Source organism: Rhinolophus ferrumequinum (genome assembly GCF_004115265.2).
Source record: "Rhinolophus ferrumequinum isolate MPI-CBG mRhiFer1 chromosome 15 unlocalized genomic scaffold, mRhiFer1_v1.p scaffold_54_arrow_ctg1_1, whole genome shotgun sequence".
NCBI lineage: Eukaryota > Metazoa > Chordata > Mammalia > Chiroptera > Rhinolophidae > Rhinolophus > Rhinolophus ferrumequinum.
This window is the reverse complement of record NW_022680357.1, coordinates 2,483,823-2,597,547: the sequence shown is the minus strand read 5'-3', so window position 1 is coordinate 2,597,547 and position 113,725 is coordinate 2,483,823. Positions and strand designations below refer to the sequence as shown.

The following is a 113,725-nucleotide window of genomic DNA, read 5'->3' as shown; positions in this document are numbered from 1 at the left end:
ATTCTACATCAACTGCAGGCGAGGTCACCCACCCACCACACTAAGCAGTGTCCCACAGGCCCCAGGACCTGGCAACCCCACCTCCTACACTCATCCCCCCAGGGCTCTGTCCCACAGCCAGGCCTGGGAGACAGGACCAGGGATCCGGAGACTTGGGAGGCTGGGACCCCATCCAGGGCCAGTTATGAGACATCTTTGGGCTTCCAGGCCGGGCTCAGGCACCTGCCAACTCCAACGGGGAGGAAAGGGGAGTGGGTGTCAAGTGGGGCTGGGTGCAGTTCACAGATTTCCGAGGAAGATGAGCTGGCCCTGGCACCTCTGTCAGGACACAGGAGGGCAGCTGGGCAAGGTGTCCAGGGCCTGAGCTGCAACGTGGAACGTCAGGGCTACAAGGAGGGTTGGGCTGGGCCTGGCACTGGCACGCGAGGACTTACGCATAAAGTAAAGCACACTCCGAAAAGGCAATTTCTCAACTTTATTAGCCTGGAGCTCCGCCCTGTCAGCCCCTGGGGCTGTTCCCTGGGCACAGTGAGCGGGATTGAGGTCAGACAGTTTCAGCCCCTGGCCCCTGGTATCCTGGGACAGCTGAACCAAGGTGTCAGTCAACAGGTGCGAAAGTCCAAATGCTGGCACTTCAGGTGTGGCCGGCGTCCGGCTTGGCCCAGGGTGAAGCACAGCCTGCCGCAGTGGGTGGACAGGGCGCCGTGGTCCTCTCCTAGCAGAGGGTCTGCCATGGGGCGGGGCAGGGCCAGGTCCTGTGCAGGCCGCCTTCCTCCTGCGGCAGCGGCTAGGAGCAATTCGTGATTCTGGCCAGAAACTGCTGTGCCCACCACTCGTCCAGGTCAATGGGCACAAAGTCTGCGGGCAGAGCAGATGGTTAGGCAGTGACGCCACCTCCCAGACCGGTCAGTGTCTCTCCCCTCAAGCTGACCACAAGCCCCTCACCCGGAACCCAAGTGTAACAGGCAACTGGGAGGATGCGGGCCAGGTTGGAGTCCCCTCCCACACCCCCGAGGCCAGAACCGGGTAGGGCCCAGGTCAGGGTGGGAGGGCTCAGAGGGGAGGGCTCACTCTGCAGACGGGGGTTGGGGGTCCTCTCCACATACTGCACAGGCCTCGGGCCGCTCTCACCGGCTGGGCCACCACCCAGTTGCTGCTCCACTTGCTGCCAGGCTGCGGGGAGAGGGAAGTCAGACTGAGCCTGGCACCTGGTCTTCCCCCCAGGGCCTGGCGGTCACTCTGGACCCCAACCCGGAAGTGGGAGCGGGCAGCCTGCTCGATGGCCACGGGACAAACTGGCAGAGAGCCCAGCCCTCTGGCATCTTTGAGTCAGGTCACAGTGGGGAAGACCAGTGGCCCAGGCCACACCCGTGAGCCTCCACACTACCTTCGGACACAAAGCGGACATTCTCCTCGTGGGCCAGTGTATAAGTCTCCTGGGTCCCCTCGATGGATGGGGATGTGGTGGGGGGCCGCCGGCCATTCACCCGGTTGAACACGAGCCTTGGCCCCGGACTGTGGGAAGGGGGAGGAGATGGTTGGTGACCATCCCAAGCCCAAGGGTGGCCTGGCAGAGTTCTAGGAACAGCCCAGGCCACCCCACTCCCCACCAGGCCAGGCCCAGCCTCAGCACTGCCCTGCACCACAGAGCAGCTATGTGCTGGAGCAGGTGGCCGAGGCCTCTCTCCTGCAGGCCTGAGCCCCCCGCAGCTCAGTTCACACCCACAGTCCCCAGCCCTGAGGCACGCCGGTGACTACAGGCCAGGAGGGCCCCCAGCTCTCTGTATCCCAGGTCCCCAGCTGGGTTCCACGCTCAAGGCAAGCAGGATCTCTTGGGCATCCCCCTGCCACCTGCCTCCCCCCTCCCGTAGACTGGCCAGGCCTCCAACAGCCCAGGCTCTGACTGGAGCCATGACCAGTTCACTTTGTCTCAACTCCACCCTCTAGGCACAGTTTTTGGCCATCTTCTCCCCAGAGAAGCTTCTCCATCTCGCTGATGCCCCAGTGCGGGAAGAAGAACCCAAACGAGAGCCTGGTGGCCTCTGCGCCAGGCCTCATGAGGATGAGCCCCAAGGGATAGCGCCAATGTGGGGTGGGCCATCCTGCGTGGGGAGGGAGGGTGTGACTGCTACCCCAGCCCTTCCTGGCAGGCCCCAGACAAGGGCCACGCTCTTGCCCACAGGGGTGAGACTGCTGAGTGCTGGCCCCTGGGTCCTGAAGCTCAGCCTGGTAGGCATGTGGCGTCCAGAGGGCCGCTGGGCCCATCTGGCCAGCTGGGCCTAGGGCAGTGGAGGGAGCAGGGCCGCACCTACAGCAGGAGGTGGGAGCCGGGAGTCCTGGGCTGCACGTGCCACTCCGCCAGGCACTCGCCTGCTCGCAATCCTGGGCTCAGGTGCCCCACCGCTGCTCGGACTTCCTCCTCGGCCAAGAGGGGCACTAAAATAAAGAGGAGCGTCTTGAGGGGCACCAGTCCTGCCAGCTCTGGGCCACAGGAAATCTAGAGGGGCGGGGCTCCTCCCAGTCTGAACTTCACAAACCAGAGGGCGAGACTCACACAGCCCCTCACCTGCCACACTTCGACCCCCAACCCTGTAAGGCTACAAACAAACTCCAGGAAAGTTTGCAGGCTGGACATGGAAGAAGGAAAAACAGAAGGGAATTAAGAGCCCAGGGCTGCGAATCCCAGGGATAACGGTGGTGGCTGGCACCTGCCTGCCCCTCCGGTCTGGCCACTCCCTGGCCCCTGCCAGAAGTTACTGTGGTTACCTAATGAGACCACAGTGGGGGAAAGGGCTCAGGCTCCATTTGCTCGCACTCCTGTGGTCCAAGGCCCCCATGTGCCATCTCCAGGGACACTGCCCACAGACAAGTTCCAGCCTCCAGCACCACAGTCCCTGCTCTGCACCTACAGGAGCATGGTCTCACCTAATCCCCTCCAATTCCCCCAATGTAGACCACAGTTGTCCAGCCCAGGAATCGGGGCTCAAGAGGGAAGTGACCTGTCCAAGGTCACACACCAAGCGGGTAGCGGTGTCAGGACTTAGTTGCACATCTGTCTGACCCTAAATAAAGCCCACAGCTCAGTAGAGCTCCCAAGCACCTGCCCCACCCACATGTGTGTCTTTCTGTTCCTGCGTGTCTGGTGGTCACATGGCCCCCTTTTATCTTTTCCGCAACAGTTGACGTTGCCTACGTCGATCTTATTCTCTCTCCCGTCTGTCTCTGGCTGGGAGGGAGAGCTTGGCAGAGGCACAGACCCATGTGGCCTGCTCAACAGCAAGGGCTGCACCTAGACCCATGCCCGGCCAGAATCACGGTCCGTCTGTCCATTTAGCGGATCAGACATCGAGCACCTGCAGAATGCAGCAGTGGCCCAGACACCCCCTGGGAAAATCGGGTGGGGGCTGCGGGGTGGTGAAAAAGCACTACTACAGAGAAAAAAGCAGGGACGGTGGGCAGGAAGTCGAGGTGGAGCCAGTTTAGAGGGTGGGCCCCGAGAAGGTGCAGGAGCAGGGGTGGGGGCTCCTCCATGTGGAGGACAGCTGGCTGCTCTGGGGGGGGGGGAAGTGACTTTTCAAGGCCACAGAACTGGGAGGGAGCAGCTCAGGGAAGGGGGAGTGACCTAAGAGGGAAGAACAGTCAGCTCAGCTGGCCAGCACATGCTTTGCCTGTTCTCCACTCCTTTGCACCCAGCAGGACACAGTGTCACCTTCTGTGGCCAGCCCATCTCCCTCAGGCCTGGCTTGTCAGCACTCTACTGACCCGGACCTGGCAGGCTACCATGTGCCCCGCTGCCTCAGGGCATGCTGAAGACAGAGGTGAGGCCTCCTGGGGGTTTTCAGGGCTCGGTACTAGCTTTCCCACGCCCTTCCCCGCTCCCCCCAAGCCTGCCACAGGCACACCCTGCCTTCCCCAGCAGGGGGGGCCATGGAGAAGAGGGCAGTGAGGTTCTCCAGGGAAGAGGGTGGGCCGCACCCTGGGCCACTCCAGGCCCAAGCTCCCTGACTGGGTGACCAGTGGCAACTACACACCTATGCCTTGTTTCTGAATTAGGGCAGCTGGGAAGTCCAGGGACCGGGTGACAAAGCAGTGTCACAGCAGAGCCTGGGTCCCAGGAGCACCCCCAAAAACTGGCTCACATCCCTCCTCCAGGGGGCACCTGTGGTTGGTCTAGAACATTTCCCTCCTTAGGATCCAGCCCCAAACTGTCACTACGCCCCCAGCAGGAGGCCGCTGGGAAGGGTCCCGGCCCCACAGGCTGCCCCCAACCGGTGGCATCTCAGGCCTGCAACTGAGGGGGAAAGGCAGTCTGAGCCCTCCCTCTCCCAGCCCCCCACACACCCCTGATCTCCTGGCTGATCTTGGCGGCTGTTTGTCCCCAACTTGGAAGCCCCCTCCCATGCCAGCAGATCTGCTGCCCCAAACCACAACCCTCAGTCCAAAGCCCAGGGCCCAGGAAACGTGTAGACTACCTGAAGCCAAGGCCAGGGCTTAAGCCAAAAAAGGACAAGCTGCAGCCCTGGGGGGGAGGGGGATCTGATCTCTAGGTCACAGTAACACCACTGAGGCCAAAGTGTCCCAAACTGAGCCTCTTCTGGCCTCAGGCTCTTGGCACCAGCAAAACTGCTAATCAGAAAAGACGAAAAAGTGCAGGCTCCAGAGAGCCCTGCGGGGGGCCTCCAGCGCCCAGCCAGGGTGTCTGGAGTGAAGGGCAGAGGAGGGCAGTGGCGTGGCAGGGCCAGAGGGAACCACGTGCACCTCTCCTCTCCCCCAGAAGGCCCTACAAGCACGGTGCCCGCCGCGGCCACAGACAGGAGGCCTTGAAAATTAGCGGCCTCGGCGACCCTCCTCCTGCCTAAAAGGAACGTCCGCAGCAGCTTGCCTCAAACCTTGGCCTCTCAGCCCAAGGTCGCAGGGACAGCTGGCTCAGATGCCTGGAACCCCTTCAACCATGGACCTGGTAGGCTTTCTCTCCACTCCGGGGTCCTACAGGGCCCGGAGTGGAGGTGTCCACGCATATCGGGCCCAGTCCCCTCCGACCCAGTCAGGTGCCAGGTGAGGCGGAAGCGTGGAGGTGCGGAGATTAGAGCTGCCCGCGCGGGCGTGGAGGACGTGGGCGGGGTCGGCATGTCCCGCCCCTCCGCGCCCGCTGCCCGGAGCATGTGGCCCAGTCTCAGCTAACCTTTCCCCAAGGTCACCCTCCCGGCCCAACGGCGGTCGGCGGGGGAGGGGAGGGCCAGGCTCCCGCCGGGGCCGTGCGCGTCTTACCTCGAGAGCGGCCAGGGTCCTGGTGGCTGCGCCCGCGGGGGCGACGGAGTGGGCGGCGCCGGCTGTCGGCATTTCAGGAGCTCTCCGAGCCTGCTGTCTACTTGCTGCTGCGTGGGCCCTGCGGGCACAGGGAAAGCGCGTCAGCAGCTGCTGCGCCTGGACCCGGGGCCGGCCCGGCGCTCAGACCCCATTCCCACCCTCCCCGCTGCCCGCCCCTGCGCACCTGTGCGGCGCTGTGCGACCAGCTTGCTTGGCCCCTTAGTGATGGTGTACATGGTGCGGAGGGGCCGTCCCGCGCGCTGCTCGGACGCACGCCCTCGCCTCCCCGCCCGCCAGCCCGCGGCCAGGTCCGGTACCCTCCGCTTGGGCTCGCGCTAGGCGGGCGCCGAGGGCGCGGCCCCTTTAACGGGCTGCGGGGCGCGGCGGGGAGGGGGCGGGCCCGCTACACGCCCCCGGCCCTTAAAGGGCCCGCGCGGCTCCGGGGGGCACGCGGCGTAGGCGGTGCTGCGGCTCTTTGGGAAACTGACCCCACCCGGAGCAGCGAGGCCGGGGCTGGGCTGGCGGGAACCAGCGCTCCGCCCCACACTGCCCAAGGCCGAGGCAGAGGTAGTGTCCTGGGGCCTAGAACTCCCGTCCGTCGCGCGGCGGGAGGCCAGATGAGATAGGGGGCACCCAGAGCGTGGGCGAGGCTGCGGTCCAAGGCCCCTGCCAGGTCAGCAGTGAAGTCCAAGGAGCCGACGCCGCTGCCACTGACAGGCGCTGGGGTGCTCTGTGTGTACCCTGGAAACGAGGGTGCACCCACTCTTGTCAGTGGTTGCAGGGCCAGTGTGAAGGGTCCCTCTTGGCCTGGGTCTTGGGGCTTAAGGGGTCAGAGATGAGAAAAGGGGGTCTGCCCCCTGGGTTTGGGCAGAGACTTCAGGAGGCCCTAGGAACCTCCTACCCCACAAGACAGGAGCAGTGGGTGCATCCTGCTTCCGGTCTCAGCCTCAGGTGCACCCGCGGCTCCCGGGAGGAGGAGGCCACTTACGGATACCGGAGCAGTGTGGCCGGGTGGGACGTGGGGAGAGAGAAGGTGGGTGGCGCGGCCCAATTTGCTTGCGTCTCCTGCATGGGAGAAGGCGGTGCCGCCTCCCCACCCTCCTCCAGGCAGTGGGGTAGGACGGGACCCACTGCACTGACAGTGCCCCAAGGCCTTTGTCTGTGACCTCCAGGGAGTCTGGAGGCCCCTGAACCAGGCCTGCCCTGAGGGGTAGGATATGCCTGGAGCCCCACCTAGGAGGGCTCTACCCCACAGGGTTCCTTCTGAGAATCAGAGGTGCTCACAGGCTGCTCAGGGCTGTTCCAGGCCATGGATTGGGGGGGCGGGAAACCGCAGCACTGTGGGTTTCTGAGCCTGAGAGCCTTGTGGCACCCTGTTGTCTTCCATTTGGTTGAGTTCAATCCTTAACATCCCCCTACCCAACAAAACAAACTTTGCCCCCAGTTGTCTGGGTTGCCCCCAGGCTTGGCAACCACCCTGGGCCCTCAGGGCTCCTGCACTGCTCCCACAAATATTTGAGGAGGCTCAAGTTGCCTGGCCACAGGGCCTGGGTGTCCACTAGGGCCTTGTCCCAGCTGCTGCCCCAGGGGGCTTGCCCTCAGTACAGTGAACATTGGGTTCCTGCAAACCCAGCCCCCTCACCCCACACCCCCTTCAGAGCAGAGTGGCCTGAAGCCTCCCACACAGGCAAGGCTGAGACGCCTGGGAAGACAACACGCAGAGGTCACAACTGGGCCGAGTGGGGGCAGGGGGGGCGGAATGACGGACCAGCAGAAGGACCCCCACTGCACCTGCTCGGTGCTCTCCCCCAGGTGACGCCTTGGGCTCTGTGACCAGGCCTGCTCAGGGACCCTCAGGGAAGCTTGCGGCCTAGGAATGGCTGGACCATCTTTCTTCTCGTGTCTACCCCCCCCACCATACAGCCCCTTGGCTCTGCACCTGTGCTAAGCGAGGCTGAAGGACAAGTGAGCCCCTCCCAGCTGCCTCCTCTTCAGGGCCGGGCCAGGCTGGGCTAGGCCTCTGCCCCTGAGAAGTGAGAGGGGGTTGGTGAGCCCAGCCCCCCAGACAAGAGCATGGCCGGGGAGGCCAGGCCTCCCCTTCCACCTGTGGGGCCCATACCTCCCCCCAGCAGCATGGAGGCCAGCGTGGCCCTGCGTCATCCGCACTGGCTGTCCTGGGCTTCCTGGTGGCCTTGAGCATGTTGCTGACTCACTCTGGGGAGACACCACAGGGTGAGGGGTCTGAGGGGGGCCTGTGTCCTGAGGACTTGTGTTCCTGGCAGAGGGAGCAAGGCCCTGGAATGGGGGCGCAAGCTGACAGGAGCGCTCTGAGAGCTCCTCCCCACCCCCCAAACCAGGCTGACCTGTTTGAGGGGAGGGACAGGGCCCATTGACAGGCAGACAGGCCTGGTCTTTGCTTAAACCCTCTGGTGTCAAGGCCCCAAGCTCTAATCTCCTGGCCCTGCCCACAGGCCTTTTCTGAGGTCAAAGTTTGGGTCCAGAGCCCTGGGACGGGCCCAGGGGAGACAAGCCCAACTGGGAGTCCTGACAGCAAGGAAGAAAGGGGGTGCAAGACAAGCAGGGGCTGGAGGGGTGGGAGGGTGAGAGCGCAGTGGTCTTTAAGGGACACTGAGCCACGGGAGCAGGGGGAACTGAGACAGGAGGAAGGCCAGGTTGTGGGGGGGGGCATCTGCTGGGGGGGGCCTGGCCTCCCGCAGAGGGGCCTTACCAGCCTCACTGCTCCCAGAACCCAACTATGTATGACTACAAATGACGCCTTGGCATTGGGATGGAGCCTGGCATCCAAGGGGCATGGGATAGGCCCAGCCCGGGCCCCCAAGAGCTCAGCTTGGTTCTCCTGGACAGGCAGGAACCCCAGTCAACACAAGGTTCTGCCCTCCCCTTCCCCCGCCGGCCTCCCTGGCCTTCCCACATGGAGGAGAAACTATTCAATGACATGACTGTGGGACCCTCAAGCTAGATCCAGGACAGAGACTGCTTCCCCGTTAGTCCCCTCTCACTGTCTGATCCACCCCTCGCTGTGCCCCAGGTGTGCTGGTTCCTGGAGGAGACCTTTCCCTTCCCCAGGCAGGCACGTGGTAAAGTGTTCTTGCCCTCATCTGGGCTGGGTCATGCCCTCGTACCCACCCCCATCCTTCTTGCCGGTCCTGTCCTTAGTGCCTGCCATGTCGTCTCGCCACTGCCCAAGAAACACCTGTTATGTAAGGTCCCTTAATAAACTCTTGATATGGTGATAGAGTTGTCAACCTCTTTTGTTAGTCCCTTGGCGTCCTGGGATTTGATGTGACACACTGGATCACTGTGATGGCAGCGAGGCCTGCAGAGGCAGCAATCCGAAGCCCAGCCAGCAGCACTTGCACTGTAAGAAAGGCCAGGAACCCATCCTGGAGTTGGAGCTGGGAACGAAGGGAGGGGACCTCACCCAACATGCGGAAAAAATGGTTGGCTGGGCAAGAGAAGGCCTTTACCTCAGGGACCCCAATCATCGTAATAAAAACCAAGTACTACTTTTCTCTTTAAAAAGGCTCTAGATGCAAAACTAAAATTTTATGTAAAAGAAGAAGCTTATGTTTTCAATCAGCCTCAATTACACTCCATATCTGAAGTCACCAACCCAGACCGGAGGAGGGGCTTCTGCCAGTGGGGGGGTGGCCACAGGAAAAGGCTCTGGCTGGATGCTCCCACACCCACTGCCCAGCTTCTGGGGATTGCCCGGCCCATTGCCAAACCCAAGTGAAGTGGGTTGAATGGTGGTCCCCAAAAGATACGTGCACCCAGAACCTCAGAATGTGACCGTGTTTGGAAAAAGCAAGATGAAGATTTTGAGATAAGGTCATCCTGGATCAGGGCAGGCCTCCAATCCAATGATGAGAGTCCTTGTAAGACAAAGGAGAGGGAGGTGTGGTCACAGAAACACATACAGGAGACGGTGGCCAGGTGAAGATGGAGGCAGAGACGAGTGCTTCTGACTGTCCGGCTATAAATCGGGGTTCCTACGACCGATCCATCCTTGCATTCCATAATTCACTAGAAGGGCTCACAGAACTCAGGGAAACACTTAGGTTTTCTGGTTTGTTGCAAAGAATACAACTCAGGAACTGCTGTGGGGACAGTGTGGGAAGGGCGGAGCTTCCACCACCACCCCCAGCAGTGTGGGTAGAAATTCACGTGTTCACCAACCCAGCAACTCTACAAACCCCTTCATTTAGAGTTTTTATGGAGGTTCCATTACGCAGGCATAACTGATTGTCCCTGTTCATTGGTGATCAGCTCAGTCTCCAGCACGGCCCATCCCAGGAGGTTGGGAGCAGGGCTGAAAGTTCCGACCCTCTAAACACAAGGTGGGTTCCCCTGGCAACCAGCCCTCATCCTCCAAGAGTCACCTTAAGGGTATAAACCCAGGTAAGGCTGGAAGGGGCTCGTTAGTGAACAAAAACATGCTCCTCTCCCCCCATCACTCAGGAAATCCCAGGGTTTTAGGAGCTCTGTACCAGGAACTGGGACAAAGACCAAATATATATTTATTACCTGACCACATCACAGGGTGGCCCATGCCCAGGGAAGCCAGCAGGAAGCCAGTGGCTCTAGGTTGGCGAGGAGTGGTGAGAGGCCTGGGTGGTGAGGGGCGTAGGCAGTGAGACCCCAGGTGACCACTGCTTCACAGGTAGGGGTTAGGGGAAGGGCCGTGCATGGAGAGACACAGCTCTACCACCCAGAGACACGGAAAATACTCAGCCGACCAACCAGAAGAAAGAGAGGCAAAAGGCGAGTCAAGTAAAGAAAGCGCAGCTCTGTGAAGTGGGAAAGACCGCCTGGAGGCGAGGAGGTCGGCCCACTGAGTGGGACTATCCTGCGTGGGATCTACTACTTCCCTCCAGGTCTGACCGGCCCCTGATCCCACTGTGGACGCCCCCTGGCGGGCAATTCCAGGAGAAAGTCCGGGTCAGGGCTATCTGAGCCCTAACCAGAGGGCAGTAGGGTATGGGGGGGTTTCAATCGTGACAAGCTGTCCAGCAAGACAGAAGCTAGTGAAACAGGGCCAACTGGGCGAGCACTCTGGAGCCAACGAATCGGCCTCCGATTGGATTCAGGGGTCACCCACCCCTCGCCACATCCGTAGACCCCGGACCAGTGCTGACCATCTCATTGTCCTAGAGAAGTCCTGAGCATCACAAGGTTCCCCCGTCTCAGGACCGCTTCGCCCACCCGCAGCTCCGCCCCAGTAGAAACGCCACCACGGCCCCGCCCCCATCGGCTCCGGAAGGCCCGTGGTTGCCATGGTTTCCACCGTGCAAGCCTGAATCGAGGCCGTCCTTAAGCCCGCATCCCTCATCCCCGCTCCTTCCCCTCCAATCCTGGGCGCGCAAGCAGCACTGCGAGACTCCCACTGTCACGGACCCCCGGCGCTCCTACCCTAGTCGCTGACTGTGGTACCCTGGGCCTGGCCTCCCGACGACGGCGGCGGCGGCGGTGGCAGCGGCGCGGCGCAGGCGCTGTGGCATTTCTGAGCACGACGCGGTTGCGTCACAATCTCCTAGGTCTCCCCGGCCACCGCGACATCAACAGGCGCCGCTGGTGTAGTGGTATCATGCAAGATTCCCATTCTTGCGACCCGGGTTCGATTCCCGGGCGGCGCAGTTGTCCTTTTAAGTTTTTTTCCCTAATCTCAAAAAAAAAATCATCTCTCGGTCAAAACAGCAATTTCAAAACGAGAGCACACTAGAAAGAAGGGGGAACCATCCATTCCGACACAGCTCGCACGAGACGCACAGTTGCAGAGAGTGACAAACACTATGAAAATGTTAGGACGTCCATGGCGACAGGGCGTTGAGCTGAAGAGCACCTGCAAAGCAGCGACCCCAGCTCGCCGCCCCGTCCACCCGCCGAGGGCTACTGCTTCCTGAGCGCCTCCTGAGGCTGCGGTTCCTTTAACCCTCCGCGCGCGTCCTCCTGGGAATTGAAGTCCTTGAGGGGGCGGGCCTCTAGTGGGCGGGCCTCGCGGAGGCCGGACTACAACTCCCGGCGGGCCTCGCGACGGCTGGACTACGGCTCCTGGTAAACTATCGCTCCTGGTGGACTGTCTGTGCCGTAACGATGCTGGTGGCGGGGGCTGCCGAGCGGAACAAGGAGCCCATCGTGCGTGTGCTGCGGCAGTATGTGGACCCGACCCAGCGCGGCGTCCGCGTGCTTGAGGTGGCCTCGGGTTCCGGCCAGCACACGGCTCACTTCGCGCGGTCGTTCCCCCACGCCGAGTGGCAGCCTTCGGACGTGGACCAGCGCTGCCTGGACAGGTGCGGGGGAAGGCGGGATCCCGGGTGGTGAAAGTGGGCCGTGTCCCGCTGCCCCGCATCCCACGCCTCCGTGACGTCTGTGAGCAGGTTTGCAGGGAGCGTCAGGAACGGGTGCAAAAGTCATACCCACCCACGTGCTGCTTTCCCACAGCATCGCCGCCACTACTCAGGCCCAGGGGCTGCCCAACGTGAAGCCTCCGTTGTACCTGGACGTGAGCTGGGATTGGAAGCAATGGGGCGGGATCCTGCCGCAGTCGCTGGACCTGCTGCTTTGCATCAACATGATCCACATCAGCCCTGTGAAATGCACCGAGGTCTGTGGGAGCCCCTGCGCCATGCTGCACCCCTCTCCCTGCACTGGGAGGGAGCAGGGAGCTGGGTTTGCCCCATGTCATGGGGCACGGAAGCCAGGGGAGATCAGCTTGAGTCTCCAGCCCTCAGCCCAGGGCCCTTTTGGAGGCCTGGGGAGAGTCCCTCACTGCCATCCTGCCTCCGCTGTCCCCAGGGGCTCTTCAAAGCAGCAGGACACCTGGTCAAACCCAAGGCGCTGCTCATCACCTATGGGGTGAGTGCGCCTGCCAGAACTGAGCTTCTGATCCCAGCCAGGCTCAGCTGTCCTCTCCTTTCCGGATGCCCTCCCTCCTGTCTCAGTATTTTCAGTTGCCCTCTCCCCCACTACTGTCACGAGTGAAATCTGCCGAGACCCGCCCCTCCATCTCCCTGCACCCCTTGGCTCACCACCTGGGGTCCTCAGCTGTCCTCTCTTGGGGGCAGGGAACTGTGTGTCTTTTTTATCCTCTGGGCGTCAGCCTGCAAGTCGGCATGGGTCTGACTGGGGAACGGTGACCCTGGGGCTGTGGGCAGAGCCGTCCCCCTGTCTCCACAGCCCTATGCTGTCAATGGGAAGATCTCCCCTCAGAGCAATGTGGACTTTGACCTGGCCCTCAGATGCAGGTTAGAACTGGGTGGGAGGGGGGCCTGGCTGGGAGGGGAGGTGGGCTGGGTGGTCCCCAGGGCGTGACTCCACCTCCTTCCCCCCTGCAGGAACCCTGAGTGGGGACTGCGCGACACAGCCTTCTTGGAAGACCTGGGCAAGGCTAACGGCCTGCTCCTGGAGAAGATGGTAGGTGGCGAGGGCTGGGGACACGGGTGGCCTCCCTGGGCAGCTTCTCCAGCCAAAGCATCTCTCCCAGGTGGACATGCCAGCCAACAACAAGTGCCTGATTTTCCGGAAAGAGTAACCCATCCCCCCTTGGCTCTTTCTGGGACAAACCCTGACAGCCAGCCTCTGCCTCCCTGGGCCAGGCCATGGGGACTGGCCCTGCCCAGTCTGGGGGCTCTTGGCCAGTGGCCACAGGGCTGCTGAGAGTCTGGGAATAAAGTGTTTCCTGTTGTCCTTTTGCTGGTGTCTACTCCTCCGCCTGGGAGCACCCCTCGTGGTGCTGGGTGGGCAGGCTGTCTCTGAGGGCTCCACACTGGGGTCAGGACCTGGGAGACGTCCTGGACCCTACTGCTCTGCTTGGGCAGCAGAGAAAGCAGGAAGAGGACCCAGGGACTGCTGAGGCAGGACTGAGCTGGCTGCATGGCCCTCCACCACGGAAGGTGGCACCCCCCTCTGCGCCTCCTGCAGGGAGACAGGAGGCTCCCCAAGGGGGACGTGGTGCTCTCTGGTGAGCTTGGACTGGAGCCAAAGCCCCAGAGTGGTGGCAGGACCCCAGCTGAATTACAGGCTGGGTGGGGAAAAGGTGGTACCCCGGGAAGGCTCAGCATCAACAGGCCACGAGGTCCCTCCTAGGAAAACCAATTTTATTTGGAGGCAGTGGGGGCTCTGGAGGGCAGGGGCAGGCAGAGCGCGGGGTGGGCAGGGCTAGTCCTGGAAGCGGTTGAGCAGCTCGCAAGCCTTCTTCTCCAGGAGCTCTGAGATCTTCTTGATGCGCTTCTCGCTGGCAGTACGGACGTAGCTTCCAGCGTCCAGGACGGCCACCCCGTCTCGCACCTCACCCATGATGACCAGTGGGCCGTCCCCGGCGGTCACATTGGGGCAGGGGCAGGCCCAGTCCATGCCGCTCAGCGTCACCTCCAGGTACTTGGTGCCCAAGAACCTGAGGCCCATCTTGTCGTCCTTCAGCACGTCGTCTAGGGCCACGCGGGCGATGCTGCTGCCGCCTGCCTCGGGCTCCTCCAGCACCTCGGTGAGCCGCCCTACAATGGCGAAGTCACTGCGGCACAGGCTCAGCGCCAGCTTGCTCCTGAGGCGGCAGGCCCGGCAGGGCGGTGTGCGCGGTACAGGGCAGGCGTCCTCACAGCTCTCTCGGCTCTCGAAGTTGTTGCTGTTGCCTTCACAGCCGCCATACACAAAGGGGTGGCACTGCTGTAGTAGCGGACTGTAGGCCCAGCGTGGCTCCCAGCCTTGGCAGGGGCCCTGCACGGCCGGCAGCACGCAGGTGTCCCCAGGGCCGCGGACACAGGCCTGCTGGCACGCCTCGTAGGTTTCAAAGCCCCAGGTGCTCCCATCACAGCTGCCAACTGGGAAGGTCATGCAACTGCCCCGCTGTGGATCAAAGTACCAGAGCACATGGCTGGAGGCGGGGCTGGCACAGACCTGCGTGTTAGGCAGGCACTCAGCCAGGGCGGAGGCGGTGGGGGCCTTGTCCCTGGCCGGCTCCCGCTGGACCACGGAGAGCGGAAAGTCGGCCCGCAGCAGGCCGGCAGCGTTGCGTGCGGTGCAGGTGTAGAGGCCGGCGTCCTCAGGCCGGGCGTTGTAGAGTACCAGCTGTCCTATGCTGGTGACCACCACATTGCCGTACATCTGGTCTGGCCTCATGATCAGGTTTTCCCGCTGGTCACTCTGCTTCTCCCAGGTCACAGCGGGTGGCGGGCGGCCGCTGACATCGCAGTGGAGGCTGGCAGTGCCCCCCACATAAACCACCTGGGGGGAAGGGCTGCTGTAGAGGGCTGGTGGCACCGGGGTGTCCCCAGGCGTCGGGCGGGCAGTGGTCTCGGGAGGCCCTGGGCTGCTGGGGGGCCAGCTGAGGATATGTTTGCAGGGCACGACGTGCAGGCGGAGGCCACGCAAGCAGGCCTCGGCGTCCATGTAGCAGCGATTGTAGTAGGTGAGGCCGTCTGAGGCGCAGGTGAAGCTGGGCTCCTTCTCACAGCGGTCACGGCAGCGGCACACAGGCTGCCCGTCCCAGATGTCACAGTCAGAACCCTGCTGCGGGCACGTGAAGCCCTCGCACGACGCCACCAGTGTGGGCATAGCCGGGCCACCATCGGGGAAGCGGGCAGCCACGCAGCTCTGCAGCCCACACACATTGGTGCAGCACTTCTCAGCGGCCACGCAGTCCTAGAGGGGTGGGGGACAATTCAGCAGGTGCCCTAACACCCGGCAGCCCTGCCCAGGGCTCTGGTTTGCTGCTTCTCCCTGAGTCTGTTTCCCCTCTGGAAAACAGGCTTGCACAAATTTGCTTTCCATCCAATGCAGTGAGCTACACCTGCCTCCTACACCGGTCCTGTATGTCATCTCACTAAATCCTCGGACCCTGCCCCCCAAAGCAGGGTTTGTTAGTATTCCCATAGTACAGATGAGGAAACTGAGGCCCAGGGAAGACGGGCAGCATGCTCAAGGCCACTTCGGGGGAGGCAGGGCCAGGCTGCAAAGGCAGGATGTCCAAATGTGGCCCCTGCCTTTCTCTACCTGCCTGGTCCTGAGAACAACTGGCCACAGGGTGGGGGTGAGCAGGTTTGGGGAATGAGGGCAAAGGCTGGGGTTGTCCCCTTGGATCCTCATGCAGGGCACGGCCTGAAACCCTGGCAGGAGTGGGAGCCAAGGAGGAAGTAGGCTCCCGGGGCTGGGGTACCCTCTGCAGGCAAGGCCTAGGAACAGGGGTGTGTCTGAGCTTCTTTCAGGCCACCCCAGTTCCCTGGGACCCCCACCGGGGTGGGGAGGGGTGAAGCCCGTGCTCACCTGGTCCCCGACGCACTCACGCTCACAGGTGCTCTGGGCGTCCACCCACAGGTTGGGGCTGAGCTGGTTGGGGCACACCCCCGGGTGGCTCCCAGGCCCCTGCGGCAGGCTGGCCCCCAAGGTCAGCCCAACCAGGAGGAGGAGCGGCAGCAGCAGCCTCTGGGCCGACATGGGGACCACTGGGCCAGGGGGCGGGGGTGTGCGGCCGCCAGCCCCTCAGGCCCCAACGAGCCCCGCTCCCTGCAGGCATCCACCCTTCCAGGCCTGTAGTCAGGGCCCCTGCGAGGGCTGGTCCTCCAGGCTTCCCTTTGGCCCCCAAGGTCTGGACCCAGAGCAGATGCTCGTCTCAACACCCGTGTGCAAAGGGCTGGGTGGGTTCCGGGTCTCTGCGCCCTGGCGCGGCCTCTTCCCAGTCTGGCCCCTCTATGGTCAGCGTAGGGCAGGGGGCAGGGAGAGGGGGTTGGGTTCGGGAGGGGCCGAGGCCCAGGAGCAGGGAGACACTGGCCACGAGGGTTACGGAGGGCGGAGAAGGGCTGGCTCTGGCCGGAGAGGGGAGGGGAGGGGACACTGTAACCGGAGCCCCTCCTCCCTCCGGGCCCTGGGCTGAGGGGATCAAAGCCGCCCCGCAGACCCTCCCAGCCCGGGTTCAGGACCGGGACGGAGGGGGAAGGGAGATGAAACGCAGGGGCTGCCAGGACCCGCCCTTCCAAACCCTTCCTTGGGGCCCGGGAGCATCTGCTGAGGCTGCATGGAAAACATCCCGTGACCCTGTGCCTGACCTTCTGACCCAGGAGGCAGTGTAAGAAGAGCCTGGTCTGGTCAGAATGAGAGCCGAGCAATGTCCCAGATTTGGAGGATGCCACGGTCTGCCCTGCGAGGGGGCCGCGGGGCCAGACCGGATGGGGCTCAAGGCCCAGGACCCTCCTATAACGCGGCAGCCAGAAGCGTGGTCTGAGTGTGGGGGTGGCGTTCAGAGCACTGCCCCTCATCCCTGCTGACCCCCAGCCGTTCATCACACCCGTGGGCCCTGGTCCTCAAGACTGGGGTGAGTCTCAGGGACGGCCCACCCCAGGTCACACGCTGCACCCCTGGCTCCATGCCCACGCCCTCTCAGGCCAAGAAGGAACTTAAGTCCGCAAGGGTTCAGGATCCCGGGTTCCAGCTTTTGGGGGCAGCAGAGAGCACGTGGTCCGCGTGGTCCGCCAGCATCTGCTTCCCTACCCCTCAGGGAGGGAAAGGCTGGGGAGGGCTGCCTGCCAGGCCCCCGGAGAAAAGCAGCTCGCCCTGTGACGGGAGGCTGCTGCAGCCCAGCTCTGGCCCCACGCCAGGACGTGTACCACTGAGCGGGCCAGTCACGGGGACAGAGGGGTCCACAGTGTCAGAGCACGGACCCGCCGCACTGCATCACACCTCCAACCCGACAGCCAGTTACAACCAGAGACTTTAATTCACGTAAAATGCAGCCTGGAGGTCAGAGCTGAATTCCATTTACTGTACAAAGAAACGGTCCGAAACTAAGTCAGGAATGGTGCGAGTGTCAGCAGCGAAGGGTAGTGTGTGTGTGGGGAACGCAGCGCAATCCACGTCCTCAAGAGAAAGTCCCTGTGGTTTGGTTCAAAGTCCAAAGAAAGGGGCGGGGTTGGCAGGACAGGCGGGGCCTCCTCTGCCCAACCCTGCTGGTGGCCAGGCGTGGGCAGGGGCTCCCCGGCACCCTGGCTCCCATGGGCCTCGGCCCCCCCGCAACGAGCCCCCCAGAACAGCGGACACGGGGCTGCCGTGGGGGGAACACCCACCACAGAGGGGTCCCAGAATGGGGGGGGGGTTCAGGCCCAGGGAGGGCCTGGCAGGAGGTAGAGTTAAGCACCAGTGTGACCAGTGGCTATGTCACCAGCCAGGCAGGTGAAAGGAGGCCAGGCTGCCAGCTCAGGGCTGGCCGCCAGGTCCTAGAGAAGGGCTTCACTGCTGTGGCTGCTCCAGGTGGCACCACTAAGAAATGGGTCAGCATGGTCCTGGTGACACATGACCTCGAGGGGTGATGCTGGGCGAGGAGCAGCTATGGGGTGACACCAAGGTCAGGGAACAGAAGCTGGCGAGCGGGGTCCAGACGCCCAGGAGGCGAGTGGGCAGTGACTCTGTACAGACCTGCGAAGCACCTGGCAGTCGCTTGCGGGTTTATCACCCACGGATAGCTCTGCGTCTTCACTTGGAGACAGTGAGCCTGTCTCACGTAGCAACATATGTAAACGTGACCCAAGATGCCCCCACACAGGAAAGGGTGTGGGGCGCACCCCGCTTCTCCTCTTGCAGAAACGCCGGTGCTCCACTTGGGATCCGATGGCTCCATGACATGCTGGGACATCATCCAAGAAGCTGCGGCCCCCCTGTGCCGCCTGCCAGGACCACACAGGCTCCTCTGCCCAGCACTGTGTGGTGGGCTCCCTGGTCACCATGTCAGAAAGGCCGGAATGGGCAGGGGGGGCTGAGACTGCTGCCCAAAGCTCCACGTGTCCCCACGGGCCCGTGCACAGTCCGTACCCCACATGAAGTGTATGTGACAGTGGACTCGTTCCCGTCTTTGCCGCAAATCCCTCCCTCTCCAATGTCCCAAAGTTCGTCCCCACGCATGGACTCAAGTTCACCCTGTGGCTGCATTAAGGCTTCCCTGTCAGCCCTTTAAAAAGGTACAAAAGTGGTGAAATGTCTTCTATATAAATAAAAGAGCGAGCCAGGCTCTGTGGGGACGCAGGCCAGTCCCCGTGAGGCGGGACCAGGCGTGGCACGTGGGGACCGGGGCTTGCTCATCTGGCGGAGACCACCTGCCTGTTAGGCGCACCCATGCTCCCGGGAGGGGCCGTGTGGCCAAAGTCTTCCCTGTACAGGGTGCCGGGAGCCCCCCCAATCCTGAGCCCTCACTCGCCGAGTGCATCTGGGCAGGCGCAGGCGGCACTTGCCTGCCCGGCTAAGAAATTTTGCAGTTGCTCCTGGAGCAGTTCTGGGGCGGGCTCTGTGGGGGGCGGATGGACTTGGACCTCTTGAGGCTGTTGCCCTTGCTCCCGCCGCCCCCGGCCCCACTGGCCAGCGAGTAGGAACGCCCGTGCATCATGACAGCATTCATGCCGTTGGCCATCGAGAAGGACTTGAGGTGGCTTTTGATGGTGACAGGCAGCGGGAGCTTATCGATGAGGTGCACGGGGGTGCAGGAGACGATGGCACGGCAGCAGAGGTCCTGCAGGCTGAACACTGGGGGGAGGAGAAAGGGGCGTCAGAACTCAGGGATCAAACCACGGGGCCAAGGGGGTCAGTAAAGGGCAGTCACATGATGAGGGTCAGCCTACAGTGGGAGGGGTCAGGTGGGGGGAGCCTCAGACCATGGGGAGGGTGGTCAGATTGGGGGTGTTGATGCGGGGGGCGGGGTGCTGCAAGATCTCAGAGCCTCAGGCCTCAAGGCAGGAGGGCGAGCAGTTGTCTGGCCGGATGAGCACAAGTGCCGCTCAGTGGGAGGCAGGTTTCGGGGCCTGGACCCTGGATGCCCAACACGCCACCGGGAGCAGCCACTGGATGGCGCCCTGCTCCGGCTTTCTCCCTAGAGCTGCACACTGAGAAGTGCCCTGGGGAACGCGCTTCTGAGGGCTCGGCCAGCTCTGCCCCCAGCACTTGGCAGCTGTGGGGGGGCAGGGCTCATGCCCGTGAAATAGGGAAGCAGGCAGCCAGGCTCTTTGTGGCTAATCTCTAGGAGGGAGGGGCTGGAAGCCGCTCCCCTGTTTGCTCTGGGACACATCAGGGCACACAGCACCACCCCCAGCACAGGGCACTACTGGAGGATAACACACAGTCCCCTCCCATAACTCTGGGACCCCCCCAAACAAAGGACACACAGGGAGGAAGCTGGTTCAGCCACCGTGCATCGTGGAAGCCCCACAACTAGGGAGCCCGGACTCGAGAGACCACGATCTCTGAAAGGCTGACTGTTCGGTTCTCAGGCCTCGGGGCCCCGCCTCACCTTGGGGGGGGCCGTGCCTCACCTGGGGGCCCAACCTTACCTCGGGGGCCACGCCTCACCTCAGAGGGGGGGGGCCGCGCCTCACCTCGGTTGGGCCTCCAGATCTTCTCCATGCCGTGCCGCATGAGCACGATGCGGGACAGCTCCGTGAAGGACTCGGTGACGTTGAAGTTGCACAGCGGGCTGACCTCAAAGAACGTCATGCAGTTCTTCTCCGCGTAGGCGCGCGCCTGCTCCGTTGGTACTTGCCGCTTGAAGGCCAAGTGCAGCCGGTTCCCAACCAGGATCCGGGGGACCCCAGGCGCATGCTTGGTGGCACAAGATTCAGTAAGGCATAAATGCGGGATGCCCCCCCCAGGCTGTCCTCCCTCCCGATGCTGTGACAAGGTGGGGCTCAGACCCGTGAGGCTGAACCCCTTGGAGCAGGGGCCCCGGTGGTCAGTGCCTGAGGTGAGGAGCTGGGCCCGGGGAGGGGTGACCCTGGACGGAGGTCCGCAGGCAGGCGCACACCTACCTCGTCAATCTCCTTGATCCAGCGGTCGATGCCGTCGAAGGACCAGCGGTTGGTGATGTCATACACCAGGAGAATCCCCTGCAAGGCAGGTGCTGAGGGCTCGGCCCGGGGGGTGCCTGTGCCCACAGGGAGCCCCGAGGGAGCCCCGATGCGCGCCCCCCCTCCCAGCACAGGTGGGACCCTCAGCACGGCCACACAGCTTTTGGGGGATCGGGTGGCTGACTTACTAACAGCTGGCAGTGGGGACAGCACAGTGCGCGGTGCCTGTCACACCTGAGGCCTCTAGCACTGGGCACTGTGTGTCACCATGGCCAGGCCTGGGTGGCCCTGACGCCCGCGTGTGGGCTGGGAGCCACGTCAGACAGGCGGAGATCTCACGGGCTCAGTGCTGCCCTCTCCCTCCCACTGGGGACTCAGCTGAGACAGAACCGGCATTTTCCTCAGCTCTTCCCTCCAAGCACATTGTAAGCACGAGCCTACGACCATTCATTATGAGTCCCAAGAGCTACGACAGGCACACAGGGACCCACGGTGAGGCGCAGGCAGGGTGGGCGGCGCCCCCGACACTGTCCTGGGGCTCAGGGGTGAGCGGAGCTGTTTCTTAGCTTTCTAACCCAAACTTGCAGAGCAGGACAGCAGTCACTCCGGCAAATGCGTCTGCGGCCCCACCGGGCACCAGGGGATCTGCTCCGGGAGTTTCCCGTCACGTCCCTTGGAGACTGACTAGAGCGCAGCTCTGGGCTTTCGCCCTCTGCCCTAAATGTCTCAGCAGTGCCCTGTCACAGGCCTCCGGAAGGCGACTCCAGAGTGCACCCCTACCGCCCCCCGCCTGTCTCGCCCTGCACCCCACTCGGAAGCAGACTCACTCCCTCCCATCCCCCTGAGCCTTCACTTGGCCCACGTCTCCATCACACACGGGCAGGAAAAAAGCACAGCTGAGAAGGAAGGCACACGGTGTTTCCATCTCAAAATGAGAAACGGTAAAAGCCTTTCCCCTTAAAAATGTCCTTCAATGCCGTGGGCCGCTGTGTGCTGCCGTGAGCGGCCGGCGGCCAGCGTGAGTGGCCGTGGGTTGCTGTGAGCTGCCAACCAACGACTGGCAACCGACTGCCTCCGCTGGGGGGAGGGCAAGGCTCATAATACCAGTGTGGGCCTGGGAGCTGTGCCCTACACAACTAGACTGAGAAACTACGGCTGGAACCGGAGTGGGGAGGGAGGCGGAAGAAGGGGGAACAATGTCCTTCAAATTGTGGAAGACTTAAGTGTAGTCCCTAGGTCCTATTAAAACAAACATGAGAATTACTTAACACCCACCTGCTGACTCCTGCTCTCTGCACAAAAGGCTTGCACAGAACACAGCCGCCTGCCACCCCGGGAGGGAAAGGCCCCCTTGAGCCCACTTGAAGGAGCAGAACCCATTTTGGTGGGGACAGAGAGTAAGACTGGAAGGATAGCAGGGGTAGCAGGAGTGAGTCCTGTTGCCTGGGGCACAGGGAACAAAGCCCCCTGGTCCGGGGGCAGGTGGGGACACTGCACGGCCCTCCAAATCCCCTCCTAAGAAATCACTGAGGATGTATGTGCCTGATGGACTAGGCCTCTCGGATGCCATCAGAGCATGAAACACACCGTACATGCGCTCAGGGGGCTGCCGAGGAAGTCGAGGTGCAGACATGCCAAGTAAAAGCCGTGCCCCTCCGAGCACACGTGCCCATCCTGGGCGGGTGCACACCCCACAGAAGCACGTTCCCTAAACGCTACGTGCAGTACAGTGTTTTAAAACAGAAACATACAGCACGCCACACAGAGAAGGTTTCCATGGATATAACCACACATCGAAAGGCTGGATGGGGCCTTCTTGCTTATATTTACCTATGTAATGTCTAAAGGCTCAAACTAGCGAGCGGAAGCCCATCTCTAGGGCGCAGGCTTCCACGGCACCCCAAGGCTATTGGGAATCCCCTAGCTGCCCCTCCAGGCTGGCACCAGCCTCTGGGGCTGCCCAAATCTGACGGTCAGGGTTATGACAGAGGAGACCCACCAACACGCCAGGCACAGGGAGGAAGGATACAGAGCTGGTCACGTTGCAGGCAGCAGAGACCAGTGACCGCGGACTTGGCATGGAAACCAAATTGAGGGTCTTATTTACCAGAACCACCCCCTTCAAGGGGGTTAGCTGTGTGTCTCAAAGAGGCAGAAGGAGGGGCCAACAAGTCTCACTATTCTCTCTCTCTCTCTTTTTTAACAATAAAATATGTGCTCACATTGAGAAGAATGAGTTAGCACGCGGGGGTATAAATAGCAGCTCATCCGCCCCTCCAGCGCCCCCGCCCCCCTCCAGGAATAACCTATTGTTCCTGACGTTTCTGCACAGCGCTGCTCTTCCCAGCACAGACAGGTCACGGTGCAAACCACGCGGTCCCCACCCGAGCCCTCCCCCACAGATGGCACCTCCAGCCCTTCCCACAGTGGCAGCACGTCCGGCCAAGCTCATCAGTCAGTGCTGCCAGCTCTCAGGTAGTTCCACCTTATTTTACGAGACATTTCTGAGCACATACGGCTCGAGCGGAAAGGAGAAGAACTGCTGGGCCCAGGAGTGGGTGCCCTTGTTGCCCGAGTTACTGTTCAAGCCACAGCGTAAGATGCACCGATTTTAAGTGCGAACAGTCTCATGCGTTTGGACAAACACATACTCCTATGCAATCACCACCCCCAAACAAGGCACAGAGGTGCATTTTTAAAAATTAAATTCCATTTTGGCACGTGCAGGGCATGTGTATAGCACAGCTTCCAAGGAACACAGGCCGCGCATGGCAGCATCGGCGCCACAGCCACACGCAGCCCGGCTCTGCCCAGAAGCAAGTGACGCACCGAAAACGGGGAGCAACTGCCCAACAGTCCCTGACACATTTACCTGCCCACCTGGGCGGTACCAAGGGGCACTCACTGGATGGCAAGCGGCACCCCAGGCCATTGCCTATGTGAAACCCCATTGGGGGGAATGAACCAGAAGGAGACCGGCACTGGGTCCTGCTCCCCCTGCTGCTCAGCCAGGTGACTCCAAACCTTCCACGGAACAGGACGTCCCTCTGCCCACAGCTCCCTCGGTACAGCGAGCCCAGGGGACGCTGTGTCTCCAGCAGTAGGAGGCACTGGCATCCCCGGGCCACCTCACCCCTCAGCAACAGACAACTAGGGCCCCGGGTCTAGGAGGTCGCAGACAGAGGTTACTCAGAACCACGAGACAGTCCTGTTGCAGGACAGGTGACAGCAGCCAGGGGCTGGCGGTGGCTTTTGTGACTGGGTCCTAACAGACCCAACCCGGCCTCTCCAGTCTTAACTAATGGTGGGAGAGTGACAGGAAATACAAAACTCGACTGGGAAAGGCAGTCCTGCTACCCTTTGCACCAAACCGGTGGCGCTTACTCTGAATACCGTCTGCACGTCAGCGCTGCCACCACCAGGCACAATGGCAGTGGGACCGGGTGGGGCAGGGCCATTGAGACAAGGGCACTCGGGGGCAGCCTCGATTCCGAGCCCACCCCCCTCCACCCGGGCCCAGATGTGTGACTGGCTCCTCCAGCTCAGAATCGACAAGAAGCTCAGGGAAGAAAGCAAGAGCAACAAGACACACAGAACTGACCGGGAGGGACACTGGAGAGAACGTGGACGTGGGGACCCCGTGTTTGCTTCCTCGGAACCCTGTGCACTCTGGCAAATGCCCCGGTTTGCGGGCTGCCCTCAGTTAGCTGAACGAACTGTCCGCAGGCTGCTGCACGTTTATACCCAGAGCATCTGACCGGCTGAGTCCTCAGGTGCGATCTCAGGGCCTTCTAGATGTTTCCCCCTTCATCACCATAACCCAAGGTAACAACCCCCTTATCTCTTCATTTTACTTTTTTATTACAAAAGTAATATGTGTTTATGATAGAAAAATCAGGAGATATTAACAAGCAAAAGGAAGACAACAGAACTGAGTCACCCCGCTGTCTGAGGCACGAGCACTGCCATTTGGAACAAGCTCTCTCATCTTGCTGTATGTACGTCACCACGCATGTACGTAGTGATTTTAAAGAAAAGGGGGGGCCTGGGGGACCTGCTCATCTGGAGGGCACCAGGTTCTGCAGGCAGTTCTCGCTACTTAAGCCCCCCTCCGGTGCCGATGTGGGGTGCTGACAAACACACCCAAGCTGCAATCCACACCCTGATCATTTAGCATCAGTTGCTCCAGGTGGAACTGCTGGGGGAAGCACCCCGTCTGCGGGCCCCCAACACTGGCACACGGGGGGACCGTCAAGCCAGGTCTCCAGGTGCCGGCACCCACGCCTCTGCAGTAGCTCCCAGGACAGCGCCCCCAAGCCCAGCCAGGGGCCCTCGGCTGCCCCTCAGCAGAGCGGAAGGCCACATTCAACGTCTCCCCACCTCCTACCATGGCTGAGAGGCCCCCACTGCGGAAGGCCCTGCAGGAAGGCGTGGGTCAGGGGTCCCCAACAACATCTAAGCGGATTCAGCCAAAGCCCGGGTGGACGTCTCCCCCGCTCAGCCTCCCCTCGTCCCATGGAGCAGAAAGATCAGCAGGAACACAGGATGTCCGAGCAGCTGCAGATTTCATCAATCCTGACTCACAAAGCCAAAAAAGGATACCACGTAGGGTTCCCCACGAGTCCAAGTCAGACTGAGAGCGACAGGAAGCCCCCGATCCTGCTGAGTGCAGACCCACCTGGAGCCTGCACCCCACACAGTCAGAGGCCCCCAAACACGCCCAAGAGCCGCCTCTCATACGAATGTGTGCTGTTCCTGGCGGGGGGTCCTGCCTAGGGCGCAGGGCAGGGCTGAGCAGGTCTGAACGTGGGGGTCCCCTTGCCAATTCCAGAAGTCTGGGGTGGGAGTCACGGCCTGCTCTGCGTGATAGACAGGCCTGGTCTTGCGTCCAGACCCTTCCTGATGACCCAGCTGCGAGAGCCTGGTCTGTTCATGCACGTACTGCGTCTCCCCTCTCCTTCCAGCCTCACCATACAAGCAAGTTGGGGGAGCCCAGAGGACAGAGGAAGGGGCGAGCAAACCCCTGCCTGCTACCCTAAGGTGTCCCTGCACCCATGCATGCTTTCCCAGGGTGCCCCCGCGCCCCTATACACCCACCCAACATGGGTGCACTTCCATGGCAGCCCTTGGGACAGGCCCCATCTCCTGCTGACCCGTCTCTCTGAGGTCCTGGCTGCCCCTCCCACGGCCCCTCCAACGCTCATTCTGCCCAGTCCTGATTAGGAATCCAGCCCAGCCCATCCTGGGAGCCTCGAGCCTCCTCGCTCCATGCGTGGAGGTCCTGGGTGTCGGGGAAGTCCCTTTGGGTTCCTAGTGAAGCAGGTGAGCAAGCGGAGACTCCCTGGTACAGGGTCCCAGCCGACCTCCCACAGCGTCAGCGACAGGACCCAGCGGGGACAGAGTGGGGACAGAGAGTAAGGATGTGGGGACCTGGTGCCCTCTGATGCTGAGGTCCCTTGCTCAGAGGACAGCCTAGTGGAAGCCCGAGGTGCAAACATCAAACTTCCCCAGAAGGAGCCACGCACATGGGGTGTGACAGCACGGAAGTACAGCTGTCCCTCTGGAGCGCAGCACCGGCGGCGTCATTGGTCTTACCTGGGCGCCTCGGGAGTAGGACCTGAAGATGGTGCAGAACCGGCCCTGGCCCGACGTGTCCCTGAAACACAAAGGGGGTCAGTGGGACACAGCTGTGGGACCCCGGCGCGCACAGTGTGATCCCTGCAGGGTACTCACGCCCACCCTCTTGCCCTCCACAGCTCACACTGGCCGACCTCTGTGGGCCCAGGTGCCACGGGAGCCCGCCCTGCCAGGCTGGAGAACCCAAACCCGTGGGCATTCACTCTCAACGTCAAGGTTCTGGGAAATGCTCCTTGACGTGTGGCCCACTAACGAGAAGGACGCGGGGCCGTGACCTCTGTGGCACTGCGTCTTTACGGGCAAAGGAAGCTGGGCTCCATCAGAACAAACAGCCTCGGACCTTTCGGTGTCTGCCTAATGGAGCAGAATCCATTCCATTTTCACACAGCATCTCTTTCAACGGCCATTCCATGTGAAACGTAAACAGGACTCCTTCCTGTTTCTTCAAGGATGCTTGACTTAAGTCACTTAGCTTCCGAGGCCCCGGAAATACCTCTGAGGTGCTGGAGCCCCACCCCCGGCCCCGGCCCCGCAGCCCCCACTCACCAGAGCTCCAGCTTGACCCGCCGGCCGTCCAGCAGGATGGTCGTTGTCTTGTAGTCGATGCCTGCGAGGAAGCAGAGGGCGGCTGAAGGCGACTCCTGGGGACAAGCCCGCCAGGACCCGCCTCCGCAGGGCTCAGTCTACAGCCCAGTGGAGGGGCAGGGGAGGGGCACGCTGCCCACAGCTGAAGCCCTTGTGTGGCTCCAGCCCAGGGACCTGCGGTGCTGGCCACCACAGCACCGGCCAAAGGGAAGGCGGCCCAGGAGCGGAGCCCAGCACGCCCGCAGGACTGACTTCGTGTGGATCTCGGGGGGAACTCAGAAAAGCTCATCGTATTTCCGAGTTCTTGGGTTCACTGCAGCCCCCAGGTACTGACCACTGGAGCGTGCATGGAACATTATTAAGGATAAAGTAATTGCTAAAATGCCGTTTCTCCGGAGAGCTCTCTGCACGACCTATACACGGCCTACCTTTTCTTTTTGTTTTTGTTTTATACTTTCATGGAAACAAGTCCAAGAGAAGTTGGTAGGAGCAGGGACAGATCTTACATGTAAGATCTTCAACTGGTTTATGGCCCATCTGGAAACTTCCTGAGAGCTCAATGTTTCCTCTTCCTCTCGTAAGCCTGAAAAATGTCACCAGTTTCATGACTGTATATGTCACTTGCTCCAAGACGGCTTGGGAATGGGCAGTGTCACACAGGTGTTGCTCACGTGTGTGTGCGTGTGCAAGCCGGCCTCAGAGCGTCTGCAGACGGCACGCTCCCTCGGGCCCCGGTGCCTCTACCCCTGCTGGGCTTCTGCCTGGCCAACTCCTAACCACACGTCAAAACCCGGCTTCCACGCATCACAGGACACTCCACAGAATGCAAATGCAACCCACGGAACAGGAGAAAATATTTGGAAGTCACATAGCTGACAAGGGACTGATATCCAGAATACACTAAACATCGGAGAAATGCAAATCAAACCACAAGGAGAGGTCACCTCACCCCCATCACATGGTTATTACCAAGAACAGCAGAAAAGGACCAAGGTTGGTGAGGATGTGGAGAAATCAGAGCCCTGGTGGGGATGGAGATGCTCACTGTGGAAAACAGTCTGGCAGTTCATCGAAGAATTCAATGCAGAATTACCAGATGACCCAGGAATCCCACGTCCAGGTTTAGGCCCCAAAGAAGTCAAGGCAGGGAACTGAACATGTACGTATTTATACGCCCGTGTTCATAGCGGCGTTATTCTCAATAGTCAAAGGTGGAAACAACTCCCGTGTCCATCAAGGGAGGAATAGATTAACAGATTACATACAATGAACTACATACAACAGATTACATACAATAGATTACATACAATGGACCATTACTCAGCCGTAAAAAGGAATGACATGCTGACACCTGCTCCAACACGGGTGACCCCTGAGGACATTATGCTCAGGGAAACAAGCCAGATACAGAAGGACAAACACTGTGTGATTCCACTTCTGTGAGGTCCCCAAGAGCAGTCAGCCATAGAGACAGGAAGTAGGTTAGAGGTTCCCAGGGGCTGGGGGCGGGGGGGGGGGGGGGGGAGTGCGGAGTCAGTGTTCAGTGAAGACAGAGCTTCAATTTGGGAAGATGGAAGAGTTCTAGAGATGGACAGCTGGGATTATCACACAACAGGGTAAATAAATATACTTAGTGCCTCTGATCTGCACACCTAAAAATAATTAAAGTAGTAAATTTCATATTATGTGCATTTTACCACATCTTTTTTCTTTTAAAGGGAGAGAAGATTCTCTTGCACATATTCTCAAGTGAAAGAACTGTCGTTCTGAAAGCAGCAGAACTCAGGCCTGTCTCCACTGTCCCTGCTCTGACTCTGCCCTTCCCCCAGCTCTCCTCTGCTGATAACCAGCTTCTTTGGGTGGAAGCTCCTGGAATCCTCTGTGAAACAGGAAGCACAGATTTGGCCCAGGAATCGCCTCCTCTCCGTCCTGGCTCCACAGCTTCTGTGAGACTGACACTGGAGGGCGATTTCTAGCCAGGCTGTAGAGGCAATGCCCACCCTCTAGGCGGCAACCCCTCCATGTGGCAGGTGGGCCCAGCAGGCCTGGGCTGAGGGGACTGGACGCTGACTGCCCCCCACGAAGGGACTGGCCCTGCAGCCAGGCCACCCGGAGGTTGTGCTGTGCTGCAAGGGTCTGGCAGGCAGCTGCCACAGGAAAGCGCACCCAGGAAAGGCTCAGGAGAGACAGGGTGCAGAGGACTGGCACCTCCGCTGTCCTTGTTGGGCCTCTTCTCCCAACTGGCATCGTGAGCGCTGTGTGCCCGGGGCACCCTGCTGACCATCTGCCCACATTCCACCCAGGACAACAGGACGTTAGCTTCGGTCTGCGTCAGAAAGGATGCCCTGTCCCCACTCTCTGTACGCAGATAGGCACTCCGCGGGGGAACTGGTATCGAGGGGCCCCTCTCCCTACCCTCCTCCTGCCGCACGGCGCCCCTCGCATCAGAGAACAGGGTTCTCAGGGTCACTGCAGAGAGGAAGCTGAAGTTCCATGGCTGAGCCCTGTCACTGCCGAGGGGATTTAGACTCAGACAGTGGCCATGCTCTCGGGAGCCCTCTGGGCCCGGCCCTGCCTGACGGGCAACAACCCACCTCACGGTGAATCAGCTCTGACGAGTCTCAGGTCTGAAGACTTGTTGCTGGAGAATTTCAATCAGTCCCTACCTCACATCACCTCGTCAGTCCTTAAATATCGAGCAGCTCTTTGAAAAACATGATGCCCAGAGGTTTCATTCAGAACATCTAACGCCTCGTACAGCACAGGAATCAGGTATCGGGAGCCGGAACCGCAGCTGGGACACGGGGGTAAACCAGGCCTCTGGGGACTGGAGCAGCTCACACATGGGGAGGGTCACACGAGATGACCCGGTCTCAGCTCCTAGGACTGAGGACACACCCTGACGGACACAGAGCTCGGGGACGCCATCAGGGGCCAGCGGCAGGGACCAGAGGCTCCCAGGGGACATGCGTGCTATTCTGATCCCCAGTTCTCATGTCTGACTCTGAAAGCTTTCACCGTATTTATTTAGCTGCCCAGTGTCCTGGGGGTATTTTTCACTCTCGGTGCTTGGAGCCCGGGAGCCCTTAGCTCCCCAGTTCCCCCCTCTATCCACACGCTCCCCTGCTCCACATTCTGGCTTTCCATTAGCCAGGCAGTGACCTCTGGGCGAACAGCCAGTTTTCTCACCTTTTCCCCCATCTCTGTCTTCTTGTTTCACTTTCTAGAAGATGCTCTCAACTTTATCTTCCAGCCCTTCCAGAATCTTTGAAAAAATTCTATTTTTAATTTAATTTCTAAAAGCTCTTTCAGGTCCTCTGGAATATTCCTTTCTAACAGCATCCTGTTCTTAGTTCTTGGATTCAATACCTCTGTATCTCAGAAAACATTAATTACCGTATTTTGCTGTGTACGGTGTACTTTTTTTGCCCAAATTTGTGAGGGAAAAATAAGGATGTGCATTATACATGGGCAGTACTAATTCCGTGTCTATATAAACGTTGTTGACTCTTTTATTTATGCTTATGAGTTAAAAGTGTAACTCTAGAAATCAATAACGATATCTGTATACAAAATAATGCCCTGGAATATATGATAATCGGTTTTGTTGAATTTACGACAAACTTGCAACAACAAAGAGTTCTTGGCCTTCTATGATACATAAATATTAAATATCGTAAATTTGTTACTGGTACATAAAATTTCTTGTACCTTGTATCTGTTCTTGTGTTTTGTAATCATTTGTTCCATAGAATTTCTTGTACAATAATATGTTAAAAAATAAATGCTAAAATTCCATTATAATACAAAAAACAAGTACCTAAATGTAAACAAATAAAAACTTGAATTAAAAAATTAAAACGAGGGGGCCGGCCTCGGTGGCTCCGGTGGTTGGAGCGCCGCGCTCCTAACGCCGAGGTTGCTGGTTCAATTCCCACAGGGGCCAGTGAGCTGCGCCCTCTAGCTGGGCTGCAGTGGGCAGCCAGAGGTCGGCGTAAGTGGCCGGCAACCAGCATGAGTGGCTGGCAGCCAGTGTGAGCGGCCGTGGGCTGCTATGGGCTATTGTGTGCTGCCAGGACTGGCTGGTGGCCAGCGTGAGTGGTCGGCAACCAGCATGAGTGGCCGGAAGCCGGCGAGAGCTGCCGTGAGCTGCTGTGAGCTGCTGACCGACGACCAGCGACCAGCGCAAGGCTCATAATACCAGCATGGGCCAGGGAGCCGTGTCCTACACAACTAGACTGAGAAACAACGGCTTGAACCGGAGTGGGGGCGTGTGGAAGGAAAGGTGGGGGAATTAAAACTAAAGTTGTTTTCCTTGGAAGTTTGGGCCAAAAACATGGGTGTGGATTATACACAGGAGCACATTATACACAGCAAAATACGGTATAAGGGTGTTAAGGTTCTCAGATGTCTTTCCTCACCTTGTGACAGCCCTTGCTGTCCATTTACCCTTCAGAGATCCTAAAAAGCCACAGGAAGATCTGGGTGAGCCCAGCTTGTGAACTGGGCTCACGGTGAAGCTGCCAAGTGCCTCGGGGTGACTGCTCTAAGAAAGACTGCTTGCTGCCACATGGGTCCCACCTGAGCACTAGGGGCGGGAGGCAGCCAGGTCTCCCCCTTTGGAATGGACGTGCACTCGGCCCTCCACCACACCTGATGGTCCCCCAGGATAGGCCTCCTGTGTCCCTGCTGGGGGCCACCCGGCCATTCAGTTCACACCCTGATTTCAGCCTATCGTCCTCAGGCTGCGTTTAGAGGGGCCTGGGAACACGTAGGGTCCCCGTCAGCCCCCTACAGCCCAGGCTTCAGGTCTCTGGACTTAGTAGTCAGAGACAGCGGCATCGACGTCCCAAGTTGTCAACCTCTCATCTGATGGACTCACAAGTTTTTAAGAATGTCTTTTCTATTGTTGTCATGGGGTTTCTGAAGGGAGTGGCAATTCACTTGACACAAATTACTTTCCAAATTTCTATTACACACCAGGCATGGTTCCAGGAGCTAATGGATTCTCGTCGCCGCGGCCCCATTCCACGTTCTGCAGGGCTGCCACCACCTTGCAAATCACAGGGTACTACTGACTGGGTTGTATTTGTTCAGAATTTTGCCAAGAACTGTTCACCAGGTTAGAAGGGAAATCACATCACACACAGTGACACACCTACACCAGGCACCTTTTCACTGTCACCTTCTCAGCACCTAGTACAGCTGTCCCCAGGCTTTGACCTGCTGAAACACAAATGATCTAATGACCCTTGCCCCCCTTTCTTTTTCCTTTATATTAGATACGTGTGTAGGTGCACACATCTGTTCTCGTTCTGAGCGTAAACAGAACACATGATCTATGAATTTCCTTCCTTTTCAGGACAGTAAAAGGGACGCTGCAGAGCAACGGTCCCAGGGGACCTGCCCGGGCTCCACAACACACGCGGGCAGCCTCCACGTCCCACTGCACATCCCGCATTGCTGGCCTCGTGTCCCAGCCAAGGCAGGCGGAGCACAGAGCAGCTCACCGGCTGCAGAAAAACACTGACAGACGCCGGGGTTGCAGGAACATTATAATTACCTGGTTGCTGACTGTGCCACCCTTCGAGGAGCTATTTCACAGCACGGATTCAGAGAAAGGAGGTGGAGGAGGAAGGAGGAATGATACAAAAAAGGTCATTAGAGTTTCAACTTTCTGGAATGTCACTTTGTTTTCCACCGTCGCCCACATCCCTCTGGTTTGGGGAGCTCACCGGGCACCCCCTCCTGCCCATGAAGACCCACGTAAGCACAGGAGGAAGGCTGGGGGCTGGGTGGCACTGACCAGCAGGACACCAGCTCTGTCTTCACCTGGCCTGCCATGCTCAGGACACCTGCCACCTGAATGGGGCGTCCGTGGCCATGGGGCCAGACTGTCACAATCTGGTGCACGCACCACTCTCCTCGGGCCGGCTATTCTCCTACACAGCACAGCGGCCACTCGGCTGGCGGTGTCTGTTCCATCAGGAGTCACCAGACAGCAGGCTGAAGTCACACTTTCCTCCTCCACGTCCCCTCCTCCCTTAAAGCTTCACAGACTCGCATGTCTGTTAGCCCTGGTGCAGGACAACAGACTCCTAAGAAAAACCAGCCTCACTGGGGGGAACAAACACATATGAAGAACCCAAAATTCTCAGCTGTTTACATCTGCCCACTCAGGTCTGTCTTGCGTGTACACATCAAGATGGTTGGGTGTTTTCAAGTTCCGTTTTCCACTCTTCGGAAGGAGTGGGGACCGGCCAGAATGAACCACCGTGCACAAGCCGCTGGCCCCCGGTGGGGGCACTTCCCACATACCTTCGCAAACTCCACTCGGACCAGCTGGAGAAAGCGGGTGAAGAGGGACGTCAGCTGCCCAGAGAACACATTCGCCACCACCTCCTTTCCATCTGAGGTTCGTCTTTTATGGAAGACATGGTGACACTGAGTGTGTAAGCATCCCGCTACTTTCCAACATAATTAAAAGCCACAGGAGGACTTTTTAAAAATTCATAACAATGAACAACAACAACAACGAAAGGGTACTACAAGAGTGGATTAAGAATGAGAACAGAAAATGCTAACTGGTGTCTTCCTCTGCGGTGTTTAAATTGAGCACCAGAAACCAGAACGCTGGCTCGCGTCCGAGGGAAAGGAGCCCTTCCCAGTAGGCTCTCCCCGTTGTGCGGCGCCCCGATGGGGCTGCAAGCACCCCAGGACATGTGGGTCATGAACACTGCTCCCTTACAGCGAGGCAGGGGACCCCGCTGACCCCAGGTCACCCAGCGACTTCACAGAAGGTTCCAGAGGAGCACGGCCCCCCCACACTGGCAGGAGATGTGGCTGTGTCCAAAGCCCTGGTTGTTGGTTTCCTACATAGTTCCCAGGCTCACCTCCGAAGCACCTCCGTGGCCCAGCCAGGCTGCCTGAATGAAGCGCAGCGTGACATCTACTCCGATTTGCAGCATGAGGGTGCCACCCCCAAACCCAAGACGGGCAGGGGCTGCTTCCAGTGTCACGCCTTCGTGAGGGAAGCAAGCTCCCAAAGGCAGACGAAAGGCCAGACAGGAAGGCCAGGTCTTCTGGGAGCCAGAACCGCTTTCCGTGACCCAGGCAGACATGTGGAGGTGCCCCGGGACCCACACCCCCGCCGTGCAGGCAGCCCGGGACACCTAACCAGCCTGCCCACTTCCTCTCCCAAGGGTAAGGCCACAGAACGTGCCTACGCCGAGGAAACGCTCCTCGTCCCACAGAACGTGCTGGGACAGCCAAGGAGAGCCCCACGTCCCTGGGTCCACCCAGGTGGGTGCCCACGACCACGGAGGTAATACTGAGGGGCGTGGCAGGCACGCTCTGCTGGGCCCAGGAGGCCGCCTCCTGGCATCGCGTCCCTGGGCACACCCACCCCTTGAGGGAAGTGGGAGCTAACACTTGCTCCCACAGGAGCAGGTCCAAGACGACGAACGTCCGCTCCACGATCACGTTCCCCGAGACTCCTGCAGGCAGATTCTCTCCCTGGCTGGCTCTAGGAACAAGCCACCCGATGGAGGGCCCCCGTCGTCAGGAACGCCGGGTGCTGTGAGCTTAGGGGGGGGTTCTGCCCCAGCCCACACCTGGCTACAGCCTGCGAGAAACCCTGAGGCCCTGTGAGGGCCCGGCGAAGCTGTGCCCAGATTCCAGACCCACAGAAACTACATGCTAATAAGTGGGTGCTGTTTTAAGACGTTAAGTTTGTGGAAATTTCTTAGTTGGCTCAGGCTACTGCAACAGAAAATTACAGACTGGGGGACTTATAAACAACAGAAATGCATTTCTCCCAGTTCTGGAGGCTGGAAGTCCAAGAGCCAGGTGCCAGCCACGTCGGTGCCTGGCGAGGGCCCGCTTCCTGGTCAGATGGCCGACCCCGCTGCGTCCTCACATGGCGGGAGGGGTCAGGGAGCTCTGCGGGCTCCGTCCGAAGGCACTGACCCCTTTCATGAGGCCCTACCGTCAAGACCTAATCACCTCCCAAAGGCCGCACCTCCTCATACCACCACCTTGGGGGGTTCGGGATCTACATATGAATTTTGGGGGGATGCAAATATTCAGTCCATAGCGGTGACTAACACCAGGGGTGTCTAACAGAAATGCAAACATACACTCCTCCAACCAGCCACTGTCCCTACAAAAATCTATCAGAAGAACTTTCCAGAAGCGTGTGGTGGACAGAGTAACGGCCCCAGAGATGTCCACATCCTAATCCCTGGAACCCGGAAACATGCTTCTGACAGGGCAAAGGGACTCTTGAGAAGGGAAAGGATCCTGGGTTACCTGGGGGGGCCCAGTGTCACCACATGAGTCCTTAAAGGTGGGGACCGTTTCCCGGCTGAGTCAGAGAGAGAAGATGAAAGGAGAAACTCAAAGCCTGGGAGGGACCTGAGCCGACAGGACGACGGAGGAAAGGGAACACAAGTGAAGAGTGTGGCTGATCTCTAGAAGCTGGGATAACCTTCTTTCCAGCCAGCAAAGAATAGGGACCTCAGTCCTACAACCGCAAAGAACTCAATTCTGTCAACAGCTCAATGAGCAAGGAAACGGACGTCCCCCTAGAGCCTGCAGAAAGGAACACAGCCCACGGACACCTTGACTATTCACTTACGACCTACGGAACTGTAAGAATGCTACAGCAGGAACAGAAAAGGAATATCCAGGTATAAAAGTACCTAAAGGCTACCGATTATATCCTCCTGATGGGACAGAAATTGTGCAACTGCTTTGGAAAACTGGTGATATCTACTGAGGCCGAACATGGCACACCCCACACCTAGCAATCCCACTCCTCAGAGCACCACCAACAGAAATGCGTGCATATATGCACCACAAACACGTACAGGCACGCCTTGTTTCATTGCGCTTCGCCAGCATTGCGTTTTTTACAAACTGAAGGCAAGCCCCTGCACCAGCAAAAAGCTTACGACTCGCTTTATTGAGGTGATCGGGAAAGGAACCCACAGTACCTCTAGGTACGCCTATGAGCATTTTCATCGGAGCACTACTGAGAATCACCCCAACATGGAAACCATCCAAAAGCCCACCTACAGAACATAACACACACACACACACATACACACACACACACACACACACACACAGAAGGGTAAACACATGGCCGTACTCACACTGAAATCTACATCACTACCACAGAGGAGAGAACGACAACTACACACGGCGACGTGGCTGACTCTCCCAGAGAAGCCACCGGGTGCGACTCCACTGACAGAAACACGCTGGAAACGCAAACTACTCTCTAACATAAAGGTCAGTGGCTGCCAGGTCTGGGGGCAGAGCGGGGAGTCTGCTAAGAGCAGAGTCTGGCAATGGTTTCTCAGGGGTGCTTACCTGTCACCACTCATGAAACTGCCAACTTGACATGGACACAGGTTTTAAGGTTGTACCTCAATCAAGTTGATTCAAAGGACAAAAACAGCCGACAACATCAAATGTTGGCCAAGCGTGGAACTCGCACACATTGCTGCTGGGAACTCAAGATGGTAGCGTGACTTCAGGACACAGTTTGGTTAATTGTGAGCTCAGCACATTTACACAGGACTGGTGTGTTTCATGCCACTGAATCATCCACTTACAAATGGCCAACACGATCGATATGTGTATTTTACCACAAAAATAAACTTTTAAAAATGTTTCAAGGATTTGTACAAGAATGTGCCTAGCAGCAATATTCAGAATAGGCCATATCAGTAAATAACCCAAACTGCATTGGTAGGTAAATAGGTACACTGGGATATATATTCGTGCCAAGGAACGCTGCTCAGGAAAAAGAGGAATGAACAGGAACGAACTTCACCTACGTTATGGTGACGGAAACAAACCAAAGACAAGGAAGGACCATATTGTATGATTCAATTTACAGGACGTTTTGGAGAGGCAGAAGTCCCCTCGAAGGACAGGAAGCAGACCAGCGGGGGCTGGGGCCAGAGGACCGACTTCCCAGGGGCAGGAGAGAACTTTGTGGGGAGGTGGAAACGTTCAGGTCTCAGTTAGGGCCGTGGTTATACAGGTATATACACCTGTCAAACCTTACCCAACTGTACACGTAAAATGGGTACATTTTATTGTATGTAAATTATATCTCAATGAAATTTATTTTAAAAAAGTCGAGCCACAGGGTATTGACCTGCTCAGAGTTTATGTGCCGACCATGAGAGTCTGGATTGCCCTACAAGAAGGGTCTGAATACAGATCAGAGCCAGATGTGACACCTGTCCCCAATGTGCACAGACGTCACACAGACATCCAGGGAACAAGGACAATCCGCGGGTAGCCCACGCCGGCCCTTCTACTGGCTGGGGTCTGACACCCCACGTACAAGCCTGGCGCTGGGGAGAGAAGGAAGAGGGCTGCCTGGTGAAGGACGGAAAAGGAAGCAGAAGTTACCTAATGCATTTCAAAACGCCTTTGTGTCTACACTGGCATGCCAGGTTTCGGGAGAAACTCGAGGGCAGTGGTGGACGGGTTTCCTGCGAAGGAAGAGCTTTTCCTTAAAAATCACACCAGATCAAAGCAAAGCAAAGCTTGCTGCTGCCCTTAAAGAACACGTACAACCACACACAACACTTAGCAAAACACAGGACGTTTAAAAAACATTAATCATAACCCCCAAAACAGAGGGAGAACCACCATTCATGTTTTCACGTGTTCCACTGCACAATTCTCTTTCATGTGACACCCACTGAGACACTATGTCACTGAGGCATACTTTTTCCCCTCTTAACAAGATATCAGAGATTTCCCCTATATCATTGAATATTCATTTACTATCCCTCCAAACCACCCTTTTTAAAGGCTGTGCAATTATCTCACCCTATGAATATATTACTGCATTTCCACTGCTAGACCTTTAGGATATTTCAGGTTTTGCCTTTTTGTTAAAAAAAAAAAAAACAAATACAAAGCCCGATTTTCTCTAGTCGTGTCCCCTATTGTTCCCCAGAAGAGATTTCTAATTCCTTGGTCAAAGGGAAGACTTCCTGAGGCTCCGACACCCCGTTGCTGAGTGTTACCGGACTTCCTCTGCGATGGATGACAGGTGAGTGTTCTATCCTATTGGATTTTAAGGTTAAACATCTTTCCACGATTTTTCCTTAGAATCTTCTCTCTGCAACTCTTTGTGTGGCCCTCGTCAAAGGGACTTAAAATGACGGAAATACTCCCATTAATGACACCACCAGCAGGATGTCCCCAGCCATCGAGGGGCCCAGTGACTGCTGATCTGGACCCAATCAAGTCACTGCCAGCCCCAGGGACCGAGAGAGTCATGGGCACACACACACGTGAGCGCGCACCCAGGACTGCCGGCTCCCATGGGAGACGCGTGTCACAGGCCAGCTCGGCGGCTTCTGCAGGCTGACGAGGGCTCCATCTGCCACTCGGCTCCTGAGACCTGTGCCCAGGGACAGGCCTCCCCCCTGCTCAAACCGTGTGTCTCAGAAAACCGGACTCAGCTCCCGGCAGTTTGCGGACCGCCAGCACCGGATCTGGGAAGAGAGAGGCCCGAACAACAGGAAACAGAAATCAATACCAAACGATTAGGTGGAAACAGGAGCCTCGCTGCGCGAGCGCTGAGTGGGGCATCCGTAACAGCGGCACCGGCCCGGACGCTTCGGGGGCGGAAGCCAAAGACGGTGCGTGGGCAGGGTGGCCAGTCACCCGGCCACCGGGTCAGAGCTCCCAATGTCTCAGCAGCGACTCGGAACTGAACCACGAACCCTGGCACCTGGGAGCTGTTACTGGGCTCCTCAATCCCTCCAGGCGGCACAAAGCCTCAGTCCCGATAATATCATTTCACCTGTCACCCATCGCTCCCAGCAGGGACCTGAGCAGCAGGTACTCACCCCACCTTGGCCCCGGTGACGGGAAATGGCTGCCCAGGAAGGTCCAGGCTGGCGTGGACCCAGCTGACCACCCCGGGAACCAGGGGACAGAATGCAGGCCCACCTCGGCCACAGGGCTGCCACCCAAGCTGGGAACTACCTGGTGGCTTCCTGGGCTCCCAAACACGTGCTTATCGCGCAGCCGCGATCTCTGTGCAAGGTTGGCATTAACTCACTTGCCCAGAGATCTGGCAATGGGCTGTCTGCATGTTGACACTTCTCAAAATCTGTGAAGTGCCTGCCTGTCTAGCACTTGGGCCTTCTTCCATTCTCTGCTCGTCCTCAAAGGTGCTGGGACGCCCTCTCTGGGGGTGGGGGATGGTCTCTCTTTCCCGACACCAAGCCCTCTGCACTCCTTCTGGGTTAGACCACTCCTCCCTTCTGTCCCTCCTCACAATCCTCCAGCACCCCACAATCCTGCATGACCCGCTGCCCTCCTGTGTCTAGCCAAGGCGCCATACCCCTCTGAGACGTCACTGCCCCTCGCCTGGAGGGGCCGACACTCATCTGGCCGTGCCCGCCGTCCTGCTCATGTCCTTGGGTCCCCACAGCCTCCACCAGTGCCGGGTTTACCTGTCCCCTAACCCTCCTCTACCTTCTGAGGGACACATGTCCACAGTCACGTGTCCCGTCTTGGCAGAAGCCACTCACTCACTGTGGACATCAGAGTTTGCCCGTCACTAGCGGCCAGAACCAGGAAACCTCAGTTCCCATCTTAAAGTTCAAGTTCACTTTACTCACTCGTATTTACCCGAAGGATGCCCCCACACGTGGGATTGGCTCAGCCCCTCCTGGTCCCCGACGCCTGGCTCAGTGCCAACACCCTGAGGGCTCAGGGTGCTAAATCCTGCCGCACAGCCATCTCCCGTCCCTTCTCCCGTTCTTTCTGCAGCTTGCTCCAAGCCAGGATGCTGGACTCTCAGGCCTTCCCCCACCTTCTCCAAATGCCCAACGGGCAACGCCCTGACCAATGTGCCCCGGGCCCTACAAAGACACCCCATCGACAGGTGTGCCACCCACATGAGGTGGTGCCCACCTCCCAGACCCGGTTACAACTCCACCCCCTTTGCCTCCTCGTCACCCAGGCCCAGACCAGGTAAGGGGTCAGCTTCTCGGGGGACCAGCAATTTCACACCTTGTCAATTACAATTCAAAGGTAACGGGAGATCAAAGCGCGGCCTACTTCTCCGCTCTGTTAGGCTTTCCTTCCCGTAACACGTTTCTGTCTAGCTCACCATTCAAGCTCATCATCAAATATTCTTGATGATGAGAATGACGACACTACGTGCACCCAACACGACACAGCCGTCACTGCAATCACACAACCCTGAAAGAGGGACCCAGCTCTGCCCAGTGCGCCTGCGGTGGAAGCATCTGTCTGTTCTCTGCGTGAGCGTACAGCAAATGCTGAAGATTGAGGCAACACTTAACATTTTGAAAATGTTCCACTTACTCACTTGTTTTCTGAAAATTTAGGAAAGGGCACACCCGTCCACATTACAAATCTGCCCCGCCAGCATCATCTGAAGCGGGTAAGGAAACCTGTCCCCGCCAGCCTGCCACCTTCTCAGGTAGGGGCATGGTGGTCTTTACACCACACACAGCAGGTGAGTGTCTCTGGCTCAGGGGTAGACAGACACGGATGGGTCTCCCATTGCCCTCTGTGGCCTTCGAGAAACCCCTGGTTTGTGCCCTGGGAGCTCTTGGGGCTCTGCTGCTTGGCTGGGCGCAGGGCAGGAGCAGGGCCGTGAAGGGAGAACAAATGGGCCTCGGTGACTGGCCCCAGACCCCAGAGCAGAAGGGGGGAGGCAGCCCCCTGACCAGGGACAGAGGAGCTGGGAGGAAGGAAAGAAGATTTCAGTGTGGGATGTACTGAGAGCATGTGAGCAAAACAAACAGGAAGCACTGGATCGCAGGGCTGTGGTCACCGGAGAGCAGCCAGGCCCAGGCCCAGGCCCAGGGTGGAGGTGAGGGCGTGAGGGCGCCTCGTGAGGAAAGGGGCACCCCCACCCATCACAGCGCCAGGCTCCCGAGACGGGGATCAGCCAGCCAGCCCCTGGGAGGGCAGAAGGTACCAGGCCCCACTGCCCGCGGCGGGGCTCTCAGCCACCTGAGCCTTGTTCCTCATCTGGAAAACGGGACGACGATGGGCCCCCCGTCACAGGGTGGCCTTGAGGACCAGCTGAGGGACAGCGCCGAGGAGCTCGGTCCTGGGCCCCGCACATGTCACACGCAGGCCAACACCCACCTGCAAACCTGTCGTCTGACAGAGGAAAGGCGGACCCCAACAAATGGCCCAGAAAATAGGTGAAACCCAGATACGCGCGTCCAGCCAAGCAGAGAGGGAAAGAAGGATGGGAGGAGCCAGCTTTGTGGTGACTTCAGAGCACACACCTAGTTAGCGCCTCCTGTGTGCAGGTCTCACGTTGGTGTTGAGGACAAAGCGGTGCCCCAGCCGCCGGGGATGTAGAGGCCAGAGGCACGTGCTGACCCGGGAAAACAGCGTGGAGGCGCATCGGAAGACGCTGTGTGCCCTGAGGTTTGAACTGAGGACAGACACCCACTTCCAGCCAGGCGAGAAGAGACGTTTGGAACTGTCCAATGAAAAGCCATGGAGCTGGGGGAAGTGGCAAGCTCTGGCCTGGCTGCCAGGTCGCTCACGTGGGCTGCAGCCCAGTCTGGCACACTGCGGGTGCAGGCACTGTCCCCCACCCCTCCACAGGCACAGGACTAACACGGAGAAAACCAGCAGGCCTGACCTTCGTGGCTGACCTCGATGCCTTGCCCGGCGTTGTCCTCTCCGGTCACAACTGCCTCGCTCCTCCTGCCCACTGACCCTCCCCGCCGAATGTCCTGTGCTCCAAGGACACGAGCAAGCGTCCTGTACACTCAGCAGCTCCCACCAACACGGACCCCCAGTGGAGCAGACAGGGAGAGATGGGGTTATGCCCACTCTCGAATCTTCCAAGACACGGGGCATATCAACTATGACACATTTTCCTGTTGACTCTCAACCCTCAACGAGAAGATATGCGAGAGCCAAGAAGAGGACACACTGTTAATGGAGACCTTTATCACCCTCAGGGAAACAGGACAGGCTGTGCACTGGGGTGCACCCAGCGTGCCGCCTCAGGGACCCACCGCCCCGGAGCAGTCAGGTCTGGTGGTCGCTAGGGAGTAGAAGCTGCTCACAGAACGTTCTACCGCCTTCCTTGCCACTTTCGCTCTGGAGCACATTTCCCCAGCAGATGGCTCAGGAGAACCTCTATGCAAAGTGTTCTGTTCTGTCCAAGGAGAGCACAGACCCTCCCCTAAAACCACGGCTGTCTGTGTATTAAGAAGGGATAGCAAACCTCCTGAGAGGAAGACCTCTGGGTCTATGGAAACCTACCCTGTTTCCCCGAAAATAAGACCTAGCCAGACAATCAGCTCTAATGTGCCTTTTAGAGCAAAAATTAATATAAGCAAAAATATAAAAAATTAATTTTATAAATTAATATAAAAAATATTAATAAAAATTAATATATAATATATATTATATAAGACCGGGTCTCATATTATAGTAAAATAAGACTGGATCTTACGTTAATTTTTGCTCCAAAAGACGCCTTAGAGCTGACTGTCCAGCTAGGTCTTATTTTCTGGAAAACACGGTATAAGCATGGCACATGTCAGCACCACCAGACGCCAAGAGCCACTGTGGGCTCCCGCGGGAGTCGGCACATTGTCACATATGGCTCATCGCTGCTCCAGGTGCCAGCGCTAGAAAAGGCTGTTTGGATGACTCACATGTTTGTGAAGCTGGGGAAAGCAATACGCACTCACGTACCTGTCTGAGGAACAAGCTAGACGAGACTTCAATGTGGGCAAGTCGTCCGGGTGCCCAAGGATGGGGTTTTGGTTACACGCCCATCACGGGGTGGGGACCTCCCTGCCATGGGTCATCTGCTCCTAGTCAGAACCACGCGCGTTTAGGATGAAAACAAGAAGCCTGGAAACACGCTGCGGGCTTTGAACAATGAAGGGGGAAGGGGGAAAGATATACACGTATATCCTTTGTAAGATGATCAGAAATAAAAAAATTCCTGAATCTTACAACTCTTTCAAAGGACAAACTCCCACGATGCTGAATCCTGAGAACCAGTTCCTCCAGCGCTTCCAAAACCCCCAACAACTCTCCTTTGGGAAGTCTTCAGAAAAGCAAAAAGACAAACCACGCTCAGGTCCACCGACTGGACCGATAAAGAACAGTGAGCGGGCCTTGGGGTCACGAGCCTGGCCACAAAGTCCCGCTCCTCATGCTGTGCACAGGGGCGCTCTGTCTTCTGTGTTGATGCCGTGGGGGACCCGCAGGGACCCGTGGGCGTGCCCTGGCCCTACGGGCACAGGGAACCTTTCTAAGGCTGGGCTTTCTTCATCATTTCTGGCAGATGGCCCTCCACTGGACTCAACATCGCCCCCATCTCAGGCCATCTCCACATTTTACTCAATACTAGCCCGCTTCAGTCAGAGTGGCATAGGAAGTGTGGCAATGCCTTGCTATTTGACAGAGGGGACAGGGGGCGGCGGGTCCTATCGCTCCAGCTAGTGGCTCTGTATTCCCCGAACGCTCACTGCACCCGGATGGAGTGCGTGATGGCGAGGCTGACCCTGAGAAGCCCAAATCTATGTCCCAGGAGAACAGTGCTGCCCCTGGTGAAGCTGTACCCCTCGCACACTCTTCTCGCGCTCTTCCGAACACACACCACCAGCCGCCCAGGAGCGGGGCTCCAGGAAGCGACGCTACCACTGGTAAAGCAACTCAGCCGCCACTGTCTGAGTCCGGAAAGACACCTCTGATGGTTGCTGCCAAGCGCCCACTGAGGTGGCAATGGCTGGTGAAGGGGCCTGCTAAAACCCCAACAGAGGCCCTTACCCGCACCCCCCTGGGGGGGCCTCCCTCTTTTCCTCCCTCACCTAAAAACCAACCCAGGGCTCCTCCTTTCTGGCCCTTCCAGACGTCTCCTCTAAGCGAGGGCTGAGAACGTGTGCTTCCGGAAGTGGCACAGCATGAATCTGGCACAGCTGCCCAATGCTGAAGCTGTTACAGCAGGAAGGGCATTCAGCCAGTCCAGGTAATCCAACAACCTTGACAAATCCTAAAACAAAAGGGTTGGAAAAAAGCAGCGTCCACATTCTCAGCTGCCCACAGGCAAGTAATTTAGCAAACAGCAAATGCTCAGAGCAGTCAGACAGGACTGACAAGAGCCCGAGAAACAAAGCACCAATGGATGCGGAGAGCAAAGACTTGAAGTCAAATTAGACAAGACAGAACTTCCAGAAGCACAAAAGGCCCTTGGCGAGACTAGACGCTGCCATAGTACAGAGTCCCTGGTTGTCCTAAGGAAACACCCTGTGTGGCCTGGGACAAAGTCCCCATTGCAGAAGGGGATTGGCTACGCTGCTTCACTGGCCCAGATCACTATGTTCTTTACGTTAAATGTGTCCATTACAAGTGCTGGTGAGGTGTGTTGGCTGTGTATTTTCGCCATGCAACCAGAAATTTCCAAAGAACGTTTAATAACGTCGTGACTGGGGCATTTTCTGCCAGCACCTGGTGTCGAATCCCTGCGGCCGGAGTCAACACCCGAGAGGAACGGCCTGACTTTGGGGACCCCCTCATCTGTGCACACACTCCACGCGGTTGTGAGAAAACCCTGGCCACATCTTGTCACAGGTTCTCCACCTGGCCGGTCCAGAACTCCGGCCACCCTGAGACCCTCACTGGTGGACGGAGGCCCCCCGCCCCAGGTAACTCCTTCCTCCAGCTCCTGAACAACCCTTTCTTGACGCACCGACTCGCTCAATTGTCACCCCGCAGCCACCGAGCTGCTCTGACGGACCCTGCGATGGAAGCTCTTCTCCAGAAGGCTCCTAGCAAAATCTCAGCCTCTCCTTAAGCGGCCAGCCTCTAAAAATGGCCTCACACAGATACTTCCAGTGCCAAGCGGCTTCTCCGCTCCGGATCCAGCTGCTTTCTCCCAGCCTCAGGCCTCCAGGAGAGTTGAAATGGTGGGAAAGAAACCAGATTGCAAAGCGCCACAGGCTTGCTCCCTGCCAGGCAGGGTGAGGCTGTAGCTACAGGGACGAGATGAAAAGAGCCAAGGCGCCGATCCCTGGCTCCTAAGCGCGGTGTCCCCGGCGAGGGCCCACGCTCGGCAGGCGCAGTTCTCATTCCAGACCCGACGTGACAGGCGGTGGCGGATCCGGCCCCCCGGGGAGGCGCCTCCCAGGCCAGCGAACTGGGGGAGCTGCGTGGTGCTCCCGCCGCCTGCGAGCGGCCCCGGGCCCGGCAGGGCGAGCTCTGCCGCCGCGCGCGCCGAGCCCTTCCCGGGAGGGGACGGGAGGCGGCACCCCGCGGGCGGGCCGGCGACGGGGCGTCCTTACCGTTGCTGTAGGCGTACGGAGACTCGGCCGCCCCGTCCTGGAGGCTCTCCAGGATCTCGCCCTTGCCCACGTCGCTGTCGCCCACCAACAGGAACTTGAGCAGATAGTCGTAGCTCTTGACCGGGCTGCCCTGCGTCCCCATCCTCGCTCACGCGCGCACAGGCCGCGCCCGCATGCCCACGGCGCCGGCCGCGGGAGCACGGCGGGGAGGAGGCCTCCGACCGACCTGCGGGGACGGAGCTTGGGTGAGGGGGGGCCGCCGAGGCCCGGTCGGCGAGGGCCCGACTGCCCCCGACCGCCGCCACGACCGCTCGGGACACAGCGCCCAAGCTCGCCCGCCGCCCGCACCTGTTCCGCCGCCTGCCTCACCTCAGCGCTGCCGCCTCTCCGCTGCTTCCCGCACGGCGCCGCGCAGCCCCGCTGCCACGCCCCGCCCCGCCCCCAGTCCGCGCGCCGCCATTGGCTGCCTGCCGCCTGCCTGCCCAGGCCCATTGGCCCGCGCACACGTCCTTCACGACAGCCTGCCCCCACCGTTTCCCACACAGCGCAGCTAGGCCTCCGGTCGCCCCGCCCTATCCCCGCCCCATCCCGCCTCCTCCCGGTCACCATTGGGCATCCGTCGTCCCTTTCCTGAGATCATTGGTTCGTGTGCACGTCCATCATGACTGCCCGCCCTCTCTACCGTTCCCCACCCCACAGAGTTGCGGAGATTCCGACCGCCTCGTTTCGTCGACGTCGGCATTGGGCGCTCGCCTCCCGCTTTCACGGAACCACTGGTCCGTCTGCACGTCAGTCAGCACTACTACCTCCCTACCCCTTTCCGCAGAGCATCCCGGAGTCACCCGCAACCCCGCCCACTGCCCCCAACCTTGCCCGCCCCCTCCCCGTCGCCATTGGCCACCGCCACCGATTCTTCCGAGCCACTGGACCACTAGCACGTCGATCACAACCTCTAAACCCGCATTGTATTTCCCGCCCCTTTTCCTACACGCTCACCAATAGGGAGCTTGGGACTCCAGGTTGTTTGCATACGCCCCCTTCCTTCCCGCGGACGGGAGCAGAATGGTGGCGGTACCCGGGGTAAGATGACGCGTCTGGGTCCAGGAGGACTAACCCCACCCGTAGTAAGCTGCGGACGTTGCTTCCGCAGAGACCCCAGAGAGCACGGTGTGTCCCCCAAGAGTTAAGCTCTCGGAAGTCGCCCTCCCCTTGGCGGGGGCGTGGCCCGGGCGTGGCGGGGCGAAGGTGGCCAATCGGCGCGGGGGAGCCCGAGGAGGCGGGACTTCCGCTGCTAGCTGGGGGCCGACCGAGGGGCAGTGGCTGGGCTGGGGGCGTGGGCGCGACAGCTCAGATAGTGTTCCGGGAGATGGCTGGGGGTGTGGGCCCCGGCGTCTGCCCTTCGCCCTGGGCAAGCCCGTATGTTACAGCGCGTGGCTGTGAAGGCCTAAAGTTCTAGAACCACAGCGACTCCGTGGGCGGGTGACTAACTCTTCATCTGTCAGAGGTGATGGTAGCACAGCCTCCTCGAGCCACGGAGTGACAGGACCCTGCCCCCAGGTGTTCGTGGCTGAGCCCAGATGCCCAGCAGAGTCCGGTCGGGCCAGGGGGAGACTCAGGAGGGCCAGGGCGTGGGGCTCTGAGGCTTGACCAGGAGGCCTCCTGGAGGAAGTGACCTTGGGGTCGTTTACAGGGTAGATGGGTTATTTTTCTTAAAGGGCAAAGAAGTATGAAAACCCTCTGAATACTTGTGAAGATGTGAAGTTTCACTCTGCGAAATGGAAATTAAAGCAAAATAATACACCTTTCACCCATCAGATTGGCAGCATCGCTTGCAGGCCAGGATGTGGGGAACAGCCCTCAGGGAGGGAGGTTGGACAGGCTAATGATGCTGCTGGTGATTTAACATAGAGAAGTCCTTGGAAAGGAACTCAAAGAATTTCGCAGCAGCCGTTGCAATGATGATGAAAGTCAGGAAACCATCCAGAGTCCCCAGACAGGGAGCTGTTAAATCAACCAGGTGACCAACATCAGGTGCAGACAGCACTAATGTGAAAAGAGAAGAAATCAAATGACAGTACGGTATGTCCAGTGTCACTTCAACATTTATGCTTCAAACTAACAAATCATTTCATTCTGGATTTACATAGAGAAACAGAATGCTTGTGTAGAATCAGGTCTGGAAGGCTGCTCTCCAAAGGGACAGCACTGTTGTCTTCTGGGGTTGGGGATCAAGAGTGACTTTCTCTTCCTTGATGACATTTGTTATGAGAACATAGTCACATAGGACATGTGACTTATAAGTAACTCAAAAAGTTAAGCACACAAGTACCATACAACGCGGCAGTTCCACTGCCAGAGAAATGAAAACATAACGTCCGCAGAAAAAACTTATGCATCAATGTTCACAGCAGCATTATTCACAATCACCAAAAGGTGGCAACAACCCAAACAGCCATCAATAGGTCAACGGATAAACAAAATGTGGTACATCCGCGTAGTCTAGATTCATCCATAAAAAGGAATAAAGTGGGTGGGGGGTGGGAGATGAGGGTAAAGGGGATCAAATATCTGGTGATGGAAGGAGAACTGACTCTGGGTGGTGAACATACCATGGGATTTATAGATGATGTAATACAGAATTGTACACCTGAAATCTATGTAATTTCACTAACAATTGTCACCCCAATAAATTTAAAAATAAAAAAAGGAATAAAGTACTGATAAGTGCTACATTCGCTTTATGACAAATGTCCAGAATAGGCAAATCCAGACAGTAGATTAGTGGTTGCCAGGGCCTGGGGTAGGGGAAAATGGTAATGACTAAAGGGGTACAGATTTCTTTCTGGGGTGATAAAAATGTTCTAAAACTGGTGATGGTCATTCTACTTGGTAAAGTTACTACAAATCAGCTGTGCACTCAAAATGGGTGAACTTTATGATATGTAAGATATGCCTCAATAAAGCTGTTAAAAAAATAACACATCAGAAAAATAAGTTGTCAGAATGGAGCCAAGCGCAGCCCTCGCGTGACCAGGCGCAGAGCGGTCCGTGCGAGGGAGAAGCCACACGAGAGTCAGGGCTTCCTGAAGAGCAGATCTGTGCCGAGGGAACACGCATGTCATCACAGCAACCACACCCGTGTGTCACTCCGAGGACGGCCTGGTGGGCCCATATGTCCAGCGAGCGAGGAATGGGTGGCAAGGACTTTCCTTCCAAGGGGTCACTGCGTGTGCACCATGCCTTGAGCAACAGGTGGTCTTCACAGAGAGCAGACCCCGGGATGGGCAACACACCCAGTGACCCCCACCCCAAAGCTGCAGACAGCTTTTACAGGGGTGGCAGCGAGCCCCACACACACAGTCTTTGCACAGTGTGGCTCCAGGGGCGGCTGGTGCAGGGGAGGTGCCCTAAGGAGCAGGTCCCTCTGCTGGTGAGCAGCAGCTGGTGAGCGCCTGGGCCTTCCTCACCAGCCGATTCAGTGCGAGGCTCTCCTGGTGTCCTCCCGGCCCTCTGGAGAAGCAGAAGGCTGGGACCGTCGAGGGCAGAGGCTAGCCAGGTATGGGCAGGGCCACTGGGAACCCTGCAGTTCCTGCCTGTGCGTTTCCTCGGGGCACGTTCTCCCCAGGGGCGTGGCCGTTCCCTGGACTCCGGGTTACAGCAGACATGGCCTCCGACGTTTACGGAAAGGGTACGTCCACCCACAACACAAGGAAGGGTGCTTGGGAGTCAAGGACTGCGGAGAGCATTCTGGGAGGGGTCCCCCCACCTACCGCATGGCCGGGTGACCCGCCAGCTCACCCCACTGGGAAAGGGCATGGTGAGCAGAGGTTAAGCTCTGAAAACCCTCCCCGGGCAGGTCGGGGCCTGAGTGGGGGCCAGAGGGACCCTTGGCAGGCCTGTGGGGCTGGTGGGCATCAGGCAACAGATCGGAGGTGGGTCCTGAGGCAAACGGTGCGAGATGGAGCACAGGCAGGCTGACCTGCCGGCCACCACCCCCAGCCTCCTGCTCACCACCCCTATGACCTTGACTTCAACCTCGGAGTCCGGAGGAGATGCAACAGGGAGGGCCCTGCAGGACCTATGGAGGCCCCAGATGCCGGGGCAAGGAGGGCAGAGAGCAGGGCCACGTACTGCCCGACAGTCAACGCCAGAGGACTTGGCGTGGTGGAGGGCAGACCATGGCCGAGCGGTGACGATGGGCGGGCTGGTGGCCGTGGTCCCTCAGTCTTGCTTGTCCTCTCTCTGCCTCCAGGGGTAGATGAGCTCCCCGAAGAACAGCTTGCGACACAGGGAGCCCCAGGAGTGCGTGGGGTGGCAGCCATAGCGGGGGAGGCGGTAAGTGTGCACCACGCGGCCATAGGACAGGGGGTTTATCTGGAAGCACAAGGGCAGTGCTCAGCCTGGGCACAGCCCCACCTCCCTGGGGCTCACGCTCTCGGGGCCGCTCTCGGGGCCTGGCAAGCCTTCGTGGGGGGGGGGGGGCCTGGGCTTGACAGTTGTGGGGTGGGGCCAGCTCCGTGCCAGACGGGCTCTGGCCTGTGGGCCACAGGGCAGGGTGAGCAGCTCTGGAGGGAATGCTCTGCTCTGGGCAGGCTGCAGGGAGGAGGCGGCTGGGTTGGCAGGTGCTGCCCCCTCCACTCCAGGACTCAGTAGCTCCCAGGGGCCCCCTCAGGTGGGACTCAGAACACACTGAACATCAGGAAAACCACACAGGGCCCCTGTGTGACCCTGTGACCCTCAGGCCAACCCTGCCTGCCTGGACCCAACACTGGCACCCAGGGAGACACCCAGTGGGTCACATGGCTAGTAACCTGTTCCCTCCTGCAGGTCGGGGGCCTCCAGACTGTTTCAGATAAAGGAGCCCAACAGAGAACCATGTGTCCTGAGGCCTTTGCCAAATCTGTGCCGTTCTTCCTGGACCAAGAGCTCGTGGGGCCCAGGGCAGGAGACAGAAATGCAGGGCCAAGCAGGCAGGAGCCCTAGGTGGCCAAAGGCGTCTGACCCAGTGCAGGGGAGCCTGTCCACAGCCCTGCTGGGGAAGGCTCCAGGCAGAGACCGTCATGGTGCCCAGAGGCTTTGGGGGGAGTCTACCCCTGGGCCCCATCCCTCAGCCATGCTGGGCTCTCCTACCTGACCCTGGGCCTGTGATGCCCCACCCAGGACAGCGCACAGGGGCCTGATCCCAGCTGCCCTGGGACATGGCGAGCAGGGGGTCTGTCCACCAGCAGCAGCGTGAAGTCCACAGCGGCCTTACCTGCATCAGGAGGCGGAGGGGCCTGCCAGCCTCTTGCTCCAGGACTCGGAACTTCACGCCAGCTGCAAGGACAGCAAAGTGTCCAGGAGGGAGGCCAGTGGCCCTCCAGGGCTCCCCAGCCCACCAGCCAGCCCCATCAGTCCTCCTGCTGTGTGTCAGCAAGGACAGGCATGGGCAGCGGCGCTCTGGGAGTGAAGGCCCGTGCGTCTCTGGGCAGCACGCAGAGCACTGGCTGCCTGGGCTCTTCCGCCCCTCCCGTCCTTCCCATCTGCCTCTGAGCGCGCTGCTGGGCCACTATCAAAGCCTCCTGCAACTCCACAGAACGGAAAAAGCCGAGTGTCTGGCTAGCAGGGAAGAGGACTGGGCCGCAGGGGTGCAGCCTCTGCTGCTTTCCAAGTGGGACGTGGGTTTTCCCACAGAACCAACGGGCATTGGATGGGTGGCAGCTGTCCTGCTGGCATCCACAAGTCTCCTAACTTTCGTGTACGTGGCCGCCTGGGACCCACCATGCCCCAGCCTGCAGTTTGGATCCCCAAGCCTGGGGATTCCCAGGCGGAAGATTTTTTTTGAAGAGAAACAGGAGCTAACTATCATTAGATGAAGAGGCCCCAAGGCAAACTCGGGTAGGAGAGGAGGCGGCTGCATCTGTGGCCTTTCATGTGAAGTTAAAACAGCCCTGCTCTGGCCGTGAGCCAGGGTCTGGGGGAGGAGCGTGCTGTGTCTCAGGTTCTCCACCTGGCATTCTGAGGTGGGCATGGAGGCTCGGGGCTGAGCGCACGTGGGCAGCACAGGAGGTGGGGCCCTGGCCTGGCCATCTGTGGTCACAGTGCCTTGGAAAGAGGCTCTCAGGGCATCCAGCAGGCGGGTCTTTCGTCCAAAGCCCACGGAGCACCTGTGTTTACGTCCTCTAGCTTGGAGCTGGCTGGGAACAGCCACCATGTGCTTAGGGGTGTGCCCCAAGCTACCCAGCTGTAAACTGGATGCAGGGCCTCCTGGGCATTGTGGTCACCTCGTGGGCCATCTGAACAGCTGCTGGACGGGGGCTGTGCTGAAACTCCCCAAGTTCCCTGACATGTTCAAAGCCCCTGCACCGACCCACAGCCCTGTGACCAGGGCCGCGGCCTCCCGAGGTCTGCAGTGGGCTTCTCAGGAGCATGTGGCCAAACGAGTGGTTGGCGTCAGCATGCAAATGGGCAGCCACCTACAGAGGGGATGGCGGTGTGGTCCCAACAGGTAGTGGTCTGGAAGGACACTCTTGTCACACAGATCTGGCCAGCCCAGCACGCCCCATCCTGGCCTGTTCCCTCCAAGGTTGATGGGGCGCCAGCAGGCACGCGCAGTCCCACACACCCACCACCACACGGGGACACGTCTTCTCTGAGCCACGTGCAGGTACCACCTACACCACGGTGGACAGACCTCAGGGCAGATGTTCACGCTTGTCACAGAAAAGGGTGATAAAAAGGAAGAACCACCGTCTCTGTGGCCTCTGAACCTAAGCGCCAGCGGGGCCCTCTCCCCCCGCTCACTGCAGGCAGCTGGTCCAGCGGATGCCCGAGGACCACCCGCCCCCCACACCACCGCATTCAGGCAGGAGGAGGCACGCAGTCGGTGCCTCCGCAGGGCCCGCCCCGCAGCACACAGCCCTACCTGCGAGCCGGTAGGGCCGGCAGAGCCGGAGGCCGAGTGCGTACAGCGGCAGGGAGTTGATGAGGTCCACCAGCAGATGGATCAGGCCTTGCACGGTGATCACCAGGAGCCGGAGCTGCGGCCCAGACGGTGCTCAGGGCCTCTGTGCCGGGGCCAGAGCCACGCCCATGCGCAGAGCAGCCCCGTGGGTCCGGGGCCACAATGAAGGGTGACCAAGGGACTCAAGAGCCTTGCGAGAGCATGGATCCCACTCTGAGGAGGGCACGGATCCCCCCCCATCCTGACCCCGAGGCCCAAGCACAAGGACCCAGGGAAGCAGCAGGTAGGAGTGGTCGGCCCTCCCGCCAGGCCAGAGGAGATGCTGTTCCACCCCCGGGGAATGAGTCCCTGGCCCCCCAGCCCAGGCTACCTACGGACTGCTCCCCTCCTGCTGTGCGAGTCCCCCCACCCCATGAGCTGCCCACCAGGGATCCTGCCCTCCCTGCTCCCTGACTGCCCCCCAGGGTGGACCCCTACCCACTCCGGGACCCAGCACACACTGCCCAGGGTCCGGAAAAGCCATCCCCTCCATGGCCTGCAGCCAGGGGGTGGCCAGCCCATGACTGGCTGGCTGGCAGGCGGAGCTGGCAGTCAGCACTCTAAGCCCCGCAGGCAAAGCCCCTTGGCCGGTGCCACCCAGAGCCCCCCATGGCTCACCAGGGTGAAGACCAGGTAGTACAGGGCCGTGGTCGGCAGCAGGAAGACCAGGATGGTAAAGAGAAGAGTCCCGATGAACAGCTGCCGGGCAAGGGGGCACGGGCATCAGCATGAGCTTGCAGCCACGCAGGTCAGCCCCTGCCGTCCGTGCCCAGCAAGCCCAGCCTGTAACTGAGGAGAAATGGGACACCCGCTGGTGGGACACCCGCTGGTGGGACACCTGTTTCCTGAGGCAACTCGGGAAAGCCAGCTCTTGACAGCTCTCTCCAGTACTGGGGGGTTATGACTCTGTGCCCTCCAGGCTCAGTGACCCACGGGAGACAGGACCAGCCAGTAGGGTGGGCAGCCACGCACACGGAAGACGAGGGGGTTGTGAAAATTAGAGGACAGCATACCCGGGAGAGCAGGGCTCAGGGTCTGGGTGTCAGGCGTGAGCAAGCTAGCGGGTGAGTCAGAGCCAGGCCCTGTGCCCAGGGCACCTCTCGTGTCGCCGTCCAGTGGCGCCCAGGGCCTCTTGAAGGCAGGGTCTGTCTCCCATATGCAAGGTTCTGCAGTGTCTGAGGACCCCACATGCACCCTGCCCCTTGCAGGCTCCCCACGCCCCCCCATGTCTCCCGTCGACCCTGCAGGTGAGCTGCAGGACAGGAGCTGCCCCCTCGTGGTGCCCAATCAGCTACATGGCCAGGCGCATTCAGAGGGGCCGGTTGGACCGGAGCTGGGAGGTAGTCACCTGTAGGTCACGCTGGCCAGGTGGGGCCAGGTGCCCCCTGCCCTGCAGTCCTGCCCAGTACCTGGTCCAGGTCGTAGGAGCAAGAGTCCACCCGCTGGCGGAGAACATTCCACTTCTTCCCCCGGAACAGGCGCCAGAGCGAGGACAGGCCACAGATCTTCAGGCAGTACAGCCTGGAGGACACGGTGCCGTGAGGGCCAGGCCGGGGCAGCAAGCCACCCCCGGGCCTTCCCAGCCCCAGGAGCCAGGGCTGCAGCAGGACGCCTGTGGGGGCAAGGAGCACACCCCCACCTGGCGCCGTAGACGTAGAAGCAGTAGATGTGGAAGGTGAGGAGGGCGATGATATCCGACAGGATGGACAGGGAGACCGTCAGGCCCAGACAGGCGGACAGGCCCACGTGCCACACGATTCGCTCGATGAAGGGGGACATGAGGTGGATATAGCCTGGTGGTATGGGGGTGGCCATGAGGGGGTGCGCAGGGAGGTCCTGGCCCCCCCACGGCCTCACTGAGGACGGCACCTGACACTCCTGGTAACTATGATGACAGACTGCGCCACTGGCCATCCCTCAGCAGAGCAGCCAGCCCAACACAGCAGGACTCCGCACACACAGGATGCGGGAAGGGCAGGAAGCAGGGACCCAGGGGACAGTGCCAGGCCTGGAGCCCACCGCCCTCCTCAGCCAGGGCTTGTGTCCCTGGGGGTACAGGCTTTGGGAGCCAAGTCAGGGGTCACTGGGGCCGGGGGAGCCCTGAGGCCCGCCCACCCACCCGCCTGCCCGCCAGCACTCACTGATCCACAGGTGGATGTGATACAGGAAGAAGCGGCCCAGCACCTGGTCCAGCGCCCGGTTCATCTTGAGCCCGGCGGGCGCGCCCATCAGCCACTGCAGGAGGTGCTGCAGCTCCTCGGCCACGCGCTGCAAGGACACAGAGGGGCGTGCTGTCCATAGCTGGCTCCACCCGGCCAGCCCACCTGTGCAGGGCAAAGCTAGACCGGGCTCCCTCCCCAGGGGTCCGGACGCTGTCTCCTGTTACGATGGGCACACGGGGTGTCCTACACTGTCTGGCCGTGGAACACCTCTTCAAAGGTTCTTGGGCCGAGAAGCATGACCTGTGAGGCCAAGTCTGCCCCCAGCCCCTGGACACGTGGCCCCTCCTGGGCATCGACCTCCAAACGAGTCGTCCTTTCCCCCGTCGCACCACTCTGGACCCATGGGAGCCCCTGGCCCAGGTGACAGGATGTGGGACAGACGCAGGTTCACTGGGAACCTTGCAGGGGAAGCCCGTGGGCCTAGCCAGTCTTCCTCTGCCGAGGACCCAGCCCACCACCTGCCCTGGGTGGGTGAACTCAGGTGCATGTGAGGGTGTGAAGCCCAACGGGGCCCAGACAGCAGGGAGGAGGGCTGGAGGGTCCTCTAGAGGGAAGGACAGATGGGGGCTCAGAGTCAAGACCAATGTCAGTGAGGGCCAGAGACAGCACAGAGAGCCTCACGAGCAAGCAGAGAAGCTGACCAGCATCCCGGCTGCCCCGGGAGGAGAGCCAAGGTCCGGGGGCCGTGTCGGCCCCAGTGGGCAGGCCCTCAGCCCGTCAGCCTCGTCACCGATGCTAGACCCAGGTGTGACCTCCCTGCCCCAGTCAGACGTCTGCCACGACCCCCTCCTCCTGCCCGCCTGGCAGGCCTCTCCCAACACTGCGTGAAGGCTTCAGCCACGTCAGGAGCAGGGAGAAGAGGAACAGAACGTTCTTTATAAATAGAGCTCATTTAATATTTAAAGGATAAGAGCTTGGCGGCAGGAAGAGGCTTTCATTTTTAAATTAAATATTTATGTTTCGGAGCAGTTTTGCAGAAGGGAGGTCTGGGTGAAGCTGGTCAACAGGCAGAGTATAGACGAGCAGGTGTGGCAGCCAAGCCCCCCCCTCCACCCCCACCTCCTCCTTTCTCCTTCCTCCTTCCTCCTTCCTCTCGGCCAGGCCACCCCGAGATGCTGTGAGGACCCTCAGCCTGGGAGGACTCCTGCCCTCAGGGTCGGGCCCAGTAAACACCCATGGCTGGACGCTGGGACGGCTGGCAGAGGCTGGGTCCACATGGGCCCCCAGTCAGGCCTCAGCCCTGGACCACAGAGACCCCCGCAGAGGCCGGGGGGTAGCCCCAGGGGCCAGAGGGCCTGCCCTACGCAGGAGCAGGAGACGAGCTCCCAACAGAAGCGACAGGGCCCTAGGCGCTGAGGCCAGGGGCGGAGCAGCTGAAGGCCCGGAGCCGGCGCGGAAATGCAGGTGGGCCCTAGGATGGCCATGGTGGGGACGAGCGCGCAGGCCCTGGAAACGCTGCCCAGCATGGCGGGGCAAGTCCCGGGGTGCGGCAGATGAGCGGGTGCCTCTGGCTCTTAGCACGAGAACGATGGAGCCAATGCTGGGGCGACGGGACCCCCTCGGTGGGAGGCCAGAACCCCACCACACACACAGCCCTGGACACACAGGTTTCCATGACGCCAACCGCGCAGAGGACCCAAGTCAACAGCCAGCCGCCCCGAAGAGCCAGGAGAGCAGAAACAGTCACGCAGGGGGAGGCAACAGGAACACTGTGACACTGGGCCTGGCAGGGGGAGGTGGGTTCCCCCTAAAAGCCTCAACCACAAGGTGGCCCCCAGACATGGCCACCTTTAGGAGGGAAGGTGGAGGCCAGGAGCCGCGATGTAAGCCACCAAAGGAGGGTGGGCACCTGGCAGGCCCAAGTCTCCACACAGCAGCTCCCAGGGGACTGAGGGGCCTCTGCTGCCCCAGGAAGGGCCCCACCCCCACCCCAGGAAACGGGTGCTCAAGTCCATACCCGGCTGCACCCCGACCAACTCACGTCAGCCACTGGGACGAGGGCATCGGCCAGCTGCTCAATGCGACCTTTCCCGTGGAGCCAGGACAAGAGCGTGAGGCCGAGGGCCACGTCGAGCAGCACGGAAACACACATGTTGGCCTTCCTGGAAGGAGGGTTCCCACGGGGGTGGGCGGTCAGAGGGGCAGCACGGACGGGCTGGGGGCAGAGAAGCGGGTGGGGAAGGGAGAGGAGACAGACCCAGGGCAGGCCCCGCACCTCATCCGCTGGGAGGGGTTCTCGGCCTTCTGGGGGCTGAAGATGAGCGTGAGCTGTTCCAGCCGGTACCGAAGCTGCTCGCACGTGGAGAGCTTGCTCCAGATGAAGGGCAGTGGCCACAGCTTGAAGAGCCTGTGAAAGGGCAGAAGGATAGGCCTTCAGCTCCCCCTGGGGCCTCTCCTGCCTGCCAGGGAGCGAGGGCCCCTCAGCGTAGGCAACACCTCTCACTGTACAGATATGAAGCCTCAGGCCAGGCTCAGCACAGGTCCTCCCTGGGGGCCCCAAACACCGAGGGCCACACTCCTGACCTCAGCAGGGCAGGGACACAGATGAGGGCCCAGGTGGGCAGCCCAGCGAGGTTCACGGTGCACTCATGACCAGTAACGGGGACGCTGATCACCTCACGGAGCTCTGACCAGGTCACGACTGTGCCCCACGAGAGGAGAGAACGCACTGCCCTGCTTGGATGCGTGACCCTCGTCAAGGGTCTCCGGGTGACCTGGCCCCCCGAGGCTGCTCTCTCACCAGGCAAAGGAAGCAGCAAGACACTTCCACAGACCTTCAAACGTTGAGGAAAGATGCTCGCAAGCCAAGATGAAGAACGTGCTGGGTCACAGCTCAGCCGTGCCCAGGGCCCCTTTCTACTCACAGCCTTGCTGCTGGCAGGGGATGGAGGGGCTGGGGGAAAATGCAGAGCCACCAACCAATGTGCACTTGGTCTTTCAGGACAGGGTCTCAACTTTGAAAGGTTTAAAGGCTTCGTCTCCAACCAAGGGGCTTTAAACCAGTTCCAAGAAGGAACGCATCAGCATACGCCCTCCCCCAACTCCCATCAAGAGGAGGGTGGCCTGGTCCTGTCTGTACAGAGACCCCGTCCAAACGGCAGTCTCCCCGGGCTCAGAGCAGCCCTGGGCGGCCGGGGCCTGCCCTGAGGCGGGCAGGGGGCTTTGTTTCTGCACAGTGACAGCCATGCCTCGTGTGAACAAATGTCCCCGTGCTCGTAACCACCACCAGTCAACGACCAACACCTGACCGGTGGGCAGGTGAGCAGTTCTTAACTTTTCTTGGGTCCTTTGAAAGCCGATAAAAGCTAAGAACCTTCTGTCATGCAGGGTGTCATGCGGGGTCTCAGCTCCCACTCCCCGCATAAGGACATAGGACATGGTGAGACTAAAAATGAATATCCACGGAGCCACAGGTAGGGGAGTCACACCACTATATTCTCGCTGGCGGCCGGGTTGGAGACACAGGAAGCAGGAGCCACACGATCCGCAACCTGCCATCTGCTTCTCTGCCTGCCAACCAACCTCACTTGCCAACTGCAATCCGCGCTTGCTAGCTCAGCCACGGCAGTTATATCAGTGGCCAATGGCTAACTGGTTACAGCTGACGGCCAACTAGTCACAGCTGATGGCCATCTACTACCCGAGCCAGCACCTTTCCCCGTGAGGCCGAGAGCCTGGAAACTGCTCTCTGGGGCTCTGTCCCCACACTTTCTCTCCCCCAAATTGCACCAGGCCCATACACACTTGCACGTACTCCTTTAGTTGTGAAGCTCTGAAACCCCTCATCCCCGACAGCCCCCATAACCCAAGGCATTGTCCACACACGACTGCCAAGGGCTCTCAGGACAGGCCTGAGTGCTCCCAGAGCCCCTAGTGAGCAGGCAAGACCAGTCTCCAAACCAGATGACCTGAACCCCTGGATCTAAGAGGAAGGGGTGCCTGAGAGTGGAGCCCAGCTGCTCCCCACCAGGGAGACGGCTTCTCACAGAGAGAGGGGCCCCTGCAGCCCAGCCCCAGGCCCCCTGGTTAAGCAGCCAGAACACTCTGGTGCTGCCTCAGCACTCCCCATGGCCCCCGGGACTTTTGCCAATCCCTTGGCCAGGCCCGGAGCCAGGAGTGTTCCAGGTGATTCTAGAGAATGGCTGTGGCTGGGGACTACCACCCCACACCCATGGCTGTCAGACAGTGGACGCACCCCACGGCTTCCGCGGCTGCCTCTCCTGTGGTGTGGGGGCCAGGCAAGCAGGCAGGCCTGCGTATATTCAGAACGAACAACTCCCAGGCAGGGTGAACAATGGTCCTCGGGTGACAGCCCGATCTGTCCATCGACTCGTCTCCCCCTCGGGGGCTGGAGCCATCTGAGGTTCACCCAGCACCTCTACCTGGTGGGTCCCATGCAACCGCTGAGGCTGCCAGAAAGCCTGGCTCTTCCCCAGGAGCGAGTGGCACAAGAACAGCCACCATCAGGATGTCCTCTGAGATCCAGGGGAGGGAGCACGGGAGAACTGGGGTACAGGGGCGGCCATGAGCCTTGGAAGGCCTGCCTGGGCCCCCTGCACACTGAGGGGTGGGCCTTAGACTCAGAAGCCTGACTTCGTCCCATCCCGGCCCTAGGGGCACCTACCAGCAGGCACTGACAGCTGAGACAAGGGACAGCAGGCTGGCCAGCAGCAGGCAGATGGGCCCTGAGGCCCACTTGGCCAGCTCCACAAGGATGCTGGCCTCCACACCATCCGATTGCCAGTGACTCAGCCGCACGGGGCCCTCATCGAACCGGTCACTTCGGAAGAGCACCTCGCTGCGAGCCACCGTGTGGAAAACAGCAGCCAGGCCCACAGCGCCGGCTGCAGCATCGCCAGTCTCCTGGTCAGGCAGGATCGCGGGCGGGTGCAGCTGGGACAGCAGCACCTTGCGCTGGTCGTAGAAGACAATCATGACCTGGTCCTCGCTGGGGGCCCCGGGGGAGGTGGACCCCTGCCAGCGCGTGGCCTTGCAGCTCCAGAACGTGCTGCCCTTTTCCCGGCACAGCTGGAGCCAGGGCTCATGGGAGAAGATGGCACTCAGGCCCTCCAGGAAATGGCCCAGGTTGTCCTCGGGCTCCTGCCGACGGTGGCACCAGGTCCCCAGCACGGCCACGCCCACCTGGCTGGTCTGCTGCACTTGCGCCAGGAACTCCTTGACCTGGCTGGGGATAAAGGGAAAATGCACCACAGCCAGGACCACAGCGCTGCTTTGCTCCGGGACCCACCGTCCGACCAGGAGGCCGCTGTCCGCCGCTGCACAGCACGTGGGGAAGAAGGCCTTGAGCACCATGCCGGGGTCACTGCAAGAGACGAGGGAGACTCAGCTCAGACATGCTGCGCCGCCACTGCTCTCCATGGCCCAGGGGGGCTGGCAGGGCTGTGGCCGCAGGCCTTGGCCAGTGTGTAGCGCAGATACCCCGCCGGACATGTCCACGTGGCTAGAGGGCCCACAGGTTGGGGTGACCCTGCTGTGGGTTTGATCCTGGAGGCCAGTGGGGGGTCCCAGCTGCCCATCTCCCATGGGCGCTTCCCTCACCTTTGCCCTGGGCAGCTGCGAGCACAGGCCCCAAATCACCCCTCACCCCGACCCGAGGCAGGTCAACGCTTTCCCCCAATTCAGTGAGAAGCAGGCTGACCCAGGGCAAGATTATGTGACCTGCTCAGTACCACCCACAGGGTGTGTGGAACTGAGCAAGAGGTTCAACTTTTGTTTTACACATAAAAAGAAACTGATTTGCTTTTTTATGTGTAGCACGGGGATAAATGTACAGTCTCATTAACAAAGTAACGCAAATTAAAATTCTATCGAACCTTGACTTACTTACGAAGCCAGCAAGAATAAAGATGAAATTTAAACAAATTGCCGCGGGACTAAGGGAGACCAGACATGTGGACACTGTTGGCGGCTGTGGGCACCGACTGGTGCAGGCGCCTCAGAAGATGCCTGGGACGTGCCCCTGGGGGAGCCTCAGTGCTCAGGGAAAAGGCTCAGCTCTCACGGGGCTTCTGCCTCCATCTGACCCCCCAGCCTATGGCCGCGCCCATCCTGCCCTGAGAGCCCATCCATCTGCCACTTCAGCGCAGGCCTCCAGATAGGGCCGAGCGCCTCCTTGGGGCACTATTCTTCCAACCAGGTGGCTATCTAGAAATCGGGGTGGGAGAAGTTGGTCGCCCTGGGGAATGGAGAGAGCCTGTCGTCTTGTCTCAGGATGAGAGATGCAAGCTTTCCAGGCCCCTCACTACCTTCACACGGCCTCTGAGCAGCAACAGCAATTCAGTTGCAAGTGGCTGCAGCCCAAGCGGCTGCAATTCCTAAACGCGGTGGGACCCTGTGCCTAAACTTGCCCAGAAGGAAGCTCCCTGGGATGAGGCTTTCTTAACAAGTACCTCATGCTCCCACCTGAGCCCCTCCCAGATGGCAGCAGGACCTCAACCGCATGGTGCTGAGGGCATTCACCTTCGAGCATGCCCTTTCTGACACCAACTGCAGCTACTCGGCACAAAGGACAGAACAGCCGCGCTGAGCTGAGACCCCCCCCCCCACGTTGGAGGCCACACCTGAGGGACAGACACAGGCCTTGGACTGAACCTGGGCCTCCGAGCTCTAGTGCTCACCAGGCCCATGGGGCAAGGTACAGAGAGGGACACACAACGTGGGGGCAGTGTGACATTGTAGGAGGCACAGGGAGCCTTTGCCTGAGGGCCAGGGGGCTTTAAGAGGAGCCTCACAGACATAAACACCGGGGTTAAGAGGCACTGGTGCAGCTGCTTTCCCCCCTCGCAGGAGCCCAGCATGGGGCTGGAGGGTCAAGGCCTCCTCCAGGCAGCTAGGAAAAGGGGCCTCTCCCAGCTGTGGGTTCCAGCTGAAAAGGACCCCTCTGAGTCTAGCAGCAGCAGGATTCCCAAATGCCCCTCCTCCAGTGACCAGGGAGGGCAGGCAACAGTGGGTGCTGGCCGGGGAAAGGCTGGAGCCTGACAAGAGCCCCAGGCCAAATCCCTGCAACCCTCAACAAGGGCATGCAGTGCCAACTCGTCTTCCTGACCCTTCTGCAGGGGCTGCCCTCCTGATGGCATCGTGGGAGGGAAAGGCACCTACCAACTCACCCAAATGACACCATCACACCCGGCTTGGGGACGCCTTTCCCAGGAGCTAAGGAAAACCGCTCATGGCTACCGTCGGAAAAGAAGTACAACTGCTCTAACGGCTGACAGCTTCTCTGGGGGAAGCTGGTTCTACGGTGCGTTCCCTTTGGGAAAAACCGAGTTGTACACGTACAACTTGTGCACTTCCTTTGTGTGTGTTACGCTTCATCCACAAAGTTTACCTAAAAAAGGAAAAGAAAAAAAGCAGCAGCGCCTCATGTCTAAGGAAGAGCAGAGGGCAAGAAGGGGGTGTTCTTATCCGTGGGGTAGCGAGCGAGAACTCTTTAACAGATTATGGTGCAAATTCCCACCCCAGCTTCCACCTCAGCCTCTGGGAGTGAGGAACACAAAGAAGTCTGCTCAGATCAGTCGGCCAGAAAGAGATGAAAGAGCAGGCAATCAATAGCAGAGGTGCAGATGGGGGAAAGCAGGGCAGTAACTGGGCAACGTGCACGTCTTTCAAGACTGTGATAAAGGGGGGTTGGGGGGTCCAGGCCTGGAAAAGCCTCCCATGTTAAGAACGACACCCGAGCTCCCTTATGAAACAGTCCGATCTCTGGGACACCCCTCGCCACAGAACTGAAGGTCAACAGTCTGCCTTACGAAGCAGAAGCTGCACTTCCCTTTCACCCTCTGCGTGAACTTATTTCAGGGAACAGCCCAGGTAGGACCAGCCGGGGACATCTCACTGGCCGGAACCCCCCTCTGCGAAGCCTCCCCACCACTGCTCCCTCCTCAATAGCTCAAAAGAATTCGTTTTTTTTCACTCCAGGTCGTTTGTGTTAAAAAAAAAAAAAAAAAAAATTTCTCACGTTGTGTGAACAGTGCTTTTTCTCTCTCCTTTCCGAAGAAGGGACCTGAATCTAGGATTCTGGTTGTTTGCCCTTTGCTGTAGTCAAGGACAAGGACAAAGTGCTGACAACCAGTTCCACTGCCCCTGAATCCCCTTCCAAAGGGTCCGCAGCAGGCCCCAAGTTGGGGGGGGGGGTCAAAGGGAATCATTCCGAGGCCCTTCACCGCACACGGCACTGGGACCAGCCTCCCCGCTAAGAGCACCCACGCACCCGGCCACGAATCCTCCCTGATCGGAGCGAACCCGGCTCCGCGGGCCGCTCACTGCTCTCCTAAGTCGCAGGCCCCCTCGAGGCGGCAAACGGTGACGTCCCTATTTTACCGACGATGAAACAGAGGCTCCTAGCGGCGGGAGGCCTGGGCCGGACCCGGGAGGAGCCTCGGAGAGATCTTCCCGCTCGCCCGCCTGTGTCGGGGCCCGCAGCCCAGGCCAGGGGGGGCAGCTCCCCAAGGTCACGCCGCACGGACGCCGGCCCTCCCCGCCCACGCTCACCGGCTGCTCCCCGGGGCCGCGCCCTCGGGCGGCGGGGTCAGGATGGAATTGGGGACCACGTCGCGGGGGCCCGGGCGGACAAGCGCGCTCACGGCCCCCAGCCCCACAGCGGCCGCGCCGCGGGACACGAGTCCCTTTTCCGCGGGTTCCCGACGTTGCCGCGCGACGGTCCGGCCCCCAAAGGCGCCCGTGCTGCCCGCTGGCCTCGCCCAAGCGTTCCGTGCACGCAACGTTCCCGACTCCAGAGCCAGTGATGCGCGCTCAGCGCCCTTGTGACCCCCACTGCGCAGCGTCCCTGTCCTCGCGCCCCCGCAGCGTCCCTGTTCCCCCCCAGTGACCTTGTGCCCCCCCCCCGCTTAGCGTCCTTGATCCCCCTCCAGTCCACCCGCAGAGTCCGTAACACCCCTGCCTTCCAGCCCCTCACCTTCCCCCAGCCGCCAAACCTCCCTGGGTTTCCTCATCTGAGGGACCCAGTGGACCTGGCTTTTGAGGGTTCTGTACTTCGCCTTGCCCCCACCCTCCCAGGGTGAAATGACCTCCAGACCCTAGTGGGATCCCATAAAAGAGCTCCCTCCCCAGCCCTAGCCTGGCCCCCTCACACACTGGTCTCTGCAGAGGGGCACCCCCCCCCCCAGGTTCCCCTAGGGACAGGCTGACCAGGAAGTTGTTGGGCCCTGGAGGACCAGCTCAGAGGCAGCAGCCAACTGATCTGATCGTCAAGGGGTGTCCCTGGTCCCTCCTGCTCCAGGAAACAATACCCCTAACACCAGCAACAACTAATGTTTATTGAGCATCTACTACACACGGTTCCTTACATTGATTGATCCATTTAATCCCCCTACCCACAGAGGCTTGGGACTTATGGAGGGAATCTTGTCAGAGGTGATGGCCTGAACCACAGACCCTGAAAGTCCTGGTCACAGACAGGAGCACCCCCTCACCAGCTCTCAGGGCCCGGACCAGCCACTGTCCCCTCCCCCTGGAGACCCCTAGCTGGAACCAGGAGCCTCACTGGGCTCTAGACTCAGAGTAACCCGCCCTTCCCCACCCTCTTGGGGCCTCACTTTCCTGCTGTATTTAAGCAGCAGGCACATGTCCCCGTAGGAAGCCTCTCCTAGATGGGACCACTGCCCATAACCCTCCCAGCACCCCCGCCCATGAACTTGGGCTGTGTGGTCCTGGTTTACAGGGGAGAAAATGAATGGTCAGACAGCCTGTGAGACGGTTTCACGTGGGAGAAGTGGCCAAGGGCATGAAGGCTCCCAATGGAGCCATGTGCCACCCCAGGGCGCTTCCAGGGCAGCCCCCATCTGCTTCCTCCTTACCTCAGCTGGGCCCAGAGAAGCTGCAGAAGGTGCTCGGAACCTCGGGCACCTCTGAGAATGGGGGACAGTGAGGGGCCGCACCCTTTCCCAGGCCGCCCAGCTTAGTGCAGCTCAGCCCAGCCACACCTACCCTGCCTGCCCGTGTCTGATTAGGAGACTGGGGCTGGGGCACTTGGCGGGAAATCCTGCTTGGGTAAGAGCTGGCAGCTGGCCCAGCACGCCAAATATCTCCAGGCTTCAGCTGCTGGCTCCAAAGCTCAGGCCCCCTGGGCCCTCCGCCAGCAGGGCCACGGCCTGGGTGTACATGGGGGCAAACGGCGCTGGGGCACCCTGAGCTGGGGCATGGCGAGAACCAGCTTTGGAGGCTGTGAACCTTGCAGGGGGTGCTGACAGGCAGCTGATTCATGCCTGCTGACCAAGTCTGAATCCTTTCCAAGAGGAAGCCAGGAAGCCAGACCAGGTGCTCAGAAAATGTGCAGGGTCAGGAGGGCATGGCCGGCAGCCCTCCGATGCCCTGAACATGCCTCTCTCACGGTGGTTCGGTGACCTGAGGGCTGAATCCAGGCTGCCATCCAAGCCCACTGGGTCAGGTCAGCTCTGAGTACTGGTACACCTTGATATAGCTGTCCCCTGCATCGGCCACTACCAGCCGACTCTGGGGCACACAGGCCACACCCAAGGGCCGCCCCAGCCCCTTGGACACCAAGCAGACGGGTGCCCCAGTCCTGGGGAACAGGGTCACCTCCCGACGCTGCTCATCTGCCACAATAAGACTACCTTCCGCATCGGTGCACACACCAGTTGGGCTGCCGAAGGTGTGCCCCGTCAGGCGCCCCAGGGAGCCCAGGGGCTGGTAGGCATTGCCAAACAGCTGCACGTCCCCAAACTCCTCGCTTACGGCAAACCCCCCATTGGGTCCCAGGCCCACCCAGCGGGGGCCGTCTAGACCCAGCACAGAGGCTGGGGCCAGTGCTTCCAAGTTGGGGCCCAATGTAAAGCTGTGTACAGCCCCCGGCACATAGTTCGTCACCAGGAAGCGGCCAAGGGCGTCCACAGCCAGCCCCTGGGGGGCCAGGAAGGTACCCACTGTCACCCAGCGGCCTTGGGGGTCCCGGGCAGTATGCTGGAGTGTGTGGACGGCCCCATGGACAAGGTCGCTGACCACCACGAGCCCAGCAGCGGTCACAGCGACGTCCTCTGGCACAAAGTCCCCGATCCCAGGCACGCGGCAGGGCAGGTGGCAGACAGAGCGTCCCTCGAGGTCCAGCACATGGAGGCAGGGAGCAGCCCCAGCAGTCAGGAAGAGCAGGCCGTCCGGGGAACAGTGTAGGCCCCGGGGCCTCCCTCCAGCCCCTGCAGGCACCGGGACCTGCCTGAGCAGCCGGGGCTGCCAGGAGGGAGCGGGGTCTCCAGGCGGGTCCAGCGTGAGGTGCAGGCCCTCAACTGGCCAGCTGGTGGGAAAGGCCAGGAGGTCAGAGTTTGGGACTGCAAGAGAAAGAAGGCCCCACTGTGTGCCAAGTAGCAGCTCTCTCTGTTCCCCTGTGCCCTTCCACGCAATGTTGATGTCCTGTTTTACAGATGAGGAAACTGAGGCATGTGGGGCGTTTGGGGGATCTGCATTCGAACTCAGTTCCACCAGGTCCCGAGTCTGGCCCAACCTGCGAGCCTGGTAGCAAGCTGTGTCTCTAGGTCCCATTTTCCCCGATGTAGTCCCTGGGACACAATTCGGGGAGACACAGACCCATGAAGGTCACCATAGATTTTCCTCTGAGGCCTGAATAAGCTCACGGGTATTGAGATGTGCCAAGGCAGGGGTGGGGGGTGACAGATAAAAAGTGTTTCTCAAACTCATCTGCCCACAGAACCCTTGCTGCCTTCCTTTACTTACACAGGGAAAGTGACCCTTCTTTCCTTTGCCCCCACACCAATCCTGGGGACTTCCAACCCTTTAGGGTTGAGGCAGGGGTCCAGGCCTCTCTACCTGCCCTTACTCAGGGAGGCCAGCTGGGAGGGTCTCCTACCTGGGGCCAGGCCCTGGGCCCTGTTCCCTGCTCGGCTGCAGTCTCTGTTGTTGGAAACTAGAGCCTGAAGGAGTGGGAGGGGCCACCCTGATGTGGGCGAGAGGGGAGGAGGCAGGTGAAGCCTCTGGGCTCTGTGGAATCCTGTCACTCAACTGCTAAACTCCCCCCCCCTCCGCCCCTCCCCACCCCCGGGACTTCCAAGTGCTGCTACATTTCTGCCTTGGGGCCTTTGCACTGGCCTCTGAGACATTCTTTGCTGCCCCTGCTTGGCTGGATGTGGTCAGCTCAGTCTGCTCCTCCCCAGGGGGGCCCCCTCAGCTGTCCACACCCCCTACCCCTCTGAAAGGTCAGTCGTGGGCTCCCTCCTCAGGAGGCTCTGAGGAAATGTCTGTGTGTGAAGCGGCCCCACCCACCATCCCTCAGCCAGACCAGAGTCCAGGGTGAAGGACCTCCAGGGGTCCCCCTAGACTGTACAGGCTGGATCCTGTCGCTCTGATCCCATTTGTGCACTTGTAAAGCTGGGGTGACACCACCGAGCAGGGCCAGGCTTGCATCTGCCCAGTGGGTGATGAGAAATCGGGGAGCAGTAGACACATGTGGGTGCCAGCTGATGGGAGTCCAAGGACTCAGGACCTGAGGGTTCTCCGGACAGCTCCCAACTCAGCCCACAGCCCCCTGGAGACCCTCCAGGAAGCCCCTGGAAGGTGGGGGGTGGGTCAGCCTCTGTCTGCAACCCACGGCACTACTCCACCTGGCCAGCCTGTACCCCTGCTCTGGATACTGCCTCTTAACGCCCCGAGGTGGGGTGGGTGGCCGATGCTATCTGCTGCCTGGTGCGGTTAATGGAGCAGCCACAGGTCCTGCTCCGACTGGCCCCAGCCCGGCTGGCCCAGCTTGGGGAGCCAGGCTCAGGCAGGAACTGCCTTCCCAGGGGCCATTCCTGAGTGGGCCTGGAGGTGTGGCCAGCTCCGGGGGAAAGAAGTGATTAGCTGGGTCCAAGGGTCCCCTGAGCACCCCTCCCTACCTGTCCCCCACCCCCACCTGTAGAAAAGGCCAAATCAGGCCGAGGTGGGAGGGAGGCAGCGAGCTGTGAAGGCCATCAGATGCCTATCGTGCCTGCAGGGGCTGGCGGGGGCCCAGGGGAGGCCACGCTGGGTGAGCAGCCCTGGGCCACAGAATATGGGGACACCATATCACCACAGTGGGAGCGGCCTCCAGCATGAATCTGACATTCGGGCAGCCCTGCCAGACACAGGGGCTAGAGGCATGTCCAGAAGGGCCGTTGAAATACAGGCATGAGCAACCCCCAGATCACAAGTACCTGCCTCCCCACTTCTCCTTGCTCTGGCCCCTCCGAGGGAAAGCCCCCCACGCTATCCCCAGACTCTGTACCCCACCCCCAGAGACGGCCAGTCTGTGAGAGGAAGATCAGGGTCTGAAGGTGGACAGCTGGCAGGGAGACCTCAGATGCCCAGGGGGAAGGGGTTCCAGTGATGACGCTGGAGCAGCAACGGAAGGAGGAGACCCAGACAGGGTGTGGGAAGGTGGTTTCTATTTTAATGTTCACACCTGTGATCAATAAGAAGCTGTGACCCTCTGCTGTCCCTTTGTGGCCCCAGAGACAGGCCACGGCCATGGCAGGTGGGGTCCATCCACGGGCATGCTGGGTAGGCTCCAGGCCTCACCCCCGAGGCCAAGGCAGGTGGGGGGCCAGGCGGTGGGCGTGGGATTGGGGACGGGCCCCTGTCTTTTAAGGACAGAGGCGACAGCAGGAGCTGCGGTCAGACCTCAGCACCTGAGGGGCTCTGCAGGCCAGAGGCAGCCTCAGCGGGCCAGGAGCCCCCAGCCCTGCTCCGGGGGCCCCAGCTACTACCAGGAATGACAGGGTCATCTGGGGCTGGGAGGGGGAGAACTGGGGGTGGGACACTGGAGTCAGCCTCACACTTGGTGGTATGGCCAGAGAAGGGTTCAGCCAGTGTGGGGCCCAACATTCTGGGTGGCTCGGGGGTCCCCTGGACCAGTGTGGGGCTGAGCTCTGGCTGTCCCCAGACCCCCAAGGGCACCGAGGGCACCTTGGAGGGTGCCCGTTTCACAGAGAGATCAAGGGGTACGTCCGGGGGCCGCACAGCCCGCTCCAGCGCCTGATGGATGGTGAGTAGCTCCCGGCGAATCTTGCCCAGCTGCTCCCGCAGAGGCCGTGGAGCCAGGCCCCTGGCAGGTGCCAGCTGCCCCAGGCGCTGCTCCACCCTAGCATAGTCGCCGAGGGCACGCGTCAGATCCTCACCCACATGCCCAGGGCCCCCCAGCACCAGGCCCGGTGGCTGCTGGGGCAGGGGGGACACAGGGCCCAAGGTCTCGGGGTCACCTGGCTCCTTGTCCTCAGGCCAGAGCATCATGGAGGGGCCAGTCCGCAGGCTGGGGGGTAGGAGCCGGTCGGTCAGGAGGCTTTGCCGCCCCCCACAGTGCCCCCAGCCCCTCCCCCACTCCCCATCATGCCCCCTGTCCAGTCTGTCACTCCCGCTTAGGGCTTCAGGACCCCAGAAGGACAGACAGGCTAGCTCTCTGGTCTCAGTGTCCTGTGTCCTGAAGCCCAAATCCCCAGCCACTGAGCTCAGGACAGGAGTCCAGCCACCCCGCCCAACCCTCCTTCCCCTGCCTCACGCCCATGACTAGGGGCCCCTGACACCTACCTGCTCTGGGAACCAAGCTTAGCCATGCTGGAGGGGGCCTTCGGGGGCTCCAGCCTGCTTGCCAGGGGCAGCTTCCTCTTGGGGTCACTCTGGGCAGCCAGCTCCAGCCCCGCCTCTTGCCCTGGGTCCCTGGGGGCGCCACAGGACCAGGGCCCACCCAGCCCGGGTACTGGCATCTTTAGTAGCCCGGGGGCAAGAGTCCCGGGGGGGCCCTTGGGAGGGGCGGGGGGCTTGGCAGGGGCAGCCTTGTCTGCCGGCAGCCCCAGGCTATGTTCCAGGAGCAGAGGGTAGTACAGGCGGGGGCCAGGGGCAGGGCGCTCAGGGGTCTGTGGGGCAGGGAAAGCAGCGGCCGGGGGCAGCAAGGGGCTGGCCGAGGCCAGGAAGGGCAGGTGGGCTGCAGCGGCCAGAGAGGGCCCCAGGTAGGAAAAGAGGCTGGGGCCCAGAGGGTAGTTGACACCCAGCAGAGACAGCTGGAGGCTCTGGGCCTCGGGGAACTCGCTGGAGGTGGGCGGAGGGTAGCAGGGGACGCCGCTCTCAGGGCCTGCAGTAGCCGAGTCCACCACAACCACGCTCCTGGAGCCCCTGCCCAGCCCGGGCTTCCACGACTCTGCCAGGAGCCCACCGAGGCCCGCACCCTTCTGGGCATCCCTGGCCGCAGGGGGTGGTGTCCCTGGGGACCCCTCAGCCCCTGGCTTGGAGCCCCTGACACTGCGGTGCAGGGAGAGGACGTCAGTGACAAGAAGGTCAGGTGTGGCCGAAGCAGCCAGAGCTCTTTGGGGAAGGCTGCCTGGGTCGGCAGAGTCAGGGGGGCCGTCCGCGGAGAGCTCCCGGGGCCGGGGTGCAGCGGGGGTGCGGCGGCATGCCCACTCCGGGGAGTCGAGCAGCAGGGAGAGGGAGTCCTTGCAGAGGCTGTACTTCATGTGGTTGTAGAGGTGTGACTTCTCCAGGCAGGTGAACGGGCACTGGAAGCACTTATAGTTGTAGGGCTTGCCCCAAGGCCGTGGGATGTAATGCGGCTTCTTGGGCTTCCGGGCCCGTGCCCGCACCCCGGGGCCCAGGCGGCATGAGCCTGCCTCTCGGGACATGGCGGCCTGCTAGAGGACAGGCCCTGGTACCATGGCCACCTGCAGACAAGGGGGGCTCAGTCAGAGCCTCTGTCAGTTCCCAGAGCTCCAGGGGTAAGAGCCGGCCATGGCACTACCTCCCCCCCACAGCCCCGGCAAGCTGGGTGTCCCTGGCCTTTGCACGTGCCGCCCCCTGGCTGGAACGCCCTCCCTGCCTCTCCACCTATACTTCTAGGGTCCCCAAACAGAGCTGATGATAGTGCAGGACGCCGTTACATCTGACTCGGGTAAATGGCAAATACTTTTTTATATGGGTATGATCTAACCAATATTTGGAACGTACGCTAAAAAAGTATTGGTTGTTTATCAAAATTTAAGTTTAACGAGGCCTCCTGTAATTTATCTCCCAGGCCCAGCCAGCCCCCAGCAGGCCCAGTTCTGGGGTGATTCCACCCAGGCCCATCTCTCACACTGACAGAGCCAGAGTTTCTGTCTACCCAACGGGCATTTGGTGAGTGACCGGAAGAAGCCAAGTGTGACCAGGCCCGTTCCTGGGGGACATCAGCCTTTCCTTGTCTTACACCCCTCCAGAGACCTCTGCCTGTGCCAGGAAGTCGAGATAAAAGCTGCTGAGATAAGAAACCAGACAAAAGGCTCTGAGAGTCTGGGTAACACTGTGTGTGTGTGTGTGTGTGTGTGTTTTCCTGCTCCAGCAGGGTGTGGGCTGGGTACTGGAGGTCTCAGGGGGCAGCCTCACAGGGGGCCAGGCCAGGCTGGGGGGTGTGGACGTCATAGCATGACTCCACGTGACTGCACGGCCCAGCCACCTGCTCAGCCTGGCTCCATCTGGGTGGCTTCAGGCAGGTCAACAGCTGAGCCTGCAGTGGCCAAGCTCGGCCAAGACCCTCCTCTCCCCATGCCCCGCACGTTCACTCAGGAACCGCTCTGCACTCCATCTGGGCCACCACCTGGCTGTCCACCACCCCGGTGCGTGCCTGCGTGGGCCACAAGGAGAGTGTGTGCACACAGGCGTGTGAGGCTCACACGAGCCTTCCCTCAGGGCTGGGGGGACAACCTCTGCATCGCTGGGCCAACTCGGAACAGAGTGGACCAGAAAAATACCTGGCGCCCCGGGCACACGTGCACGTGAGGCTCATACCACACTCAGAGTGGACAGCACAGACAGGGTGTGCGCAGACACTCAGACCCATCCGGGCACAGCACGCACACACACACACACACACACACGCACACGCACACAACCCCCCCCCCCCCCGAGGACTCACATGGTCACGGACACTCTCATGGATGTGGACGGACGCACTCACCCTGCTCCCCAGGGCTCAGGGGTGGCCAGTGAGTTAAGCAGGAGGATTGGGGCCGCTGAACAGCCACCAAGAGCAAGTTGTTCTCCCTGCTGGCCTTCGGGCTCTGCACATGGCAGGCAGGCACGTCCGCTGCCCCCAAACACTGGGTGGGCACTGTTATTAGGGGGACAAGCAGAGGAGTAGAGAGTGCTGCCCTTCCGAAGAGGCCCTTGAGAGGGGGGTCAGCATGGTTGAAGCCAGAGCATGGAAGTGGGGGCAAGCCGACTAGTTGACTGGTTTGTGGAGGTCCATATCTGGGAGGGGATGGGGCTCTCAGAGGGGAGCAGGGGTTGGGAAGAGGGGGCTGGGCCCAAGAAAGGGCGGGGGCTCCCTGAGGGGCTGCAGACCCCCTTGAACTTGGTGGTGGGTGCAGAGGCAGGCCCCATTCCTGCCCACCCCCCCACAACCCAAGATATAGATGACAAATGGGCATGTGTTCAGGAGACAGAGGCGGCTGTGCTCGGGCCATCGATCACCCAGCCCTGGGAGCCACACAGCTGTGCCGCCTGGTGCCACCGCCCAGCCCACCTCCCAGCCTGGCCCCTGGACTGGGGGTGTCTCCTCCTAGGCTCCAGGACTCAGGAGGAAGGAGGGGGTGTCCTCCTGTGCTCCCTCTTCAGATCAGTCACCTGGGTGGGGGAGCTTGTTCAGGAGCCATCTCAGCAGCTGCTGACCCCACAGGGGTCCAGAGGACACCTGGCACCCACCCAGTAAGCTTGTGCACAAGCAGAAGTCACCCCCAGACACCAGCACGCACCCACATACACCCAAAGGCACATTCATTCGCACACGTGTCCCAACCCGTGACTGGGTACATGCTTCCAGAGCGGCCTGCACCCCCACTGTGCCAGCTCAGACACCTCAGCCCCACTAACCTTTCCCTGTCTAGGGGAGAATATGTGGCAGGTCAGGAGCAGGAGGCCCCACCCCAGGGTTGGAGAGGGGACAGCCAGCTCCTGGAGTCACCGCAGCTCACCCATCCCACTGGCCCCCTTGGGACTTAGGGAGCACCCCACAGGGCGTGGTGCAGAGGGGTGACCAGGCTCCTCTTTGGCTGAGGACGTGTCCCCAACTCCCTCCCCCTTGCCCTCAACAGCCGCGCCCTAGCAGGCGCCCTCCTACCCAAACAGGGCTGCTGCGCCCAGATGGTCGGGTACGCGGAGCCTGGACGCTGGGACGTGGCGGGAGTAGGGGCTGGGGCTGCCGGGAACGCACCCGACACTCCCGGCGTCCCGCCGTCCCCTCACCCCTCGCGCCGATCCCGGTCCTGCGCGGCCCCGAACTTCGCCGAACGCGCGGACACCTTCGTCCGCCCTACCTGCGCCCCGGCCGGAACAGAGCCTGCGGCGTCCCGCGAAGTCTGCGCCTCGCCTGGAGGACCAGGCAGAAAGTTCCCTCCCCCGTTTCACCCGGTGCCCTTCCCGCCCGGCGCCGGCAGGGACCCCGGACCATGCGAAACGGACTCAGGCTCTCGGGGCAGCGACACGAACTCCCTCAAGGGAAACTGAGGCCCGGTGCTGGGAGCCAACTACCTTGCGGTCTGCAGTCACTCACTTGGCAGCGAGTACCCGAAGCCTCTGCCACCGACCGCGTCCCCCCGACGCCGACTCTCACCCACCGAAGTTGGCAGCAGGAGCGGCCGCGCGTGCGCTACGGCGCTGGGCTCCGGGAGGCGCTGCGACCTCCGACCCGGGCTAGCGGGGGGAGGGGGCCAGCGAGCGCCGGTTTGCAGTCTCCCTTTGGCCACCCCAGGTGACAATCCCCCCACCCCCCGCCCCGTCTCACCCCCTCTTCCTGCCCACAGTCGCCCCCTTGCGCGCAGCTCACCAGCCTCGCGCGCCCAGGACCCGCTCAGCTCTCTCTGCTGCGCCGGCAACTCCTGGATGGAACGGTGGCCGGTGACACCAGTGGCACCACCAGAGCCGGGCAGGGACGGACAGCGTCGCGAAGGAGCCAGGAGTGGAGGCGCAGGTGTGCGGACGAATGCGGGGCGCCTGGCACCATCCCCGCCCCTGTCGCCTGCAGGCTGCCGCGAGGGTGCGCAGAGGCGGCGAGGTCTCCCGGGGTCCCTGCAGCGGTGTGATGGGGGTGTCAGCGGCCCAGGGCGCATGGAGAGGGGCCGTCAGCACTCATCCGTCAGGGCAGGGCTCTGGCCCCTGACAGCCGCCCGCCTGAGCCAGGGCCTAGGGGCTGAGCCCCGGGACAGGGGGCGCTGTGGGGAACAGAGCCAGCCTGGGGAGGGCTGCAACCCAGCCCAGGAGCAGAGAGCCTCGTCCTGGGAGGGCTGGAGCCGCGAGCTGAGGAGCACAGCCCAGTGCATGTGAACGGTAGAGCGAGAATCCTTTCCTGGCTAGCTCTGCCTGGCCAAGCTGTGCCTCCAAACAGGAGGCTGAATGGACCGGCACCCCCAAACCCTTGCCCTGCCCACTGATGGCCACCAGCTCAGGAAACGATGGTCACCATGCACTCACTCCCCTCTCTCTGGAAGCATTACCACCCCACCACCAGCCCAGACTTCTAACTCCCCAGGCAGGTGCCCCAGGAAGGCTGCATGGCCAGGCCCTCCATCTTCCTGCTGTTTTCAGAACTCCCCTCCACTGTTGTTCCCCCTGGATGACCTGGGGTGGATGAGAGGTGGGGCCGGTGAAAGGCTTGGATGTCTCAGACTCACCATGACACCCCCACCCCCTAATGCGCTCATGGCCAGAGCTGCTCCCAACCCCAGCTGGGGCACACCAGATTCCACATCGCTCCCCGAGCTGTCAAATCTTCACAGTCTGGGGCCCCACTGCTTCTCAGCTGGTCCTCCTGGAAATCCACCTGGCCAGCCAGTTATATTCTGAACACGGATACAGACGTGCCAGGACAGGGCCAGACCATGTCTCGCCTTGTGAGTCTGTCTTCTTCGGGGGAAGGTACCTTAACCCAGAGATGTGTGGTGGTACAATTTCAGGCGGGGTAGGGGTCTGCAGCCGGAGGGGTGAGTGAAGCTCCAGGCTGGTTCTGTGGAGGCACAGAGGGCTGGCTCCATGAAGGTCCACTTGGCCCTTCCTTGGGGCTTAGCTACAAGCTTGCTGGGGAGTCCCCAGTTCAGTTGGGGATGCAGGAGAGATGGGGGAGGAAGGCATACCCACGAGGGGTCTCTGGGTGTCACACTGTGAAGGGGGCAGCCAGAGTCTAGCACGTCCTGGGGCCTATGAGCCAGGCCTCAGTTTCCCCATCTGTGCAAGGTGACAGGCCATGGCCCAGGTCTCCCTGTTCAACCACAACAGGCATCTGTAAGGACCAGGGCACCCAGTTCAAGGACACTGATGTAAGGGTGAGTGCCCAGTTTGGTCTCCCTCCTGCTCCAGTGCCACCTACCCTGATGCAACTTGGGGGGGCCCCACTTCTCCCTAACAAGTCCACGGGGCAGGGAGGGCTGCTGTGGGTGGCACAGCGTGCCAGCTTTCTCCTCTCTGCCCGCCTGGGATGGCCTGGCTGACCAGCTGACCGTGTAGGCAGCCCCGAGCCGAGAGACAGCTTGAGCAGCCGTCACGCCAGCAGCCCCGTGGAGAGTGGGGCCAGGAGGCCTGCTCCTTCTGCACACAAACCCAACTCGACGTGCTCAGCTAGGCCCAGGCCCCTCATCACGGGCACTGCGCAGAGGGCAGGGGACACAGGTCACCTTGAGACAGTGGGAATGGCGATCTCAGGCCTCAGCCACTTGGTCCCAGGGACGATTCTGTGCTTCCCTGGCCCTCACTGGCTGACCCCTCTGAGGACAGGCCACAGCTGCCAGTGCAGGGGATAAGCTGTTTGTCCTGTTGCCATCCTCCAGGGGATGAAATGTGATGGATCAGGAAGCCCGGTCCTGAGGAGCCCTGCCTCGCAGAGCAAACAGCCCAATGAAGCCCAGGTGACCCAGGAGCCCCTGAGAGGAGGGAGGAGAGCAGGATTCTGGGTTCTGGAGGAGAGGAAGCCAGAAAGCCGTGCTCAGCACCAACTGTAGAGGCTGCCCCTGTAGCCGGGATTTTTTTCCCCAGAAATTTAGGTGAGAGGAGAGGTGGTGGCACCTCTAGAGGAATTCAGCACCCAAGGGGCACGACCTGGGTGCGTGTCTGGGCTTCTAGGAGGGGTCTGTGCAGGTGGGACGGGTAGACACTGAGCTTGCTGCAGGGGAGGGTCCTGAGAGCCCAGAGGCAGCTGTAGCCCAGTGGCCTGTGCATGAGGGTGCGAGTCTGGCCAGCTCGTCAGGTACACAGATGACCGTGCCCTCCACCGGCGGCCAGGCAAAGCCAGCATATTGATGCCAGCCTCCTGCGTCCCTGTACTCTCTGCCCGAGGCTCTCCACGCACATCTGCTCCCTCATAGCTGGCACACATTGTGCCCGGGGCCTGTCCCACTTTCCAACCAAGAGTGGGGCGTGGGGGTGGGACCCACCCTGGGACTGACCCACTGGGACCCACCCCACACGGTGGGGTGAGCTTGGGCCTAGGGAAGTGGCACCTGCCCCCTGTGAAGTAGTGACAGAGACCCCATTGGCTTTGGGGCTTGGTGCCCAATGTTGCACTGTGTCCGGAGACCCTTGCCTGAGTCCACTCACCTGCAGAATGGTTGGTGGAGACGTGGTCTGTGGATGCTTCTGGCACCGGGGGGCTCCTGGGGAGCTGCCTTCTCTCCTCAGCTGCTCCTGGTGCAGGGTGGGGTGGGGAATCACGGCCCCTCCCTCTGCTTCCACTCAGCTTGTCCACACCCACCCTGCCACGTCACCTCCAATAATGCTGGTACGTGTGTGCCAGGGGGTGTAGGGGCAGGGTGGACAGTGGGCCCAGGGCAGGTAGGAGGCAGTGGCACAGTGCCCAAGGCAGGCCTGTCACCCCCCAGTGTACACACAAAGCCCTCGCCAGGACAGGTGTAGGGGCCGGGCCAGTGTTCGCCTGCCCAACGGGCAGAGGGATGGGAGGCTGGAGCCCCAAAGCAGGACCTGGGAGCCCCTAGGAAGGCCAGCACCATACGGCATGACGGCCACGACTCACTGACCAGCCCTGGGACACATGGCAGCGCCAGTGTCTGCAATGCCCCTGGGCCCAGCGCATGGGTCGCCCTTGGCACTTCCTCTACCTTGGCTCTTGCAGGTGGCCTCAGGGAGCCCTGGCTGAGGGGTGGGCCCAGGGCTTGGCTGAAAGGGGTCACTGCCCCCAAGAGCACTGGGCAGCCACAGCAGGGTTGTGAGAGGAGCAGAGCTAGTGTTGGGACTGGGTGATTGTGGACAGAGCTGCAAGCAGGTTTGGGGGACCCCACTGCAGACCCACAGGGAGCACATGGAGGGCTGGAGGTTCCCCAGGGAGCCTGAGGGGGGCTGCCCGACCTGGCCCACCCTGAAGGAGGGGGCCCAGTTGGGAGGCTTCTGGTACCGGGGTCCCCCGAAGGCCTCTGGCATCTGCTCTCCTGGGCCTACAGACTTGCGGGTGGCTGACCCCTTCCCCATGACTGCTTTGCTGGGCCTCGTGCTCCCAACTCGCTGCGGGGCTGTCTCCTCTGGAAGCCCCGCCGGCCCTCCCCATGTGCTCCACCCCGAGACCCATAGGTCATCAGGCACAATGGGGAAAGGTGTGGGGACCCTCGCTGTGCTTCAGGCTGCCACGATGGAGAGGGACTGCCATTGGAGTGAGCTCCCCGTTGTGGGAGGCATGCGAGCGGGTGCAGAAACCTGCGGATCACGGAGGGCGCAGCCTGGCCAGGAGGTGGGATGACAGGTTTGGGCCGCTGGAGCCCCCACCCAGCTTGGGAGCCGGCACTGGCCGAGCAGCGCCCCGGGCCGACAGCAACCATATGTTGGAAAGGAGCCGTGTGCGTTGCTCTGTGGCCCGGGGGGCCTGGCCTTCCTGGGCCTGTCATAGCCGATTTTCCCTGCCTGAGTGGCAGCTGGCCAGCAGGCGGGGTGGGTGGGGGCTGCAGGGGCTCTGCTCAGCTCCGGTCCCTCCCCCACAGCTCTCAACACTGGACCTGCCACTGAGGGTAGACCCAGGTGCTGGCCCCCAATCCATCCCTGCCTGTGGTGGTCCCGTCCAGGTCAGGTCTGGGCCCTGAGAGGAGCCCTGGCGGCTGGGGGCCGGCCCTCCTGCTTGGTTGTGGGCGGGTGGCCAGGGGTGCACACGGGCTGTGCGGCCCCAGGGCAGGCGGGAGAGGGCCGGGAGCCGCTGCCCTGTCAGCCCAGCGCCCAGAGCTCTGCAGAGGGAGGCGGGAGGCCACGGCTAATTTGTACACTAAGTGCTTCTGACAGGGACGCCTCACAAGTGAGAACACACCACCACCCGCCCTGGGAAGGCTGCCATGGCCAATGGGTGGGCAGAGGCAGCCTGGGTGAGGGGCCAGGGGGGCACACGGGGCCAACTCAGCAGGCACACAGGGAGGGGGCCAGGGAAGTAGGGAAGAGGGAGGGGGAGGGTTTGGGACCAGGAGCCTCAGTGGCCAGAGGGCGACACTTGGGGAGGTGAGCAGAGGTGGGGAGCAGGGTCCAACAGTGAGGAAGGGGACAGTCCCCAGGGTTCCTGCCTGCTCCCACTGTGGCTGCTGGCCCACTCTACTCCTCACACCTGGCCTGGGGTCCAGGTGCCACCATGTGATGATGGCTGAGGGCATGGCTGGTGCAGTCCACCCCTCAGGCTGGCCGGGCTGCCTCCCCCAGGAGTGCCCCGATCCTGGCCAAGCCCCCACCTGGGCGCCTCCATGTCTACGCCTGCCAGCACCTCCCTTAAGCTCCTGTGTCATGACCAAGGGTCTCACCTGTGGGGTCCCCCAACTCCTCGGACATGGTGTACTCTGGGGCTGGGGGCACCTGGTCCCCCTTTCCCTTACGCCCTCCTTGTTGGAGCCTCCCCCTGCCGGCTGAGGTACAAGGGGAGGGGGTGCTGGCTGGGGTGAGCCAGGGTCCCCAGGCTGGCCTAGGAGGTGGAGCCCCTGCTGCACTGTGGAGACCCCTGCCTGGCCGGACACGAGCAGGTTATTGGGCCCTCCCTGGAACACAAGTGCAGGCTGCCTGGGACGCCCCAGGGGTGACAGAGCTAGCTCTGTGAGGACTCCAGGATGGACGCAGCCTGGCCCCCGCCCCACGGGACAGGGTCCGGTGTGGCCAGCGCAGCCGCGATGCAGCAGGGAGGGCGTCTTCGGGCGCAGAGGTGAGATGTGTTGTGGCAGCTCCCCCGCTGCCCGAGGCCCGCCTGGAGCGAACACTGCTGGTGGCTTTAATTGCTTTCACATTCGATAGGCTGGCCTATGACAGGCCTCTTACACCTGCTGAGTGCCAGCCTCTGCACCCCAGCCCCCGATTTGTTCAGGGAGGGTGGCCCCGGAGCCTAGACAGACTGCAAACCGCAGAGCAGACGGGTGAGCTGCTCAGCAGGCTCCGCCTCGGCCACCACGGAGACAGCACCTCCCAGAAGAAACTGGAGGGGCTGCGGGGCCGCCAGGGCCGAGCGGGAGCAGGCCGCCACCCGCAGAACAGGATTCAGAAACTTTTCTCTCTGTGCAACCCTCTCGCTCCATCTGCTCCTGCCTGATGACTGATAAATTCAGACAGACACCCCCAGACGCAAACGTCTCACCAGGAAAAGGCTTGAATACGTACTGTCTGCCTGGGGCTGAGGCTGTGCGGGGACCAGCCTGCCGACCACTGCAGGGTCTGGCCCGAGCCTCTGCCCTGCCTGGACACCTGGTCCTTCCTGGGGCACAGGCAGCCAGTGCGCATGGCGCCCCTAAAAGCTCCTGTAAGGCTGTGTGTACCAGCGAGCCATCCCCACTGAGGTGCTGTCACCAGGCGGGCCTGGGTGCCCCTCATGGCTCTGCACCTGGAGGGGAGGCGAGGGGCCAGCACCCCGGGAGAAGTGACAGACAGACAAGGAGGCGTCATTACAAAACAAAACATTTCATTTGGTCCATCGGAGCCTGAGTCTGGAAACACCCATGGAGAATCATCCTACAGGGCTGGGGACCGACTGATAAAATAGTCTCTGCATCAGAAGAGCTGGCCATATGTACAGGGTTAAAAATATTCACAGCTCAGAGTAAAAGGAGGAAATATAAAGGAGGCCCAAAGGGGAGTGCAGTGCTTCCTGGGGTTTCTCCAGGTATAAAAACCCTGCAAGCCCCATGGGAAGTGCGGGGCGGTGAGCAGGGCCGCTTGCTGCCTGGGGGCTACAGGGCAGCGAGGCCAGGCAGGCGGCTGGAAGCCGGCCTCGGACGTCCACAGGCAGATGCAGGACTTTGAGCAGCCATGGGGCAGGAGGGCCAGGAGGCAGCCCAGCTCCCTGGGCTTGAGGCAGGGGAGGAGCTGGAAGGGGTACCCTGCGTGTGCCTGGACAAGACTGGCCAAGGATTTCTGCTGGACCCTGGTCCTCCTGGCAGAGGTCAGGTGGTACTGAGGACAAACCACCTCACCCAGTGGCAGCTCGTGCCCGGCAGCCCCAGGGCATGGCTTCGATCCTGGAGGGGGCTCCAGGAATTGCATAGTGTTGCCGGAGGGGCAGCTGGGACCCTCCTCGTCCCTGGTCCTGAGCCCATGGTCACCAAGCACCTGCCTCCTGGGACACACTGCTGGGACTCCAGGGACCCCTGCTTGCCTCATGGGGGTGGGGGAGTGAGAAGATGGGCTCTGGGGGCAAGCTGGGGAGTGAAGGCTCCTGACCTCGTGTCCCACAGAGGGTATGGTCCCTGCTCACCCTGGGGTCCCAGCCTTGGACCCCCACAAGGGATTGGTCCCTGCTTACCCTGGGGTCCCAGCCTCTGACCTGCCCAGATTTGGCTTTGTGAATGGAGCTCTTAGCTGCTTCCCACAGGCAGAAGGCCCCAGGCCCACAGTCAAGGGGCAGCCTCGCTCAGTCCTGGCGGTCTGAACCCGACCTCGAGGCACAGCCCTCTCACATTAGAAGCGGGTTCGAGGTATTCTGCTTGGCGGGTGGGAGGCCCTGGGCAGGAGGGAGGGCGGGGGGAAGGCCCAGGGGAGGCTGCGCCCCCTGCCTGGTGGCTCCCTGGGTAGGGTCCTGAGATTCTGGTTCAAGCATCCTCTGTTGGGGTCTCCCTCCTAAAGTGCATGTGGGGGGGACAGGCGGGCGAGGGCAGGGTGGTCACAACGGCCGGGGCCCGTGCAGGCCAGCGACCTCAGGAGTGAGTGGGGGGCTGTGGGTGCCCCTGGAGGCCGTCCAGTCGCTGAGGAAGGCCTGGGCCGCTTTGCGGTGTGCCAGGCGGTGGGTGATGGAGAAGCCCGCGTTGCCCTCCAGCTGGGACAGGATCACCAGGACCTGCCTGGGGGAGGGGGCCGGTGAGGGCCGGTGGAGGCCAGGGGGGCAGGGGGACGGGGTCAGTGCCCACCTGTGCAAGGGCGGCACACTGTCCTGGGTGCGCAGGCTGCCCCGGGTGGACACCACGTTGAAGCTGTCAGAGCAGTCACACTGCACGTGCAGGTAGGACTTGGGGTGCCGGTTCTCCACCACCACGATGAGCCCTGCCCAGCCGTGAGTCAGGTAGTAGCAGGTCATGCCCTCGCGACCCTGGCCACAGACAGCACAGGTGTGGGTGGGGCGGGGCCTCCTCCCCGCCCCGCCCCCACCCCTCCCCGCCCGCCCGCCCCCCTCACCTCGTGCCGCTCGCCCCGGCTCTCGGTGAGGAGGATGATGGCGTCGGCAAGCGTGGTGGGCTGGGCCTCCACGGGCTCTACCATGACCAGCCTCGAGCTGTACACAGCCAGCACGTGGCCTGGCAGCTCTGCAGAGCAACGCAGGTCCCCAGATGAGGGGCTGGAGGCTGGGAGGACTGGGTGAGGGAGCCGGGGGGGCCGCGGTGGGGAGGGTCTGGAAGCGGGGTGGCTGGGGGCGCGTTACCCTGAGCAGCGGCTGGGGGGCCCGGCGCGGCGGGGCTCCAGTGGTTGAAGGCACAGCACACCACAGCGTACTCGCCGGGCTCCAGCATCACGTCACAGTTGACAAACTTCTTGACGGCGCGCTTGCTGTGGGCCAGCAGGCGGCCCAGGCTCAGGCGGCCGCCGCTGCCAAAGGAGGCCCGGAACACCAGGACGCACAGATCCAGGAGGTGGCTGTCCGCAGAGTCCGCGCGCCTGCGGCCACACGCATGGAGAGCTCACCAGCAACACCTAGGACCCGGGGGCCCTGCCCTACCCACCAGCGTCAGGTTCCGGCACCCCCCCCTCCCCCCGCGGGCCACAGCCCCACCCACCTGCTGCCCTCTTGAAAGAGGGCGAACTCCAGGGACGCTCGCTCCAGCACGGTGAGCGCTGTCACTCCCACTGGCCCACTGGCTGAGCTGGGGAAGCAGCCCTGCACCCGCACCTCCTGCCAGTCGGAATGCACCTTGCAGATATCCACGGAGTCAAAGTACCTGGGTGGCCAGAGGACAACCCCACTGAGCGGCCCCCAGCAGGAATCTGGGCACCTCCCACAGAACACACGCCCCCCCCCCCCCCAGGGGGCCTGGGGCATCTTAGGGCCAGTATCCCAGAAGCCCTGGTCCTGGTTGCTGCCCATGGACGCCACCAGGGGGCTCCAGGGCCCAAGGAGGACCCAGAAAGGGCAGAGCCCTGGAGGCAGAACCCAACCACCCTCTTCCACCCCCACCTCCGCCCAGGCCCCAGGTCTGCAGGTGGACAGGCCCCACTCCCCAGGGAGGGGAGCCACTGTGGGCCTGGGCATGGCGGTGGCAGAGACAGGTCAGGCAGACAAAGGTAAGGGTGGCTGGAGCACAGGGTGTCCGTGCGGCAGACACAGGACTGCCGCTGCCTGAAAAGCCCCAGGTACCTGATGAAGTCGCTGTACTCCATCCAGAAGACGCCCTCACTGCTGCCATGTGGCATGAGCTCACCACGCAGGTGCCCTGGCCAGAGCGGCCACTCATCCGACCAGCTGCCATTCCAGGAGAAGCGGCCCCAAGGGTTCCGGAGACGCAGGAGCCTGCCGAGGACAGGGCTTAGGGCGACGGCTCCCACGGCAGGACCTCCACGCGCGCTGGCTGCCCGTGGCTGGCCCGGCCCCTACCTGAAGCCCTGGACATCGCGGACATCCAGGACGGAGTAGGCGTGGCGGGGGCGCAGGCCCAGGCTCTCGTAGGCAGCGTCATCCACCTTCATGTTGCCGCCCCCACAAGAGGCGCCCATGAGGAACCTGTGCAGGCGGAGCGGCCTTGCTGACTGGGGCCCCTTACTAACCAGAGGCCTCACTCACTCGGGAGGGCTCAGTCACCAGGGGACCCCTGGTGGCCCTGGGGGTAGGGAGTGCTCATCCTGGGGACCCAGAAGAGACAGGGGACTCAGGAAGGGCTGGCCCGCCTCCTCCACCGCGGCCCAAGAGCTCCGAGGGCTTGGGCTGGGGTCGGGCAGGCCTGTGTCCTGCCAGCTCAGGGCCTCAGCTCCCCAAGGGGATGGCGCAGCAGTACCGCTCAGCTGAGAATAGGGGGTCTTGGCACCAACGAGCCATGTCTCCCAGGCCTGGGGTTCTGAACCCTTGTAGACCCGCTGGCTGGCGTGTGTTGTGTATCAGAAAGCAGCCCACTCCCACCAGGGACTCCATGGGGCTGGTTCCCCGGGGCTCCAGGCAGGTGCTGCGGGTCGTCGTGGGCCCAGGTCAGGTGTGGGCTGCTGGGAAGCATCCTGCCTATTCCCCCAGCCTGAGCAGGCGGCCCCGCCAGCTGGCCGGGGGAGCGGAGCAGGCCGCCTAACTGTGCTCAGCCCATCTCGTGACCCTCAGGGCATGGGTCAGAGGGCACTTGCTTCTCCCACCACGGCAGGCCCCAGCCTGGCCGACCCCTCGCCTCGCCTCTCCTCCCAAACCGCTGACCGCCGCAGCACCCGCCCCGCTTACCCAGCCTCCTTAGAACTCAGCATTTTGGCCCAGATGAGGTCAGTGTCAACGGGCTCCTCGCGGGGGTTAGTGGAGCTGACCTGCAGCGCCAGGCTCTCACAGGGGGCGCCGGTGAGCGTGGCCAGGCCTTCGATGGCACGCCCCGCCTGGAGGGCAAAGTAGGAGCCGTGCAACTTGGCCAGCGCCTTCTCGATGAGGGCCACCCACAGCTGCTTCCGCTGGGCCTGCGGGAAGGGGCTGGCATGAAGAGGCCCTCCGAGGCCCAGCCCCCCTTCCTTGCCGGCCCCCCACCTGCCAGCCCCCACCCCCGGCCACCTGCGAGAAGAGGAGGAAGCCGGCCTCGTCACAGGGCAGCATGTCGTCCACCAGCACTGTCGTCCACGTGCCGTCCTTGCAGAGCCGCACCTGGTAGGCGCCCTCCTGGCACAGGCTGCGAGTGACCATCACCCGCTCGACCAGGTCGGGCCGCTCGGCCAGCACTGCCAGGGCACTCAGGAACCTGCGCGGGGCCGGGGCCCTGAGCGCTGAGCGCGACCAGACCATCCCAGCAGCACCACCCAGCCCCGGGGGTGGGGGGCCGAACTCACCAGCAGTTTCCCAGCAGCCCCTGCAGGATGTCTGAGGGCCGGAGGGTGTGGAACACGGACCAGGAAGGGCTGTGGTCCCTGAAGACGGAGCAGTTGATCTCGTGAGGCCGCAGCCACTGCCGCACGCGCTGCTGGACACTGTCGCCCGCCGGGAAGCCCACAGACTCGGGCCCAGGGGGGAAGCTGTCATCCACGAAGTTCACCTTGTTCTGCAGAGACCATAGCCACACGGACTCAGGCTGAGCCGGCAGCCCCGGGGCCCAGGAGGCACCTCGCTCTGCCTGGCAGCCCAGCACAGCACCCTGAAAGTGCCGCCTGAGCCCCAGAAGAGAGGGGATGGGCACGTGTAGAGCCGCCCTGACCCAAGTGGAGGACGGCTGCACCTCGTGTGACCCACACTACTCTGTGCGGGTGTGGAGGCCGCAGCCAACCAGGGCACGGCAGGCCGGCGACGGCTCAGTGGGAGGTGTGTGTGCCCCAGGGGGATGGCACAACCCCTAACCGGAGGCTCTAGATGTGGTGGGCATGGGCTGCAGGGAACCCGGGCGGCTTCCCTGTCCAAATCAGACCCACCCACCAATCAGAGGCCCCAGGAAGAGAGGTGAGGGCACCTGGCTGGAGCGGGAAAGCCAGGACACAAGACTCCGGACGGGTATCAGGGAGGGCTGCTGGCAGTGAGGGGACAGCATGAGGGGGTGCCCCTACCCCGGGTTTCGGCAGATCCTCCACAGCTGCAGGAAGCCCCAGGCCTGCCTGTTGGCATGAAGCCCCACCTGGGTGCCCAGCTCCCTGTGGCTGTACATCTGTGGGAAACCACACCTGAGAGGGGTCAGGACCAGACTATGGGTTCTCAGAGAACAAAGGCAAGACCCAGCCGTGGGGACCAGTCACACTTGGGGATGGGGGCTGATCAGTGACCCAACCCCAGCTCGGGGCCAGGCCAGTGCTCATAGCTCAGGGCACATAGCTCAGGGCCCCACCCGCTGCAGGCTCCTCCCTCCCCGACTAGTGAAGGGACAGCAAGGAAGGACAAAAGATGCAGAGGCCAGGGGCCAGAAAAAGCGCAAGGAGAGGCCCTTGGGGAGAGGAGCGCCAGGCCCACGGTCCCCGGGGACTCACCTCCCGGCAGAAGGCCACGATGTTCTCCCAGAGGGCTTTGGCCTCCCCCTCGTCCGTCTGCCGCCGCTTCTCCACGTGCATGCTCTCCCTGCGCCTCAGGGGTGCAGCGCCCCTGCGCTGGGCCACCAGGACCTGGGGCGTGTGGCAGGCGGCGCAGTGCTTGGCCCGGGGCGCGTTGAGCAGAGTGCAGGCGGGGCAGGCCCACTGGCCCGGCCGCTCAGGCGCTGCCTCCGGAAAGAGGCGGCAGGCCTTGTGGGCCGCACAGGAGCCGGGCTTGTCGGCGCTGCAGTCGGGGCAGCGGGCGAGGGCCTCGCCGTGCTCCTGGAAGCCGTGCAGCTTGGAGCAGCCGCACACGGTGCACCTGGGGGCCGCGGTGGGGTTCTTGAGCGTGCACTTGGCACACGACCAGGTAGTGAAGTCGGGGCTGGAAGGGCTGGCGGGCGTGTAGCGCACGGTGTCCCCGGTCAGGTCAATGACATCGGAGCCTGGCGCCGTGCCACAGGCTTCGCACAGGCTCGTGGGGCCGGCTGCGGAGCAGGAGCTGCAGGGGCGCAGCCCAGGGCCACCCTCGGTCACCTCCTCCTCCAGAGCACTCAGCCGCTTGCCTGACAGCAGCTCCGCCAAGCGGGAGGCCCCAGCTGCAGTCCGCCCAGAGCCCTGGGCAGCCCCCTTGGAGCCAGCGGGGGGCGAGGGCTGGGTGGCCTCAGGCACCGGTGGCTGCAGCTGGGGGGGAACCTCCCGGCGGCTGCGGGGCACGGGATTGTTCTGCAGGGTGGGCGAGAAGGGGCTGAAGGGCAGCAGCCGTGGTGGCTCCTGGTCGGCGGCACAGGGAGGGTCGGCCTCGGCGCCTTCCCCGGGCTGGGGTGGGGCAGGTGTGATGTGGAAGCCGGCAGGGGTCACCACTTCAGGGACCACCAGAGCCTCAGGAGGGATCCTGGGCAGTGAGAGTTTTCGGGGGCCCCCGCAGGCAGAGCAGGAACTGGCCACGGGCGTGTTGTGCAGCGTGCAGCGGGGGCAGGCCCAGCCACTCCCGGACTCGGCCACCCCGTCCTGCTTCTCCTCTGGCCGACCCCCAGCCGGCTCCGCGGCCACGAGTCCCTCCATCTGCACTGGACCCGCCTCCTCCTGGCAGCTGCCCTTGGGCTCCACCAGGACGGCGGGCGGCTTGGGGAGGACCCCGTTGATGGCGGGCAGCAGGGAGGTGCCAGGCGCGGGCTCCGGGGCAAAGCCACACACCTCGCAGGCCTCCTTGCCCAGGAAGTTCCGGAATGTGCAGCGGGCGCAGGGCCATTTCTGCTCCTCGACGCTGAGCCGCAGGATCTGGTCGAGGTCAGGTTTATGCCGGGGGGCCTCGCAGATGGAGCACTGGCGCTGGCCGGCCGGGTTCAGGAAGGTGCAGCGCGTGCAGGACCACTCCCCAACCGTGGCCATGGACCCGGGCGTGTGTGTGTGGCTGCAAGGGAAGGCCAGTCAGTGTGCGCCTGCCAGACGGGCTCACGTCTCCACCTGTGCCCTTTGGGCTGGGACAGCCATCAGGCTCCCGAGGGCAGCCTGTACGGGGATCGAGGACTCTGAGGAGAGGCTCCCCCAAAGCCTCGGGGGACCCCCCAGCTCTGTCCTCAGACCCTTCCTAGAAGGGTGGATCTGTGGGGGCAGAAGGAGGGGGTGGAACCACACTTTCGTAGCAGCCACGGGGCCCTGGCGTGGAGGCCTTGTTTGGTTAACCCCAGGAAAGAGTGTGAGTGGACTTCTTTGGCAGGGCCACGGGCGTCTACAAAATACTCACGGTGGACATCGTGCTCAGTGGTAAGAGACTGAATGCTTCCCTCCCAGAGCAGGGACTTAGCACTGCTAGTCAACACCGTGTTGGAGTGTTAGCCAGAGTAATTAGGCAGGGAGAAGAGAGAAAAGGCAGCCGATTGGAAAAGAAGAAGTAAAACTAGCTCCATTTGCAGATGACATAATCCTAGACATACAAAATCCCAGGAATCGACAGAAAACTCTACTAGAGCTAATGAATGAGTTCAGCAAAGTTATAGGGCACAAGATCAACACACACAAATCAGTTGTGTTTCTGTGCTAGCAATGGACGATCTGGAAAGGAAGAAAACAGTACCACTTTCAATAGCATTCAAAATAACACAATACCTAGGAATACATTTAACTGGGGTGGTTAAAAGACTTGTATTCTGGAAAACTACAAAAATTGCTGAAAGAAATGAAAGATGACCTACGTAAATGGAAAAAACATCACGTGTTCCTTGATCAGAAGACTTACCATAGTTATGACGACAGTACCCAAACCACCCTAAGTGAGCTAAAGATTCAATGAAATCCCTACCAAAATCCCCATGGCCTTTTTTTTTTTTTTTGAGGAATGCAAAAAGCTGATTCTAAAATTCACACCAAATTGCAAGGGCCCCCCCAAGTAGCCAAAACAATCTTGGAAAAGAGTCAGAAAGTCAAGACCGTGTGGTACTGGCATAAAGACAGACTACATATGTCTATATGTGGTTCATATAACCAATGAAAAGAATGGAGAGTCCAGAAATAAACCCTCACCCATATGGTCAGATGACTTTTGACACGGGTGCCAGGACCATTCAATGGGGAATGGACAGTCTTTTTAACAAACGGCGCTGAGACAACTGAATATAAACACTAGAGAATGAAGTTGGGCCCTTACCTCACCTTAATTTGTCATATTAACAAATTAACTGAAAATGGATCAATGTCCTAAATGTAGAAACAAAAGCCACAGAACTCTTAGAAGAAAAAAGCAGGTAAATTTTCATGACCTTGGATTTGGCAATGGATTGTTTGATATGAAACCAAAAGCACAGGCAAATGAAACAAATTGGACTTCATCAAACTGAGTAACTTCTGTGCTTCAAAGGACATTATCAAAAAAGTGAAAAGAAAACCTGCATGATGGGAGAAAATATATGCCAACTGCGTATCTGGTTAAGTGTCTTGTATCCAGAATATATAAAGCACCCTTACAACTACACAACAAAAGAAAGACAACCTGTCTTAAAAACGGGCAAAGGAGTTCAAGAAACATTTCTCCAAAGATACACAAGTAGCCGTGAAAAGATACCGGGCAAATGCAAATTAAAATCACCATGAGATGCCACTTCAAACCCACGGGGATGGTCAGAATCAAACCCATAGCCAATAACAAGCAGTGGTGAAATTGGGGAGAAACTAGAGCCCTCCCCTACATTGCTGGGGGGAATGCGACATAGTACAGCTGCTTTGGAAAATAGCCCGGCAGTTCCTCAGAAGGTAAACAGTCCTACCACGTCACCCAACAATTCCCCCCAGGCGTCTACCCCAAAGAACTGGAAACCGGGCTCTAACAAATACACACCCGGACGTGTTCACAGCGGATCTATTCACAATAGTCAAAGGGGCAAACAACCCAAACGTCCATGGCGGCATACATGAGCACGCCACAAAAAGAGAACAATAAAAGTCTGACACATGCTACCACACGGATGAACCCTGAAAACATGCAAAGTGAAAGAAGGCAGGCACGAAAGACCACAAGTTCTATGATTCCATTTCTATGAAACGCCCAGGCCAGGCAAATCCAGAGGCAGAAATAAGACGGGTGAGTCCGGGAGCTGGGAGCAACTGTATATGGGCAGGGGGTTTCCTTCTGGGGTGATGCCAACGTTTTGGAACTAGACAGAGGTGACAGATGCACACGGTGAAATGTACTAAATACCACTGAACTGTTCACTTTGAAATGGTTAGTTTTATGTTATGTGAATTTCATCGCAAAAGAAAAGTTTGAGTACATGAAGGGAGGGCCACCAGCGGAGTCCCCCAGCCCAGCTGGCTCTCTGCTTCTGGAGTCTCCAGGGACCCGCTGAGCAGGGGTCAAACTTGACATGTGCTGAGAGCTCCAGGTATCTGACCATGAAAAGCAACCCAGCAGTGCTCGGGGCCACCCACCGGGACATTTCTGCTTAGCCAAAGACACAGGCGCACCCAGAGGCCCTTGTGACCTGAGCCCAGGCCCGCGGCCTGATCAACTCCAGGCATCACGGGCCTCTCAGGTGGGGCCGTGGGTGGCGAGCTGCCTGCCCCTCAGCGGCCCCTACTGACTGCCCCGCCCCTGGGCACGGCCTGAACTCTGGGGGCTGAGCACTGCCCACCGCCCACCCAGACCCCCGCAGGCAGGCCCAGTGCTGCTTGGCAGAGGCTCACAATGGTAGTTCCACGTCCTGAAGCAACAAACCCTCCTCCTCTCATAGCGCACGTTACGAGATGGTGGGGGCCACGGGCTGCCCAGCCAGGGGACAGCAGGGCGGAGGTGGTGGTGGTGGGTGATGTCAGGAAAGGGGGCAGGGCCCCCACTACACCAGCCTGTCCCAAACTGCAAGCCACATGCAGACCTGGGAGACCCTGTGTGTAGCAGGACACTGCCCCCCAGCGATGGACGGGAGCTGGCAACACTCAGGGTGGGCTCCCCGCCTGCGCTCCTAGCTCAGGCAGCCTCTGGCTGTGCACTGGGGGACGGGTGGGCTGCTGCCAGACACACCCAGGATGGGTTCCTACTCAGGGGCATGGCAGACCCTCAGGTCATGGCCCTGGGGGAGGGGCCGCACCAGGGGCCCGTCCCTGGAGTGGGGCCCGCAGGGAGAGCCACACACCGCATGTCCGGTGTGGCCAGAAGACGTGGTACTCGGAAAGTCGCCAGGTCCGAGGCATGGCAGTGGGGTGGGTACGTGGAGGGCAGCGCAGGACGGGCTGAAGGACTGGCCAGCGAGGTGGGAGCCAAGAAACCTACACTTGGCTCCCAGGACCCTGCTGGTTGTGCAGAGCGGGACAGGGCACCCACTGCAAAGCCTGCCCTGCAGACTGCCCGGAGCCCTGGAATGCAGCCCCCTTTGCTGGGTGGGTTCTTGGGTGCCTGGCCTGCCCACACCCTTCAAGGCTGGGCCTCTGCTCCTCGCAGGAGCGCAAAAAAGGCACTCAGGCCCACAGCAGAGCAAGTGGAATGCTCCCGGACGGCTCCTCACAGCCAAGATGGGTCAGGGGTCTGGGGGAGGCTGGCCCCTCTACCTGCCTCTCAAGAGCTAACCTGGGCACAAGGAGTGTCCACACACCACAACACACAATCTCCTACACTGCTGCTTTGCTGGCAGAAAAATCAATTGTTCTTTACAAGGCACAAAGCTTGTGCTTCTAATGCTATGTTCACGCCAAACCCTTTTAGTTCAGGAAGAAAGAAAACCTGCCTCTTCAAAAAAAAAAAACACAACAAACACAAAACCTCCCCTGGGCAACGCAACTGATTCCCGGGGCCCAGAGCAAATCTGTGAAGCCGCCTCCCTGGCCCACCCGTGTGGACTGGCCCGGGGGTGAACGGGTGGGCGCCCAGCACCCACCAGGGCCAGGTCAGCTTTATTCAGCCTTGGCTTCTGTACCATGTAAAGCCTAAGGAATCCACCTGAACACCACCGGAAACCCTCGCCCCACCATTCCCCATTAGAGGAGAAGGGCCCACGGTCAGTCACAGGGTGTGGGGGGCACACATGTGCCCCCACCCCCTCACATGTACAGGTCAGGTCCTGGGCAGACTCAGGGGACGGTCCCTGCCCTGTGTACCTCACCTGGCTTGGTGTGACCCTTCACAGACCACACGCTCCTGGGAGACCTCAGGGAGAAGACTCAGGCCCCTCACTAGGAGACAAGGTGGGCCCAGGGCCCGCCTAGGACACCCCCGCCCTGGGCTCCAGGGCCCAGATGGTCCCAGGTGCACTGAACAAGGAGAGTCTTGCAAACGCTGGGGATGGCGTGTGTGTATATGTGTGTGAGGGGGGAGCCCAGGTCCTGTTCACCTGAGTAACCCGCCAGCTGGCCAGTCCCCGGCCTGGGCCGGCTGCATACAAGGCATGGTTTCCGCTGGTGCTGGCCATCCTGGTGGATGAGGAAAATCAGGAAGCTTCTGTCTGGAGTTCACAAAGGCTTACATGGAAACAGTGCCGAAAATTCCCATTTAGCCCTGGCGAAGCAGAGGTAGAGCCTGGTGGACACAGCAGCCCCTCTAACGAAGGATGGTGGCGGGGGCAGGCGCCGCTGGCATGGCACTTCCTCACCACCTCCAACGCCTGCACCTGACAGCCCACAGCTCGGAATTATTGGGTGACGAGGGGAAACGGCTCAGAGGTGAGTGACGGGTGAGCTGGTCTGGTCTCTGAAACCCCAGGGCCACCGTAAATAGCCCCCGACAGGCCTAGGGCTGGGAAGGCAGAGGGCGCAGGACACACTCAGCGAGGCCCAGGGACCTGAAATCCCTGGGGCGTCCGGAGGTGCGGCCAGACCACCAAGCAAAGCCTGGGCGTAGGACAATCGGAAACCCAGTCAAACCAGACCGTCAATACAACAGGCTCCCAAGTGCCACGACAGCCGCTTGGCCGAATCACGCACGCTCCAGGACAGAGCGATCCCATCTGGGAGCAAACTGGCTGCTCAGCATGGAAAACGACCTGAGTCACTCCGTACACCAAAAGGCCACGTCACGGGGAAGGGAGACGACGGCCCAGAAAAACCTCTGCTCGACCCTCATTATCTGGGAGTCGCCAAGACTCAGTTCTAACTCAAAAAGGGGGTTACGGAGTTGCTCTTGGGGCTCACGGTGAAGACCCACGTGTCTGCGGGGACAAGGAGGCTCCGCCCCATCCTGGGAGACGGCCTTTGTCCCCCAATGAAAGCTGAGAGGCCACACGCAGGGCCTTGGCCCCGCGGCAGGTGTCCCCGAGGTCCGCGGACCTGCCCGGCTGTGGCCGCCCGACCCCGCCGTTCTGAAGCACACCGGGCGCCTCCCTTGGCGTCACCCTCAGCCAGCCTTGGTCGTCCTCCCTGGCTGTCCCCAGGGTAGGCCCAGATCTTGTAGGTGGCCAATGCCCACATCCACTGCTTACTGATGACGGTGAATAGCTCCTGGGCATGCAGTTCCTGCCCCCAGCCTGGCAGTGGGTTTCAGGAAACAGCCACGCCTGGCTCTCGGCTTCATCGCTGCAAGGGGCGCTCCCAGCTGAGAAGGCAGCATGCCGACATACAGGCAGAGGCTGCCATGCTGCTGGCTTCTGTGCGTGCCTGTCCTGTCCCCGATGCCCCATTAGAGCTGGGGGGAATCTCCCATGCACGCGCCTGGCTGACCCCCGACTGTGGTGGCGTGCCCACGTTTCCAGGTGTGCGTGTGGGGAGGGGGTCCTGTCGGGGTCGGTGAGCAGGGCGGCTACAGCACAGTGGGCACCTGTCTTCCCACCCCCCGCCTTCCCGCCATGGGTCGCGCCCAGCTCGCCGACCCCCGCCGTTCTTTCTCATCTCCGGTCTGGGTGCCTGTGAGTTCCTCAAGGTCATAGCACCATTTCTTCCTGATCTGACTTTGCCCGCTGCTCCCAGTGGCAGACTAACCTCCTTGAGGTCTGGGCCCGACTCCAGTGGCCGTGGAAGGAGCTGGCTGGATGCACCAGCCCAGGGGAGGGCCTGGCAGGAGCCAGGAGAATGGGAAAGAGCGCGCGGGGTCACCAGGCATTTGGCTTGCGGGTGTGAGTGAAGATCCAAAGTTTAACACACGCACAGACCCCTCAGCACGTTCGCAAGACCTCAGAGGGAGCTGCCTGGCAAACCCCACAGGTCACCTGGGGGGGTCCAGCCTCCCTCCCCAGGACTCAGTAATTCTAGCAGTTTGTCCTACGGAAATAAATAAATGGAAATAAAAAGACGCGTGGAGAGATGGAAACATGAATAGATATTCAACATCACCAACCATCAGGGAAATGCAAATCAAACCACCACCAGAGATACCACCGCACGCCCACCAGGTGGGCCAGAATCAAAACGCAGATGATAAGTGTTAGACAGGATGTGCAGAAACTAGAGCCCTCCCCCTGCACTGCTGGTGGGAATGCAAAATGGTACAGCTGCTGTGGAAAACAGTCTGGCAGTTTCTTCGAAAGTTAAACACAAACTTGCAGTAAACTTCAGAAATTTCATTCTAGGTATCTACCCGAGAGAAATGAAAACATACCCCCAAACTGTACACAAATATCCACAGCAGCACGATTCATAAAAACCAAGTGGAAACAACCCAAAACGTCCATCAACGGAGGAATGGATACACAAATGTGGTCCATCCGGACAACGGAATATTGTGCAGCCATGAAAAGAATGAAGCACTGACATGCGTTGTACATGGATGGGCCTTGAAAACACGCTGTGAAAGACCCTGAGAAACACGTCATGTGATTGCGCGTATGTGAAATTTCTAGAAAAGGCCAATCTATGGACAGGAAGCAGGGTGGTTGTCTGGAGATCGGGAGGGAATGCAAACAAGAAGGATGTTTTGGGGGCATGCAGATGCTGGAAAGCTGAATGGTGGTGATGGCTGCCGGACTCTATAATGGATTAAAACCAGTGAACTGTACACGTGTGAGGGGTGAATTTGACAGCAGGTTGTGTCGCCATAAAGCTGGGACACAGGGAAGCTCACAAACATCACTGATACAAGGGGAACTGAGGAAATGCTAGCAATTCACTGTAGCTCACTTCTGCCTCTTGCGGGTCCCTGCCACCATCCTGCCTCCTAGCACGGCCCCCTGGACCTCAAGGCCCCAACTCCTGGCTGCTAGGATAACCCCTAAGACCTCTGCGAATCTCCACCTGGCAGTGCTGACCCCTCCAGAACCCTCCTGGGTTCATCCTCTGCCAGGGGCTCAGGCCTAGCTCCGACACCATCCCCGGAGGCTGGCCCCACACTCCCGCATGCCCAGGGAGGGGCATGGCGGGAGCCAGGAGAATGAGAGGGCGAGAGAGTCACCAGGCACTTGGCTTGAGTCAAGATCCCACGCCTACCACATGCACACGCCCCTCGGCACGTCGCCCACCTGGCAGGGGAGTCCAGGACACGCCACTGAACCCCGGCCTGGGCACCCTGGGCGAGCGGGGCTACCGCTGCCCCTGCTCCACGGTCTGAGGAACCCTGAGTGGCTGCTGAGCACCGGGCACTTCCAGCAAGGCCATGGGACAGGGGGAAGGTGGGGGCATCAGTGCCGGGTGCGATGTTGAAGCCCCCCCCGCCCTCACACCAGCCATCCCAGCACCCGGGGGGAGGCTCTCCAAGTGACCCAGCAGGCAGCCTGCGGGACCTGGCACGTGCGGGTGTGCCCCTGCAGCCCCCTGCCCCTCCTGCCCCCCTGCAGGCAGCCATGTCAGAGGAGGGGTGCCACACACAGAAGGGAGGCCCCAGCGGTGTCCCGGGAATCCGGTAGGAAGCCAGCCAGCATTCTCAGCGCATGCCAATACCAGCTGGGCCTGGGGCTGGCAGGCTCCCCCCCGCCTGGCACAAAGCTCCGGAAGCAGCTTCACCACGAGCCCCAGACTGAACGCTCTAGGCCCGGAGGCAGGCCCCCACCGCACCCCAACTGCCTCAGACCAGCAGGCCGGGTCACAGTGCAGCTGGGGGCGGAAGGCCAGCCTTCGGGACCTTCTCTGCCAAGCAAGGAACCTCTCAGGTCGTGTGCCACTGGGGGAAAGCGGTGCCTACAGGACCCTAAGAAGTAGGGACCCACTTTTCTGCAAGCCCCTGTGCCCTGACAGCAGCACTCCCACCCAGAGGGGCCCCCGTCTTCCTTACCTTCGGGCCCGGGGGCGTAGGGGCTGGTGCTGCCGGGTGACCAGGGCACCGCCCCAGACAGACCCCCCGGGGCCACTCCTACACCAGCCGGCAGCTGCCGGGGGGCCCGGGTAGGGTGGCCCCCCGGGGAAGCCGTGGTCCGACTCGGTCTCGGCGGCCAGCGAGGAGGCGGAGCTCCCCATGGCCCCCTTGACGGCGGCCGCGCTGAGAGCCGGGCCTGGTCACACGCGGCCGGAGCATGGAGGGAGGTGGGTACCCAACAGGACGCAGGGCGGCCGGGCTGGTCAAAGTCACACAACAAAAATAAACACAGAGAGAATAGAGAGAAAGAGAAGAAACAGCATGATTCACAGGAACAAAGCCCCGGGAGCGCTGGGAGGGCTTCCCAGCACGAGTGGCCTTGAGGCAGGAAGGGGACAGCCAGTAGCGAGGACTGGGGGCCTGCGCCTGACCCCCAGCAGGCACCCTGCAGCGCCCACCTCACGGACCTGTGCAGCAGAGGTCCCCACACGGCCACAGGCCAGGTGTCGACAGAGTGGCACCCCGAGCACAAGGCACCCCCTACCCCTCCTGCCCCACAATCAGGGCCCTCTTCTCTGCTCCTGAAACCCATCAGCTGCCCAGAGGGGACAGATGGTGATGTCACCAGCTGCTGGTCTTCAAAAGAGGGTTTAACCCTCAGTGAGAAGAGAAATGACATGATTTTGCTTTACTGTAGAAGGAAGGATGAGAGGCTACTTAACCAAAGGAAAAGGGGAAACAAAGGCAGTGAGCAGTGGAGCTGGGGCGGCCCTGCAGGACAGCCTCCGGAAGGGCACTGGGTGCGAGCACGCAGCCAGGACTCACCCAGCGCCACGTCACCCACATGCCCTCCTGCAGCCTTCACGAGGAAGAACCCCCATCCCCCACCCCGACCCAGAGAAACTTCAGGGGCCAAGGGAGAGATTGGTGACCCGGGACAGACCTGGGTGGCTGGCCAGGCCTCAGAGGGGGACCTTCTGCACTCCAGGGGAGGCCTGTGACCCCCACTGGCCGAGGGGAGGAACGAAACAGCCCAAGAACCACCACCCAGAGATGGAGGCGGCGAGTCTCGTTTCGAATGAGTCTAGTCCCAATCAGATTAGGGGAGAGGTCCGCACGTCCTCTCCTCATCCGCCTGGCCAGGCTCTGGGCCACGGTGGGCATTTGCTTGGCTTTCTGGCTTGGGCAAGTGACCAGCATCATGGCCCCCACTCCCGGGTCCACCGTCACCACTGACACCCTTCTCCCAAGGAAGTCCCTGGGTAACGGGCCAGGGGCTTGAGCAGAACTGGGGAAGCGTCCTTGCCAGGCAGGCGGCCGGTGGGGCTGTGCAGGGCTCCTCACATCTGAGACCAGCAGCATACACAGCGCTGGGGGCTGGCCCAGGGCAAGCACCATGGGACACAGGACGGGAGATGGTGGTGAACCCTGTCCCCCGAGAGCTTTGCTTAGATGGCTGAATCCGCCTGCAGCATTGACATGCTCTGGGACGCCTTTTGTCCGGGGGACGGGCCGTGGGGGGGACAGCACAGTACCAGCCCTGACTGGTCTGCTGGCCCCAAGTCACTTGCTGCTCAGACTTCTGCCACAAAGCATGACCAGAGCTGAGCCATGGGGTAGAGACGCCGTGGCCTGCAAAGCTGACACTGTCCCCACCTGGCCCTTGACGGAATGCCTGCTGGCTCTGGCTCCCAGGAACACTGTCCAGCAGGAGCCTCACGCGGGCCCCAGGGGCCATTTCCAAACCTCTACCAGCCACAGAAGAGACGTACGACAGACAGCTTACGGGAATCTCAATCATGTACCTCCCATCACCTCCACACGCCCAAAACGCCACCGTGTCATTACGAGACCCGGCAAAACCCGTGGGAGCTGCGTGACACCATCCTGGGTCAAGGTCTTGGACTTGAATGTGGTTCACGCTCAGCTCCGCTGGCTGCGCTACGCTCGGGGGCCAGCAGCCACACGGCCGGTGACTGCGGTTCTCCAGGAGGGCCTAAGCGCAGGCAGCTGCGGGCGCAGAGCACAGAGCACAGAGCACGCCCACCAGCGGTCAGTGCCAAGCAACGTGGGGCACTCAGACATCTGCCTCTGCCATGAGTACGAATCAGATGCCAGAACAAGCAGAACGGCCCCCAAACTCCTGAACCCCACTCTATACAGGGGCCCTTCCTGGGAAAAGGGCTCAGGTGTTTCACAATCAAATCCTGGAACAGGTAAAAGGCAGGGAGGAGAGGAGTGGGTGAGGACAGGTGAGGGCTTGGGTTGGAGCCATGCCCAGCGGAGACACCCACGGGGCAGAACTGCCCACGACTGGGTCCAGGGCTGGTCTGTCCCTGGTGAAAAGCTTTGCCTGTATCCACTGGGAGAGCTGAGGACAGGGCAGCGAGGGGAAGCCTGGCCTGAGAACCCCAAACCAGGGGTGGGCGTCGGGTAGACAGTGCCGTCTGCAGCCAGGTCAGGGCGGCACCTGGCCCAGGCCCCAGGTGACGCCACCATGTTCATCTGATAAAGGCAGAGGCAGAGAAAGGCAGCCCCACGCAGTGAGGACACAGCCCCGGGTGGGCTGATGTGCTGCCCGAAGAACAAGCTCCCACGAGGACCCACCTGCTCTTCACCGATGCCCTTGACAGGCCCTCGGCCACAGGGCAGTGAGGGCTCAGGTCTGTCACAAACACCGTGAGGTGCGTGTGGGCCCCCCCCACCCTGCACGCTGGCAGTGCTTGGGGCACCTGAGTGGGGCCAGCCCGCAACACGCCTTCAGGAAACTCTGACCCTCAGACCCCATCTGGGGAGGGTGGGAGGCCCATCGAGGCGGGGGGCTACACAGTAGTGGCCAGGTCTTTCCTGGGGGCTCAAAGGGCAGGGACAGAGACGAGAGGTGGCCTGGGAGGGTGGAAGGTCCTCCGAGAGCAGCCGGCTCCAGAAGGGCCTCTCTGGAGATTTCCGAGGCTGACAACACCCCAACACCCGCACGCTGTACCTCGGTCCACTAGGGTGGGCATGACGCCCTAGGAGTGAGACCCCATGAAAGAACACCCGGGTTGGGTAAGGTACGCGGCCACCAAGCAAAGCGTGGACTGCTGCCGTGAGCTAACCTGCGTGTGGGGACCTGTGGGAACCTCTGCCGGGGAAGGGCGGGTCAATCCATGGCTCCCGTCCTGGCTCCACACCAGAATAACCGGGAACGGGAGCTTTTACAAACACACGCCCTGTCCTCTGAGAGAGAACCCCAGGGGAGGGCCTCCTGCCAGGCAGAGCGGACTCTGCTCCCAGGTGACAAGCCTTGTGCAGCCCTCGTCTCCTACAGGGCCTGCTCCCCTTCTCAGCTCAGGTGAAGAGCGTGGAGAGACCCTCTGCCGCCCCTAGATCCGTTCATTCATTCCTTCGTGCATCGTTTATTCATTCAGCAAAGGCCCGTCAGGGCCCTGCTGTGTCCCCGGCCCTGTATTAGGCACTGGCTATGGCAACGTGCAGCGAGCCTGCCTGCAGGGGGCTCCCTTTCTGGCTGCGGTGTCTTAAGAAGGGCCTGGCGTACAGAATGCGTCTCCAGGCAGAAGGCAGAGCGCAGACGAGGGCAGAACCGGCCCCGGCCCCCTGGACTGTGCGAAGGGGCAGGCACCACAGGACGAGCGGCTGCCCCACAGCCCCCGCTGGCTCCTCTGCCCTCACCGGGAAGCGCTGCCCTAGATTTAAATGGGGCAGTGGCCTAGATCTGCCCTCAGAAGCACACAGGTGGCGCTGCTGCCGCCCCCAGAAGACAAGGTACTAATCCACAGGGCTACCCACCAGCCCCGGCAGGAGGCGTGTGCCCAGCATGGCCCTGAGAGGACAGCAGGGGACCAGCCTGCTTGAAGGGCCAGATGAGGAAGAGCCTCTCCACAAGACCCCCACGGTGACACCCACCAGCTCTCACCGCGGCTCACCTGCTCTCCCACTGCCCGCGGGCGCTGAGGGTGGGCGCAGAGACCTCAGCATGTGTGAGGCAGGAAGGGGCGCTCCCACCAGGTGAGTTTACCTGGCGCAGGCCTGGGGGTGAGCAGATCCTCCAGGAGCCAGAAGCCTGCAGCCATGGAGGCCGCACCCAAGTCCCAGTGGGGAGGAAGCAGGTGCTTATGTTCTGGAGACCCGGCTTCAACTCCCGGGGCTCCTGAGTCCGTGCCCCCCACGTTAGCCATTAGGGCACAAGTCCCATTAAAGGTAATCAAGATCCAGCACCCCATCCTGTAAAAATGGTCCTTCACCACCTGCAGCTACTACCCTGACAGGTCACCTGAAATCAGCCCAGGACCGGGACTCAAGAGAGGGACAGAGGGTGGGTGCCCCGCCGAGGGGACATCAAGCTTTTCTGGAGCACTGATCCCTGTGCCCGGGACACCCACAGCCGCCCACCGTACCCCAGAATTACACCCACCAGATGGGAAGCCAAGAGCCTGTTGGTTGGTCCCCCGTGGCCTGAGAAGGGCTGCCAACTGGGTGGAAATGCGAGGACGTGAAGCTCCTGCCTGAGCGAGGGAGGCCCCTCCACCAGAAACAAGAACCAGGCTGGGACCCCGCCCCGGGAAAGACCCCGCCCCGGGAAAAGCCCAGGGAGGGCTGGGCTTTGACCTCCCCGCCCCAGGACCGGTGCGGCAACCTTCTCCTGCAGCCACCCCTCCCTCGAGGGGTCAGCTGCTCACCCACACCAGCAGCTCACTGGGTGCCCCTTGATGTGGGAGGACAGCAGGGCACAGAGTTATGGGTTATAGGGAACACAGGGGTCCCATCTGGGGGGAACACCCAAGGGACAATGGGCAGGGCCTAATGCTTCCCAGAATGACAGGGTCCCAGCCCCAAGCCTCAGATGCACAGGCCATGGGAACCAGACTTTGTCAGGGAAGGGGGCCGGGCAGCGGGTCTCAGGGGGGTTCTGTGAATCAAGGGTTCTAAGGAGAGGCCCAGGAACCCCTGCAGAGAGAGGGTATCCACGTCACACTCCAGCCCCACTGCTCCCCAACAAACCCACAGCGCTTGGGTAGGGACTTGCCCCCACCGTGGAGAAGCTTAGCGCCCACCGTCATCACAACTGGGTCAGCGACAAAGTGGCTTTGCCAACAGCACATCCACCCAGAGGACACGCCCCCCTCTCCTGGAAGGTTCTGGACTCTGGCCCTGGAATAGCAGATCCAGCTTACTACCTTGGGCCAGAGTCCATTGGGGAGCGGTGGCAACCAGCCACGTGGTCCAGGCTCGGTGGCCATCTCTGGCTCTTGTGCTGGGCTCTGCCCCACCCCCAGGCCAGGGCCACACGCAAGGCCATCCCCCCCCTGCAGGTGCGGGCTTGGACAAGGAAAGGCCCTTGGCTTCCCGAGAACACGCCCATGGGAGGTGGCCTGGGGACTACATCCCTTTAGAACCTGCACCTGTCCGTCACCCAGGAGGCTGGAGGCCCCAGGGGAGCATGGCTCAGCGGGCTCCTCCCTGCCTGGTCCACGCCCGTGACTATCCCTGGGCCAGCCAGGGGGCAAGTGGGGCTGTTCAAGATCTGGGGTCCAGTGGGCAGGGCCTCCCTTAGCCTGGCTCTGCCCACCACAGGGAATTCCAGGAAAAGGTGTCTAGGTAGGACAGGGCTCTGGGCAACCCGCCATCAAGATTCACGGAGACCCAGGCAGGTCCTGGCACACCCGGCCCGGCCAACCTCCAACCACTGCTGCAGGCTGGGTGACTCTGCATACACATCCCCCTCCTGCCTGTCCTCGGTGCGGGGCAAGGGTCCACCGGAGGTGGTGCACGGCTCCGAAGACATAAGAGGACACACGGTGACCCCACTCCCCACTGCGGCCTCCCCCACTCGCTCACCATTGCCCCAGCCCGTCCACAGGGCCCGCACCCGCAAGACTTGTGACAAGGTTGGGCCGAAAATCATTATATATAAATGGCACCGTAAGTGCCAGGTCCAGGAATAAAAGTGGTGGTCCCCAGTTGTGTAACACCCACATGCTGTCAGCAAACTTGGGAAGAAATACACGTGTCCCAAACCCCTGCCCGTCTGACTAGGAGCTGCTCCCCGAACACACTACAAGGGGGTGGCTGTTCCTGGCGGTTCTGGACTTCTCTGTACGCCACGGGCTCCGGCCCCGGACGGTGCTCGCCGCCGGCTCTAGGGCAGAAGGCAGGGCTCCTCACTGCAGATCCCCAGCTGTGTTTCCTGAGCCCACACAGGGCACCTCTGAGACACCTGCTGACCCGGGGCTCGGGGAATAACCGGCAGCTGCTGGCTGGATTCCCTCTAATGTCTGAGGCACCCGCTTTCTGGGGTGGGAGGAGGGGAAACGGGCATGGAGACTGGGGGCCGAGCACACAGGTTCCTGGGGCTGCTTCCAAGGAGGGGCACGGGGTCACTGTCCTTTTGTGTCCCTCGAGCTGAACACCACCTCGGCTGTACATCGCGAAAAAGGCAACTGTTTCCCACACGTACTGTCAGGGAAACAGGGACACTCGGATTTTCGGTTTCTAGTTCACAAGTTCAATACTGGCTAATGCCGAACACTATTTTTGACAGGAAGAGAGAAGGTACGATACAAGCACTCTCGGTTTTTGGCACTTACACGTTTCTGTTTGCCAAGTGGAGGCAGCAGCGGCCCTGGCCCGGGCAGCTCTGTTGGCAGCAGGGCAGGCTTCACGGGACATGGGGCACTCGAGCCTTCAGCTCACCCCACAGGGAGGCAGATGGGAGCCGGGTGGGGGGAGGGAAGGGTCTGCAGCTACCACCTCTGGAATGGCAGGGGCTCCAGGACATGCTGTCTTTCTTGTGACACGGCAGGAGGGTGGCACCAGGCAGGCGCAGAAGGTCCTGGAGACTCAGTCTGCCTGCATGAGTTTAATTCCAAAGGGCAACTTTTCTGAGAAGGCTGTGGGGGGAGGGGCTGGCTCAAGGAGGCATTCCCTCTGCTTCAGGTTTGGGCTGTGACAAAGCAGGAGCAGCACCAAGTCACAATGACGACCTTCCTCGGGGCGCAGACTCACATGACACTTCCAGACAGCAGCTATCGACCTGCTTCCCTCCAGATATCTTATAGCACCGTCCAGGCACATCCCCTCGCCCAGCCACTGGAAGGTCCCCCGGACCTCAGAAAAGCCCGAGAGCAGGGTACAGAGCAGCCGCTGGAGTGTGATGGCGTCTGCAGGACAGGAGGGCTGAGGTCGACACACGTGTGTGCTCTACTCTGTCTCCTGCAAACCCAACCAGCTGCCCCGGGACCAGTCCTTGCAGAGGGACGGCATGTCACTCACTTCCTGGGTGGCTCCACATAGCTCCTCCTGGGGCCCCTGTGCTGGACTAGGCCACCTCTGACCTCCCACAGTCCCCAGCGCCCCGCACCCGTGCAGCAGGCCCTGTCCTGGTGGCACCAACGCAGCGCTGTGCAGAAGCTCTGCTCAGACATGTCCCTGGGCCTCTGCCATGACCTGCAGAGTAACAGGGTGTGGCTAGCAGGTCCCCAAGCCCGAGAAATCCACGGCTTCCTTCCAGCTCATTCAAAGAGTGTGGAGGCCAGCAAGTCTACTCCTCATCCCCAAAGAGGCGTTGGGGTGCCATTCGGACTTCAGAGCCGGGTGACCGGAGCTGCCTGCCAGCAAGCTGCTAACAAAGAATACTCACTGACCACCTACTGTGTGTGGAAGGGTGGTCCTGGGCACCGAGGGTCAGCGTGTGCACGGGGAGCCAGGGATGTCAGAGCTCAGCAAGACTTCCCCGGCGTTCTTGCCAGAGCGGGAAAAGGGGAGAGGGGAGAAGCTGTGTCCACGCCGCGGGGTTTAGCGTAAGAGATTTGGCGAGAGGCAAGACGATCTAAGACATTCCCACGGTGCCGGGCGCCAAGGAGGTGCCAGGCAATCCAGGTATCAGAGGGAAGCAGAGGAGAAACTGGTGAGCCCAGAGCCCCCTTGGCACCCTGGGGGCAGGGGGCATCCTTGCTCAGGGTCTGGACCCAGACTTTTAATGTCAGATGAAGAACCCACCAAACCCGCCCCACTGGCCCATTTAATTATGCCATTTGCCTTTCCAGGAGCCCTCCACGCCTGGGGTGGCGAGTGGCACACTTAGGACGAGACGAGAGACTACTCTGCCCCAAAGGCCATGACTGTGGGTAGTGGCCCCTCAGGCTCTTCACTGACCAGCTCGGGTCCATGAATGTTACTGGGTTTGGGGGCAGGTTCAGGACTGCTCCTCAGTAAGATGGAACTTACTAGAGTGGTGCCTGGGAGACAGGGGCCGGCAGAGCTTGGTGCAGGGCCTGAGCACCAAGGAGCTTCAGCAAACGTTACCGCTGTCAAGCCGGCCAAGCCTGGCCTCCCCAATGAAGGGCAGAGGGACTCGGAGTTGCCCACAAGGTGGGGCAGAGGCTCCCGTGCAGACAGACGCAGGATTTAGAGGGTTCGCCCACTTCCTGTTCTCAGAGCCCAGGTCTGGGGGGCTCAGAGCAGACACAAGGTCCGAAACCGTAAGTCCCCGCCTAAAGCCAGAAGCCTTGGGCCCAGCAGGGCTTAAACCTGACCCTCAGCCATGGGCCTAAGTGCTCAAGACGAGCAGCTCCAGAGATTTTCAGGTGCAGAAGGGAAGGGGGAGAACAGGGGTGCTCCTCCTGGAAGCACAACAACTTGACCGGAAGTCAAGATGCGCCCACCCCCAAGGCAGGCTGCGCTGACTTCCTGCAAGACCCTGATTTCCTGCGAGACCCACTTCCTACAAGTCTACCAGCCACCGGAGCTATCAGAGCAGCGCTCCAGGCTCTTCAGGCCCCCCCGTCTGTCTGGGGCTCTTTCTACAACTCGGGCCAGGAAACACTCTCTCTCTCTATCTTCCCATTTGAAAAAAAAAATCACCCAGAAGTGGAAGGATGGAATTACACCACCACCTCCCCCAGCCCAGCCTCTGGAAGCTGAAGATAATCACTCCCCACACCTAACTCTGACTCACCTGGGCAGAGGGACCAGCCCAGGGATCCCCAAAGGAGGGGCTCTGGAGAGGAGCACAGACCGGTCCCAGCACCATGCTGAGCCCCCATTTTCCCCACAGGATGACACTGCTCGGAATTGCAGCCCCTACACTCCCAGGCCTGGTCTCCCAGGGATCCTGTTGCTTGCAGTCTGGTCACACACTCCTGTGCATCCAGGAGTCCCTGAGAGCCACCCAACCATGGCGACTTGATGACACAGGAAAGGTGGGCGCACTGGTCAGGGCCAAAAGGGCCCCTTTTGTGGCCCAACAGGAAGAGCCAGGCCGCCCAGCAGCCTGGCAAACATTCTCGGGGCCACCCTCGGTAACTTCCCTGTGTCGCTCCAGCCCCAGCCAGAGAGGAACAGAGAAGAGGAAGTGCAGGGTAGCCAGGGGGCACACAGGGTACGCCTTGTGCGCCCCCCATTCCATGGGGCCGCCCCCAGGCAGGGCCCAGCGTCCTTCGGCGGGGAGGGCTGCGGGCACCACCGTGCACATCCCCAAACGCAGCCAGAACCAGGACGCTGCCTGCAAGATAAGGGCACTCAAGGGCAGGCAGGGGCCGAGGCCGTGTCCTGGGTTCGCAGCACCCTCGGGTCGGTCTCCTGGGGACCCAGACGACCCACGTCCCCGCCGGCTCTCCGCTCCGAGCAGCGCCCCCAGCGCAGCCCCGGCTCTGGGCAATGCCCAGGCGGCGCCGGGGGAGCAGCAGGCTGACCCTGGCGAAGAGGCCGGCAGCCCTGGCGCTGAGAGGAGCTGCCCACCAGGCCCGGTCTCTGGTGAGGGTCCAGGCCGCGCCCCCGGCCCCGGCCCGCCTGGCGGGACTCACCTCGCAACCCGGCGGTGCCTCCTCCGTCCCTGCGGCCTGGGTGGCGCGGCCCCCGGCCCTCTCGCCCCTGCCGGCCGGCCCACAACTTCTGCCGACCACCACGCTGCCCCGTGGGCCTTCGGCGCCGAGTGGCGAAGCCGCCGAACGCCCAGACCCGGCTGGACCCGGTCCGCGTCCGGCGCCCGCCCTACGCCGCCTCCGTAGCGTAGCGCCCGGCGGGGGCCCCGCGGCTACGGCGCGCCCGGGGCGCACGCGGCGCTGTGAATCGCGCGCCCGGACTACCGCTCCCACAGAGCCGCGCGGCGCCGCCAGGCCGGAAGCTTCGGGCAGTGCCCGGCGCGTGAGGCAATCCGGGAGTTGTAGTTCTCGGGATGTCGCCAACAACAGCCCCGACTGGAGCCTTCCAGGGGCCCGCCGACTTCCGGGGTAGTCCCACCCGCCAGTGCCACGAGGGCCTGCCGAACCCCGGGCCCCGGGCGGCACTGCGTGCTGGGTTTGGCGCGGAGTGGCGAGGGGAGGAACCGAGGACAGGATTGGGACTACGACTCCCAGGATGCCCTGCGCTGGAGGAAAAGGCGGGGCCTCCGTGTACGCCCCAGTCTAGGTGTTTCCGGCTGCGCCTGCGGGCAGCGGTGCGGGTTTTCTGGCGGTGGAGCGGCTGCCTGTACGACCCCTCGGCTCTGCCTTGGCGCCTATGTGTCCACGGGGCTCGCAGAACTCCTGAGCTTCCCCCAGGGCCTCCTCACTCCCTACCCCACCCTTCTTAGCTGCCTCAACCGTCTCTGCAATGTGTCCGCATCCTCGGTTTCCCTCAAGGGCTTCACGGTCAAAAAGCTCCAGTTTTGGTGGCATCGACCTGGGTCTGAGACACGGCCTTGGCACTTAACGTGCGACCAGGGCACATTATTTCTCCGAGCTTCAGTTGCTTCCTCGGTAAAAGAGGGAAACTGGTATCTAATTGGGCCCATTGGGAGGACGGAATGAGAGACCGCCACAAAAAAACGCCCAGCCCCGTGCCTTGCAAGAAGGAAACCTGGGAACGTGGGCAGCCGGTGTTTCTCCGCAGGGACCTCTGAACAGAACCCGGCCCACTGCACAAAAGAGCCTCCGCAGGCACAGTCTCTCCCGTTAAGTTTCCTTCCTGCAGCCGTGAGGCCCCTCTGCCTTCTGTTACCTACATGCCCTGGAGCCAGCAGGACATGCAAGATAACGTGGCGACAGTTTATCAGACGCCACCGACAGTTTATCAGACGCCACCGAAGCCCAGAGAGGCTGCAGTGGGAAATGGAGATGTGGAGGGCAGAGCCCCAAGGACTCTGGTACTTAGGGACACGTAAGGCTCCTGAGAAGGCACTGGCCATGCAGAAGGAGACAGAAAAAAGCAAAGCACATCAGTTAAGACAGGGAGGTTGTTGGTTGTCCAATTCTGCCTCGAGATCAAGTGGAGTTTGACAAAATGGCAGGCTGGGTGATGTTTGCTCCAGTGCCCAGAAAGTCACAGGCAAGGCTTCATGCTCCTGGGAGGACATTGAAGCCCCACGACAACCTGTCTTATTCTCCAGATGCTGGAGCAGGGACACCCGTGTCTCAGTGTAGGGGCTTGGGCTTCAGCCACAGCCAAGATACAGCCGCTTCCCGACTGCTCAGAAGTGACAAGCTGTCTGCGGGGTACAGGGCTGTAGAGTGAGCCCACCCCCAGCTTCCTCTCCTGCGTGAAGGTGACAAGGAAACTTCTGACCCTGTGTGGCTGTGGAATCCCAAGAGAGGCCTCAGTCAAGGGTTGACTCCCAGCCGGGACTCGTGACCACATGTCCTCTTCCCTCCCCAGTCCCTTTCCCTGGGCGCTGCCTGCGGTGGTTGTGTAGGGATTGGTTGTCCACAGCCCTGTAATCTCCCAACAAGAGAAACAATTGAAGTTGAGCCTGGTGACCTGATGGCCCAGCTCACCGCAGAGGTTCTGAGGAGCCAGGCCCTACATGTGGGTGAGGAGAGGGCAGGAGCATCGCAGCCCGCCCCAGTGAGGGACCAAAGCCTGCTGCACTGGGCAGGAAATCCCGTCACCAGAAGAGGGTCTCGGGAGCGGTCTTCAGGACAGTGAATATGCACTGTCCCAGGAGGGAGCTGAAAAAATGGGTTCCACGCGCACAGGTCGGCAGGACCAGAGCAGCAGGACGAGGGACACAACTGTGACCAACCTAAATATTCGGAGGCACACGGGTGTAAGGTTTAAATAACTATAAAGCAGAAGATAAGTGACTTTCAACCTTGGCCAGTGCCATCCTAGCGGGAGGACATCACCCTCCGAACTGTAAAAACATAGAAGATAGCTGCCCTGAGGGGTGAGGGAGGGGGGAGGTGTGGACCCACCTGGAGAAGGAATGGGGGGGCGGGGCAGAAAGTGCCCCAGCTCTGGAATGGGCAACATTCATTTCAGCGTCTCTGTGCAGCTTTCCTGTGTGCCCACACTGTCCTTGGCTTTGAGACAGCAGTTAACAAGACGTGCCCAGACGCCCTGTGGAGCAGAGATTCTAGTGGGAGGGGGGCACAGGGACCCTCTCTGGTGTGACAGGCCTGTGGGCCCTGAGGCCAGCACCCACCTGTGCCGGGAGAGGTGCAACACATGCATTGGCTGCTTTTATGAAATGGTCGTAATTGCTTGCTTTGTGAGATGCCCTCACAGGTGCAAAGGGCCCTTCTCTGGGTCTCCATCTCCTGGTCTCTGAAATGCCAGGAGATAGAGGGGACAGGTGCTGGGGCACCCGTCCTTTAGAGTGGACAGGCTGGAACAGGCCTGAGCCCAGGGCCCCGGCAGTGCACATGGGACAGTTGGGGGAAGCAGGGCCTGCTGTGCACATACCTGCCTGCAGTCTTCTTCCGGGGGAGGGGCAGAGCCTTGTCTGCGCTTTGATGAAGCAGAATTGACCACTGGGGGGCTGTGGCCAGTCTTTGGGGTTGGGGGTGAAGGGACCCCACACGTGAGGGACCCTCAGGCTTGAGGGGTGCAGGCCTTGACACTGGCTTCACATGTCCCACTGGGGTCCCCTCTTCAGGCAGCTCTGCCTGGGCCCCCCTCCTAACCCTGCCTCCAGCCGCCTTCTGGAAGACTCTCCAGGCAGCCCTTCCTGGCTGCGGCCAGGCGCTGCCCCGTTTCCACTTACAATGGATTTTCATCCTGTGTTCTCTACCCCACCACCCCCCGCCAACAGCCCAAGTGTCTCCCGTGGGGCTGGAGACCCCTGGAGGGCCAGGGCAGGGATTTCAGCATCGGCTGTGAGGGGGGACCCCCATGTGTTTAGGAGCTGGCAGGACTCAGTGGGGGTACAGGGAGAGGAAGCCACTCCTCTCCTCCCCTTCCCGGTTCTGGACCCCTCCCCACTTCTAGCTCCTACCCCTAAGCAGCTATGGGCCCAGAGGCGCTAGACACACACAGGGTAGGTGGGAGGGCAGGTGTCAGCCGCTGTCAAAGCACAGGCACTGGCCTCTTTGTGGCCCAGCAGAGACCCCCCAGTGCAGCTGGGCTGGAGACAAGGCTCTTCCGACACCCACTGACATTCTGAACCTGCTGCGGCGGCGCTTTGGCGCCCCCCAGTGCTGAGCAGGCCTTCCACTCCGCTTCACTAGGACCCTGGGATTGAGCCCACCCCCCAGGCCAGGACTGGGCCACGTGGTGACCGGGGGCAATACAGTGAATGGACTCGATAACAGAGGGTGTTGGACCGCCTGACAGCGGCTTGGGGAGCTACACCCCGGAGGCTAGGAGCACAGGTGACGGCCTAGGGGGCTAGCTGTGCAGGGCCCTCCCGGGCCTCATACGGGGCACCCTTGGAGTCCTGCTGCTGCACCCCCGGCTGAGGATGAAGTCTGGGGGCTGAGGCCAGGCTGTGCATCCATCACCGCCCTCAGGTCATCCGCCCCACGGGCAGCCTTTGGGACCAGCAGACCCGGGTTCAATCCCCTTCTCTGCCCAGCTGGGTGGTTGGGGGCAGGGTCCTTGGTTTTTCCCTCTATGTCTGGCATGCAGGTAGCTCTGTGTGTGTCGGGGGGAGGGAAGGTGCGTCCACTCCTGTGGCCTTGTGGGCTGGGGAGTCATTTGGGGGACTTGCAGCTGACAACCACCCCTCAAGTCAGATTTGGGCACAGCCTTAGTAACCTTCTTGGTGGTGCCCCTCTGACTACGGTGGCAGCTGAGCTCTCCTCTGGACCTGGCCCCCCACCCTTTGGCCCCTCTTTGAGCCCAATCTGTGCCTTGGATTTGGGGACCCCGGGCATGGCCTCTTCCACGTCCCACAGGGACATCCTGTTCACAAACCCCAGAGACTCGTGATGCTGACCCCTCAGCCTGGCTGGCCCTCGGTGCCATGTTGGCAACTAGGCTGCACTCTGGGGATGGGTGCGACCATGAACTCATGGCCCAGGAGCCCATCACCTGGTCCCGCCCAGGACTGCCCTTGGCCGAGCCCTGCTGGGGGCCCTGCCTGCAGGTGCCATCCCGGGGCCTCCAGGTTCACAGCGAGGCCAGGAGGGACGGGCTTCACCAGGGGGTCTCCTGCTGTCTGAGCTCAGATGACACATGCCCCCCCCACCCCTCAGACACCTTGGGGGTGCTGGAACAGGCCCACGGCACCCCCACCCACCGCACCCCTTGGCCCCCACAGAGGAAGGAGCCAGCCTGTGTGTGCAGCAACAGCTTTAATCTGTGGTGACATCGTCCCGGCCTCGCCTGTCCGCATCCAGGCCACGGCCACTGTGCCTGGAAGAGTCTTGAGGAGGAAAGCGGGGTGAATGTACAAGTCAGTCGGTGCCTGAGTGTTTGAGTGGGGCGTCTTCCGGCAGCTTGTATTTACAGTCCAGGACTGTCGGGGACAGACAGACAGACCCGCGGGCGAGTAGGCGGGCGGGCTGGGCGTGGAAAGCAGACTTCAGTATTTATTATCATACATATATATATATATATATATATTTCATGTGTATACACAGATAGTTTTCTCTCTTGGAAGTATTAAAAAATTGATCAACCTTCAATCTATAAAAAATACCTACTCTACATGATAGAAAAATCTCTCCTCCAAGTTTACACTGATTTACAGCAAGGCTTTCCCCAAAATGTACAATACGAAGCAAGTCTTAACTCTTAGTGTAGGAGGTGGGCCACGTGGAGGATGGAGGAGCAGGGCAACACCCACCCTCACACGCACACACGCGCACGCCTCACACGCACATTCATACAGCAGTGGCCAGTCTGTGTGGGACCCCCCTGGGCACTCCTGGCCAGTGCTCGGGCTCAGGGGGGGCAGGCCCAGCCTCCCGGGGGGGCTGACATGGCTGCTCCTGCTAGCACAGGCGCCGGGTGGCTGCAGCGCAAAGCCGGGCAAGGGCCTCCTGCAAGGAACTCCCAAGCCGCTGGGAAGGCCTGTTCTCTGCTCCTGACCTGTGTCCTTGGAGCCCGCCCTGCCCCGCCTCCTGCAGACTGCACCTGGGGAAGAAGGACAACTTCTAATGACTTCAGACTCCCAGAGGACTCTGGGACACTTGGACTCTGACCTGGGAAGCTGGGACTTCACTGGGGGCAGCCAAGATCCGCACAGGAGGGGGGACTCCAGCAGGCCAGGAAGGCCCCACCCACGGGGAAGCAGCACCTCGCCACGGCCCTGCCTGCACCCCAGCCGTCAGAGGGAGCTGGCAATGTCCAGCCCGTCCAGACAGCACGTTCCACACGGCTCGACTCTCACGTCCTGACGTCCTGCCCCAGCCCCCACAGGAGGGTCAGAGCCCTCGAGGGTTACTGCAGCGAGGGTCCGACTGTGGGACGGGCTGCATGGCCAGGGCCCCCGGGCCTGGAGCAGGACCGAGCTGCCCCTCCTGGCTGGGAGACCGCCCCAGGAAAGACGCAGGGAGGCCCTTTGGCTCCTGGTCAGACCCCACACACCAGCCAGCCCGCCCGCCTGTCCTTCCCACACCACAGGGAGTCCCGGGGCCTCTCTGCTGTCCAGGAGCGGCTGAAGCTTGGCTGGCACCAGGTCAGCGAGCCTGTGCAGGCATGGGTGGCAGCACCCCAGGCAGGGACCTGTTTCCTTCTTTTCTTCCCTGATAAGGCAGGACAGCAGGTGGTCTGCCACTCGGGAGGGAGCTCATGGAGGCGCCCACCCCAGCCTGAGACACTGTCCCCACATCTCTGCAGAGAGGAGGGGGCGGGGGAGGCCAGAGCTGAGCGCAGGCCCTACCCTGCTGGGGGCTCCAGTCCTGGGGCTTCCCTTTCCTTCTCCCTCCTCCACGGCGCCAGCCCAGCCCAGCCCAGCATGGGCTCCAGGCTCTGGGCACGGGACCTGCTGGTCTCGGCCTGGATGTGCCTCTCTGGATGTGGGTGGGTCCGGAAACAGCCCGGGCTGGGCCGTCGCCTCTACTTGACCTCCAGGATGGACGGGTTGGTCTCCATGATGGCCACGACGATCCTGTCGATGTAGTCCTGCAGACGCAAGTTGATCTCTTCCTGCTTCTGGATTGCTTCCATGAGCTGTGGGAGGGGCACGGGTGGGCATGGGGCACAGACTGGGGGCCTGCGAGGCGGGGGGCCGGGGCGGGGGCGTTACCTCATCACGCGAGACGGAGCTGATCTCGGCGGCCAGGGACTCGGAGAAGGACGTGGAGAAGAGGTTCTTGGCGCCCTGGATGCTCAGGTTTATGATCTGCCCGTTGAGCTCGTCGTTCTGCTCCTTCAGGCTGCGGTTATCCTGAGGAGGGTGACACGCCCGTCACTCCCGGGCTGCGGCCCCATGCGCCAGTGCCCCGCGCCGGCCGCGCCGGCCGCGCCGGCCGCCCCGGCCGCCCCGGCGTGTGCGAGCCGCACCTGCTTCAGCCTGCGGACCTCCTGCTCCAGCTCGCTCTCCCGGGTGCGGCTGTGATACTCCTGCAGACCCACGCTGCTGCTGCGGCCCCGCCTCTGCTCGGCCTCCAGCTTGAAGAGCTGCAGGTGTTCCAGCTGCTTGCGCAGGTCCTCGATGAGCTGTGGGAGCCCCGGGCCAGCAGTCAGCCAGCCCCTGGCTTCCGAGCCTCTGCATCGGGCTGAAGGCCATGTCTGGGGACGAGGACGACCCACGCGTCCCAAACATTACCACGCACCCAGCACCTCTGCCCAGCACGCCGCTGAAAAGCCGCAGCTCACTCCAGATGGGCCCTGGGGGGGCTGGGAGCCGGTGCCCCTGGGCCTGTGCTCACCTCCTGGGTCGCCTCCTTGTCCCTCTGGAACTGGTGCCTCTCGTGACTCAGCCTGTCCCCCAGCTTCCTCCTGTTTTCCTGCTCGTCACTGAGCCGCAGCGACAACTCTTCAATCTCGTCGAGCAGCTTCTGCTTCTCCTGCACAAGTGAGACACTTGCCGTGAACGCGCCTCGCCCGCCACCATTCCCTCGGCGTTCCCAGCTGCACGTACCCCTCCAGTCTCAGTCCAGTGACCCCCATGCAGCTGCCGCTGAGCCTCCCCTCAGGGCCGAGGCACACACACAGGCGTGGGCCTTGGGACTCTTGGTGCGGGTGTCCCCACCCCCTGCCCACAGGGACTATTTCTAGGGGGAGGCTAGAGCAGGACCTGACCCAAGGCCACTCAGTGGGAGTTGCTCATGGCAGCCAGGACGGGCCAGAGCTCAGAGCTTCCCAGGGGACACGTGGCGGCAAGGGGTAGGGGGGGTGCCTCTCAGTGAACATCTGCAGTGTGGAGCACAAGGGGTCCCGCTGAAGGCGGCCCCTCACGGACACCATCCCTGGACTCAGACCATGGGTCAATCTAAGCGTGAACCTTTGGGCCCAAGGCTCCCACGACTGTGGGAAGGCTGGCCACCCAGGCAGGGTCCAGTATCTTCCAGCAAAGGGAGGGCAGCCCGAGCTGAGCTTGTTCCCTCACACCCAGGCCCCGAAGGGCCCGGCATCACCAGCCTGCTCTGTTCCCCCGCCTGCGTTGCAGCCATTGGCTGGCTGCCCCGCTGTAAAGAACCTGTCCCCGGCCATCCCGGTCCCCAGCAGGTGGCAGGCGCAGAGGGTGCAGGAAAGCCGTCGGCTGGCCCAGCTGACCTCGGGGCCCACAGTGCCCAGCCCGGCCCTGCCCGCTCCACCCGGCAGCGTACCTCCTCCAGGCGTTCGATGTTGGCTTTCAGACAGGGCGTGCAGGACCTCAGCTCACCGTTTTCCTCATCCAGCTGCTGCAGCCTGGGACGAAGCATGAGGCTGGGACCCCCTCCCTAGGAAGCCGCCCCTTGGGCCGCGGAGGCCAAGCATCTCAGAAACCTTGCTAAGAGCTGCTCCCGGGTCACAGAGGAGACCCCCAACACGAGGGCGCAGCTCTTCCGCACCCACACAAGCGCTCTAAGCCAAAGCTCCCCACAGGCCAGGACGGGTCAACGGCGCTGTGCGTTGGAGATCATTTCAGATCGACAGCAGCTGCCTCGGGGCGGAGCCCCTTTGGGGGGCCCCTCGTGGCCTCTGTTCATCACCCAGCTCGCTCCTGATGGCCACACGCCCACACTGGGACACTCCGGTCGCCAAAGCCTGGGCGCGAGTCAGCTTTGCCCCCAGTGCCCCCCTCTATCCAGGGGCCCTCCCAGGCCACGGCACTAAGGGGTCTCCTTGGCCCGTGGTCTGGGGCCGTCTCCAGACTCTCCTGGGTTTTCGTGCCCTCGACAGCTTTGAGCAGTTCTGGTTAAGTACTGGGTAGAGCGTGCCTGCCTCGGGTTGGGTCTGTCTGCTGTTTCCTGGTGATTGGAGGGGATATGAGTTTGGGAAGAACCCACATTGGTCACTTCGGATCAGGGGTCCCCTCCTGTCGCTCATCACGGGTCAGGCTGACCTGATCACCTGGTCAAGGTGTGTGCGCCAGGTGTTTCCTCTGCCAAGTTCTGCTCCTCCCATCCATTCTGTCCTCTGGAAGCTGGTCACCGAGTCCGGCCCACGCTCCAGGGGCGGGGAGGACTCAGTGCCACCTCCCCAGAGAGGACATCTCCATGTATTATTTGGAATTCCTCTGCGAGGAAGAGTCATGTCTTCTCCCCACTTATTTGTCATCACATTCAGTTACCCTTTGGGTCATGGGCCAATAGTAACGTGATTAGTGTCTTGCTCCAATTGTTCCAGCTTTGACCTTCAGCTGGCCCGCGTCCCTGGGACCTGCCCCATCACTGTGCATGTGCTTTTGTCCGAGTGCGTCCCTGCTGTCTGGTGCTACACGATGCTCCTGGCTCCCCTGTGCTGGCTACAGACTCGGCCCCGTTCTCCAGGGAACCCTGGTTCTTTTCCATAAGCCAGCTGTCCTACCATCCTGTCACTCTGCAGTCCCTTACTGAGGAGGGTCTCCCTGTACACCACAATGGGCTGCCCTCAGGGTGCCCCCCAGGAACCACAGGCGGCTTCTGCCCCTGACACTCCCAGGGAGCTGCAGGGTCCGAGCGCACAGAGCCACTGACCGTAGGTGCACAGAGCAGGCAGCAGGCTTACTCGGATGAAGCAAGGACACCGAGTGCTGCCTCGGTCCCTGAGGGCCTCAGGAGACCCCAGCCAGTCTGGTGTCCTGCCTGGGCAGCAGGACACGCCCACTGTGCAGGCTCTGGTATGGGCAGACGTGGGAGGCAGGACGGCCCTGCCTCTCAGCACCCACAGCCCCAGGGGAGGGGGCCCGAAGGAGAAGCCACTGGCACGCACAAACGAGAGACGTCACATCCTCTGAGTCCACCAGACTGTGCTGTCCTGCTGCCTGGGCCTGCTGGCCCGGGGGGTGGCACCCTACTGTGTTTGTCTTGAGGGGGCCTCCCTGTCCA

At 61.2% G+C, this 113,725-nt stretch overlaps 9 protein-coding genes and 1 non-coding gene across 25 annotated transcripts in view; 2 read left to right on the top strand and 8 right to left on the bottom strand.

Moving 5' to 3' along the window:
* Positions 1-456: 456 nt before the first annotated feature.
* Positions 457-5,695, bottom strand: MCRIP2 (MAPK regulated corepressor interacting protein 2). The gene is made up of 5 exons (XM_033101555.1): positions 5,492-5,695; positions 5,269-5,386; positions 1,388-1,515; positions 1,072-1,173; positions 457-858 (listed from the first exon to the last, which is right to left on the bottom strand). The coding sequence occupies exons 1-5, from the start codon at positions 5,541-5,543 to the stop codon at positions 788-790; spliced, it is 471 nt and encodes a 156-aa protein (XP_032957446.1). The 5' UTR covers positions 5,544-5,695; the 3' UTR covers positions 457-787.
* Positions 5,696-10,893: 5,198 nt separating this feature from the next.
* On the top strand, positions 10,894-10,964 carry TRNAG-CCC (transfer RNA glycine (anticodon CCC)). Its single transcript has one exon. It is a non-coding gene; the product is annotated as a tRNA-Gly (tRNA).
* Positions 10,965-11,334: 370 nt separating this feature from the next.
* METTL26 (methyltransferase like 26) lies at positions 11,335-13,018 on the top strand. 2 transcript variants are annotated; one of them, XM_033101553.1, is made up of 6 exons: positions 11,335-11,618; positions 11,770-11,932; positions 12,124-12,183; positions 12,505-12,572; positions 12,663-12,741; positions 12,812-13,018. In XM_033101553.1, the coding sequence occupies exons 1-6, from the start codon at positions 11,422-11,424 to the stop codon at positions 12,857-12,859; spliced, it is 615 nt and encodes a 204-aa protein (XP_032957444.1). In that variant the 5' UTR covers positions 11,335-11,421; the 3' UTR covers positions 12,860-13,018. The 2 variants fall into 2 exon arrangements, with proteins under 2 accessions (XP_032957444.1, XP_032957445.1); XM_033101554.1 differs by lacking the exon at positions 12,124-12,183.
* A 421-nt stretch (positions 13,019-13,439) lies between these two features.
* On the bottom strand, positions 13,440-16,918 carry WFIKKN1 (WAP, follistatin/kazal, immunoglobulin, kunitz and netrin domain containing 1). Its single transcript, XM_033101591.1, has 2 exons — positions 15,586-16,918; positions 13,440-14,964 (listed from the first exon to the last, which is right to left on the bottom strand). The coding sequence occupies exons 1-2, from the start codon at positions 15,754-15,756 to the stop codon at positions 13,486-13,488; spliced, it is 1,650 nt and encodes a 549-aa protein (XP_032957482.1). The 5' UTR covers positions 15,757-16,918; the 3' UTR covers positions 13,440-13,485.
* A 105-nt stretch (positions 16,919-17,023) lies between these two features.
* Positions 17,024-45,143, bottom strand: RAB40C (RAB40C, member RAS oncogene family). 2 transcript variants are annotated; one of them, XM_033101592.1, is made up of 7 exons: positions 45,086-45,143; positions 44,717-44,942; positions 26,322-26,382; positions 25,734-25,794; positions 20,100-20,177; positions 19,671-19,893; positions 17,024-18,825 (listed from the first exon to the last, which is right to left on the bottom strand). In XM_033101592.1, the coding sequence occupies exons 2-7, from the start codon at positions 44,856-44,858 to the stop codon at positions 18,545-18,547; spliced, it is 846 nt and encodes a 281-aa protein (XP_032957483.1). In that variant the 5' UTR covers positions 44,859-44,942; positions 45,086-45,143; the 3' UTR covers positions 17,024-18,544. The 2 variants fall into 2 exon arrangements, with proteins under 2 accessions (XP_032957483.1, XP_032957484.1); XM_033101593.1 differs by having other exon boundaries at positions 45,065-45,116.
* A 2,170-nt stretch (positions 45,144-47,313) lies between these two features.
* On the bottom strand, positions 47,314-63,890 carry PIGQ (phosphatidylinositol glycan anchor biosynthesis class Q). Of its 5 annotated transcripts, none has more exons than XM_033101643.1 (11): positions 63,757-63,890; positions 58,545-59,243; positions 56,136-56,267; positions 55,902-56,022; positions 53,840-53,966; positions 53,338-53,491; positions 53,108-53,219; positions 52,317-52,397; positions 51,621-51,735; positions 49,971-50,032; positions 47,314-49,090 (listed from the first exon to the last, which is right to left on the bottom strand). In XM_033101643.1, the coding sequence occupies exons 2-11, from the start codon at positions 59,231-59,233 to the stop codon at positions 48,938-48,940; spliced, it is 1,746 nt and encodes a 581-aa protein (XP_032957534.1). In that variant the 5' UTR covers positions 59,234-59,243; positions 63,757-63,890; the 3' UTR covers positions 47,314-48,937. The 5 variants fall into 5 exon arrangements, with proteins under 5 accessions (XP_032957534.1, XP_032957533.1, XP_032957535.1 ...); XM_033101642.1 differs by lacking the exon at positions 63,757-63,890 and adding an exon at positions 62,432-62,613; XM_033101644.1 differs by lacking the exon at positions 63,757-63,890 and adding an exon at positions 62,151-62,367.
* A 423-nt stretch (positions 63,891-64,313) lies between these two features.
* On the bottom strand, positions 64,314-67,413 carry NHLRC4 (NHL repeat containing 4). Its single transcript, XM_033102111.1, has 4 exons — positions 67,347-67,413; positions 66,894-67,019; positions 65,778-65,834; positions 64,314-65,241 (listed from the first exon to the last, which is right to left on the bottom strand). The coding sequence occupies exons 1-4, from the start codon at positions 67,411-67,413 to the stop codon at positions 64,343-64,345; spliced, it is 1,149 nt and encodes a 382-aa protein (XP_032958002.1). The 3' UTR covers positions 64,314-64,342.
* Positions 67,333-73,310, bottom strand: PRR35 (proline rich 35). Of its 5 annotated transcripts, XM_033101746.1 has the most exons (4): positions 72,726-73,310; positions 72,453-72,592; positions 68,468-69,591; positions 67,333-68,192 (listed from the first exon to the last, which is right to left on the bottom strand). In XM_033101746.1, the coding sequence occupies exons 3-4, from the start codon at positions 69,550-69,552 to the stop codon at positions 67,559-67,561; spliced, it is 1,719 nt and encodes a 572-aa protein (XP_032957637.1). In that variant the 5' UTR covers positions 69,553-69,591; positions 72,453-72,592; positions 72,726-73,310; the 3' UTR covers positions 67,333-67,558. The 5 variants fall into 5 exon arrangements, with proteins under 5 accessions (XP_032957637.1, XP_032957636.1, XP_032957638.1 ...); XM_033101745.1 differs by lacking the exon at positions 72,453-72,592; XM_033101747.1 differs by lacking the exon at positions 72,726-73,310 and having other exon boundaries at positions 72,431-72,458.
* A 5,479-nt stretch (positions 73,311-78,789) lies between these two features.
* On the bottom strand, positions 78,790-104,191 carry CAPN15 (calpain 15). 6 transcript variants are annotated; one of them, XM_033101276.1, is made up of 14 exons: positions 103,931-104,191; positions 101,400-101,573; positions 100,715-101,287; positions 84,452-85,904; positions 83,333-83,541; positions 83,061-83,244; positions 82,746-82,969; positions 81,924-82,049; positions 81,687-81,839; positions 81,109-81,270; positions 80,757-80,989; positions 80,513-80,640; positions 80,248-80,426; positions 78,790-80,181 (listed from the first exon to the last, which is right to left on the bottom strand). In XM_033101276.1, exons 4-14 carry the CDS (start codon positions 85,880-85,882, stop codon positions 80,004-80,006), a joined length of 3,207 nt encoding a protein of 1,068 aa, XP_032957167.1. In that variant the 5' UTR covers positions 85,883-85,904; positions 100,715-101,287; positions 101,400-101,573; positions 103,931-104,191; the 3' UTR covers positions 78,790-80,003. The 6 variants fall into 6 exon arrangements, with proteins under 6 accessions (XP_032957167.1, XP_032957168.1, XP_032957166.1 ...); XM_033101277.1 differs by lacking the exons at positions 100,715-101,287; positions 101,400-101,573; XM_033101275.1 differs by lacking the exons at positions 100,715-101,287; positions 101,400-101,573; positions 103,931-104,191 and adding an exon at positions 98,542-98,649.
* Positions 104,192-108,604: 4,413 nt separating this feature from the next.
* Positions 108,605-113,725, bottom strand: part of RAB11FIP3 (RAB11 family interacting protein 3) — a 77,619-nt gene continuing 72,498 nt past the window's right edge. The window contains exons 14-18 of the mRNA XM_033102110.1: positions 112,043-112,124; positions 111,143-111,280; positions 110,775-110,930; positions 110,518-110,658; positions 108,605-110,441 (exon numbers count right to left, since the gene is read on the bottom strand). Of these exons, the coding sequence (XP_032958001.1) occupies positions 110,328-110,441; positions 110,518-110,658; positions 110,775-110,930; positions 111,143-111,280; positions 112,043-112,124 (631 nt within the window). The 3' untranslated portion in view covers positions 108,605-110,327. The remainder of the gene's footprint in view (positions 110,442-110,517; positions 110,659-110,774; positions 110,931-111,142; positions 111,281-112,042; positions 112,125-113,725) is intronic.

Coding starts and splice junctions, on each gene's coding strand:
- MCRIP2 (XM_033101555.1), bottom strand. CDS start 5,543: ATGTACACCATCACTAAGGGGCCAAGCAAGCTGGTCGCACAGCGCCGC. Junction 1,174..1,387: donor TGTCCGCTTTGTGTCCGAAG/GTAGTGTGGAGG, acceptor CTCTCCCCGCAG/CCTGGCAGCAAGTGGAGCAG. Junction 859..1,071: donor CCCCAACCCCCGTCTGCAGA/GTGAGCCCTCCC, acceptor CTCTGCCCGCAG/ACTTTGTGCCCATTGACCTG.
- METTL26 (XM_033101553.1), top strand. CDS start 11,422: ATGCTGGTGGCGGGGGCTGCCGAGCGGAACAAGGAGCCCATCGTGCGT. Junction 12,184..12,504: donor CGCTGCTCATCACCTATGGG/GTGAGTGCGCCT, acceptor CTGTCTCCACAG/CCCTATGCTGTCAATGGGAA. Junction 12,742..12,811: donor GCCTGCTCCTGGAGAAGATG/GTAGGTGGCGAG, acceptor CATCTCTCCCAG/GTGGACATGCCAGCCAACAA.
- WFIKKN1 (XM_033101591.1), bottom strand. CDS start 15,756: ATGTCGGCCCAGAGGCTGCTGCTGCCGCTCCTCCTCCTGGTTGGGCTG. Junction 14,965..15,585: donor GTGAGTGCGTCGGGGACCAG/GTGAGCACGGGC, acceptor CCACCCCTCTAG/GACTGCGTGGCCGCTGAGAA.
- RAB40C (XM_033101592.1), bottom strand. CDS start 44,858: ATGGGGACGCAGGGCAGCCCGGTCAAGAGCTACGACTATCTGCTCAAG. Junction 25,795..26,321: donor CGGGTCAAGCTGGAGCTCTG/GTGAGTGGGGGC, acceptor TTTGTGTTTCAG/GGACACGTCGGGCCAGGGCC. Junction 20,178..25,733: donor CCTACTCCCGAGGCGCCCAG/GTAAGACCAATG, acceptor CCTGCCTTGCAG/GGGATTCTCCTGGTGTATGA.
- PIGQ (XM_033101641.1), bottom strand. Junction 56,268..58,544: donor TCAGCTGTCAGTGCCTGCTG/GTAGGTGCCCCT, acceptor GCCCTTTCACAG/GCTCTTCAAGCTGTGGCCAC. Junction 53,492..53,839: donor TCACATCCACCTGTGGATCA/GTGAGTGCTGGC, acceptor CCATACCACCAG/GCTATATCCACCTCATGTCC.
- NHLRC4 (XM_033102111.1), bottom strand. CDS start 67,413: ATGGCCGTGGCCTGTCTCTGGGGCCACAAAGGGACAGCAGAGGGTCAC. Junction 67,020..67,346: donor CAGCTTCTTATTGATCACAG/GTGTGAACATTA, acceptor TGTGTCTGGCAG/GGCTGCCCGAATGTCAGATT. Junction 65,835..66,893: donor GCCCCCGCCAGCCCCTGCAG/GCACGATAGGCA, acceptor TTCAGGCTCTAG/TTTCCAACAACAGAGACTGC.
- PRR35 (XM_033101746.1), bottom strand. CDS start 69,552: ATGTCCCGAGAGGCAGGCTCATGCCGCCTGGGCCCCGGGGTGCGGGCA. Junction 68,193..68,467: donor AAGCTTGGTTCCCAGAGCAG/GTAGGTGTCAGG, acceptor CCTACCCCCCAG/CCTGCGGACTGGCCCCTCCA.
- CAPN15 (XM_033101276.1), bottom strand. CDS start 85,882: ATGGCCACGGTTGGGGAGTGGTCCTGCACGCGCTGCACCTTCCTGAAC. Junction 83,245..83,332: donor GGGCTGCTGGGAAACTGCTG/GTGAGTTCGGCC, acceptor GGCCCCGCGCAG/GTTCCTGAGTGCCCTGGCAG. Junction 81,840..81,923: donor CGCGATGTCCAGGGCTTCAG/GTAGGGGCCGGG, acceptor TGTCCTCGGCAG/GCTCCTGCGTCTCCGGAACC.